This window comes from Miscanthus floridulus, chromosome 19 (assembly GCF_019320115.1).
Source record: "Miscanthus floridulus cultivar M001 chromosome 19, ASM1932011v1, whole genome shotgun sequence".
Lineage (NCBI taxonomy): Eukaryota > Viridiplantae > Streptophyta > Magnoliopsida > Poales > Poaceae > Miscanthus > Miscanthus floridulus.
In genome coordinates, this window is record NC_089598.1 from 82808428 (window position 1) to 82943357 (window position 134930).

Consider the following 134930-nt stretch of genomic DNA (forward strand, 5'->3'; position numbering starts at 1 on the left):
TTCATGGGCAAAATGACCTTGTCCACACTCAAAACACCTCTTAGGCTTTGGCTTTGACTTGTGTTGTTGTTGGTGTTGAGCTTGAGCCTTCTTCTCTTGATGTGCCAAGTATCCAATTCCACTTCTATCCATCTTCATAACGATGTTCATGAGTAGCTCACTTTGAAGATGTTGACCTCTTATAAACTTGCTCAAGCCAGTCTTGAGATGTTCTTTTTCTAACTTGAGCTTCTTGTTCTCTTCTTTAAGCTCATCATGATTTTTCTCCTTCTTGAGTCTCTTGTTTTCTTCTTTGAGCTTCTTATTCTCATGAATTAAATCACCATCATGATCAAGAGTCTCTATCATAATAGTGTTGGTGGTTGATAGCTTTTCAAGATCTTTCTTAAGCTTCTCATTCTCATTCTTGATCTTGACATACTCATCATAGTTATTAGACTCAACCACTTGCTTGCCTTTGCTACTAGAACCTTGATCAATGCTCTCAATGATCAAATCATCACAAGATGTAGCTATATCAATCTTAACAACATGGTTAGTAGCATCATGTGGCTCATTGGATAATAGTTCATGAGAAACAACAAGATTATCATGATTGATCTTGAGATTTGTATATTCTTCTTTTAGCATATTGTGGCTAGTGATGAGTTCATTATGTATCCCCTCAAGTTTGTCATATTTTTCTTTAAGCTCTTTTTTAGATGATTTTAGCTCCTTGAGTTTGGATGACATAGTTTTATGTTCTTCTCTAAGCTCAACACTAGCCTTTTCAACAACATCATATTTAGCTAAGAGAGAATCATTCTCAATTTCTAGCTTTTCATTTTTAGCTCCTGTCTTCCTAATGATTTTAGTATATTGATTAAGCAACTTGACAATATCATCATAGGAAGGTGATTCAAATTCATCATCACTATCACTATCATCATTGCTAGCATGATCATCACCACTACTATCATCATCATTTGATACTTTTCGTTCACCCTTGGCCATAAGGCATAGGTGTGTAGATGATGATGGCGGTGGTGTCGGTGAACATAGTGACGAGTCAATCACAATAGCGGCCACCTTCTCGTTCTCACTATCATCATCGGATGAGCAACTTGATGAATCAATATCCGTAAGCCAATCACCGATGATGTATGCCTTGCCATTTTTCTTCTTCTTGTGGAAATCCTTCTTCTTGCCATCCTTCTTCTTGTATGGCTTGTTTTTCTTCTTCTCATCTTCATCTTCATTACTTGAGTCATCTTTCATGCCCTTGTTCTTCTTCTTGTATTTGTCTTTCTTTGGCTTGGGGCATTGATGTGCTAGATGACCAAGTTCTCCACAATTATAGCAAACCATCTCTGAGATAGGCTTTCTTCTATTGCTAGTGAAGAACTTCTTTTTCTTGCCATCAAACATAACACCATTCTTGTTGAGCTTCTTAAGCATCTTGGCGGTTCTTCTCACCATGAGAGCAAGACTTGCATCATCAATTTCATCATCACTTGAGCTCTCATATTCAACTCTTGATTTGCCCTTCTCTTGACTAGCCTTGAATGCCAAGTCTTTCTTCTTGGTGGAAGAAGAGCCATCTTGTGGTGTGATGTGCATATACATCTCATGTGCGTTGATCTTTCCCAAGATTTGAGTTGATGAAGCACGGTTATAATATGCCCATATTTGTCAATGGGGAGGACACTCAAGATCTTTCTTACAACATCAGATGGTTGCATTTGTGTGAGTCCAAGCCCATTGACTTACCTTACAAGAACATTCAAGCGTGAGTACATTTCATTAGCACTTTCTTTCGGAAGCATCTCAAATGAATTAAGCTTTTTTATAACTAGATGATAGCGTTACTCATGCTCGCTCTTTGTTCCCTCATGGAGCACACAAATGTCTGACCATAGTGCATGGGCGTCCTTGTGGTTCCGCACACGGTTAAACACATCTTTGCAAAGGCCTCTAAAGATGGTGTTTCTAGCCTTTGCATTTCATTTTTCGTAATTAACCTCATCGCCTTGAAGGTTGGTGGGATCCTTAGGTTTTGGGAAACCTTGAGAGGCGGCTCTAAGAATTCCAACATCTAGAGCTTCCAAATAAGCCTCCATGTGGATTTTCCAATAAGGAAAATCATCTCTCTCAAAGATAGGAGGAGGACCATCCTCGTGGGACATCTTTCTCTAGGCGGTTAAGCCTAATTTAGCGAGCACGAGTCTTTGATGCTAATTGAAAGGATCAAGATGCCCAAGAGGGGGGTGAATTGGGCTAATTCCAAAATTCTTTGCAATAATTAAAACCTACACTTAGCCCACTTCACCCCTTGTGCCTAGAATGTGTTTCTAATGTTCTACCGCACAAAAGTTTTGCAACCTAAGTTCTAATCCTACTCTAGCATGGTAATTCTAGGAATGTAAAGACAAGAATTGAATTGCTCAAATGTAAATGCTTAAAGTAAAGAGAGGAGAAGGAATGTGGTGATGTTTTGCCGAGGTATCGGAGAGTCGCCACTCCCCACTAGTCCTCGTTAGAGCACCCGTGCAAGGGTGTAGCTCCCCCTTGATCTGCACAAGGATCAAGTGCTCTCTACGGGCTGATTCTTTGACACTCCATCATGGTGAATCACCCACAACCGCTCACAACTTGAGTTGGGTCATCCACAAGCTCCGCTGGATGATCACCAAACTCCCAATCACCACCAAACTGTCTAGGTGATGGCGATCACTAAGAGTAACAAGCATGAACTCTCACTTGACCACAACAAGCCTAATAAGCAAGATGGATGCACACTTGCTACTCTCCTTGCACTAATGAGGCCTTAATCTTGGATTCTCAAATCTCAATTACCTCACTAGGCTCTTGCTCTCCTTGGCACTCTCAAGGTGTTTTTCAGCTGATCAAATGGGTAAGAGACCTCCCTTGGATGAATAGAGGAAGTATTTATACCCCCTCATTCAAAATGAACTATTAGGAGGTTGAGTCAGCACTCTATGGGGTGATCGGACGCTCCGATCAAGGTGACCGGACGCTTTGGTCAGTTGTCCCCGCCAAAGAGCCATTAAGTTGTGACCGAACTCTGACCAGCGTTCGGTCACAAAAAATGCTCTCTAGAACCTTACTGATGTTGACCAGACTCTGGCACCCAGCGTTCGGTCACTTCACTATTCAGCGTCCGGTCAGTAACCGGATCCTGACCAGTGTCCGGTCAACACTGATTGAACGTGTCCGATCAAGAATCTCCCTCTCTAGAACCTCTCTGGAGTTGACCGGACTCTAGCACCAAGTGTTCGGTCACTTTTCACTCAGCGTCCGATCACAACCAGACGGCTCTAGTTGATCAAATGAACTGACTGGACTCACCCTTCAGCGTCCGGTCACAACCAGACCAGTGTCCGGTCAGTTATTTGACCCTCCATTCATTTCCAACTCGAAATCATATGTGAATGAAGTTTGCTCCAATTGATCTTAGGGCTACTCCGGAGCTACCTAGTGCTAGATTTTATAAGTGTGCACCACACCTAACTCACTAGACTCACCTAGGTCAAGCTACTAGTCCATACCCCCTTAATAGTATGGCTAAAGGAAAAACAAGGTCATAAACTACTCTAAGTGTCTCTTCAACACTAAACAACACTTAGAACTAGTCTATCCTTAACCTTGTCGTCCATCCTTTGAAAACTGAAATGATTTCCATCGTAGGGGCATGACAACCATGATTGCCCAATCAATTGCCATTACCATGACCTAACTTATATTGCCTCTACAAAAGACACATTAGTCATAGTAATCTTATATTGTCACTAATCACCGAAACCCAACTAGGGCCTAGATGCTTTCAAGGAGGATTGTTTGCATGAATTCTATCCCGCTTTTTATAAAGAATGGTAGGTCTTGCAAATTTCGAGACGATATTTCTATAAGGGGAAGGGGCTATAACACCCCAGTGTTAAGCAATGCATTTGGCATTTGCATTTCATGAGCACAAGCATCATCCAAGCATTCATGAGCATGAGCATATGAAGTTTCATTTTATTCACTTTCTCTTTATCACATGTGATGTTGCTCATATACTTAATTATGCTTCTGACCATATGTGACCAATGCATGAGATGGTTGTGAGGTCACCAAAATACCTTAGACACGCCTATAATGATAATTGGAACAATGTTTATATTCATGACTTGAGCCAATTTTTCTTCTAAGTGTTGGTTTACTATGTAATGCCATTTTTATGATGCTAGTTTGACCAAAGTTGAATAGTAGCTTAGAGTGTTTGCATGGCTGTGTGACCTAAATAAAAGTTATATTTCACATCATGGGTAACAAACTTTGTTTTTGGGTCATGAGCTAAATCAGTATCTAACATGGTTAAATAGAGCTAACAAGTATCAACAAAATGTTGTTTTGTGACTTCAAAATTTTTCTAAGTGTAGAATGTTGATTTCAGTTTCAATGTAGCCCACTTTAGAACTTTGTAGTTTGAAAACCATGGCGATTGAGACAAAGCTCCTATAATCAATCTTGTAGTACTCGTGTAGCTCTACACTTTGTATTAATGAAGTTTTCACCAACTCACCATGGATTAGGAGCATTGATCGTTTGAAGATGCGATGTTAGTCGCCTGAATCGGACTTAGCCGATTCCAATTTCAGTCGCATCGTGGCCGACGGCGTAGGCCACGCACACCGCGTGGTGGCTGCCCACCGGTGACGGTCCCACCAGTCAGGCTGGCATGGGTAGAAAAGCGCGCCGCTCCCTCCCGCTCTCTCTCATGTGCTCACTCACTCTGCCTCGCCTCTTTCGCTCGCCCTCGCGCTCGTCGAAGCAAGGGTTTGTAGATGTCATAGCCATGCTCTCCTGAGCATGCCATCACCAAAGATGGCCAAAGCAGCACCGCGCATCACCGCTGAGCCGCTGGTGACCTCGCTGTCGGTGAGTTCTCGTAGATGCGCGTGATCATGGGGAACACGTTGGTGGTGACCTCGTCGCTGGTGACCTCGCTGTCGGTGAGTCCTCATCGATCAGAGCGCCGCCTTTGCTCTGTGCGTCTGTTAAGTGGGGCTAGTTTGATCGTGGGCCCCTGCTGTCAATTGCAACGGGTGTATAGACCAGGTGCACCTAACTGTAGCGCCTGAGTAAATTTGATTTTCTTTATTGATTTCACATATTTTGTTGCTAACTTGCAAAAATTATATCTAGAGCTAGGAGTATCCAAATAGGGTGAACCAAATTTTGTTGGATTTATCTAGAAGTGTACTATTTGACAAAAATATGAAATCTATTGCTTAGGGTATTTTCTTGGAGAATTAAATTGAGCAAAATAAGTGCTTTTAAATTAGTTTATATCTTGTAAAATGCATATCTTGAGCTAGGAAGATGATAAAATTGTGGTTCCAATTTTGTTGATATTGTGTTGACATGCTCTAACCAGAAAAAATATTAAACCTACAGTAAGCATACTTGAAATATGGTCTTACTATTTAATGTTAATTAATTGCTAATTTCTAGTGAAATTAAATAGGGTAAAGATACATAACATATGGTCATGCAAATTTTTACATAGTATTCTTGTGCTAAGAGGAAAGTAGTAAAAATATTAAATCTGTTGCTTGACACTTTTCATTAGGCTAAACATTTTTTACAAAAATAAACTTATATAACTTGTCATTTTAGTAGAGGTGGCTATACTTATCCAAATGGCATGAACTTTGTACAGTAGACTACTAGGGGTCATATGTAGGCTACTATAATTTTCTAAGAATTTATTGGGCATTGAAAATATTTATCCTTTAAATCCCCTTATTATCTAAGGAAATTAATAAATGAATATAAATAAATTAGTTAGGCTTAACCATGATGTTTTTTGTGGTGTGTGTGAAGCATATAATCTGTTGATAATATTAGTGAGGCTTAGAAGTATTTGTTTATAGGCAACTTGTTAATTATTGCTTTATAATTCAACTAGATGACTGCATATATAGTTTCAGTTGTGGTGATGATTTCATAATGATAATGATCTTTTCTATAAAACTTGTAATTAACAAAATTGTAGATAACTTACTTATCTACCTAGTATTAAATTTTCATAGTCATAGGTCTTATGGTTTAAGAATTATGGCTGTTAGAAATCTACTGTTAGAAATGCTTGCTTTCTAGATAGATCTAAAAGATTGAATTGTTGGACCTAGATAACTGCTGAATCACTTTGAGATGATTAAAAGAAAGTGGTAGGCAATTTCATAAGCTTTTCAGAAAGTCCACAACCATATTAATTAGATGTGTATAACTCCTGTTATGGTCAAAACAAGTGATTGCTGCCTTGCAGTCCAGATAATGGTCTACATAAGTGTCTGTTTAGTTACTAGAGAAGAGATATGCACCTACTCAATAAGAGAAAATGTTATTTGTTATCACCTTAAGGCAATGTTGTTGAGAATACTTAGGAGGATGCATTTCATCACACTATATCCCATGCTATTTGTCATTATATATGCATCCATGATATCTTATTCCGTGCTCATGCATATAGGATCGTCCGAAGGGATAACTCTGTCGGAGTTCGAAGAAGAGCCGGAAGAACAACAGGAGGCACCTCAAGCCAGAGCTCCATAAGGAGAGGAGCAAACTCTTGAAGACTTACCCGAGTGCCTAGACCACATGCCAACTTTTTTTATCAAAGGCAAGCCCTGGAGCATTCTAAGTCTCCCATGTTTTATAAAATATCACTTAAGTCCTTTCATGTTTGATGCATTAGGTTATAAGAGTTGATTGGAAAAACTTGATGCATAGCACCACCTTGTCCATATATATATGCCTTTAACCCAGTGTAGGTCTAGGATCAAATATATGCTTAGCCATGATTAGACCGATAGAAGTTGGGTAATTTCCTATCACCTGTGAGATATAGGTGGATACCGAAGCATGTTGGCTATATTTGCTATCGTGGAAAAGAACCATGGGGTAATCTAACTAGAGGTCGGATGGAGTCTATGCGTAGGTTGACTCATATGATTCCGTCTGTGCCGATTAAGGGACGTACTGTTGTTGGAACTTTTGTCGAGATTGAACTCATGCCTCTCACTTACCTGGTCGGATAACTCATTCCGACCGCAAAGCCAATGTAACACCCTAGGTGTTTGGCTTCCACAAAATTACATTTCATTTCATAAACATACGCATCATCTATGTTATCATGCCATTGTCACTGAAACATACATATGCAACATTCGCAAATTCTGTTTGTTTCATACTTGATTGCTTATGAATGGTAGTAGTGCAACATGTGAATGCAACATGAGTTTCTTATACCTTGAAACATGGCAACATGGTAGGAATGTGGCAAGTTAAAATTGCAACAAAAGTAATGAAACATGTGAAACATGGAATTACAACATTTGAGTGAATTGCTTGTTTTGTTGCTTCATCACATGTGATCATTGGAAATTGGTATAGCACTTGTGTAAAGTGGTTGATTATGGTCTAATACACCTTAACTACACTTAGGGTAATTGTTGGGACATTGTTCATGTGGATCAAAATGACAAAAATGCCCTCAAGTGGAGGTTTGACTTTGAATGACCCTTAGAGTGACACTGTTTGACTGATTCAAAAGACCAACTTAGAGACCTTGCATGGCTATGCACCCTTTACCAAAGTTGTAGCCAATTTATCAAGGAACAAAAGTTGTTTTATGATCAACTCATGAAAATGGCTAGAACATGTTCAAACAAGGCCCACAAGTCATATTTCCATGCTGAATTCACACTTAGAAAATTTGCTAAGTCATAAACCCAGTTTCAGTTGGATCGAGCCAACTCTGGCTTGATGTAACTTCTGATCCATGGCGAATTAGATGATGGTCCTTGAAAAGAAGTTGTAGATGGATGGTAGGCCTACATTTTTCATGTACACAGTTTTTGCAATGGATCAATGGTTTAGCCGTGTTGACACGTTGAAGTCGCGCTGTTAGGTAGTTCAAGTCGTCTGAATGGGAACTACAGTAATTGACAGTCTTCAAAAAATGAACGCCGCGTGTTTGCCACCCGTCGCCGGTCTTCTGCTCGCACTACCACGCACCGCGAGCATCCTGGCACTGCTGGCCAAGCCCTTAGCTTCTGGCCTTGCGCGCTCGCCACTGCAAAAACGCGTCGGCCATCTTGCCCTTAGCTTCGCCGTGATCTCCTCTCCCTCCTCCACCTTTCTATCAGGTCATTTGAAGCTTGGTAAGGGCGTATTCGCCATTTCTTCCACCGCCGCCATGGCGGGACCTCGCCGGAGTTGGCGCTCCACGCGGCCAACTGCCACCGTGGCCTTCCCATCCCCTCTCTCCCTTGCACTTGGTACTGTGAATGCTACTGATGCTCGTAGGGTCACCCACTAGGGCCGTGACGCCGTCACTTCGCCGGAGCCGGCCAAGCCGTGGCCATGCGCCGCCATAGCCGTCGCCACCCCCTCTAGATGCGCATGGGTGAGACGAACATGTTGGCACCGCTGGTTTCACCGGAGTTGTCACCGGCGATGAGCTACGCCGCCGTCCTTTCTCCCTCCCCTGTCTGTCTCTCTATCGAGCGGGACTCGCGTGTCAGTCGCTGAAGTGGAGGAGGGAGCCAGCATGGGCCGCGCCGAGTCTGGGCTGAGTGCCATCGCGTGCTTCGCGGGCCACCATTCTTTCGGGCCGGCCCAGCAGTAGGGTTAGGGTTTCAAATTTGTTTTGTTTTATTCTTTTTCACAGATTTGTGTACATATTCAAAAATGTGTATCTCCTAGTTGGTAGATCCAAATAATGTGGTTCCAATTTTGTTGAGTTCATGATAATGTCTAGTTTATATTAAAAATATAATTTATACCATGTTCTGTTATGAAAAATAGAGTTGCTAATTATCTCTTTTAATCATGTGGGAAATAGGGGTAATTATATCTTTTTCTGTGTAGCTCCAAATGGCATGAAATTTTTATGGTGTACTGTTCATATCATGAATAGCTTGTAGTTAAATTTTCATATATTTTGGACACTATATGTAGGAGTTAGGAAATTCTCTTGTTTGCATGGATGGATCTTGTGTGAATTTTCATAATTTTTCTATAGATCCAGTAAGGGTAAAATTTGGTGAGTGCTATTCTTGTGCTAGAATGATGCTAGGAAAAATGTGAAATCTATTGCTTGACACTTTTCATTAGGGTTTCCTAATTATGCTAGAAATAGACATGCCACCTGTTATTTTGGGTACAGCAAGTTTTGCTTGCTCCATGGCTTTGAAATTTTTATGGTAATCTATGTGAAGCATGAGATAGCTACTGTAATTTTTGTAGATTTTTCTGAATAGTTTTACTATATATTGCTTTAATCACCTAATTAACTAAATAAATTAGAAAAGGGCATTAAATAAATTATTTAGAAGTTGGCACTATACTTTTTGATGTTCCTCTGGTATGTGCAATAAGTTGCTAAACTTGGTTTGGTCCAATTATGCTTTTGCATCATCACTAAATATTTAATTTAGTAAGCCTGTAATTTCTGGACAGATTTTAGGTTTACTGGAATTCGATTTGCTTAACGTAAGAATCATGCTTTGATGTTTACAAATGATTTGTAGAGAATTTCATAAGCTTTCCAGAATGTCCTCTTGCAAGTCATTTGAGTTTATAGAAATCTGGTTATGATTGAATTAAGGAACTACTCGTTGCATGTAAAACCTTAACTTTGATTTAAGTATGCCTTTACTATTTCCTAAGCTTGTGGTAATGTTCCTAGGTGTTAGGCCTTTAACTAAAGGTGAGCACCTTTATCTTAGGTTACACAAGTTAGGTAAGTAGATCTCGTTCTTCAAGTTAAGTTAGATACATGTTTTAAAGTGATTTGAATAGAGCTATTCTTAATCGGTAAACGAGTGTCCAGTGATGTTTCGTTAAACACTTACTGTGCTCCATTCATCATGAGCATCATGTCATTCCTTATGCATCTATGATATTTATCTTATGCATCGGCATGCAATAGGTGTACAGGAAGGTGTGACACTGTTGGAATTCGAGGAACCGAGCGAGCAGCAGCAGCCAACGCCGGAGGTTCAGGAGGTGCAACCCTCGGGAGAAGTGTCAGACAAGGTCGCCGTTGAGTGCCCGGATCACCGTCCGTGCAACTTTGTGAAAGGCAAGCCCCGGAGCATATTAAGCCTCCTAATTTCTGAAATGCAGTTAAAGTATTATTGTTACATATATATATTGTTGCATTAAGTTTAGGTGTTGGATGCAAACATTTGCTGCATTGGTTATCCAATCCTTATCCAGATATTGATACCCTGAATCCTATGTAGCTCAGGCTCATGTAGTGCTTAGCCCTGCTTAAACGCGGTAGAAGTCAGGTGATTTCCTATCACCAGTGAGATATAGGAAGATACGTATGGCACGGTTGGCTATATTTGCTATCGTGGAAAAGAACCTGTCTTAATTTGAAATGAAGACCGGGCAGAGGCTTGCCGGTTTGTAGTGACTCCGTCTGTGTCACTTAAGGACTGAATCTTGGAGCCTTTCCTGTTCATGTTGAACGCATGCCTCTCTCTTAGTTGGCCGAGTCTGGAGACCAACCACGAAGCCAAGTAGCTCACCTTAGGCCAGGAGTCGATAAGTATAAAGTGCGCCTCGGAAGGGAGCCATAGGCGTGAGTCCAAGGGTAGGTGATTTAAAAGTCCTGATCGTCCTGGCAGAAGGGTAATCCCTGAGAGTGCTGGCGCTGATCGAACCCACGAATTTGGTTCCTAAGTTGTTCCAAAGGTGACCCACGGCTACCCTTGCTAAGTATGCCAGGGTGAGAGTTAGGAATACCCCCTCAGCTGAGTTGTAATTCGATTCGAGTCGTCGTCTCTCCCGGTTAGTGAGAACTTGACGGGCTTATCTCCAATGTAGATACACTAAATAACATGATGGATCGGAAATGATGATATGATGATGACAACCTTATTATACCTGCTATGGTTAATATTGTTTGCTCCTAATAAGTGAGTGCTCTAGTACAGGTGCAAATCTAGTGGACAGGTAAATGACGATAAACTTGATGCGAAGTTTAAATTGGTTACTATATTCATAAGCTCTTTTATGCAACTGTGTCAAGCTAGCCCACCTCTTAAGCCTTGCATGACCCTTGGTGTCCTTTATTTCTGGTTTTGACGGGTAAGTCTAGCTGAGTACCTTCTCGTACTCAGGGTTTATCTCCCACCTATTGCAGATGACCAGTTCTACTTTGGTTACTGCAAGTATTGCCTTCTCCCAGCTGGGGATGAAGACTAGACCGTTGGGCGCGGTCTCTCCTAGTTCTCGTATCTAAAGATGCTTTTGTGGGACATGACTAAGATCTGGCAATGTATTTGAAACTATGAAGTTATGTACTAAACTATGTTGCTTCCGCGAACTTGAACTTGGTTTGTAATATTTTATTTGAACTCTGATGGATGTAATCTGAATGCTACTTGTGAAATGTTGTAATGAATGATGTGTTGTGTTGAATCACTACGATCTTGGTTTGAATGTCGAGAGTTGGTTGAAATCCTTCGTGATTTCCGGACTATCGGGATTATGGGAGCTTAAGTACAGGAATTTGATCACTTCGGTGATTGTTTTTGTACTTATGTTCTTATGAGTTGGTTAGTTCTGTTATAGCTAAGTAGCTCAACTCAGGCCGAGCCTCGTTCTATCAAAGTGCACGCTTTGGATGGTAGTAAGGATCTACGGGGAGCCAGACATGAGCCCAAGGACAGGGTAGTCCTGATCATCCTAGCATCTGGTCATCCCTAATTGTGCGGCGCTGATCGAACCCGTGAAATGTGTACCTAAGTTGTACCAAAGGTGACCTAAGGTGACTGTTGATCTAGCTGCTAGGTTTGCGTTAGGAATAAATTCCCAGTTTATTGAAATCGATTCGAATCGCCGTCTCTCCTGGATAGTGAGAAACTTGGCTAGTTTTAGCATCATAGTAATTGTATTATGGAATATGATGGTTATGATGAATATGGAATTATTACACCGGCTATGGTTACTACTGTATGCTACTCAACAATATACCACATGTTTGGCATAGGTTAGTCGCTAATCAAGAAATGAATAGCTATAATTAACTTGATGACTGAATTATAAATATACAACTGAATTAGTTGCTTTTTATGCAAATGTTGTCAAGCTAACTCCACTTATAAATCATTGCATGATCCTTGTAGTCACTTTATTTTTGGTTTATGACGGGTAAGTCTAACTGAGTACCTTCTTGTACTCAGTGTTTATTTCTTATTGTTGTAGATAATATGATGTATCATTGCTACTATAAGAACTGCTTTTGTCCTGCAGTGGATGAGGAGTAGGGCCCTAGGCAAGGCGTCTCTCGTTAATTCCTCTCTTATGCTTTTGTGGAAATGTGATCATGAGCTGGCACCGCATTTGAACAGTGATGACAAATATTGATTTCAAACTTTATTTGCTTCCGCTACTATTTTACTTGAACTTGATTTGTAATAACTTTTAATTGTACTCTGATATATGGAACGGTACTTGTGAACTTTATGTAACGTGTGACATGTATGTTGAATCATGTACGATCTTGGTTGTATGTTGGTTGAATCAAGAACCTTCATGGTACTCAATGAACTACCGGGTTTATATGGGCTCAAGTATGACAGTGCGATCGCTTGCGAGCTGCTATTGTACTTGTGCTCTTATAAATTGGACGGTTCTGCTACAGCCTAGGCCTTAGGGGAGGCAAAGTTCTCAATACTTGTGCCGACTACCAAGTCGTGAATGGGGGGCGCATGCTTCTTGGTTATATGCATATTCATTCTCTTAACTATGAACACATAAAAGGGGCGAAGGACGAGTCTACACACAATATGGGTTGTTTGACCACTAAGAGAAAAAATTGAAGAAGGGGTATCTTCTTACAACAAATTAGAAAGTATAGTAATTGTGGATATCTGGTAAGCATTACAGAATATTATGTGAACCATAGTTTATTAGAAATTAGGTATACATATACCAAATTATGGTTTGAATGTTTTTGCACGTTACTTTCAAAATTCGGCTTTATCTGAATGTTCAATATGTACATACACTCAAAAAATATTTTACACAAATGTTTCCTTATTTATTAAGAATAATGTATACACATGTTCAAGCAAGTGCATTTGTACCTAAATCATATAGCCTCTGCTTATATCTTTATTGCTTGTGATCAACTCACTTGAATCCTCAGTCATACTTCTTTATTAGTACGTTCAACAAATTTCCACACTTGTAGCTAGTGAGGAAAGATGAACGAATTACATGTTCAAAATTGTACTACTATTATAGAGGAAGTTTCTATAAGAGAATTCATTCGTACGAAGAATAGAGACTATCAAAGTTTCGCACATTACCTTTAGGAATACGTTATGTGTATGTTTTGCACAGTAGACACTACATTCAAAAATGGTTTTGCTCAAATGTTTCCGACACATTGATTTTCACTTTGCTGGTATTTTTTTCATTCATCCCTACTTACGGATGCAAATGGTTGGGTGCATTATTGCTCAAATTGTTTGGATTTCCCTACTTTTCTCTTTCTTCCTTATGATCCTGTTATTAAACTCCTCAGCTACACTTATTTGTTAGAATGTTCAAGGGATAGTCACACTTATCACTTATGTTGGTGGTAGTGCGTGAGATGGGATAACTACGTGTTTAAAACCATATTTGTCATAGAAGAAAATTGATATAACACTTGCCAATTACCGATGATAGAATGTTTCACACATATATTCAAAAATGTCTATATGAATGTTTCATAAACTAGAGTACTAGACTCTACATTCAGAAGAACATTATCTAAAAAATATTTTTGATTGTTTAGGAAAATTCTTCATTATTTAACCATTACATTGATTTTTTTACTTCTTAGATTTCTTTTCATTTCTCCTATGTTTAGGATTGAGAATGGTTGGGGACAATGCCACTCAAATCATTTGGATTTCTCTTATTATCTCGTTCCTCATCATGGTGGCATGTCTGGATTTATTTCTATTTGCTTCTCATTGCCTCTTTCTTCCTTCTGGAAACCAACTTGACTTCCACATCTTTTTTAACTACTCCATCCATCCATAAAAAACTGATGGATCAGCCAAAGAGTTCACTTTTTACCAAAAAAAAGGATCGGCCTTTTTTTAGCAAGGCCATTTATTTTATTAAAAAAGACATGAAAAAGAAAACACCTCATGGGCCAAGCAAGGCCCTAGGCCCATCCAGGCCGAACCGACCTGAATGCGAGCCCGTGCGTCCCCCGTCACCCCCAAGGGACAAACAGCAACCGCGGCCACGCCGGGCTTCCGCACTCGAGTTGAACCGGACTCCAGTCCCCTTCCTCCTCCTCCCTATGCTACTTGTCATTATATATGCATCCATGATATCTTATTCCGTGCTCATGCATATAGGATCGTCCGAAGGGATAACTCTATCGGAGTTCGAAGAAGAGCCGGAAGAACAATAGGAGGCACCTCAAGCCAGAGCTCCATAAGGAGAGGAGCAATCTCTTGAAGACTTACCCAAGTGCCTAGACCATAGGCCAACTTTTTTTATAAAAGGCAAGGTCCGGAGCATTCTAAGTCTCCCATATTTTATAAAATATCACTTAAGTCCTTTCATGTTGGATGCATTAGGTTATAAGAGTTGATTGGAAAAACTTGATGCATAGCACCACCTTGTCCATATATATATACCTTTAACCCAGTGTAGGTCCAGGATCAAATATATGCTTAGCCATGATTAGACCGGTAGAAGTCGGGTAATTTCCTATCACCTGTGAGATATAGGTGGATACCGAAGCACGATTGGCTATATTTGCTATCGTGGAAAAAAACATGGGGTAATGTAACTAGAGGTCGGATGGAGTCTATGCGTAGGTTGACTCATATGATTCCGTCTGTGCCGATTAAGGGGCGTACTGTTGTTGGAACTTTTGTCGAGATTGAACTCATGCCTCTCACTTACCTGGTCGGATAACTCATTCCGACCGCAAAGCCGAGTAGCTCAACTCAGGTCGGGCCTCGTTCTGTGAAAGTGCGCGCTCTAGATGGTAGTAAGGATGTGCGGGAGCCAAACGTGAGCCCAAGGGCAGGGTAGTCCTGATCGTCCTAGCATCTGGTCGTCCCTGATTGTGCGGTGCTGATCGAATCCGCGAAATGTGTACCTGAGTTGTACCAAAGGTGACCTAAGGTGACTGTTGATCTAGTCTGCTAGGTTTGCGTTAGGAATAAATTGCTAGCTTATTGAAATCGATTCGAATCGCCGTCTCTCCTAGACAGTGAGAAACTTGGCTAGTTTTAGCATCGTAGTAACTGTATTATGAAATATGATGGTTATGATGAATATGGAATTATTACACCGGCTATGATTACTACTGTATGCTACTGAATAATATACCACATGTTTGGCACAGGTTAGTCGCTAATCTAGAAATGAATAGCTATAATTAACTTAATGACTGAATTATAAATGTACAACTGAATTAGTCGCTTTTTATGCAAATGTTGTCAAGCTAACTCCACTTATAAATCATTGTATGATCCTTGTAGTCACTTTATTTTTGGTTTATGATGGGTAAGCCTAACTAAGTACCTTCTTGTACTCAAGGTTTATTTCTTATTGTTGCAGATAATACGATGTATCATGGCTACTATAAGAACTGTTTTTGTCCTACCGTGGATGAGGAGTAGGGCCCTAGGCAAGGCGTCTCTCGTTAATTCCTCTCTTATGCTTTTGTGGAAATGTGATCATGAGCTGGCACCGCATTTGAACAGTGATGACAAATATTGATTTCAAACTTTATTTGCTTCCGCTACTATTTTACTTGAACTTGATTTGTAATAACTTTTAATTGTACTCTGATATATGGAACGGTACTTGTGAACTTTATGTAACGTGTGACATGTATGTTGAATCATGTACGATCTTGGTTGTATGTTGGTTGAATCAAGACCCTTCATGGTACTCAACGAACTACCGGGTTTATATGGGCTCAAGTATGACAGTGCGACCGCTTGTGGGCTGCTATTGTACTTTTGCTCTTATAAATTGGACGGTTCTGCTATAGCCTAGGCCTTGGGGGAGGCAAAGTTCTCAATACTTGTGCCGACTACCAAGTCATGAATGGGGGGCGCATGCTTCTTGGTTATATGCATATTCATTCTCTTAACTATGAACACATAAAAGGGGCGAAGGACGAGTCTACACACAATATGGGTTGTTTGACCACTAAGAGAAAAAATTGAAGAAGGGGTATCTTCTTACAACAAATTAGAAAGTATAGTAATTGTGGATATGTGGTAAGCATTATAGAATATGATGTGAACCATAGTTTATTAGAAATTAGGTATACATATACCAAATTATGGTTTGAATGTTTTTGCACGTTACTTTCAAAATTCGGCTTTATCTGAATGTTCAATATGTTACGTACACTCAAAAAATATTTTACACAAATGTTTCCTTATTTATTAAGAATAATGTATACACATGTTCAAGCAAGTGCATTTGTACCTAAATCATTTAGCCTCTGCTTATATCTTTATTGCTTGTGATCAACTCACTTGAATCCTCAGTCATACTTCTTTATTAGTACGTTCAACAAATTTCCACACTTGTAGCTAGTGAGGAAAGATGAATGAACTATATGTTCAAAATTGTACTACTATTATAGAGGAAGTTTCTATAAGAGAATTCATTCGTACGAAGAATAGAGACTATCAAAGTTTCGCACATTACCTTTAGGAATACGTTATGTGTATGTTTTGCACAGTAGACACTACATTCAAAAATGGTTTTGCTCAAATGTTTCCAACACATTGATTTTCACTTTGCTGGTATTTTTTTCATTCATCCCTACTTACGGATGCAAATGGTTGGGTGCATTATTGCTCAAATTGTTTGGATTTCCCTACTTTTCTCTTTCTTCCTTATGATCCTGTTATTATACTCCTCAGCTACACTTATTTGTTAGAATGTTCAAGGGATAGTCACACTTATCACTTATGTTGGTGGTAGTGCGTGAGATGGGATAACTACGTGTTTAAAACCATATTTGTCATAGAAGAAAATTGATATAACACTTGCCAATTACCGATGATAGAATGTCTCACACATATATTCAAAAATGTCTATATGAATGTTTCATAAACTAGAGTACTAGACTCTACATTCAGAAGAACATTATCTAAAAAATATTTTTGATTGTTTAGGAAAATTCTTCATTATTTAACCATTAAATTGATTTTTTTACTTCTTAGATTTCTTTTCATTTCTCCTATGTTTAGGATTGAGAATGGTTGGGGACAATGCCACTCAAATCATTTGGATTTCTCTTATTATCTCGTTCCTCATCATGGTGGCATGTCTGGATTTATTTCTAGTTGCTTCTCATTGCCTCTTTCTTCCTTCTGGAAACCAACTTGACTTCCACATCTTTTTTAACTACTCCATCCATCCATAAAAAACTGATGGATCGGCCAAAGAGTTCACTTTTTACCAAAAAAAAGGATCGGCCTATTTTTTAGCAAGGCCATTTATTTTATTAAAAAAGACACGAAAAAGAAAACACCTCATTTGCCAAGCAAGGCCCTAGGCCCATCTAGGCCGAACCGACCTGAACGCGAGCCCGTGCGTCCCCCGTCACCCCTAAGGGACAAACGGCAACCGCGGCCGCGCCGGGCTTCCGCACTCGAGTTGAACCGGACTCCAGTCCCCTTCCTCCTCCTTCCTATGCTACTTGTCAATATATATGCATCCATGATATCTTATTCCGTGCTCATGCACATAGGATCGTCCGAAGGGATAACTCTATCGGAGTTCGAAGAAGAGCCAGAAGAACAATAGGAGGCACCTCAAGCCAGAGCTCCATAAGGAGAGGAGCAAACTCTTGAAGACTTACCCGAGTGCCTAGACCATAGGCCAACTTTTTTTTATAAAAGGCAAGGTCCGGAGCATTCTAAGTCTCCCATGTTTTATAAAATATCATTTAAGTCCTTTCATGTTTGATGCATTAGGTTATAATAGTTGATTGGAAAAACTTGATGCATAGCACCACCTTGTCCATATATATATACCTTTAACCTAGTGTAGGTCCAGGATCAAATATATGCTTAGCCATGATTAGACCAGTAGAAGTCGGGTAATTTCCTATCACCTGTGAGATATAGGTGGATACCGAAGCACGATTGGCTATATTTGCTATCGTGGAAAAAAAACATAGGGTAATGTAACTAGAGGTCGGATGGAGTCTATGCGTAGGTTGACTCATATGATTCCGTCTGTGCCGATTAAGGGACGTACTGTTGTTGGAACTTTTGTCGAGATTGAACTCATGCCTCTCACTTACCTGGTCGGATAACTCATTCCAACCGCAAAGCCAAGTAGCTCAACTCAGGTCGGGCCTCGTTCTGTGAAAGTGCACGCTCTAGATGGTAGTAAGGATGTGCGGGGAGCCAGACGTAAGCCCAAGGGCAGGGTAGTCCTGATTGTCCTAGCATCTGGTCGTCCCTGATTGTGCGGCGCTGATCGAACCCACAAAATATGTACCTGAGTTGTACCAAAGGTGACCTAAGGTGACTATTGATCTAGTCTGCTAGGTTTGCGTTAGGAATAAATTGCTAGCTTATTGAAATCGATTCGAATCGCCGTCTCTCCTGGACAGTGAGAAACTTGGCTAGTTTTAGCATCGTAGTAACTGTATTATGGAATATGATGGTTATGATGAATATGGAATTATTACACCGGCTATGGTTACTATTGTATGCTACTGAATAATATACCACATGTTTGGCACAGGTTAGTCGCTAATCTAGAAATGAATAGCTATAATTAACTTGATAACTGAATTATAAATGTACAACTGAATTAGTTGCTTTTTATGCAAATGTTGTCAAGCTAACTCCACTTATAAATCATTGTATGATCCTTGTAGTCACTTTATTTTTGGTTTATGATGGGTAAGTCTAACTGAGTACCTTCTTGTACTCAAGGTTTATTTCTTATTGTTGCAGATAATACGATGTATTATGGCTACTATAAGAACTGCTTTTGTCCTGCCGTGGATGAGGAGTAGGGCCCTAGGCAAGGCGTCTCTCGTTAATTCATCTCTTATGCTTTTGTGAAAATGTGATCATGAGTTGGCACCGCATTTGAACAGTGATGACAAATATTGATTTCAAACTTTATTTGCTTCCGCTACTATTTTACTTGAACTTGATTTGTAATAACTTTTAATTGTACTCTGATATATGGAACGGTACTTGTGAACTTTATGTAACGTGTGACATGTATGTTGAATCATGTACGATCTTGGTTGTATGTTGGTTGAATCAAGAACCTTCATGGTACTCAATGAACTACCGGGTTTATATGGGCTCAAGTATGACAGTGCGATCGCTTGCGAGCTGCTATTGTACTTGTGCTCTTATAAATTGGACGGTTCTGCTACAGCCTAGGCCTTAGGGGAGGCAAAGTTCTCAATACTTGTGCCGACTACCAAGTCGTGAATGGGGGGCGCATGCTTCTTGGTTATATGCATATTCATTCTCTTAACTATGAACACATAAAAGGGGCGAAGGACGAGTCTACACACAATATGGGTTGTTTGACCACTAAGAGAAAAAATTGAAGAAGGGGTATCTTCTTACAACAAATTAGAAAGTATAGTAATTGTGGATATCTGGTAAGCATTACAGAATATTATGTGAACCATAGTTTATTAGAAATTAGGTATACATATACCAAATTATGGTTTGAATGTTTTTGCACGTTACTTTCAAAATTCGGCTTTATCTGAATGTTCAATATGTACATACACTCAAAAAATATTTTACACAAATGTTTCCTTATTTATTAAGAATAATGTATACACATGTTCAAGCAAGTGCATTTGTACCTAAATCATATAGCCTCTGCTTATATCTTTATTGCTTGTGATCAACTCACTTGAATCCTCAGTCATACTTCTTTATTAGTACGTTCAACAAATTTCCACACTTGTAGCTAGTGAGGAAAGATGAACGAATTACATGTTCAAAATTGTACTACTATTATAGAGGAAGTTTCTATAAGAGAATTCATTCGTACGAAGAATAGAGACTATCAAAGTTTCGCACATTACCTTTAGGAATACGTTATGTGTATGTTTTGCACAGTAGACACTACATTCAAAAATGGTTTTGCTCAAATGTTTCCGACACATTGATTTTCACTTTGCTGGTATTTTTTTCATTCATCCCTACTTACGGATGCAAATGGTTGGGTGCATTATTGCTCAAATTGTTTGGATTTCCCTACTTTTCTCTTTCTTCCTTATGATCCTGTTATTAAACTCCTCAGCTACACTTATTTGTTAGAATGTTCAAGGGATAGTCACACTTATCACTTATGTTGGTGGTAGTGCGTGAGATGGGATAACTACGTGTTTAAAACCATATTTGTCATAGAAGAAAATTGATATAACACTTGCCAATTACCGATGATAGAATGTTTCACACATATATTCAAAAATGTCTATATGAATGTTTCATAAACTAGAGTACTAGACTCTACATTCAGAAGAACATTATCTAAAAAATATTTTTGATTGTTTAGGAAAATTCTTCATTATTTAACCATTACATTGATTTTTTACTTCTTAGATTTCTTTTCATTTCTCCTATGTTTAGGATTGAGAATGGTTGGGGACAATGCCACTCAAATCATTTGGATTTCTCTTATTATCTCGTTCCTCATCATGGTGGCATGTCTGGATTTATTTCTATTTGCTTCTCATTGCCTCTTTCTTCCTTCTGGAAACCAACTTGACTTCCACATCTTTTTTAACTACTCCATCCATCCATAAAAAACTGATGGATCAGCCAAAGAGTTCACTTTTTACCAAAAAAAAGGATCGGCCTTTTTTTAGCAAGGCCATTTATTTATTAAAAAAGACATGAAAAAGAAAACACCTCATGGGCCAAGCAAGGCCCTAGGCCCATCCAGGCCGAACCGACCTGAATGCGAGCCCGTGCGTCCCCCGTCACCCCCAAGGGACAAACAGCAACCGCGGCCACGCCGGGCTTCCGCACTCGAGTTGAACCGGACTCCAGTCCCCTTCCTCCTCCTCCCTATGCTACTTGTCATTATATATGCATCCATGATATCTTATTCCGTGCTCATGCATATAGGATCGTCCGAAGGGATAACTCTATCGGAGTTCGAAGAAGAGCCGGAAGAACAATAGGAGGCACCTCAAGCCAGAGCTCCATAAGGAGAGGAGCAATCTCTTGAAGACTTACCCAAGTGCCTAGACCATAGGCCAACTTTTTTTATAAAAGGCAAGGTCCGGAGCATTCTAAGTCTCCCATATTTTATAAAATATCACTTAAGTCCTTTCATGTTGGATGCATTAGGTTATAAGAGTTGATTGGAAAAACTTGATGCATAGCACCACCTTGTCCATATATATATACCTTTAACCCAGTGTAGGTCCAGGATCAAATATATGCTTAGCCATGATTAGACCGGTAGAAGTCGGGTAATTTCCTATCACCTGTGAGATATAGGTGGATACCGAAGCACGATTGGCTATATTTGCTATCGTGGAAAAAAACATGGGGTAATGTAACTAGAGGTCGGATGGAGTCTATGCGTAGGTTGACTCATATGATTCCGTCTGTGCCGATTAAGGGGCGTACTGTTGTTGGAACTTTTGTCGAGATTGAACTCATGCCTCTCACTTACCTGGTCGGATAACTCATTCCGACCGCAAAGCCGAGTAGCTCAACTCAGGTCGGGCCTCGTTCTGTGAAAGTGCGCGCTCTAGATGGTAGTAAGGATGTGCGGGAGCCAAACGTGAGCCCAAGGGCAGGGTAGTCCTGATCGTCCTAGCATCTGGTCGTCCCTGATTGTGCGGTGCTGATCGAATCCGCGAAATGTGTACCTGAGTTGTACCAAAGGTGACCTAAGGTGACTGTTGATCTAGTCTGCTAGGTTTGCGTTAGGAATAAATTGCTAGCTTATTGAAATCGATTCGAATCGCCGTCTCTCCTAGACAGTGAGAAACTTGGCTAGTTTTAGCATCGTAGTAACTGTATTATGAAATATGATGGTTATGATGAATATGGAATTATTACACCGGCTATGATTACTACTGTATGCTACTGAATAATATACCACATGTTTGGCACAGGTTAGTCGCTAATCTAGAAATGAATAGCTATAATTAACTTAATGACTGAATTATAAATGTACAACTGAATTAGTCGCTTTTTATGCAAATGTTGTCAAGCTAACTCCACTTATAAATCATTGTATGATCCTTGTAGTCACTTTATTTTTGGTTTATGATGGGTAAGCCTAACTAAGTACCTTCTTGTACTCAAGGTTTATTTCTTATTGTTGCAGATAATACGATGTATCATGGCTACTATAAGAACTGTTTTTGTCCTACCGTGGATGAGGAGTAGGGCCCTAGGCAAGGCGTCTCTCGTTAATTCCTCTCTTATGCTTTTGTGGAAATGTGATCATGAGCTGGCACCGCATTTGAACAGTGATGACAAATATTGATTTCAAACTTTATTTGCTTCCGCTACTATTTTACTTGAACTTGATTTGTAATAACTTTTAATTGTACTCTGATATATGGAACGGTACTTGTGAACTTTATGTAACGTGTGACATGTATGTTGAATCATGTACGATCTTGGTTGTATGTTGGTTGAATCAAGACCCTTCATGGTACTCAACGAACTACCGGGTTTATATGGGCTCAAGTATGACAGTGCGACCGCTTGTGGGCTGCTATTGTACTTTTGCTCTTATAAATTGGACGGTTCTGCTATAGCCTAGGCCTTGGGGGAGGCAAAGTTCTCAATACTTGTGCCGACTACCAAGTCATGAATGGGGGGCGCATGCTTCTTGGTTATATGCATATTCATTCTCTTAACTATGAACACATAAAAGGGGCGAAGGACGAGTCTACACACAATATGGGTTGTTTGACCACTAAGAGAAAAAATTGAAGAAGGGGTATCTTCTTACAACAAATTAGAAAGTATAGTAATTGTGGATATGTGGTAAGCATTATAGAATATGATGTGAACCATAGTTTATTAGAAATTAGGTATACATATACCAAATTATGGTTTGAATGTTTTTGCACGTTACTTTCAAAATTCGGCTTTATCTGAATGTTCAATATGTTACGTACACTCAAAAAATATTTTACACAAATGTTTCCTTATTTATTAAGAATAATGTATACACATGTTCAAGCAAGTGCATTTGTACCTAAATCATTTAGCCTCTGCTTATATCTTTATTGCTTGTGATCAACTCACTTGAATCCTCAGTCATACTTCTTTATTAGTACGTTCAACAAATTTCCACACTTGTAGCTAGTGAGGAAAGATGAATGAACTATATGTTCAAAATTGTACTACTATTATAGAGGAAGTTTCTATAAGAGAATTCATTCGTACGAAGAATAGAGACTATCAAAGTTTCGCACATTACCTTTAGGAATACGTTATGTGTATGTTTTGCACAGTAGACACTACATTCAAAAATGGTTTTGCTCAAATGTTTCCAACACATTGATTTTCACTTTGCTGGTATTTTTTTCATTCATCCCTACTTACGGATGCAAATGGTTGGGTGCATTATTGCTCAAATTGTTTGGATTTCCCTACTTTTCTCTTTCTTCCTTATGATCCTGTTATTATACTCCTCAGCTACACTTATTTGTTAGAATGTTCAAGGGATAGTCACACTTATCACTTATGTTGGTGGTAGTGCGTGAGATGGGATAACTACGTGTTTAAAACCATATTTGTCATAGAAGAAAATTGATATAACACTTGCCAATTACCGATGATAGAATGTCTCACACATATATTCAAAAATGTCTATATGAATGTTTCATAAACTAGAGTACTAGACTCTACATTCAGAAGAACATTATCTAAAAAATATTTTTGATTGTTTAGGAAAATTCTTCATTATTTAACCATTAAATTGATTTTTTTACTTCTTAGATTTCTTTTCATTTCTCCTATGTTTAGGATTGAGAATGGTTGGGGACAATGCCACTCAAATCATTTGGATTTCTCTTATTATCTCGTTCCTCATCATGGTGGCATGTCTGGATTTATTTCTAGTTGCTTCTCATTGCCTCTTTCTTCCTTCTGGAAACCAACTTGACTTCCACATCTTTTTTAACTACTCCATCCATCCATAAAAAACTGATGGATCGGCCAAAGAGTTCACTTTTTACCAAAAAAAAGGATCGGCCTATTTTTTAGCAAGGCCATTTATTTTATTAAAAAAGACACGAAAAAGAAAACACCTCATTTGCCAAGCAAGGCCCTAGGCCCATCTAGGCCGAACCGACCTGAACGCGAGCCCGTGCGTCCCCCGTCACCCCTAAGGGACAAACGGCAACCGCGGCCGCGCCGGGCTTCCGCACTCGAGTTGAACCGGACTCCAGTCCCCTTCCTCCTCCTTCCTATGCTACTTGTCAATATATATGCATCCATGATATCTTATTCCGTGCTCATGCACATAGGATCGTCCGAAGGGATAACTCTATCGGAGTTCGAAGAAGAGCCAGAAGAACAATAGGAGGCACCTCAAGCCAGAGCTCCATAAGGAGAGGAGCAAACTCTTGAAGACTTACCCGAGTGCCTAGACCATAGGCCAACTTTTTTTTATAAAAGGCAAGGTCCGGAGCATTCTAAGTCTCCCATGTTTTATAAAATATCATTTAAGTCCTTTCATGTTTGATGCATTAGGTTATAATAGTTGATTGGAAAAACTTGATGCATAGCACCACCTTGTCCATATATATATACCTTTAACCTAGTGTAGGTCCAGGATCAAATATATGCTTAGCCATGATTAGACCAGTAGAAGTCGGGTAATTTCCTATCACCTGTGAGATATAGGTGGATACCGAAGCACGATTGGCTATATTTGCTATCGTGGAAAAAAAACATAGGGTAATGTAACTAGAGGTCGGATGGAGTCTATGCGTAGGTTGACTCATATGATTCCGTCTGTGCCGATTAAGGGACGTACTGTTGTTGGAACTTTTGTCGAGATTGAACTCATGCCTCTCACTTACCTGGTCGGATAACTCATTCCAACCGCAAAGCCAAGTAGCTCAACTCAGGTCGGGCCTCGTTCTGTGAAAGTGCACGCTCTAGATGGTAGTAAGGATGTGCGGGGAGCCAGACGTAAGCCCAAGGGCAGGGTAGTCCTGATTGTCCTAGCATCTGGTCGTCCCTGATTGTGCGGCGCTGATCGAACCCACAAAATATGTACCTGAGTTGTACCAAAGGTGACCTAAGGTGACTATTGATCTAGTCTGCTAGGTTTGCGTTAGGAATAAATTGCTAGCTTATTGAAATCGATTCGAATCGCCGTCTCTCCTGGACAGTGAGAAACTTGGCTAGTTTTAGCATCGTAGTAACTGTATTATGGAATATGATGGTTATGATGAATATGGAATTATTACACCGGCTATGGTTACTATTGTATGCTACTGAATAATATACCACATGTTTGGCACAGGTTAGTCGCTAATCTAGAAATGAATAGCTATAATTAACTTGATAACTGAATTATAAATGTACAACTGAATTAGTTGCTTTTTATGCAAATGTTGTCAAGCTAACTCCACTTATAAATCATTGTATGATCCTTGTAGTCACTTTATTTTTGGTTTATGATGGGTAAGTCTAACTGAGTACCTTCTTGTACTCAAGGTTTATTTCTTATTGTTGCAGATAATACGATGTATTATGGCTACTATAAGAACTGCTTTTGTCCTGCCGTGGATGAGGAGTAGGGCCCTAGGCAAGGCGTCTCTCGTTAATTCATCTCTTATGCTTTTGTGAAAATGTGATCATGAGTTGGCACCGCATTTGAACAGTGATGACAAATATTGATTTCAAACTTTATTTGCTTCCGCTACTATTTTACTTGAACTTGATTTGTAATAACTTTTAATTGTACTCTGATATATGGAACGGTACTTGTGAACTTTATGTAACGTGTGACATGTATGTTGAATCATGTATGATCTTGGTTGTATGTTGGTTGAATCAAGAACCTTCATGGTACTCAACGAACTACCGGGTTTATATGGGCTCAAGTATGACAGTGCGACCGCTTGCGAGCTGCTATTGTACTTGTGCTCTTATAAATTGGACGGTTCTGCTATAGCCTAGGCCTTGGGGGAGGCAAAGTTCTCAATACTTGTGCCGACTACCAAGTCGTGAATGGGGGGCGCATGCTTCTTGGTTATATGCATATTCATTCTCTTAACTATGAACACATAAAAGGGGTGAAGGACGAGTCTACACACAATATGGGTTGTTTGACCACTAAGAGAAAAAAATTGAAGAAGGGGTAATCTTCTTACAACAAATTAGAAAGTATAGTAATTGTGGATATGTGGTAAGCATTACAGAATATTATGTGAACCATAGTTTATTAGAAATTAGGTATACATATACCAAATTATGGTTTGAATGTTTTTGCACATTACTTTCAAAATTAGGCTTTATCTGAATGTTCAATATGTTATGTACACTCAAAAAATATTTTACACAAATGTTTCCTTATTTATTAAGAATAATGTATACACATGTTCAAGCAAGTGCATTTGTACCTAAATCATTTAGCCTCTGCTTATATCTTTATTGCTTGTGATCAACTCACTTGAATCCTCAGTCATACTTCTTTATTAGTACGTTCAACAAATTTCCACACTTGTAGCTCGTGAGGAAAGATGAACGAACTATATGTTCAAAATTGTACTACTATTATAGAGGAAGTTTCTATAAGAGAATTCATTCGTACGAAGAATAGAGACTATCAAAGTTTCGCACATTACCTTTAGGAATACGTTATGTGTATGTTTTGCACAGTAGACACTACATTCAAAAACGGTTTTGCTCAAATGTTTCCGACACATTGATTTTCACTTTGCTGATATTTTTTTCATTCATCCCTACTTACGGATGCAAATGGTTGGGTGCTTTATTGCTCAAATTGTTTGGATTTCCCTACTTTTCTCTTTCTTCCTTATGATCCTGTTATTAAACTCCTCAGCTACACTTATTTGTTAGAATGTTCAAGGGATAGTCACACTTATCACTTATGTTGGTGGTAGTGCGTGAGATGGGATAACTACGTGTTTGAAACCATATTTGTCATAGAAGAAAATTGATATAACACTTGCCAATTACCGATGATAGAATGTTTCACACATATATTCAAAAATGTCTATATGAATGTTTCATAAACTAGAGTACTAGACTCTACATTCAGAAGAACATTATCTAAAAAATATTTTTGATTGTTTAGGAAAATTCTTCATTATTTAACCATTACATTGATTTTTTTACTTCTTAGATTTCTTTTCATTTCTCCTATGTTTAGGATTGAGAATGGTTGGGGACAATGCCACTCAAATCATTTGGATTTCTCTTATTATCCGTTCGTCATCATGGTGGCATGTCTGGATTTATTTCTAGTTGCTTCTCATTGCCTCTTTCTTCCTTCTGAAAACCAACTTGACTTCCACATCTTTTTTAACTACTCCATCCATCCATAAAAAACTGATGGATCGGCCAAAGAGTTCACTTTTTACCAAAAAAAAAAGGATCGGCCTTTTTTTTAGCAAGGCCATTTATTTAATTAAAAAAGACACGAAAAAGAAAACACCTCATGGGCCAAGCAAAAGCCCTAGGCCCATCCAGGCCGAACCGGCCCGAACGCGAGCCCGTGCGTCCCCCGTCACCCCCAAGGGACAAACGGCAACCGCGGCCGCGCCGGGCTTCCGCGCTCGAGTCGAACCGGACTCCAGTCCCCTTCCTCCTCCCTTATAAGTTATAACCCAGCCGCCCGGGATAGGGCTACCCGTCTCGCCGCCGATTCGCTGTAGCTTTCGTCTGTGCTGCCCGTGCGATTTTTGTGCCGCGCCTTGTACTACCCGAAGTCAGTAGCCTCCAGGCGGCGGCGTGTTTTTTTGCGGCGGCGTCTTCTTGCCGAGTTAGGGTTAGGGTTTCTGTGGTTGCGGAGATGGAGGAGGTGGCGGAGGGAGTTAACAATCTGGCGATTACGGAGCCGCACAAGAAGAACAGGATTCAGGTCTCCAACACCAAGAAGCCGCTATTTTTCTACGTCAACCTCGCCAAGGTGAGGGTTTTCCCCCTTTTCTCGTTTTTTTTTCTTTTTTTCTCCTTGATTGTTTGGGGGGTTATTATTGCCAGTTATTGAGCCAACAGCGCGGATGCGGTTTTGCATCCTCTATTTTCATCATCAATTTTTTTATAAGTTTCCTAGAATTAGTGCACGGATCCAGGATGGGCTTTGGTCACTAAACCCTAGAGGGGAAAAAACTAGGAAAAAGTCCATTTTTTTTTTGCCATCCAACTATGGGCTGCAGTTTTGTACCGGCCCTCTAACTCGAAAACAGACCCTTAACTCTCAAAACCGGTTAAAATTGACCCTCGCGCCCATTGGACTGATATTTCTGCACAGTAAACCCGCCACGACCCCGCCTGTCAGGCCTTTCCCTCTCACCGCTAGGTTGGGACCACCTGTCATCCCCCTCCCTCTCTTCGCGGGCCCCGCCTGTCATGCCTTCCCCCAACCTCCCGCCCTGTACGGCTGCGCGTGTGCGGGTGCGTGCGCCGGGGAGTGGCGCAGGGCGCCCGTGGCCTGCCTCGGCAGTGCCCGGAGACGGGGGTCGCCGGAGCTTCCGGCAGCGGCGCAAGCGGCGTCGCCATGGGCGGGATTGGGGAGAGCTCAGGGGCGCCGCCGCATCCTTCTCTGTTTGACCGAGCAGAGCTCGCCTGCCGCCATAAATTGTGCATGACGTTAGAGTGACATCATCAAGCTAACAAGAGCAAAGCAGAGCACGGCCGGCTGCTGCTTGCTTCGCTGTGCGTGCGCGCTGGGAGGGAAGGGGTGCCGAGCGTGCGCTGCAGCCTGCTCGGCGAGCTGGGCATGGAACCGGAGAGAGTCGTGGAGGGATGGGGATGCTCACCGTGTGATCTGTTTGGTCGGAGAACTGGTGGAGGTGTGGTGGTGACCGTCTGCGGCAATGGTTGCGGCGGCGAGTTGCTCAGCTGTGTTGCTGGCTTGGCATAGAAAGGGAAGGGAGGATGGAGACAAGGAAGCACAAGTCGCGTCGTAGGGGAGCTCGGCCGAGCTGGTGCCGAACGGAGTGGCCGGGTCCGGGTCGTCGTCGGCGGGGTGACTGGCAGCAGGGCGGCAACGCGGTGGCCCAGGCCCCCAGTCATGGTAGCGCGAGGTACCGTCGGCCACCGGCGCGGCTGCGACGTGGCCCCAGTGCGGCTGCTCCCCGGCGTGGGCGCGGCCGGCCCAGGCGCAATCAGGGGTGGTCGTAGCTCGGCCGGAGGTGACCCATGGCCGGCTGTCCACGTCGGTGGCTGCCCTGCCCGTGAGAAGCATGGCTTGCGCGACGCTCGTGTTGAGAGCCGGCGAGCTGTGCTTGGCCTCAGCATCCCTGAGGCTGGCCTCTTCTCGGCCGGAGGGAGCCCGGAGCAGGCTGGCCACGGGCACACGCGACGCGGCCGTGCTGTTTGCGGCTCTGCGATGAGGCGGCGCAGATGAGCGAGCGAGTGGGGACCAAGCCAGCGGTGAGGAAGGTGAGCGCCACTCGCCGTTGCCACTCGCAAATGCTGGCCCTGCGTTTGCAGCGAACGCGCGCCGCTACTCCTCCGTCGACCCGCGCTGCCTCTTCCTTGGTGGTTAACTGGTTATGGCGTCGGCCATAGACCCCGCGCAGCTCGTGGTGAGCCGCTGAGCTCTCCCCAATCCCGCCCATGGCGACGCCGCTTGCGCCGTTGCCGGAAGCTCCGGCGACCCCCATCTCCGGGCACTGCCGAGGTAGGCCACGGGCGTCCTGCGCCACTCCCCGGCGCACGCACCCGCATGCACGAGCGCGCAGCCGTACAGGGCGGGAGGTTCGGGAAAGGCCTGACAGGCGGGGTCGTGGCGGGTTTACTGTGCGTAAACCGCGGTCGAATGGGCGCGAGGGCCAATTTTAACTGGTTTTGAGAGTTAAGGGACTGCGCGTGTCTGGTTTTCGAGTCAGAGGGCTAGAACAAAACTGCAGCCATAGTTGGAGGGCCAAAAATGGATTTTTTCCAAAAAACTATCTGATTTCATCTCTTTTCTCTTGAAAGAATATGTACTGTTTAGTTTTGTCATGTTTTTTCGTTTGGCAATAACTCGATACCTTTTTTTTCGGCGATGATTGCAGAGCTACATGCAGCAGCACCAGGAGGTGGAGCTCTCGGCCCTTGGCATGGGTAAAACTCTTTTGCCCTTCGGAATGCTATATTTACTAGTATTCTACACGTTCTACTGTTGTGTTGTTGTAAGCTTTTATGTACCTGTATCTCAGAAGTCAGAAACGTTTGTATGTCGAGTTTTGACTACAACTGTCCCTGGTTACTCATATTTTGAGTTTTGACTGAAGTCTTAGCGATTTTTCACAGTGTCTTGTGTTGGCATTCGTGTGAACTGTCCTACCTCAAGGATGTGGTGATCCTTGTGAAAGTTCACTCTGAAAGGTCAACACATGTTAATTCTGTTATGCGATGTCTAGTTATTGGCTATAGGTTTTGCGGATCTGTGATGACGTATTATTGTGGTTAAGTTCAAGTGCCCAAGGTTAACTTTTAGCGTGATTTATCGTGTCCTTTCTATTACTTTTCTGTTATGTTTTATTGCTTTTCTGTTATGGTACCTGTTTTAGGATATTTCTTTGGTCAAATTTACATACATACAAACATGATGACATAATGTCCATGACTCCACTTTTCACTTTGTATTCGTAATTATATTTTGCAATTGTCCTCTTCGCTGTGGTAATATCTGTTGTGCCTGTCCATACTGTACTTTCTTAATTACAACATGTTGGTATGCTGATGAACTTCCTTATCATTCCAGCCATTGCCACTGTGGTTACTGTTGCTGAAATTCTGAAAAATAATGGGCTCGCTGTTGAAAAGAGTAAGGATTTGTAGCCTATATACTTCTGTCATTGTGACTCATCTTTGCTTCTTCATCTAATGAGAATTGGTTTCCAGAGATCATGACATCCACAATTGATGTCAAGGATGATTCAAAGGCCCGCCCAATTCAGAAAGCCAAGGTGAACATCTCTTCCCTTCTAAGAAATGAAGTAGCATTGCTGAAGAGTTACTAGTGGATTGTTTTTTTTTTATGCTAATACTGTTACTGTGGCCAGATCGAAATAGTGCTGGGCAAGACAGATAAATTTGATGAGCTGATGGCGGCAGCTGATGCAGAGAGGGAAGCCGCTGAGGCAGAGGAACAGAGCTAAACGTCTATCTTAAATTTTGATGTTGTATTAGTACAATGCTGCTAGGTTGTGGGTTTTAATCTCTTGGCAAACTTGCCCTGTTCGCTTGGCTGATAAGCCATGGCTGAAAGTACTGTTGGCTGATTACGGCTTATAAGCCAAGAGAACCGGGCCTGAAAAAGTAGTAATCAAGAGCTGTGCTCATTTTATTTGTTTCCATGGTAACTTATATCTTTATGATAAGATTCGTTTTCACTAGTGTTTTGTTGAGTAATTATGGGCATGTCTCGGACTATTCTGCTCCACTCCATTCAACTCCAACTCCACGAACTCTGTGTAGGGAAAAAAAAAAGTGGAGTTACGACGTGTTTGGTAGGGCTTGGCTACTCAAGCAGGTGGTGAGTGTTTTTTGTTTTTTTGCTCCGGTTGAAAAACGTCAGGTTCTGGTTGTTTAATAAAAAAAATGGATAAAACGGATGAAATCTAATCTTTTCTTTGTTTGATCCTTTTTTCTCTCCTTTCTTTGTTTTTATGTCCTCTTTTATTTTCTTCTCTCTTTCTTAGAGTATAACTTCGGTGGCAGCCGTCTAAACAAACAGGGCCCTTTTTTTATGCCCCCCCCCCCCCCCCCCCCCTTACTTTTTTAGGAGGGTTTTTTTTTTTTGCACTCTTAGTGGCCCACGGCTCAAAACAATTCTAGTAGAGAATGACAGAAGACACTCGCTTGCCATCCTCTTTCTTACCTTCTCTTTCTTGCCTTCTTCCCCATTGACTAGAGGGCAGGAGGAGGAGGAGGCCATGCGGCTAGGGAGAGGCGTCGGGGAGAGTCAGGGAGGACCGCAAGAGGCCTCGCCAGAAAGGGGCGCTTGGGAGCCTAGGAGGTAGCACCGCCAGCCGTCGGGGAGCAGCACGTGGAGTGGTTATGAAATGACACGTGAGACCACAACAACAGAAACCGTCCATTAGAGGGCTCCCTCAAGAGCCCCTAGGAATGAGGGTCCGAAGGGGGATTTGAGGGCCTCCTCGGGACCACTTTTTCTAGGGTGGAAAATTCATGAAATAATTATTTAGTTTTTTTATGGACGGTTTTTCATATCTGAGTGTGCCTCCCCTTACTTCTAAATTAGCCCTCAAATTTTAGAGCTCTGGTAGGGTCCTCCGGACCTTTTTTTTATCTTAAGTTCTCAAATTTAGTCTTGAGGGCTCAAGTAGGGGGCCCTCTGGAGTTGCGCTTATCCGCTCAACATACCATCGCATGTGTCGCTGACTCAATCCACATGCCACCGCGGCCTCCCCGGCCTCCATCACACCTTCGCCTTTGATGCTTTTGCCCCCATGCCGTTGGAGTCGGAGTCAATCGCCGCTTACCCCGCGCGCATCTGCATGGAGGGTGGGCATGGAGGAGAGGCATTTTGGGAGGGTTCACATGTGTGTATGGAGGAGCTAGAAGAAGCTATCTTTTCTTCCGGATTCTATTTCCAGATCCAAACAGTGTGTTTCCCGAGTGGGATAGGCCAGAGCTCTAGCGAAGGGCTCACGTGCACGTATGGATGAGCCAAAAGAAGCTACTTTTTTTCTCCTGCGGTGGATTCTAGATCTAGAGAGCGCATTTTCTAAGTACGAGGCCGCAGTCCCAGTGGAGGCCCATGTGCACGTATGGAGGAGCTGAAAGAAACTATTTTTTTGTCTTTTGCGGTGGATTCTAGATTTAGGACCCGGAAGAAACTATTTGTTGCCTTTTGCGGTGGATTCTAGATTTAGAGAGCATATTTTTCATGTCTTTGGTTCACATGAACTGAACTTAGGAATAGTGTAGGAATTTTTTCTTTGAATGTTGTTTTGAAGGAAAACTACAGAAAATTTAGTATCTGCTCAAATATCTTAGTAAAAATCGGTCCATCCAAATGATCATTCCTTTCAAATTCATGTGTAATTCCTGCAATTTTTTGTATTCCTATGTTTTTATCATTCCTTTCAAATTCATGTGTAATTCATGTATTTTCTTTTTTTATTATACTAGCAAATATGTCCGTGCATTATAACGAAAAAAAATCTATCAAACGTTCTACCTGTTCGCTTCAGCTTGCTGTACAGTGGCAGTGGATGCAATGGCTCTAATTATATAGGTGTTACTGTTGTTGAGAGTGGTTGCTGGAGCCGGAGCGTCTGTTGCAGCAATCACAAGTGAACAGGCCCAAATGGGAAATAAGGGCGAGAGCGTTATATATCTATATATTTTTATCATTTCTATAAAACTTAAAAGCTATAATTTATTTTACAATGACCTTGATATCCATAATTCTGCATCGAATTAAAATACAACATTGATAGATTTTTCCTTTTGTTGTAACTGATAGAAATATTCACTCATAAATACATCATAACTTTAGTTTTTATACTATCCATATGTTGGTAGAGTTAGATATCAAGTTTCATGACTTATTTTGAGGATCCATAAAAATATATGGTTCTAATACCTATTTAAGTCGGCAAGGGGTTAGTTATCGTCGTGAAAGAATTATTTTTTTCCTTTGATAATTATAACCGAGACTCGATTTTCACATGGCAACCCTTGTTGAGGGTTACACTGGTATACGCGGATATCTTGGAGATGCATTTATTTTAATTAGATTGAATAACAAACTAATCAAGATTTGAGTTCATGGTTTAATTAGTTATTAGGCCATTAGCTGCCCTTCTAATAATAATAAGTTCAATTTCTATTGAAAACTACTTCAACAATTTAGTGGTAGAAATATCCATGATATATCGTATTAGGCAAGATCAAGGTTTCAAAGATCCATGATATATTGTATTTATTACTTATTTTTGTTTTTAATGTTTATAAGACTAAATAAATGGAAACACTTCATCCGAAAGAAAAAAAATAAAAAAGTCACGAAGGGATTGCCATGCGAGCGGGAAAAGGAACGGAGAAACAAAAAAAAAAAGAACCCCACACAAGTCCAATAGCCACCGCAAACGGCCCATCGCGGCACCACCCACGGGCCACGGCCTATCAGGCCACCATCCCACGATCGACATATAAAATCATCGAACCCTAACGCCCTGCTCTTTGTGACTCCGTCCCTAATCCGTTGCTCCCGCCGCCACCACCCGAGTCCCATGCCCACACAATCTCGCTCGCCGCTGTCAGCGCCGTGCTCCTCTATCCTGGCACGGCCCGCTTGAGCGCGAGCAGGGCGCATCGGCACGGGCGAGTGCCAGCATGAGCATGGAGTTACGGTGGTGAGAGCCTCGGTGAAAGCTTTGGTTTCGGTGAATTGATGAAACCCTAAGTGCTAATTTAGTTTATTAAAGTGATTATTAGATAGGTAGCGCATTCCAAGTAATTGAGCAAACGGTGAAGATCGTGATGATGGTGTGACCATGGTGATGATCAAGTGCTCGGCTTAGAAAAGAAGAAAGAGAAAAACAAAAAGCTCAAGGCAAAGGTGAAACTTGATATGAGCTTTTTAGTTTAGTGATCGAGACACATAGCGAGTGCGATCACATTTAGGATCGATAGCCGTACTATTAAGAGAGGTGAAACTTGTATCGAAATGCAGTTGTCAAAGTACAACTAGATGCACTAACTCATTGCATATGCATTTAGATTCTAGTGAGTGCTAACACCCTTAAAAATATTTGTGAAAATATGCTAACACACGTGCACAAGATGATACACTTAGTGGTTGGCACATTTGATCATTGGTGGCAAAGTTGGAGTTGAGAAGGGGCTATCTCGAGGTGATCGGACGTTGTTCTAGCAGTGACCGAACTCAGCAGTCGCATCTGGTCAGTGGTGCGTAGTGAAGGCCGTCCTCGGTCCTTTGACCGGACGCTAAACAGTGAAAGTGATCGGACACGCTGAAAGGTCCTAATGGCTAGAGGGGGGGTGAATAGCCTAATAAAATTTCTACAACAACACTTAACAAAAGGTTAGATAATTATGAGGTGAAGCAAGTGTTGCGCTAGCCTACTCAAAATACAAGCCACCTACCACAATTATAGTTTAGATAGTGTCGATTCACACAAGAGGTATGACACTACCCTATGTTAGTGTGCTCTCAAAGGCTAACTAAATAGCCACACCAACCAAGCAAGCAAGCTCTCATAACTAGTTACACTAAAGAGCTTGTCAACTAGTTTGCGATAATGTAAAGAGAGTGATCAAGATAGTTATACCGCCGTGTAGAGGAGTGAACCAATCAATCACAAGGATGAATAACAATGAAGACCAATCACCTCAGAATCAATGATGTAGATGAGTGGGAGTCCTTTGGCTAGGCTCACAAGGTTGCTATGTCAATGAAAAATGGCCAAAGATGTGAGCCACAGCCGGCCATGGGGCTTAAATAGAACCCCCACGAAATAGAGCCGTTGTACCCCTTCACTGGGTACTCTGCGCTCTGACCGGACGCTCCGGTCCACTTGACCGGACCCTGGACTCAGCGTCCGGTCCACAGATGGACGTCACGTGTCATCAGCTTCAAACGCTATTCGTCAGATTCCAACGGCTATGAAGCTGACCGGACGCTCCGGTTAAAACTGACCGGACGCTGGAACCTCAGCGTCCGGTCGAGTACAGTAAGGGTCGAAACCTGGTTTTCCTCGACCGGACGCGTAAGGGTGTTAGCACTCCACTAAATCCTAAATGCATATGCAATGAGTTAGAGCATCTAGTGGCACTTTGATAACCGTATTCCGATACGAGTTTCACCCCTCTTAATAGTACGGCTATCAAACCTAAATGTGATCACACTCTCTAAGTGTCTTGATCACTAAAATAAAAATAGCTCATATGGTTTATACCTTTGCCTTGAGCTTTTTGTTTTTCTCTTTCTTCATTTCAAGTTTAAGCCTTTGATCATCGTCATGCCATCACCATTGTCATGCTATGATCTTCATTAGCTTCTTCTACTTGAAGTGTGCTACCTATGTCATGATCACTTGATAAACTAGGTTAGCACTTAGGGTTTCATCAATTCACCAAAACCAAACTAGAGCTTTCACACGCAGGGCATGCGTCTGGTCAGGCTGCGACGTACACTGACGCAAGCATCAGAGTGAGGCAGTGGTGACCGGACTCAACAACGCGTCCGGTCATGCGTGACCTGACGCGTCCGGTCATGCATGACCTGACGCGTCCGGTCATGATTTTGCCTCTCTAGATGCTTACTGAAAATGACCAGACTCCAAGCGAGGGTGCACCCGGTCATCTCCGTAGTGCGTCCGGTCTTAACTTAACTACGCGAGTGATCAAGTTGACCGTTGGGATCGTGCGGTGCTCATTGAATTGCAGTGACACGTGGTAGCGGATCAGCGACCGGGCTCTGAGGTGGTGCGTCCGATCAAACTGACCGGCGCATCCGGTCGTATCGTGGAAGCTGACAGCAGAGAGCTAACACCTCTATTTTAAGGGGACGCCTATATAAGGCGTTTGGCTGGCTCTAGCTCTCTCTTTCTTGTCCATTTGCATTGACATAGCAACCTTGTGAGCTTAGTCAAAGCCCTCCCACTCATCTCCATCATTGATTCATCATCTTTGTGAAATTAGGAGTGAATCCAAGTGCATTGCTTGAGTGATTGCATGTAGAGGCGCTTGGTGTTTATATTTCACTGCGGGATTCACTTGTTACTCTTGGTGGTTGCCGCCACCTAGACGGCTTGAAGCAGCGAGGATCATCGAGCAGAGAAAGGTGCTTGTCTCCGGCTCTGATCGCGGTGACTGTGAGGGGTTCTTAATATTTCCCTGATGAAGAGCCAAAAGGTACTCTAGTGAATTGCTCGTGGCTTGTGTGATCCTCATCTTGTGTTTGTTGTACGGCACCCGATTGCGGGTTTGGCGTGTGATGCCAATTAGCACGTGAACCTCCAAGTGAGTGAATCGCCACAACGGGGACTAGCTTGCCGGCAAGCAAGTGAACCTCGGAGGAAAAAATCATTGTGTCTTGATTATTTCCTTGGTATTCATTGGAACTCATTGATTGATCACTTACCACGGTGGTATACCTCTCTACCACTCACTTATATTACATTGTGCCTTTACTTGTGTAGAGCTTGTGGTAATTGAAACTAGTTAGTGTAGCTCTTAGTGTAGTGCTAGCGCAAGTGCAATGCTAGCGCAAAATTCGCTTCTGTAGAATCTCTGGTACGCCTAGAGGAGGTGAATAGGCCTATAAAAATTCAACTCAAACCAAAGTCAAATTCACCCGTGGCACTTCCGCTCTGTGAGCGCAGCACTACCGCACATGCAGGAGAGATTAGATCATAGTTCAAAATCTACCCAACGAAATTTAGATCGGATAAATTTCTTAGCTTCCTACAGGATAGTAGATCACAGACCGACAGCTGAAGGTGGTGGGAACACCACACACAAGTAGATCGGCCTCAATCCTAGAAATCACCTCAACAACAATATGTCATGCAAGTAATGTAAATCAAGCACAAGTGACATAATAATTTATCCCATGGTTTGGCTCGCCACCAAGGCTTGCCTACTTCCACGTTGTTATGGTTAGCCACTAAGGCTTAAAGCTTTCTAGCCCTTCCTCATTCTTAACTCAAGAGACTTAACTCTTGAGATGAGGGGTGAGTTTACTAGCTTCAAGAGATGGGTACAAACCTCCCGAGGCTGCCACACAAGTTGGCAAGCTCCACGGGCGATGCTCTAGCTAGCTAGGAGCCAAGCTCTAAGAGTAACAAACACAACCGCCGGCTAAAACATGAACCAAGTGCACTTTAGAATTTGGGAATCAATGAAGTTGCTCTCTAATCAAGTTTGGACCCTTTTTCCTCAAGGATTGATGGAGAAATCAATGGATTTGCTTGAGGGCTTGAGGTCAACAATGGAGTGAGAGAGAGAGCTCCTGCTCTATTTTGGGCGTGCTGAAGTGAGGAAGAAGAGAGCAGGTTCATTACCATTGGAAAGGAAGGAGAAAGGTATATATACCCCTAGCCCCCAACGGTCACTTTAAATCACATATAGCCATTGGCGAGGAAAGAGAAACGTATATATACCTCCTAGCCCCCAACGGTCACTGCACCTAAGGGATCAGGTGAGACGGAGCCCACGGCCTTGAGGTCAGGCAAGGCACCCGCGACCATGGGGTCGGGCGAGACGGAGCCCGTGACCAAGGGGTCGGGCGAGCCGAATCCCGCGACCTTGGGGGTCAGGCGAGTCGGATCCCGTGACCTTGGGGTCGGGCGAGCCAGATCCCGTGACCTTGGGGTCGGGCAAGACAGAGCCCTCGACCTTGGGGTCGGGCAAGTCGAAGCCCACGACCAAGGGGTCAGGCGAGACGGAGCCCTTGACCTTTGGGTCGAATGAGTCGGAGCCCGCGATCAAGGGGTCGGGCGAGACGAAGGCCGCACCTAAGGGGTCGGGCGAGTCGGAGCTCGCACCCAAAGGGGTCGGGCGAGTTGGAGCTCGCACCCCGCAAAGACAGCAAGGGTAATAGTGTAGTGTAGATTGTCTTGGCTGTGAATCTGAGGATGCTTGTGGTTGTTTGAGCACTTGGTAGCACAAATTAGCTTAAGCATTGTGTCCCCCTTTATAGTACGGCTTTTTCTATACTCAAATTTAATATATAAAAGAATTTAAACCTCATTTGAGTTTGAAGCCATCTACATATATAATTGGGGGTTCCTTCGTTTCGTGTAGCATCCTCGAATATAAATTCCCTGCTTACCATCTCGATAAATCTCATTAGTTCTCTAATTGCGTGGTCATTATCACCAAAACCCACAATTAAGGCTTGATTGCACTTTCAGCTTCGCCATCTTATTTACTAATCACTTGCCTTAGTGTTGTTATAAAATTTTTAATAGGCTATTCACCCCCTAACCATTACAACCTTTCACTCGGCCAAGTCGTCAAGGAAGGCAACGCCGACTAAGAGGTCGATGAGCCAAGCAGCGTCGATTCGGTCAGGGATGGCCAGATCTACATGCGCGATGAGCCAAACTACGTCGATTCGTTTGCATATATCTACATGCACCAAATCGTTGTACTGATTTGTGTTAGGCTTCGGATTGAGAAATATTTTTGGGAATTTCAATCTTAGGTTTACAGGCTTCGGATTGAGAAATATTTTTGGGAATTTCAATCTTAGGTTTACAATTGCTCGATTCTCCTTCCTTTTATGTGCTGCACATGATCCTTTCTTATTGGGTGTTTGGATCGAGCACTGGCGATGGGCACCAACTTCTCTTGTATGTCGTTGACGTCTCTCTTAAGATTTGACTAGGTAGTGTGCCCGTGCATTGCTACGGGACAACTAAACTTTTGTACTAAAAACACATGGATCATACGATAAAATAACAATACTATGAAAATAAATACCAACGTTAAAGTTACATTTAATCCAAAAAGCAACGTTTGTGAAATTAACAGTCACAGAGAGCGCGACGTCACAGGCTTACAAACTCTACTTTATAGACCTTTCCGTGATGCACCTAAGATAATGTTTTATATCGGCAGGAAGAAATCTCCGATATCCATTTCTTTCGTGGGCCAATAAATTCACGAATAAGTTCTGTCGCATGTCCATACCATCCTATACACAAGCTCGAGTATATATGTCAATATTAGTGCCTGTCGCATGGGTAATACTACGTCTCTTAAAAAATCTTCCACAAAAATTTAAAACAAAGTGTTATACTCACCGTATAAATATGTGTGGCTTTTGGTCTATTCCACGCAGACATATACTGTAGAATAAGATATCCACTTAAGTGTCTGTGGCAAGATTCACGATCAGCGATATATAGAAATAGTTAAATCGTAGGTATTATTATTGCAAGCTATAATGACTCTACGTTAGTTACCCATCTATGTCCTCTGCAATGTTTCGTTCACGTCTGAATTTTTATTTGAAGACATCCTCATTTCATCCAGGAATATATATATTCACTGCGTCTGTGTACTGCAAGGTAAATCCAAGAGTGTACCTAGCATACATCAGCGCTGGTGTGTCTTTACACCAGTCTTCAATAGGTCTAGGATCAATCATGATAAGCATCTTCTCCTTCTGATCGAAAACATAAAGCATATACTTTCGAACGTGCAGCCATGGCAAAAGAAACTGCAAACATGGTAGCGTTTAGAATAATATATAGGAAACAAGTAATAAAAGCAGGAGCAAGCGACTTACATATCTACATTGTGCTAAGCTGTATTCCATATCCTCACATACACCAATCGTAGCAGCCATTTCTTTCTTAGTATATTTTTTACAGTATTCTGGCATTTTTGTTAAAGCACACATTTTCTAAAAGAGAAAGATATCGAGAGTCAGGATTAGTATAACTTGGCCTACTTTATATAACTAGGAGAACAACAAATAAGATAATATAATATATCACGATAAGAATTTTAAAAATATGCTTACACAGAATCTCAGGTCCATGTGATGCTTTGTAATACTATTGTATTTTTTCATTGTATTGTACTCTCGAGCTGCCTAAAAACGGACACCTAAGTTGAAACAGTTCTCAGAGATGTCTCGATTGTTTATTAACAACTCTTATAGGTCCTTGACACTTAGGGAAATCATGCAGGGATGAAAACCTTTAACCCAAGGCTTCCTACAAAGCATTAGACATAGATGATGGTTTTCGTCATATAAGATGGCACACTATTATTAGTAAATAAAGTAATTAAAATAAGCATATAGCTTACTTCAACATCGCTTCATCCTGAATTGCCATGACATAATCACACAGTAACTCAGTCATCTCTTCCTTGTTTATTGGCATGTCTTTCATGGCCTCAAATGCCCAAAACTCATCAGGGTCTTGGTTGGCATAGACTTGTGGAGATTTATTCTGAGTTTGTATGTGTTGAGGGGTGCCCGTTTGAACCACTAAGCATTCAGCCTCCTCATAATGTTTTCTCTTTTTCGTGGACACTTGATCAACCATCTTTGGATTCTCTATTATGGCATAGTCGCTTGGGCTTCCAATATTTTCATCCCTATCAAGATATGGAGCACCCTTTCGTTTGTTTAACTCTGACGATAGCAAGATCGCCGCAAGCTTCAATCTAAATTCTTTTATATCATCCTGCACGATAGTATGAACCCAATTAATTAATAATTAAAAACCCACAGCTAGTGCACACTCATAACTTGTGGTAAGACGCATAGTTTACCTGATTGAACTCGTCTGACAAATCATTCCCAGTCCAATACTCCATAAAGTTTATTAAGAATAAACTGCATGAAAACTACATACAACATTAATAGAGGTTCAGGCTCACATTAGATCAAAAAGGCAAAGACACATAAAATTTAACTTATACGACATGCCATTATTTCTGACATACCCATCTGTTTGTAATAATTTGCCACGGAAAATCTCTCTAACCGGTCAGGTATCTACCTCAACATCTAGCCATTTGTGCTCTTTCGGGCCTGTCTCCTCCAATATGAAATCTATCTGTTTCTACAATCCACCTCACTATTTGTTCATAGAAGAACGAATCAATCAGCATTTCTAAAATATAAAATATGTACAAATAGCTGTGTTAGGAAATACCCATAATTTTATTGAGGTCAACACGTCCGAACATCTCGCCCAAAGAGTCTAGCACCTGAACCTCACGTTTGACGGCGTTTATAACAGTAAGGTACCAATGTGTATTTGTAACATTTATTGGAAGGAACACCTATCAAATCAAACAATAAACATTTTGCTAGGCACAAAAAATTGATAATGAAAGACCAATAGATCGTTTTAAAAAATTGCTACCATGTCATGCTTCAAGTAAGCTAGCACCCTTTGAACTAAACCAGGACGCTGTGAAGTGCCACGGTTAGAGTAATTGGCTTCAATGGTCTCATCCTTTTCTCCATCCCGCTTCATGATTGCAACTAAGCACGCATTTTCAAGATAGACCGTACCGCCTGATTTTTCAAACCCTCCTGGGCCTTCAGCAGTTTAATATAAGCATCTATGACCTGCATACATTTCGCCATTAGATAGAAAGAGCATTGAAGTTGGCAATGTTTGATTGAGTATTATGACTTGCATCTGTTACCTCGTCAGACAAGTATTCATGTGGCTGAAAAAGACATTCCATGTGGTTTCTCGATACCAGAACATCATCTATGAGCACAAGCTCCTCATTCCCAGGTAAAGATGGATTTTTTGACAGATTCAATTATGGCTCTATCAGTATCGGTACAAACATAATCTAAAAAAGAGAATTAAATTAAAGTATACAACAAAAGTTAGCAGTTTTTCTAGGTTAATCCATCAAAGAGAAAATATCAATACCTTCTGGGGCAACCGGTGAAGACATAGATTTTTTGGGTTTATTTTGTATGATTATGATGTCCGAAAGTCCTTTTTCTCCCGTCGGATCTACCCCAGAAGTTGATAAGGCCTTTTCATCATGTGCCGTGCTATAGCCCTGGTCAACTGGTAGAGCTTCGTGGGTAACTTCTGTATTCATGCTTTCTTGCAACCATCTAGAATCATCCATAGGCTCACTGAAATTTTCTGTTTGTACAATATCTTCTAAGGGGTCTCTATTTTCCTTCCAAACCTTTACATCTGAACTATCCATCGAGACCCAGAAGACATACATATTAATTTTTTTAAAATAATTAAGGTATATGAAACATGGATGTCATTAATTCAGAACTGAAATGATATATAGCTATATAAATTTGTATTGTCTTTGTTCCACTTTGTTTTTAAAAAGTATTATATACTATCAGTTTAGTTTTCTAAGCACTAATAATAAAATCATTTAGATGTGTTCTGTTCAATTCAATAACCAAACAAAAATAGCGATAATTATTTAGCTGATTTAATCAAACCCTAATTATGATGTATTTTTCTATAGCTATATATCATTTCAGTGCTCACACCAGGCAGCTTTGCCTCGGTGTAAAGCAGACATCAGTCAGTCTGAACCGCAAGGAGTTCAATGTTATTCTATAAAAAAAGGAGTTTAATTTCCCCAAATTGGCAAGATATAAAAACTGATAAAAATCGACATAGTAAGTCAACACATTTTAAAGTCCGTACATCACTATAATTCTAGCATACTATAATGAGACCATCATACTTAAGAAGTCACAGATCTTGAAATTACAACAAAGCTACTCACCCTTTCTAGAACACAAGTAGTTACAAGAGGAAGCAAAATTTCAATGCAATCTAGATTTCAGAACTCGGTGTTGTATATAGGAGAAGGGATAGACAGTGTAGTCAAGCAAGAGTGGAGGGGTCAAAATGAAGGATCTTGCAAACCTTGAATTTACCAAACGCACTGAGTCGTTTGAGAATCTAATCCACTGGAAGAGAGAACACCTGAAGAGCAGATTTATAGCAGAGCAGTAGGACCTATTGACCTAAAAAATGAACACAATATCATCATTCATAAATATATGCACTCAATTTGATTAACTGCTATTATCACAGCTGGAATCCGATACAGGAGACACTTGTCATGCATGGCATCTAGTTAGCGGAGAATCGCTTCAAAAGATGAAAAAAGGAAATAAACACCATTACTACTCCATCTTACAATCCATTGCCTCATTATCAGTATATGGCCTCAAACTGACTTTCAACAACAATGAGCAGGTCACAGATTAACAACAATGTTCTTTTCTGAAAACGCAATTGGAATACACATTAACTAAAAATAGGCTAATTGTTCATTATTGCAAAAGCAGTATTGCACGGAAAAATTATATTGTGCTATCATAGGGGCAGGTTCATTATTGCAAAAGCAGTATTAAAGCATGGGATATACAGATAGGCACACATACAGTACTCACTGCTGAAGAGTACTGGATGCTAAATCTAAACAGTGTATGTAAACTAATATAATGTATGTTCAACAATGTATATAACACTGAGGCAAGTTTAGGTAACAAACAAATAGTTGTGACCAAATTCAATAATTTTCATTGGTATATAATAATAAGTTTTCGTTCAAAATTATCATCTTGTTCATGATCACTTCAGTAAGGTAGCAGCCCAAAGATCATTATCGAAATATATGGAACCAAGTTGCAGCTCTAAAAGCTAAGCGACGATTTAGATTCTGCAAACTTCCACAAGTTTCTAACAACCCATAAGGGGTGCCAAAATCATCAAATGGGACCATGTGTTCCTGAGAATTCCTTAAAAATTAAATACCTAAGAAAGTCTACTTATCAGGTTTGTCAATCAGTTAAGGATTAGAATATTAAGCCTAAAGGAAGTAATGAAGTAAACAGTGTTTACAGGTTACAATTTTCAGTACTGTGGTAGTGCTAACAAAACATAAATCTAATTGTCTCATCATCACCTATCCTGATCCCATCTACAATGCCTATCAAAATGCCACCAAGGTGGGGAGGATGAAGAACAAAAGGGCTAGGAACATTCGGAGCAAAGCACACAGAATCGTAGGCGTAGATTCAGTAAAGAACATGGGTGTGCACATGTACGCATAGGGGTCGAATTTTTCATTACAAAGTATAGTGCAGTTAGTCTGAAAGTGCAACCAAATATTATCCTTGCATTGCCGATGCTATAACATAGCTAGTAGTTTTGTATAGCCTCCTCCATACTAAGCAAATAATCTCTCTGCAATGCACATATGTAAAGGCATGATGCCAGGGCATTTAATTTTTTTATTTCCTAATTATTGGAGTTGTGCAGCACCAGAAATCCAGTCCAAACAGGGCATTGAAATTTCAGAACCTGCTCCAAGAGGTACATGAATTACATTCAAAGAGATAAAAGGATGCAACAATTTCAGTGGTCCAAAAGTTCAGTAGCCTGGCCCCAGGTAAAATCGTATCATTTTTTGTATGACCTTGTAACAAACCGATCCACACTACTATTATATACACGAGTGCATCCTTGTAAATTGGTAAATAAAACTTCTATATATACTGCAAGGCCATGACAAAGGCGTGGGCACAACGACCAATACGTATGATTGCTTTTCCATTGCAAATTAATTATAAGTTTCACGTGACTTTTCATGTGACTTGAATCCTACATTTTTTCTATTCTATTATTATGAGAATCCTGTGTTTCAAAGTTGTCTTGAAATTTTTACTCTTCCTGGCAGCAAAGCCACTATATACAGTACGAGCATCATCAAATTGAATAAATCGTGTTGTTCAATGGAATGAATTGTCCTATAGCATATTAAGTCTATCAACTGAAATGGATACACACAAGCAAGCGAACGCACAAGTTGAGAAATCGACACACAAGCAGCTATGAGAGGTAGTTGCAGCAGTGGTGATGTATCGAACCATCGAATAAATCAAAAGTCTGACCATTTCAATGCCATCGACCACAGAATAATCAGCACAACCAAGTGTCACAGATAACACATATGAAACTGATTCTAGAGAAAATAGATTCAGAGATACTTGAGATACCTGAGGTCTCAATCAGCTTCTTCGTTTCTTCTCGTTCTTAACTTCTTGTTTCTCTGCAAAGAAATGAAACTGATTCTAAGTTTGCTTGTGTAGTTTTTCAGAGCTTGCATGAAGGTTCCAAGGTTCAAAGCATGTCTACTGTGTCAAACATGAACACATATTCCTATCAAAATAATGTGAAAGTTTTTTTTTCACTCGTTCTTGAAGCAAATTCGGAGTTATCAGGGAGACTATGACAGGAAAGGAGAATCACCTTAACCATTAGGCTGCACCCTGCAGCCATATTTCTGCAAGAAAATTTTTTAAACACTTGACCACAATGACATATATATGAACTTTGAAGCTTGTGGCACAGATAAAAAAAACTCTAAAATTCTTTGTAGCCACTCTTATAAAGTAAAATCAAAAGGCATTCTGAGAGGCATCACATGTATCTTTGTAGTTAATCAATGGTGTAGGAGAGCCCCTATTTTCCATTGAAATAACCCACAATTGCCTGTTCCTTCAAAAAAACGTAGAGACCATCAGACCACACCCACATGAGTTTCATGCCAATTCAGGACCAACACATGTGTTCTACTCTATCTCTGGCATCAAACAAAAACTCCAGAGTTACTGATGCATTCAGCCAAGGGAAAAAGAAATAAAATGACAAACAGCCAAGCACGCACAGAACCTTGACTAAATATCTCAATCATCTAAAGCTTGACTAAAGAATTTATATAGCAGGCGAAGCCCCCACTGTAGAGATTTATATATTAAAAAATAAACTGTACAGAGATTTCAAAATGAAAGGGAAACAACTACAAGGCTGTACATCTGTACTGAACTCAGAGAAGGATAGAAGAGAACATCAGGGGGGAGTCAGCCTTGGAGTCCTAAAGAGGACAAAAAGGTCGCTCTTTTTGAATCACAAAGTATATGGGCTTGCATTCAATCTGAACAATATCATCCTGTGAAACATATGTATGAATGAAAGTATAAGGCACATAAGTTACTTGCTAATGGTAGAATCTAGCCATTCACAAAAACTCAGAGAAGCAATGTCAATACAAAAGTGCAGGGAGAAATTTGTTCACTGAAAATGGTCACTAAAAATATACTTTTATTAGGCATTTTGATTTATCTAACAATGGTAGTGAACTAACGACACTGCCCATATTGTCTGATGTTTGGAACATGTGATCGAAGGAAAAAAAAAAGGGGGGGGGGGGGGTTGTTCTTGTTCCTGCAATATAGGTTACTAGCAGGAAGTTTCAGTTCAGGCTCATGGTTGTTTCTGTAATTCCAATACAGTACGCTGAAAAGCCTGAAAGTAAATTTGCTTGCTTAAGAAAAGCTGAAGGCTTTGTGATACGCCAGGCACTCCAAATGACAATTTGGTACTGCTTACATGAAGCCATGAAGGGTTTTTAGGCACTCCAAATGACAATTTGGTACTGCTGTGAATCTACTCTGCATCAGGAAGGCTCAAGAGATCTAGGTAAGCTACCTAATTAGTAGTTAGTAGCAAGAAAAAGCATTGCATTTAATAGTTAGTCTGCTTAAAAGCAGCAATGCATGTAATCGGCCGATGATATAAATAAACTACATTGGTTTATACTATCTCAAAAAAACATAGAGTGGCCCTGACATTTGACGGTTAAATGAAAGCATGACATCAAATTGAACAGAAATCAATTAAAAAATCACAAGAACAAGCACCTACAAAAGTCTCTGCAAGATCGTTGCCACTCTAAGCAACCCAGAAAGAGAATTTGGCCCCAACATCTGCTGAACGATTCCACCCCTACTCTAGGATGGCATACAATTTCTTAGCTTCAGACTCCAGTACCCTAAATCCTCCCCCAAGATCCCCAAGAACGGCAGGATTCGATCTCCCAAAGGCCAAATCACAACCAAACAGGAATCGCTCAAGAACGTACCTGAAAACTTCGATGCTCCCAAGAACGCACGAACCAGGCCCCAATTGCTCCTTCAGGGCATGATTGGAGCCAACACGAAGCGGGGGAGCAGGAGACGCGGGCGAGGTTGCCGTGGCGTCCGAGCCTGAGAAGAAGCAGGCGAATCGAGGGCGGGGAGACAAAAACGCGGCGGTGACGGAGCGGGCTGAAGCCGACGCAAAACGTGCCGACCCAGCGTCGGTGCTGGCGCTGACAACGGAGGTGGCCTCGCCAGGCGAATCGAGGGCGGGTAGAGGAAGACACTGCGGCGGCGGCGGGCGGTCCGCAGATCTGTCGCGGGCACCTGCGGGCGGGCGCAGGCACCGTCGGCGCGGCAACCTGCGGGTGGGCGCGGCCGGCGTCACGGCCAGCTTCGGGCGGGCGTGGGCTGAGGCGCGGCGAGCTGTGGGCGGGTGCGGCGGCGGCGCGGCCAGCTGCGGGTGGGGGACCATGGGGAGGCGGGCGGAGGAATCACGAGATCGAGGCATAGGAGTGGTTTCCTTTTGTGCGGCGTGGACTCGCGGTGATCGTGCGGATTGGTCTTTCCTTCTGCGGCGTGGACGCGTTCGCACGGCGAGCGGCAGGGGATCGTAGGGGAAGGCAGACCGAGGGAGCGACGGGTGCGGGATCGCAGGCGTGGGTGGACGGATGGACCAAAAATAAATGTCGCACCAAAAAATATCAACGCTTTGTTCTTTTTAGTTGTAGGAGATTCGATTCTGTTTTTTCTGTTGGGATCGAAACTTCTGGTCACGCAGGACTCGACTCTCGTGTGGCAAAGTCCATGTACGTTAAGAAATTTGTGTTCGATTTGGTTCGATCTGGTCGTCCATGGTGGTTGAAACCGAATCGATGAGAGTTAGCAAAAATTGTTATGGAAAGGCCAGACAAAAATTTAGGCTAAAATTTTGTCGCTTTAGTATTAGAGATAGATTCCTATGATTTTGCTTCTGTGTTCCAAATGACCTAAATGGGACCTATATGTTTTCGGTTTTCTATGTTCCAAACGAGGCCTAAACGGGACCTATGTGTAAGAGGGGAAATGTCGTTGAGGAAATTAAACGAGTGCTCAAAATTTAAATGCTTTCGTCACTTATTTCAAGATTGAGGGAACAGGTTACAAAATTAAACTCCCTTTGGCACGGCTTCACTGGTGAAGCCAGAAAAACTAGTTTTTCTCGACTTCTAGATCATTTTAACCCCGGCTTACAAAATAGCTTCACGCTACAGTACCTCGATTTGCGCAAAATAGATGAAGCCGAAACCGACATAAGCCGTGCCAAAGAGGCCCTTAGAGTAGCGACAGCAAAAGTTACGAGCCTTGCGACATTGAGACATGGTCACATGACAAAATTGCCCCCGCAACATGCAGCACCAAGTAAGAATATTCTTTATGGATTTCAACACAAAACTGAGCCAAAACTTGATCTAACAGGCGCTCGAATATCTTAGATCTACATTTTCATCAGTTGATACGACTAGGGTATAGTACCCCCACCTTCCAGCCTTCCACATCAGACATACCCATTCCTCAGGGGCATACATGCTTCAGCTTCACTCACTATCCTCATTGTCTTCGACCAGGATCTTCTTACAGGCCTCGTAGCACATGAACGAGATGCCCGCTGCAGGCATCAGCTTGATGCAGCTCGGTCCGAGCCCCTTGTACAGGCCGCCGATCCCTTCCTTCTCCATTATGCAGTAGAGCGCATGGAACACATTCTTGTAGATCTGCCTCCCGCCTACTGCTCCTACCTGCATTTGCTTGCGGGCCACCTCGAGAGGGAAGGTGGCAGTGCTGGAGATAGCACCAGCTGCTGAACCAATTAGGAGAGTTGCGATGTTGCTGATCTCCTCCTGCTTGAACGTCTTCCTATAGAGCTTCTTTAGGGTGTCATAGGCATAGTAATTGGTCGCAGAATATGGCACCACTCCTATCAGACTTGGTGTCAGACCACGGTAGAGCTCTGATGGACCTTCCTCTCGCAAAATCTTGACGAAAGCATGGAGGAAGTTGTCATAGACATCTTTCTGCAGAAACAAGGAGTGAGCTGAGGTGCACAGAGAAACATCAGTTATTCAAGCGGTTAAGAGCTCTGTGCACCTCTATCGTCAATCTGGTCTTAATCAATTCCAATGGATACATGCACAGGGTTGAGCTGACTCCAGCAAGTGCTCCAGCAACAAGTGATGGAGGTAGGAAGGTCTTTGGGGACTCATCAGCCTTTGGAGTCAAGAATTTCTTGGCAGTATCAAAAGCAAACAGCTGCATTTGAACAAAGAGGTCAGCTATATAAAGGCATGTTCGTACAACAGTATAGGTGATGCTTGATCACTTGTTGCAAAAACCAAGGTCTCTGGATATCTTAGATTCATAAGCAGAAAAAAATGGACATGGAATACCACAAGCAAAGTCATAATAAAGGCTAACATATACTACCATTTTGAGAGTCCATATCTAAATAAATTTCTCTTGCAGTGCAGGCCATAAAAAATATCCAAGAAGCACACTGCTAATTAACAAATTCATTTTGAGGCCTCTCACATGTTTAGAAACAAAATTATATGGTAGCATATTATACATGTTTGCCGCCTATAGAGTGTCAAACATGCCTATTCTGCACATGACCAGATAGCAAGCTCAAAATATCAGAAAAAAATATATAATATTCAAAATATAAGGTAAGTGGTTGCAACTCAGTTGATACGATTCATAAACTACCAATCTAGACCAGTATTCAAAAAGGCATGATTCCACGGCCACCTAGGCACGCCTATGCGCTAGGTGACAGGGTACTGTGGACCCTAGGGGGGGTAGGCGGTACCTAGGTGGCGCCCGTCGGCCGTGGCGGCCGGACATGCCGTCCCCGGTGTTCCTACAAGCAGATCCACGAAGGTAAGGATGCTGAGCGGCGAGGGAGGAGGTGGGAACAGCAGGGGCGCCGGAGGAGGAGGTGGGAACAGCTGGGACGGCGGGGGAGGAGGCATGGATGGCGGGCTGCTTGCAGGCAGAGACAGCAGGCACGGCCGCACAGCGTCGGAGACGGCAGGCGCAGCCTCGCAGCGGCGGAGACAGCAGCCGGGAGGAAGCTAGCGGCGGCGGAGACGGCAGGGAGGAGGCGGGCGGAAAGCAGAGTCCGTGAGTCGAGAAGATAAGGTGGACGTGTGCACCTGGGAGGGAAAGGTGGGCTGGGCTTTTTTGGGGCTTTTCTGTCTAACTTTCAGTCCACAGTCCCCTGTTTTTTTCTTTTATTTAATGTAATATATGTATATGTGTAGAACGCCTAGAAAACTCCTAGACGACGCCTAGGCACGCTTAGGATCTAGTACCGGTCAGCACCTAGATACCTCCTAGCGCCTTTTTGAACATTGATCTAGACAAAGCTGAATAACCACAAACAACAAGGTCCATAGCTTGAAGTGGTAAAATGTTATCAAAACCAAGGATAGCAATATGATACCATATATTTTCTTGTAGAGGATACAGATCATATCAAGAATGTAATAAGCAACTAAAAGATCAAGAGCAACTAGATGAAGAAAAGCATGAAGCGAACACTAACTCCTTTGAAGAATGTGTTTGCAAATCACATATACTATACTAATAGCAGCCAGGGTGCTGTTACAGAAATTTAACTTCAGATGGATTTGAAGAATGTCTCAGTATATTGGTAAAATCTTATTTCAACATGGAATTGTTTGTACTGCTAGGCCATCAGCAAAATGGAATTGGCAGTACAACAGTATCAAATATAATTAATCTTTTCCTAATCATTTATCCATAATTACCAACCCCACTTAAGTGTAAAAAACACCATGATTTGTACAAGCATCAGTTAGCATCACTGATACAAAAACTGACAACAGTGACATCACATGATAGAATTTTAAGCAACAGGACCTGACCTCCAGGACATCTAAATGGTATTATCAAATCAAATAAAAAAAGGAAGTAGTTTACCTCAATTGCTTTGCTTGGCGCAACCCGGATAACATTGACAAGATTCCCACGGAAAAGCCCAGTCCACCCCTCAGTGTTCATGATTGACTGGAACACCTCTATCATGGAGTCACCGTTGCTCCCAACCATCAAGTGAGTCCTGATTGTCTCCAGTGGTGCCACACAAGTCCTGGAAACAGCACCCGCAAAAGCTCCACTAACCAGCCTCCTCAAATGTGGGTTCCCAATCTTAATCTTCAGCTTCAGCCCACGTTTCTTGGCTGCCTTCTTTGCCTTAGCATCCACCACCTCCTCCTCCACTGGCTCAGCCTTAGTGCTAATAACCTTGTACCCAACCGCCTCGGACACGTACTTCATGCAATGATCAGCAAACGGAATCTTAATATCCTTGTCACCCGGACCCGGCGCCACTGCTGGCAAACCCGTCGACACTTTAAGACCCACGCTAGCAAACAGGCTGCCGTGAGCAGGCCCAGAGCCTTGCAGGCTTAGAGAGAAGCCCTTGTCTTCATGTGAATCCCAAGGGAACCGGAGCTCCGGGAGCTGAATAGACCAGCCCTGCTTCTTCTCCACGGATAATACGCTGTTCTTGCTCCTCGCAGTCATCGCCACCATCGTCGCCGCCATTTTCTTAGAAAATAGCTTTGGCTCAACCTGCAGGACACGCAGCGGGGGGGCTCAGGCTTTCAGCAGAGCTGCACTGACGGCCACAACAAGGGGTATATTCTCAGCCACCAATTCCAAAAGTTTAACACCATTGGTTCAAAATAAGGAGAGCTCGCCACTAAGAATGAAGAATACCACCTACCCACTCCACTAGGAAATCGCAGACAAAGGTGGCCCAAGAGCTGCTATTTTGACGGAACAATCGGACATCACCACTTAATACAACGAGCACGGGGGGGCAGATGCAGTGAACCTGGGCCTCCCCGCTCCGCCGACCTCAGCCCGGACCAAACGGACCCATCCTAAGCAAGATCACCAAGCCCTTTTGCCCCACCCGATAAAGCACCGTACGGCACCGGCACCGGCGCCGGCGCGTCGAGGATACGAAGCGAAAGGTACCTCGTGGCTGAAGCCGCTTGTGAATCCCGAATTGGACGCCGCTCCTCCCCGTGGCGGCGCGGCGCGGAGCGAAGGCAGGCTGGTGGTGAGCCGGAGGAGGGCGGCCGGCGGCGGCTTGTTCCTCCCCCCGCCCTGCGCTGCGCTCCGAACTCGAGGGGTGCTGGTGCTGCCGCCCTTTTGTGAGGGGGGAGGGAGGCGGAGGGGAAAACCCAATCTTACCTTTTTTTGGGGGGTTGGTTCGCAGGGGACCAGGGGGTTATGGCGGACCAACTTGAGGGCAGTTCCGGGCATTCACAGCGGATTTTTTTAGGGTGCGTGGATGAGCGTCACGGCCAACCGGATGGATTCGCGTCTACTGGTCCGCCCTGCTCTGGCTGGGTTGGACCGTTGGACGCTGGTTCGAGACCGCGTGTGCAGCTGTGGGCCGTCGGTACATGGGCCTCTCGTTTCAAAACCTGGATTTAGGGTAAGGCCCGTTCGGAGAAGGACGATTGTTTTGCTGGAATTTCGGGAAAAGGTCCATTTCCTTCTAGCTTCGTAAACTATGTTTGTAGTCTGATTTTCTTACGAACTTTGAAACCAGACATCTTATACCTTCTAAACTCTCAAAACCATCCAAATTACCTCTCTATCCTGGTTTGAAGGCAGGTTTATCTTTTTAAGTTAAAAAATGGGTAAATACGTCATAAGTTTTATGAAACCATAAAAAAATGTCTCTAAGATTTTAAAAATCCTAGAAGAATTGTAGAGATACATTGGAATTTTAAAAATGGATTTAGCTCTAAGAGAATGGAAAAAATCCATAGAAACATAGAAAAGTCTCAAAATATTCTACTTGTTATGTAAACAGCGTTTAAAAAAAATTCCACAAAAAGCATAATACGTAACCATTATGGATGCATAGCATGAACACATTGAACATTAATGCATATTGCATTCATATTGGTTGCATCTCATACTTTGTACATGTACAGTATTTTTATACCTCGATTAGAATCTTTTGAGGATATTCTAGAATTTTTTGGATATTTTTCTCATTTTCAAAGATCTAAACCTATTTTTTAAAGTTCCTATAGATGTTTTCATGATATTATATTTGTATTTACCTATCTTAATCTGTCTCTGGAATTGGTTTCTAGTTTTTAAAATCTAAGAGGAATTTTTCATGGTTTAAAACCCCATATCAAGTTTTTACCCATTTTTTATATTTAGAAAAACACAAAAAAAATTGTTTTCAAAACCACTCCAAACTAGGACAGAGAGTTAATTTGAATGATTTTGAGAGCTTATAGAGGTATAAGATATCTGGTTTTGAAGTTTAAGAAGCAAAACAGACTAGGTGATAACTGAGGGGAAGGCGAAATAGATTTCCTCCAAAATTTCATGAGACTAGAAAGCTTTTATTTTTGGGGCGCGTCGAACTTTCAAAGTCTACGTGTCTCGCCGGTATCGTCGTCGTGAGGTGCCATGTGTTTTTGACTTGCCACGGAACGGAGGGTACGGGTTTTTCCACACACGGAGAACGACACGGAGACGGCGGACCGCGTCAAGTACCGTATGTGTGTGGCGCCCCACTGTGACTGAACGGCCGTATGTGTATACCGGACACACACAGCAGCAGCATGAGTTGAGGCGCGCGGCGTGTGTCTTCGTCGGTTTGTGGATTGTGGTCGTGCGCGCGGCCCAAAGGCCCTGCAGGCTGCAATGAGGGAGCAGGAGCACCGACGGCCGGGCGGCCGGCGGTGCACGGCAATTCCGGGAAGGATGATCTGATCGACGGGACAACCATGGCCGGCCGACGCAGTTATGCACGCACATGCGGGGGATCTGGCCCGATCTTTTGCTGACACGTGCATGCACTCGTTGAAGGGCAGGGCCAGGGGTACGAGTACGATTGTACGAAGCTCAGAATGAATACATACATACATACATACTATAATGATGGATGCGATCGTATGCGTGGGCGGAGTACGTCATTCCTTGCGTCAAATAGTCTGTTTTATTTCCCAGGTACGAGTAGGATAGGAGTACACTAGAACACGTCAATGCCCAAAATTACAAGACGGAAGCTCCGGTCGTCCATCAACCTACAAACATGCGTTGAAATTAAAACGAAGACGTTAGATTATGGCGGAGTGAGGATGAGCGGTTAGATTAGATGAGAAGAGAGAGGACATTAATCACGCAGGTGGGGAGGCGGGGATGAGAGAACACGTGAGGACCTCCACGGCGAAAAGGGGCGGCGACCCCTCGCCGCCGGTGACGAGGCTCCCTGACTCAGCCTATCAGGGAGCGCGGGACTACTCCACGTGGCAAGCGAGTCGCCTCCCACCATGGCTCAGTTGGCAGTCTCGTTTCCGGAAGGGAGAGACGTGGCGCGCTACGGAAGGAGCAGGTGGCGGAACCGCATCAATGGTGGTCGCGGTTTCGGGCATTGTCTCCCTCAAACCTAAAACCCGGGACTCATTGGAGGGAGAGGAGATTTAGGATTCCTAAGGGCAACTGTGGTTCATCCCCAATTCCAACTCTGGGGCTAGGGTTCGGGAGGTGAGGTACAAGAGCCTTGTTGGATATATTATGGGTTTGACCCATATAGTATTTAATAAATCAAATAAACTCTATAGGCCGTAATAATGTGTGATATATGGTTTAATACCGTACAGGATTTTGACAAGACGTTGACTCGGTTTATATGGTTGGACATTGTTTATCTATATTGAGAAGCTGAGAAAAGGACGTGGGTGTGCCACAAGCGCCGTCACCGCCGCCGCCGCGGGCATGGGCGTGGCAGGGGGCGAGCGGACGGGACGAGAGTGGTTTTGCCACTCAATCCATATAATTACGGGAGTTACTCTCTTTTATGTTGGAGACGGCCTCATTGCGGGAGTTTTTCTGGAGTTACTCCCTTTTATGTTGGGGACAGCCTCATTGCGGGAGTTTTTGCATGTTACCGCCGTCTCCATTGTTCTGCGTCCGCGCACCTTCTCCGTCTCCTGATCTCCTCCTGAGCCCCTTTCCTTTTCCACCGTGAGCATATATTCCGAGCTCCTTCGTAAGCCATTCCTCTTGGCTTCCACCACATATTCAGCTGCTCTTTGGTTCTTCCCATCCTGGTTCCTGCGCGCACTGGAACTGGGAGAGTAGGGCCTCCGGAACGCCTGTCGTCTTCGTGTTCACCTGCTCAGGTGAAGGGTGGCAATCACGTTTTTGGGGAGTGTCACTAGCGGCACGACTACTCGCTACGTCTACGTCCTCTTCTTCCTGGTGTCGGTGCACGTTGAAGGTCCTCCGCTGATCGGCTCTGCTTTCCGTCTGCACTGCAACGAGCGGGACGACTACACCGATAGGCACTATGTCGTCGAGTGCATCCGGCTCTGCCGTTGGGTATGTTTCTGGAACGAATCTTGTAAGGTCTTGGCTATCAATCCTTAGCTTGAGTATCATCTGCGTGCTCGTCACGTTTAAGACACACAAACGCATATATGATGTCACCAACATGATCATTTTTATTTAATGTTTTTTTCTAGATTAAATTGCTGCTAAAATTGTCTAATATTTTAGCAAGCCTGGTGTAGATCGGTCGGGATCTGTGGCTCACCAAAACCTTCGAGCCCGCGGATTGCTTGCCAGTTGGTGAAGGGGAAGCCCGTCAATGCACTCGTTGAAGGGTAGGGCCAGGGGTACAATTGTATGAAGCTCAGAATACATACGGCCAACGAACAGTATTTTTCTCTCACAACAAATCAGTCAACGATCATTTCAGCGGTACGAATAACCTGCCAGCCAGCGAGAGCCAGGCTTTTTTTTATTTCCTGGTAGGATAGGAGTACACCACTACATCCCCAACACATGGTTTTAGCTTTCTTTTTTTTAAAAAAAAAAAGCAGGCGTGGTGTTTCAGAGGGGTTCATTCATTCATCGCTTAGGCAGAGGCCAAAGGAAATGCACCTGTCCTTTCATTTCGCTTACTCATAGGCCCCGAAATATTTTGTCTAAAAAAGAAATGCACCGCCCCGCGGGAGGTCGATCGATGGCAACGAGAAGCAACCCATCTGCAAGCAACGGCAGCTCCGCTGAATTGGGCCACCGTACAGGTCCTTGCCGTGCATTACACGAGTTTACCACCACCAAACGATAGGTCAAACTGACTCAAAGGTGGGCGAGTGTGTGGTGGCGCTGCATTATTGGCGATCGATCAAACCAAGGGTTGCATTATTGGCGATCGATCAAACCAAAGGCACGTTCGGCTGGTATTAAAGTTGGCTGATAAACTAGCTCAAACTGTTTTGTTGTGAGAAAAAAATATTATAAATTCTAGCCGATAAACAAACAGGCTGTAAATCCGTGCCACCGTGTCAGTCATCACTGCAGGGAGGAGAGGATCAGAGGACGCCAGGACGGTGGGATGAGGCCGAGCAGGCGAGCACACTTGAGTCCCGTGAGAACTTGACGTCAAACCGTGTACTAGTCTGTAGTGTAACCTGGCTGGGATCTGTTGGCGATAGCGATACGATACGGTACCGTGGTCTGACCCAGTTTTGAAATTTGAATTCGCTGTACGTACGTATACAAGCTCTCAATCATGGAGTCGCCGCACCGTACTGAACAGAACCGAACATCATCCTGTTCGTTCGATTTATAAACCATATTTTTTCAGTCAACAAACAATATTTTTCTCTCACAACAAATCGATCAATAATACTTTTAACAGTAACTTATCAGTCAAACGAATATGTCGCCGGCCGCCGCCGTGTCCGTGGGGTCAGCGCGGCCACGTCTCAGTCTAGTCTAGCCTGCGACAAACCGAACACCACCAGATCAAGCACGTAGTCGCGGCCAAAGCAGTACGAGTACTTGGTGCCGGTTAGTTTCCAAAATTTTGCAAAATTTTTAAAGATTCTCCGTCACATCGAATCTTTAGACACATGCATAAAGCATTAAATATAAATAAAAAATAAAACTAATTACACAGTTTAGACGAAATTCACGAGATGAATCTTTTAAGCCTAATTAGATTATGATTGGACACTAATTGTCAAATAACAACAAAATGCTACAGTACCATTTCCAAAAAATTTAGCCCACTAAACAAGACGTGGCGAAACACTCCGACGGAATTGGAAACAGGATGCATGTCGTGGCACGTGGAGAGGGAGCCGACGTGGCGCCCTGCCGTTCGCTGCGTAGATCCGTACACGCGCGTGGACAATTACCATCAGCCTTTGCGTAACGGCGGGTGGTCCACGCCTCGCTCCCGGATGCGCTGTGCCAGAAGCGTTTGCTGCTGTCTGTGGACTGGAATGGATGCTCCGATCGCGGTGGCGGGGTATATGCTACGACGGCGTGCAATGCAACCCATCTACGTATAATACCCAGTGGAAAAACAACATATTCGCTTATCTTATAATATATACTTTTCAACTTGTTTTTTAGTTGAAAAAGTATTTTACTCTCATAATAAATCAGCCGAAACAGCATAGGTTTTTTTTTCAGCGAGCTTACAATCCCTGCTTCTCGAAGATCAAGGAAAAGTACTGCCCGGTTGTGTCCCGCCGCCGCACATGCACAATGCGAAAACAGAACCTAAGAAAAGATTGACAAGGAATCAAAGGATGCTCATAGCTAGTACGTACTTACAGGACCTGAGAAAAAGATTAAAAAGGAAAAGTGTTAGCCAGTTGTTATGAGACCTTTTTAAAAAGTAAATCGTTGTATGTATGAAGTAAATAAACCTACGTGTTCGTCCTACATCCATTCTTATCAAAAGTGAATGAGGCAATGAAATAATCCAATGAAAAACTATTACAATTAGATCGAATTATAAGACGATGATAAGATAGCAAAACAAATAACAATATATGGATGCATTCTATATTTATATTTCTAATATATTGGAGATAGTAATTGCCTTTAGTAGAGATGGTGCGGATAGCTTGCATTAAGGGGTTGAAAGTTAGTACGGTAACATGGTTTTTAGTGGAAGATGATGTACATGGTTAGTGGAAGATTACGTCAATAATTAGTGGGAGATGATATATGTGGATGACTTGCACGTTGAGATAGGCTTACAGTAGAGATTATTTTTATAAGAGATATAGATAGAGTCGTTTCTACTCCCTTTTTTAATCAGTATTTCTTTTGTATAATACCACTCTTATGTAACCTGGTACTTACACACCTAACGCAATTTGAATCAACATTCCTTTCGTTTGGATTGGACAAAGAAAGATATATAAGCTGGGATATTATTTTTATAATGTATGTCACCGTTGCTTGCATGTCTATGTAGGGGCAACAAAAAATATGAGATCTAGAAGATATCCCACACATTGCTGCGGGATTACGGACAATTTAGAATAAAAATGAGTGGAGATAACGTATGTGCATAGCTTGCAATTAGAGGTTGAAAGTTAGCTATTGGTGGAAGATAACGTGCATAGTTAGTGAAGGATGATGTGGATAGCTTGTATGCTGGAATAGACTTATGGTGATGATTATTTTTAATTTTTTATAAGAGATATAGATATAGATGGGCTCGTTGCTCGTCAGGGCGACAAAATTTCTTAAAAATTGTTTGTGTTAGAAGACATTTAAAATCAGGACCGGTGAAAGAAATTAAATCCCCTTGACCGGCACAGTTGCGTTGCCGTCTATAGTGTGCTCGTTACATTACATGTGGTTTTTCTTTTCGTTTTATAAATCAATTACCGCACTGAAAGAACATTAGCGCATACTTAGCCAGATAGTCGATGCAGCAGGCACCACATATGGCAAGCATTCTCAAAGGATTAGAGAATCCTGCATACGCTATTGCAAATGTCACAAGATTCTAGGAACAATTTTGTATAAGGGAGGCTGGAGTAAAGTGGAGACCACCATTTGTCAAGGCAGGCTGAGCTCCACTACATCCAAACCTTTTGAGGCAAAAATGCACAATTCGTCCGGTTGCTCTTGAGCATGATATTCCACTCCAGGTGGCGGCAGATGCTTATCAATATTGGTTCCACCTGATGCTTTTGGGTCCGTCTCCATTCTCCATCTCCATCTCCATCTCCATCCGTGGCACGCAAGAGACGAGGCCACGACTGACTGGAGGCAGGCCAACCCCAACCCGACGCGACCGGCAGGCAGCGGCGCACCAACGCAAAGGTTAGCCCACCCGCCCACCGCACCCAGCAGCGCACTCTCCTGCCCCTGCCCGTGCCCGTGCCCACCTCCCCTTCCCCTTCCCCTTCCCCCTCCCACCTCCACCTCCGCAGCCCGCGGTAACCTCACCACGCCACGCCACATCGCGTGCGAGCAATTAAGCTGCCCTCGCGGCGCGATCCGGTGTCCACCGCTGCCCCGCCGGAGGAGGAAAGGTAGGGGGAGCACAGGGGGATGCTAGAGGCGAAGCCGCCGTCGCCGGGCTCCGGCGCGGCCGGGGCGGCGGCGCACATCTACGGTCACCGGCGGTGGGCGGCGCCGCTGCTGGCCTCGGTCCTGCTCTCGTCGCTCCTCATCTCCGCGTCGCTCTTCTTCTCCTCCTCCCGCGCGCTGCTCCTCTCCTTCTCGCCGCTCCCCTCCGCGGCCTCCGCCGAGCCTCTCTTCGTCGAGGCCAAGCTCCGCCAGCAGATGCGGGCCGAGGAGCTCCCGGCGCGGGGCGCCGTGCCCAGGATCGCCTACCTCATCTCCGGCTCCGCGGGGGACGGAGCCGCGCTGCGCCGGACGCTCAGGGCGCTCTACCACCCGGCAAACACATACGTCGTGCACCTCGACCTCGAGGCCCCCGCCGCCGAGCGCGCCGAGCTCGCCTCTGCCATCCGCGCGGACCCCGTCTACGCCAGGTTCCGCAACGTCAAGGTCGTCACACGGGCCAACCTGGTCACCTACCGTGGCCCGACCATGGTGGCGAACACGCTGCACGCGGCTGCCATCCTGCTGCGCGAGGGCGGTGATTGGGACTGGTTCATCAACCTCTCCGCCTCCGACTATCCGCTCGTCACCCAGGACGGTAAGCGCAGATGCGATCTGCCTCTTTCAGCACCCCCAGTTCCGTGATTGGATCTATCCGTCGCGGGAAGACGTGACCTTTGATCCGAATCTTTTGGTGCTTCCAAAGGCGCGATCTTTGCGTGCCGATTTGGGCGAAATCATTTCCAAGTTTGGGTCACTCACTGGAGGATACAGTGTCTGGCTGGGGATTTGAAACTTGGCCTACAGTGCCTGGCCGCAAGTGTTTGCCAAACATGCGATTTTATACGCGGGCTTGGAGCTGCCAATTGGGGAATGGGGTCAGATTAGTTTATGACATGTTTTTTCCCAGGCCATGTTTAGATTGCAAAAAATTGCAACCCGATGAATAGTAGCGTTTTCGTCTTATTTGGTAAATATTGTCCAATTGTGGACCAACTAAGCTCAAAAATTCATCTCGTGATTTCCAACTAAACTGTGCAATTAGTTATTTTTTTTACCTATATTTAATGCTTCATGCAAGCGGCAAAAAATTGATGTGATGGAGAGAGAGTTAAAAGAATTTGGAGGTGATCTAAACAAGGCCCCAATTGGTCTGGGAATTTGGTAAGATTTGATTACTTTTGCCGCTTCTAGGTGGTATCAGGGGAAAGTCAATCTTGGGGCGTATTTCTTTCTTTAAATAGAGCGTCTCACTGAGTCGCCTCTCTCTCTCTCTCCTCTCTCTTGATTGCAATCTTGTTTTGCTTCTTCCCTTTCGATTTACTACTATTATTATGGATTCCTCTACTTGTTCATGGTGCAAACATTTTTGTTGTGATCAACATGTCTCTTTGTTTGTCTGATTTGTCTATCTATTGGCAGATCTGTTGCATGTGCTCTCCGAGTTGCCCAGGCAGCTTAACTTCATTGAGCATACCAGTGACATCGGATGGAAGGAGTAAGTTTACAGTCTGTCTGAAAGTTCTGTTATCTGTTCCCACGAGTTCTGCAGCTGCTAAATATGTGTCTCTGTAGGTACCAGAGGGCGAAGCCAGTGATCATCGACCCTGGGCTATACAGCCTGCAGAAGTCTGACGTTTTCTGGATAACAGAGAAAAGGAGTGTCCCAACTGCGTTCAAGCTCTTCACTGGTAAATACATCAACATATATCATTCTTCACTGTATTTCACATACTAATTACTTGCAGTGTTGGTTGCTATTTACATGTCTGTTTTTCCTGGACTCTGCAACTAACAGCCTTTCTTTGCCACTGTTGTCAATGCTTGATACCAGAAAGCAAACACTTCATTTTTCTTTCCTCACCTCTGTGTTAAGACTAAGTTTGGTTGAGCATGAACCATGATGTCAGTTCTTCCGTCAGGAGATAGTGTTACCTGTATTTGATCAATCTGCCTGTTGGGAATTAATGCCAGGTGTGAGAAGTTTGATTGTTTTGATGGACCAATCTTGATTTAGGAATATGGTCTTGAATTGCTAGTGTGTGCCTATTACCTACTAATTTGTGGGCAATCAATATTCTTTTGTATGGACTATCTCTGCACTACGCCACTACCGGAATGGCTTGTTAGCAATTTAGCATCAGATGATTTGCTAGAAAGAAATTATCTAGAAAATCATAAAACACTCCCATTACCATATCTCCAAGCAGGAAAAAAATTGCAGCTGACTAGCAGAGTAGCAGTTCAGATAGCACTAGATAGCTTCATTTTAGCTGTCCAAGGACATATCGATTTGGTCTCAAATTTGTTGAAACACCAATTTTGCTTAAAGAAACCAAGAAGGCAAGAACATAGGCTATTATTAATATTGAAGCCAATTAGTCTTCTTGTTTTTCTTGGTATGGTACCTTGAAAAGTTTTCTGTATCTGAATAAAGAAAATGGATTTAATTTTGATTCAAATATGGCTCAATTGGTTGCTCAGATATGGCCCACCCAGCAATCGATATCAGATCGCTTATGTATTTGCAGATACAAGTTGTCTAAAAATATTCAAATGTTTTTTCTGCATTTTTCCTTTTAATATTATTAAGACATATATGGGACTTCAATACTCCAAGAGATGCTAAATATCATGATTTCTGGGTCACTGATTTGGGAAGTAGGTATGGATCCTTAAAAAGTTATGAGAGAACAAAAGATACAGCAATAGTTTAGGTTATTGCTGTGTATCAACATAACTTTAGTGAGGGTAAGCATCATGCGGAAGGCACATCAGATTGGATGCTTTGAGATAGCACTTCCATTTACCACCTGGCAAGCACCAGCTTGTGAATGGTGAAAGTGGCATCCTAGCTTTCCTTGTTTTCATCATCTAAAGTTATTATTTCCATCCCCTCTGATTTCACAGTTTATTGAATACAAAATAAATGAATTAACATGAAATATTTTACAGAGTGTTGGCATTAATTTATGCTTGGTCTCAGAAGCCATTAGTGTTGATCTGTGTGCTACTTTCTATTCATGAAAATATCATGTTATAGTCTTTGACGCTATGCTTTTAGTGATATTTTCTGGTCCTTGGCAATTTAGTATATCAATTGACATTTCCTGCCCAATTTTGTTCACGCTATATATGTTTCCTCACTTTGCACCTGTGGAATATGAATGCTTGCATTGCACAATTTTCAGGCTCAGCATGGATGATGCTTACCCATCAGTTTATTGAATACTGCATATGGGGATGGGACAATCTCCCAAGGACAGTCTTGATGTATTACGCCAATTTTCTTTCTTCACCAGAGGGTTACTTCCACACAGTCATCTGCAATGTCCCGGAGTTCCGCAACACCACAGTTAACCATGATCTACATTTCATTTCTTGGGACAACCCACCAAAGCAACATCCTCATTATCTCACACTTGCTGACTTTGATGGTATGGTTAACAGTAATGCACCCTTTGCAAGGAAGTTTGGAAGGGAAGATCCTGTGCTGGACAAGATTGACCAGGAACTATTGGGCCGCCAACCTGATGGATTTGTGCCTGGTGGATGGACAGATGTACTGAATACAACTGAGAAAGGGAAACCCTTCACTGTTGAGCGTGTGCAGGATCTCCGCCCAGGGCCTGGTGTGGACAGATTAAAGAAACTTGTCACAGGCTTGCTCACACAAGAAGGTTTTGATGACAAGCATTGCTTGTGAAACTCCCAGTAAGACGATTCTGGGGCAGTTACACGGCCAAATTTGAGGGCATTGGGCCATTTGCTAGGAATGCCTACTAGCTGAAGCAGCAGCACATAGCATCATGTACGCGTGGATAGGTGCTCTTATAGACAACCGCTTGAGTTGAGTTACCGTACAGCAGGAGACCACGGATGTAGCAGGCGGAGATTATACAGAACTAGTAGCTCATTAGGTTATGTTAGATGATTATATCAGCCCCCAACCATCAATAATGTTGGAATTTTTGACATCTCTGCGCTGCGGGTTGTGCAAGGTAGTCCATTCTTTGTTTGGAAGCCATGGCACCCTGGTATAACCAACTGGCAGCGAGTGAGACTTCGTTGTATTGACTAGTGGATATTTCTGGGCAAACTGATACATTTGATTGCACACATGTATTCATTTATTTCTTTTCCTCTTCGAGTCGTGGTCTTCTCGTATTGCACAGGCGAGGATAAGGCTTGCCATTAACACCCTTTTCTAGACCCCGCACAGAGCTGGAGCTCTGCACTGGGTACATCCTTTGATGAGTATATATAGCAAAATGCTCGTGCTGTTTTCTTACCTGCATCTGGTACGCCCGTGCTGCTCTGCTGTACAGTTTCGGTTGAGAGAGAGTTAGAAATGCTGTTGCAATTTGAATATTTGTATTTGCATTGCTGTTTGGAGTCTGGATCGTTCGAAGTGAGTTTTCTCATGTCACCTGTAAATATAGTAAAGTTCCTAGTGGAACATTTGGATACAGCACATGAATGGAGAGAGAGACACAAAGGAACATCGGTGTGTGCAAGGCTGCAAGCATTGAAGCGAGCAGCATGAACATCGGTTGGTTAATTCATGAACAAGAGCATTATATTCACTTAAAATTTTATAACAGAACTACCGTGTTTACAAAAATGCCAACACCAAATTCGAATACAACCATGTCTAATACATCCAGAATATTGAATTACCTCTAATCTAAGGGCTAAGAATGCCAACATACGACAGCTCTACAGACCCATATATATTTTGCCGCATTTTCTTTCCACCAGTTCAGTGGGCCTGACGTTCCTGGGGCCTTTCTGACAGAGTTTTGCAGGATCATCTAGCCATAGATCTAGCATGTATAATGATATTTAGGATAAACAGCAAGTCCTAGAATATGAACTAGTACGAGATTTAGAGATAGAGTGAGAAAGAGAGAGGGGTTGTGGAGGTGTAAATCATCGGCCGCCTTCGTAGAAGACGAGCTGGCCATGGAGTCGCTTGTCGGTGGCGCGGTGAAGCCTGGCGGTGAAGACGCTGTCACGGTGGCGGCGGTGGCCGGTGGTGGAGCTTTCCGTCGCTGGCAACGCCCCCTCTCTAAATCGACTAGGGTTTAGGGACTGTAGGTGGGGCATCTGGCGGCTCAGGTGAACCTCGTGCCTTGTGCCTCAGCCCCCACCTCTCTTTTATGACGCTGTGCGACGGAGGCTCACCAACCATGGAGCGGTTGGACGTCCCCGATCAGGGCACAGATCTAAGGTTGGGCCAATTGGAAGAGATCAATCTAACATTCCCCCTTGATCTCACCTTATGACTTAAACTTAACTTACTTACTTTATCTTGTTCCCATTACATCACGGATCAGTGCATAGAGCGTGCCTCATCGTTATGGTCAGTTGCCATTAGATTAAACAGCTATAATGCACCTCTCTGTTTTGAAACAAATTCTCAACTAGGCCCTTATTGTTCAGGAATCATAAGCTTTCCCTTAAACCCATGCCGGCTAAGTGTTCTCTGAACACGCTGGGTGGTAAGCCTTTTATAAGCGGATCCACGAGCATCTTTTCTGTTCTTATATACTCAAGACTAATTATATGACCCCGGACTTTGTCTTTCACAATATAATACTTTACATCAATGTATTTGGCAGCACCACTTGACTTATTGTTGTGAGCATAACATACTGCTGGATTATTATCGTAGTATAACTTGAGTGGTTTATGTATGTCATCTACCACTTTCAACCCGGGCATGAATTTTTTCAGCCAATTCACCTGCTCTATGGCCTCATAACATGCTACAAACTCGACATACATTGTGGATGATGTAATGACGGTTTGCTTTGAGCTTTTCTACGATATAGCTCATACTACGAGAGTGAATATATATCCTGACGTGGATTTTCTGTCATCTCCCGCATAATCAGAATCTGTATACCCCTCTATGTGCAGGGAATCAGATCTTGTGTACGTGTCGACATGAAAATTCGTCTCGTGCCGAGGCACACGAGCAAGCCGGAAGGGTCTGCTTGATGGAGCTGGAGATCCGCCTGGCTTCAACACAGGGATGATCGATCCTACGTACTCCTCCCGAGACGTACCAGTCAATTTGACCCTATAATTGACAAGGAGAGAAAACTTATTAGTAATTTAAGATGGAACATGTCGGTCTGTGCCCAGACAGTTCCGAATATGTGGCTCTGAGAGCTGATGTGGAAGGAGATCGACTAAATAGCCGATTCCAGCATATTCATAAGAATAAATCAGTTAAAACTTATGGAATTGTGAAAGAAAAATTGGTTATCATTCAGGATGAATATCATTATTTAGACGAATATTAGTCAATGACAATAGGATGTCAACACTAATCGGTTTATGCTAAGCCAATGACTGCAAGTAACCGAATCCCTTTTTATATAAAAGATTTCAAAACAGCTCATCATCATTTAACTGTTTAATAGAGATAAATCTAATGGACATATTAGATCTCATCTATCATTATGACCAGTGGGGTATGAGGCAGAATCATGTAGGCCGTAGAAACAACAATAAATTTGACGACCCTAACTTATTACTAATATCAGTGGGGCATGAGGCAGAATCATGTAGGCCGTAATATAATAACAAGATCATGGGGCTAACATATCTTTCAACCTACCCTTACTTCAACGGTCTCGTGGCGTGAACTGTATATATGTGAAAACACTCGATATCGGCTAAAACAACCGATTCAGGCATAACGCACAATTAAAGTCGTGCCCTATCAGGAACAGATCTACCAAATAACAATCCCCGCTTTACGGTGCTAACAGTGGGGTGTGAGACAGAATCACACAGGCCATGATAACGGGCCATGGAACGGTTTTCGTTAGTCGATAGATCTATTCAGGACCCGACATGCCTTAATCGCACACTATGCACGATCAAGATTAACACAAATCAGCCGATAAAACATAACTCATCGTTTAAGGTGCAGATTAGATCAGTTTAGATTAATAAATGATGGGTTAAACAGGATATAAAGCCGATCTAGATCAATCCCAATCGAGCAAAGTGATATTGTTGTAATTAAATAAATAATGAAAGCAATAAGCAATATCTGTAACTTAATGAATCTATCTGAAGGACGCCACCCTTAGAGCCGATAACTTGACCTTAATCTAGTTCGAGCAGTGGAGGTCGACCGGATCGATGCAGCCGTACTTGAACTAGACAAGAGTCAATAACTAACTTATACCAGAGTCGCAGTGGAGGTCGATCAGATCGATGCAGCCGTACGGACAGAAGTATAAGCCATGACAGTACTTACAGACAAGCCGAAGGTCGGTCGAACCGATGCAGCCCTGCTCGCTGAAGAACTCATCGAGATCTACTCTACTCCTACTCCTAAGGGGTGGCCGGAGCCAAAAAAGTAAGTAACTTGTATTTGATTGATTGTGTGTCTTTACAATAGCCGGGGTCCAATATTTATACCCGGGGCCTAAACACGAATCCTATTTAAGCACGACTCATTATAATTTTTGGCCTAAGAGAAAATATTCCTAATTTAAGATAATTTGGATTCTAATCTTTTCCTTTTTGTAGAGTCCAACATATTTTTCCTGGCGCCGATTATAGCTATCATAGTTATCTGCTAGCGCTATATGAAGAGAGCCGATTTTAGTGCTGCATTTGAATCAGCTGATACTGACCTTTATGCAATCGATTCCTTGATGACATGATCTTGGGAGCTTTCGAGTTCCTGCAATCCTTCTTCCAAATTCTAGTGTAAACACATGCCCCCCAGTTTTAGGATAAAAGTAATTTTATTCCAAAATTATCACATCTGTACCCCCGATTGGTCCTGCAGTCACGGGTAGAGAATCTTGATCTGGGGTCTACTGTTTGTCACCGTCTATGTTAGCTTATGAGCCCATGTTTCAAAACTTTTACGAGAGCATCATTGCTTCACGGGCGCTTGGATTCATCTTTCCAGTCCGACTATAAAACGTCTATCCGACTCTGGCGAAAGCAATTCAATAATTCAGCTATGTTTCTCTTCTATCTGCTTCCTTGCTATGAGGATCTTGAGTGGTTAGAAGAATTCTTGTCCATAGGGTGATTGTGTTGCTCATCTTAGCGCCTTGTCGAGCAAGAGGATCAGCTACTGTGGTTAGAAGAATTCTTGTGATATCACCTGAGCCTTCTCTCCATGCTCGCAGAGCTGTTCTAGTGTTTGCAAGGGCTAAAATGTGTGGACATCTTCCCCTTGTTCGCTCTATCAAATGCCTATCGGGAAAGCCACATACTTCTTTCCCACAGTTTCCCAGTCACCGAGAAATCAGCTGGGCATCTGTTAAGCAGGCGGCTTTTCCCCTTCTCCTAGCATAATTTTTCAACGGGCCGATGTGACTCGGTTTATGATGACCTTTGGCCTTGCGGGGATCCAGACTCCCTTCAATCCAAAGAAGCCCTGGTGGGTTGATCGCTGGTCAATGTAAACCTTTTGTATCCATCCCATGATATTTTGTGATCACAGGAAGCAATAAGTTCGAATCTGTTATCTCTTCATTATCCATCCCCTGAATTTTTGGAGTGTCGATCTATTTCCGTATCTGACTTTAATTCCATAACCCCGATGAAATCTATCTTCTCACCTCACCGGACTATATATATGGGCCACGGCTGTGGATCGAAAAACAACCCACTTCGTCTCAAACCTTTCGTGTCTTTAGTGTGATTTATGCTTTCCCATAGGTGTGAGATCATGGAGAACAACAAGAGGTCTACTGAGGAGGTCCTCAATGGAGGTGCGTTATCACGCCAGCGCCTTCGTCACTAGGAGGGTGCAACTCATGATCACCTCATTGCCTCGGGGCATAGGGCCGACTCCGTTTAGCCTTAGGGGTTCTCTTCATCAATAGCTCACCGCTAGCTCCCCTGCATCCGAGGAGGCGGATCGACAATGATGACCTGCTCGCCTCCATCGATAGGCATGGCCAGAATCTCACTGACTGTCTCTCCCTCGTAGAATTGGCTCTGACCATGGTCCGATGCTGATCGCCTCCCGAGGCCGATTCGGTGGAGGATAGGTTGGCCAAGGCCGAGGCTAGAATCACGGGTGAGATGTCTATCATAACTTTTGTCTCCTCTCAATTTTATCTTCAAGATCCTGATCATCTTTCCTTTGAATCTTTTTAGACTTGTCAGCTCAGCTGGAAAGCCTTCGATCGGCTGTAGAGTACGCGGTGGGATTCGTCAACGCTAGAGGCGCTGTCCCAGTGGTTTGCCTGCACGACATCCCGAACCGTGTTAGAGAGGTCGCTATGCATGGCGTTCATCATGGTGCTGCCATGGCGTTGGCTGCTGTGCAAGCCCATTCTAGCCATGAGCTTCGGTTTCTTCCCCACGGTTTTCCAACCGCGGCACACCCTGGGGATCATGAGCGCCTGGTCGAGGATTTCTTCGGCGCCACCAATTCTGTAGCCCTTACTTCCTAGGCCAATGATATAATAAACAAAGTGTTTTCCGAACTATAACTTGTAATAGACGGTATCAGCAAACAATTCCTTCATTTTAAATGATTTTTCTTTTGCTTCGTACTTCATATTCCATGCATCAATCTATCCGTGTTTGCTTTGCTCTTATAGGCGATACATATCGTACTGGCTTCTACCCTTTCAGGTTTATTTTTTGTACTAGAGGCGATACCCTTCTGGTATCGGCTATTAGATCCGACGACTGAACAAATCAGTTGTTAAGTATTGATCCAAACGCTAGGAAAATATTTCTTTAGATATTTCCCATTGATTGCTCTGCCAAATTCTTCCTCTCCTCTTAGCATTTCCAAAATATAAGCATTGTCAGGCGCATAATGCTTAATCCGATAAGGTCCTTCCCAATTAGGTGACCATTTGTCGTACTTGCTGTCTCTTGACCCGATCGGCAATTTCACTTTCTAGACCAAGTATCCTTTAGAAAATTGCTTGCTCTTGACCTTTTTATTGTAATATTTTACAACCCTTAGTTTATTAGCTTTGATATTCTCAAGAGCACGCAGCCGATGGCAACTCTAGTCCTCTAAGTTGTCTATCATAAGATTCTTGTAGACTTTGGCTGACAAATCATTTTGCAACGTAACACGCCTCGATCTAGCCTGAACTTCCCAAGGAAGGACCGCATTATGGCCATACACAAGTTCATAGGGTGACATTTTAATCGATCCATGACAGGCCATTCTATGTGCCCATAGTGCCTTATTAAGCGTTGAATGCTACTTCCTTGGATGCTCCTCTCTTTTTCTTGATCAACTTAATTATAATATGATTGGATGCCTCTGCCTGGCCATTAGCCTAAGCATAATAAGGAGAAGAATTTAGTAGCTTCATTCCCATACTGGCAGAAAAATCTCCGAACTCTTCTGATGTGAACATTGTCCCTTGATCGGTAGTGATAGTTTGAGGAATCCCAAAACAATACACAATATGCTCTTTGACAAAATCAACCATATTCTTTGAGGTTACCATCTTCAAAGGAATTGCCTCAACCCACTTAGTGAAGTAATCCATTGCTACCAATATGAACTTATGTCCTTTACTTGATGGCGGAAAATTTTGGCCAATTAAATTAATTCCCCAACCTTGAAACAGCCATGGTTTGATTATCGGATTCATGGCCGATGTAGGCGATTTTTGGACATTACCAAAATGTTGACAGACCTGGCACCCCTTATAATATTCAAAATAGTCTTCTAATATTGTTGGCCAAAAATATCCAGTTCTACAAATAACCCATTTTATCTTATAAGCCGATTGATGAGCCCCACATATCCCTTCATGCACTTCGCCCATCAACACCTTAGCTTCCTCTTGATTTAAGCATTTGAGCAACACCCCATCGACTATTTTGTAATATAGCTAATCATCCAGTAACACATACTTAGTCGATTTATATCTTAGCTTTCTAGCAACTTTCTGTGATGGATTCCTAAGGTAATTGGCTATTTCAACTCTCCAATCATTATTTGAGGTTTCACTACTCAAGACTTCTTGAAACACTCGATAACCTGACACACTTTGAGCTAAACGATTAGCCTCTTGATTCTGTGCACTCGAAATATGTTGAAAAGAGACATGAAGAAATTCCTTGAGTAGTTTTTGGCACTCATCATAGTATCCTCTCAAAGTATCTTCTTTGCACTCATATAGGCCGATCAACTGATTAATAATTAACTGTGAATCTCCAAATATTTCAATTGCTTTGGCTTTTACTTCATGAAGAAGCTGAAGTCCTTTAAGAATAGCCTCATATTCCGCTTGGTTTTTGATAATCATTGGTTCAGTTGGAAGAGCAAACTCAAAACTTGCCCCCCAAGGTGAAATAATAACAATACCAATGCCACCACCTTGCTTGCATAATGATCCATCAAAGAATAACGTCTAAGGTACCAGCTCTACATAACCAATGCTTGGCTTATGATGCTGGGTGACAAAATCGGCCATTACTTGTCCTTTGACTGCTTTATCCGATTCGTACTTCAAGTCAAATTCTGATAACGCGAGAATCCACTTTCCCACTCTACCATTTAGTATTGGCATTGATAACATGTGCTTAATCACATCAGCCTTAGAAACAACCATACATTTGGCTGATAATAAGTACTATCATAATTTAGTGCAAGAGAAATATAAGCACAAGCATAACTTTTTGGTGGAAGAATATCTTGTCTCTGAATCTAGGAGTCTTCTACTCAGATAAAAAATGACTCGCTCTTTTCCTTCAAACTCTTGCATCAAGGCCGATCCAATTATTTTGTCACCGGCCGATATGTACAACTTAAAAGGCTTACCTTACTAAGGAGAGACCAACACAGGTGGACATTTTATATATTCTCTTATCTCCTCAAATGTCTTTTGTTGTATGTCACCCCACTTAAATTCTTGATTATTTTTCAACTTCAACAAGGGAGAAAATGGCAGAACTCTTTCTGACAAATTTGAAATGAATCTTCTGATAAAATTAATCTTACCAAGCAAAGATTATAACTCTATTTTAGTAGTCAGGGGTACTGCCTCATCAATTGCTTTTATGCTTTTTTGACCAACTTTGATTCCTCTCTCATGGACCATGAAACCTAAGAATTGTCCCGCTGATACTCCAAAGGCACACTTATTAGGATTCATCTTCAGACCATGTTTTCTTGTGCATTCTAGAGTCTCCCGCAAATCAGCTAGATGTTCCTTGTACCCCTTGTATTTTATCATCACATCATCAATGTAGATTTCAACAATCCTACCGATCAATTTATGAAAAATATAATTCATTGCCCTTTGATAAGTTGCACCGGCATTCTTTAGACCAAAGGTCATCACAACCCACTCAAATAAACCGATTGTGCCATGGCACCTGAAAGCGATCTTTGCTATGTCTTCCTTAGCCATGAAAATTTGGTTATATCCTGCATTGTCGTCCATAAAGCTAATAACCTTGTGCCCGACTGCTGCATCTACCAACATATCAGCTATCGGCATCGGATAACCATCCATGGGTGTGGCCTTGTTCAGATCCCTGAAATTGATGCAAACTCTTAATTTTCCATTTTTCTTATACACAGGGACAACATTCGATATCCACTCTGCATATCGGCACGGGCGGATAAACTTTGCTTCCAGTAACCTTTTAGTCTTCTTTTTGATATCATCAAGCACGTTCGGGTTGAATCTCCTCGGAGCTTGTTTAAACGGTCGATATCCAGGTTTGATTGGCAACCGATGTTCAACAATTGATCGGTCTAGACCAGGCTTCTTATTAAGTGAAACAAAACTTCCTTCAATAGATCTGTCAACTCTGAATTTCACTCATGATTTGACTTAGCGCTCACATACGTCAGCCAAAGCCTATTTCTAGGACCAATGCTTATTCTTCCTAAATCCAATGGCCAACGTGAAGCTACGACTATCCACTAAAACAAACTCTCAGAGTCGATTGCTTGGACCGGCTATTGGCCTTCATTACTGACCTTAATGAAGCCTCCTTCCCATAATTTGCTAGAAAAACACTCGAAGCTCCCAATACATCGAGTCGACTATTGCTATACTTACGGACCCATCAGCGCGAACCACCTCAACATCATCTCTATGCCATTGAATCAAACACCGATGCATGGTCGATGGCACACAATAGTTTGCATAAATCCAGTGATGACCAAGGAGTAAACTGTATGACCCTTTTCCATTGATGATAAAGAACGTGGTGAGCAGAGTCTTACACCCGATTGTTAGTTCAATGTTCATTGCCCCCCGGGTCTTAGATGCATTACCCCCAAAGTCCTTAAGCATCATGTTGGTCTCAATCAGATCTCTTGGTCCCTTGCCAAGTTTACGAAAAGTGGTGTAAGGCATGAGATTGATAGAAGCACCTCCGTCCACCAACATCTTATTCATCGGCTTTCCATCAACAAAACCTTTTACATATAAAGCCTTTAAGTGCCGATGCTTGACTGTTTTATCAAATATTGCCTGTTGTATAATTGTTAACTTGGCAACTTTCTCTTCATACTCTGATTCATCAAAATCTGAGTAAACTTCTTGGTCTGCTGTAGCTCTGAACTTTGATGGAACAGAAAAGCCATTTAAATATTAGCCGATGGTTGTCTCCTATCGGCTGTTTGCTTAGCACGCCATACTTGAGGTCTACTAGATGCTTGAGCATGTTCCAACTCTCTATTCCTTAGGTGTTGCACCCTTCATTTCTGACTTCTTGTCAGACCTCTTGGACACCATTGGCCTTCTTGCCAAACGCATCCTTCTTCATTACTTTCTTCTTCATAATCAGCCCAGTTTTGATCAACAACTCATTTTCCAAGTCGATCATGAACACTTTCATTTTTAAGCGCCGATCCATGTTATTATGGTGATACGCATCTTGAGTATGGATAGACCGACGATTGGCTTGAGATTTCCTAAACTCCCAATATTATTCGCTACACCCTGGACAATTGTTTCTGGTAGGCAATTTCAAACCTTCGTTCTAGCAATGTCTAAAGAAAGGATAATTCCAATGTGATTCAACTTGCTTTCTGTCATACCTCTCTTTTTTCTGTTGATGCTGGTATTCTTGCTCTTCTCACCAATGCTGATAATCCTTTTCCTTCTATCGCTGCCATTTGTTCAACAAAATTCAAGATGTAACCCATGGCTTTATCGCCTCATCTTTTGATGTTTCTCCCTATTCATATCAGCTCTTTTGCTTGTCACGATGTCTTTTAATTTCTCTGTATTCGTCAGCCGATATTTGCATCTCAGGATCGACTGTTCTAGTTTCTCTTGATTTGGTTGATGTTAGAACCTTAGTCTTTCCTTTGAGCAGCCTAGCATCGACCATGTTTTGATCTCCTAGGAAAAGATTATCATCAACTTTCATATACAGAGGCGTAGCCCTCTGTATATGCTGCTGGAAAGCTCTGTATTCATTAGTAGAATGAGATGTAGCGTTGTGAAACTTGTAGAACTTCTTATTTTTCAACTGATCAGGGGGCAACATAACATGATTATCGGGCAACTTGATCTGTCCCTTCTCAAGCAACAAATCAAAGACCTTATCTGATTTTGTGACGTCAAAATCATAGCTCTCCTTGTCTCCTCTTCCCTAAGGATTTAGCACTATTACTATCTTTTTGCCCCAATTCCATTCAGCTACGACAACCTCTTCTTCTTCATCATCTTCATAGCTGTCATCGACTGAATATGGGTTATAAGCTTCGGCCATTGTGGTACTTTTTTGGAATCGGGTATCTCTGTGTATACTCTGGAATTGGCTATTGAGTGCTGTCACTCGTTGAGCCAATTGACCCAAGTTGTCAAACTCTTATCCTAGCAGCTTTTCTCTCCATGTTGACAACATTCCTTGAACGACCAAAGCAGCTAGCTGATCATCAGCCAAGTTTAATGAGAAGCACAAATTTCTAGTCTCTCAGAATCTCTGAAGAAACTCAGTGCTTGATTCATTAGTTTTCTACTTTATAGCTATCAAATCGGTAATCTTCTTTTCTCTAGTCCCAGTATAAAAATATGTATGAAATTTCTTTTCCAGGTCAGCCTAATTGGTAATGGAGTTGTCTAGCAGTGATGAAAACCAAGTGAAGGCTAACCCTGATAGTGATAGGGAGAAGAAATGAACTCGATGGGCCTCTTCAACGGATGCCTCGCCTAATTGTGTAAGATATCGACTGACATGTTCTATTGTGCTTGTGCTATCTTAGCCAGTGAACTTGGCAAACTCTGGGAGCCTGTAATTTGAAGGAAGAGCGACCAAATCATACCATTCTGGATATGGACATTTGTACAAGAAGGTTAGCCCTTTTGGCTTCAAACCGAACTGATTCTTCATCATCTTGGTCACTCTCAGCAACAACTCATTAGCATTTAAATTTGGATTTCTCTGCACCTGCTAACCCATTTATGGATCAAAATTCTGGGTACCTTGGTACCCTAGATTTGGAATCATGTGAAGGGTATTGTAATCTATGCCAGAATGATAACCTTGTGGAATCTCTATCTGTTGGGTCCTCTACTGGTTTGCTGCTTGAAGTCTCTGGTTATAGACATTAGGATCTATATCTCTATGGACCCTTTGAATTGATGGTGCTATTTTTTGAGCCAATGATGATATGTGGCCTGATGTGCCAAAATTAATCATCTAGTTCTGACCTTACCCTGTCGGCTGTTGCACATGCTGTACTGACGATCCAGGATTATATTGTATCTAATTTGTAGTAGCGAATTAAACTTGCTCAGATGAGCTCTGAACTACCTGGACATCATCATTACTAGCTAATGCTGCTTCTTGATGGCTAGTACTAGCTTGATTAGTCTCTTAAGTCAACAGATGTAGAATGTTATAATAAGCCGGTCCAACCTGATCAACTGGAAACCCATGAAACACCTCTTTCATGGTATTGTGAAATGTGTTCAAGAAGATTTCATTATGGTTTGATATGACATTATAAACAGATTTGTTTATAGCTTCTGTGAAGAAACGTCTGTCTTTAGTCTCATCTGCATCTGTCTGCCCATGCAACAGAACTCTTGGTAGTGGATATTTCTGAACAATTGTATTATCACGTATTTTGGTGTAGGACAATAAACACTTGTTCTGAAATTCTTCTATAGCTTTGCTAATGACATCTTTATCTCCATCAGGTAGGTCTTCATAAGGTACCATAAGGATGTCGTTGTTGTTGTAAGCCACCATGACGATTGTGGTGTCCCACCAGGCATGCCAGCACAAAAATTCATCTCTTGCCTAGGCACACGAGCAAGCCAGAAGGGTCTGCTCGATGGAGCTAGAGATCCACCTGGCTTCAACGTAGGGATGATCGATCCTACGTACTCCTCTCAAGACGTGCCAGTCAATTTGACCCTGTAATTAACAAGGAGAGAAAGTTTATCAGTAATTTAAGATGGAACATACCGGTCTGTGCCCAAACAGTTCCGAATATGTGGCTCTGAGAGCCGATGTCGAAGGAGATCAACTAAATAGCCGATTCTAGCATATTCATAAGAAACATCAGTTAAAGCTCATGGAATTGTAGAAGAAAAATAGGTTATCATTCAGGATGAATATCATTATTTAGACAAATATTAGTCAATGGCAATAAGATGTCAACACTAATCGGTTTATGCTAAGCCAATGACTGCAAGTAACCGAATCCCTTTTTATATAAAAGATTTCAAAACAGCTCATCATCATTTAACCGTTTAATAGAGATAAATCTAATGGACATATTAGATCTCATTTATCACTATGACCAGTGGGGCATGAGGCAGAATCAAGTAGGCCGTAGAAACAACAACAAATTCGAGGACCCTAACTTATTACTAATATCAGTAGGGCAAGAGGCAGAATCATGCAGGCCGTAATACAATAATAAGATCATGGGGCTAACATATCTTTCAATCTACCCTTAGTTCAACGGTCTCGTGGCGTGAACTGTATATGTGAAAACACTTGATATCGGCTAAAACAGCCGATTCAGGCATAGCACACAATTAAAGTCGTGCCCTATCTGGAACAGATCTACCAAATAACGATCCCCGCTCTACGGTGCTAACAGTGGGGTGCGAGATAGAATCACATAGGCCATGATAACGGGCCATGGAACAGTTTTCGTTAGCCGATAGATCTATTCAGGACCCGACATGCCTTAATTGCACACTATGCATGATCAAGATTGACACAAATCAGTCGATAAAACATAACTCATCATTTAAGGTGCAGATTAGATCAGTTTAGATTAATAAACGATGGGTTAAATAGGATGTAAAGCTGATATAGATCAATCCCAATCGGGCAAAGTGATATTACTGTAATTAAATAAATAATGAAAGCAATAACCAATATCGATAACTTAATGAATCTATCCGAAGGACGCCACCCTTAGAGCCGATAACTTGACCTTAATCTAGTTCGAGGAGTGGAGGTCTCCCGGATCGATGTAGCCGTACTTGAACTAGACAAGAGTCAATAACTAACTTATATCAGAGTTGAGTGGAGGTCGACCGGATCGATGTAGCCTTATGAACAGAAGTATAAGCCATGACGGTACTTACAGACAAGCCGGAGGTCAGCTGGACCGATGCAGCCCTGCTCGCTGAAGAACTCGCTGAGATCTACTCTACTTCTACTCCTAAGTGGTGGCCGAAGCCGAAAAAGTAAGTGACTTGTATTTGATTGATTGTGTCTTTACAATAGCCGGGGTCCAATATTTATACCCGGGGCCTAAACATAAATCCTATTTAAGCATGACACATTATAATTTTTGGCCTAAGAGAAAACATTCCTAATTTAAGATAACTTGGACCCTAATCTTTCCCTTTTTTTAGAGTCCAACATGTTTTTCCTAGCGCCGATTGTAGCTATCATAGTAATCTGCTGGCGCTATCTGAAGAGAGCTAATTTTAGTGCTGCATTCGGATCAGCTGATACCGACCTTTATGCAATCGATTCCTTAATGACTTGATCTTGGGAGCTTTCGAGTTCCTACAATCCTTCTTCCAAAGTATGGTGTAAACAGTACGTTAGCATGAGACCCTTCGTACCTTGTAGGTAACGCAAAACTTTTTTTTTATTAATTTCCAGTGTTCGATTCCTGGATTACTTTGATATCTTCTAAGTAACCTGGTAACAAAAGCTAAGTTAGGGTGAGTACACACTTGAGCATACTATAAACTTCCAATAGCTGAACTATATGGAACCACTTTCATTTGATTGATCTCATATTGGTTCCTGAGACATTGAAATTCCCTATATCTGTGGCCCTTGACTATGGGAGCAGGTGAAGACTTATAATTTTGCATACTGTATTTCTTTAGAACTTTTTCTAAGTATGCCTTTTGTAATAATCCTAAAGCCCCCTTTTCTCTATCTCAGTGAATTTCTATTCCTAGGACGAACAAAACTTCACCGAGATCTTTCATATCAAACTTTGAGGATAAGAACTTCTTTGTTTCTAGTAGTAGATTAACATCACTGCTAGCGAGCAAGATGTCATCCACATACAAGACTAGGAAAATATATTTCCCATTCTTGAACTTTGCATAAACGCAATTGTCATCTACATTTTCTTGAAACCCAAAATTTCTTATTATACTATCAAACTTCAAATACCACTGTCTTAAAGCTTGTTTTAATCTGTAAATGGATTTCTTCAAGCGGCATCCCATACGTTCTTTTTCCTTATACAACAAAACCTTTTGGTTGTGCCATGTAAACATTTTCCTCCAGATCCCCATTTAGGAACGTCATCTTTACATCCATCTGATGTAATTCTAAATCATAATGTGCTACAAGCGCCATTATGATTCTAAAAGAATCCTTACATGAGCCTAGAGAAAATGTCTCATTATAATCTATACCTTCTCTTTGCGTGAAGCCTTTCACCACAAGTCGCGCTTTGAATTTTTCTATATTCCCTTTGGTGTCATGTTTCGTTTTATAGACCCATTTACAACCTACTGTCTTGGCTTCTTTAGGAATTATTTCTAAGTCCCAAACACCGTTGTTTTCATTGATTTCATTTCATCTTCCATGGCTTCAAGGCACTTGAATGAGTGAGCGCTTCTCATGGCTTCTTCAAATGAGGTGGGATCACCCTCCATTTGAAATTCCTCACATTCATAAACTTCATAGTCATCAGAAATGACTGATCTCCTGACTCTTTGAGACCTTCTAGGGGCCTCGTTAGATGATGCTTGTTCTATATGAGGCTGTTGTTGCTCTTCCTCATGTGTGACAATAGATTCTAGGGGATCCTGAAGGACAGGTTCCTCATGTTCATTCATTGCTGCCATAGGAGAACTAACAATAGGTGCTGTTACTACAGTGTCTTACACTGTTGGTACAGTAACAACAGGTAGCGTGAAGAATGGCTCCTGAACCATAGGAGTGGGCATGTATACCCGCTTCTCTTCAAAACTAATTTCTCACGCTACCATGCTCCTCCTGATCATATCATCCTCATTGTTTCTACAAACTTCGTTTATCTGTGAGGACAATAGAAGCGATAACCTTTTGATTTTTCTATATAGCCAATGAAATGGCAACTGATTGTCTTAGAGTCTAGCTTCCCTATGTTTGGGTTAAAAACTTTTGCCTCAGCTGAACAACCCCACACACATAAATAGTTAAGTGAGGGTTCCTTTCTTGCTCACAACTCATACGGCATTTTGGGCACCGACTAGCTTGGCACTCGATTAAGAATATGAATGGCGGTTTTTAATGCCTCCATCCATAAACTTATCGGTAGGGTAGAGTAACTTATCATGCTTCTCACCATATCCATTAAGGTATGGTTGTGCCTTTCAGCTACTCCATTCTGTTGAGGCTCACCCGATGTAGAATACTAGGCAACTATGTCATTTTCCTGTATGAACCTTGCAAAAGGTCCAGGAACTTGGCCATATGGGGTGTGTCGACCATAGTACTCTCCCCCACGGTCAGATCTTACTACCTTAATCTTTAAGTTGTGCTGATTTTCTACTTCAGTCTTAAATATTTTAAATTTATCCAATGCTTCCGATCTTTCCTTAATTGGATAAATATAGCCAAAACGAGAATAATCATCTGTGAATGTTATAAATGAATCATAACCATCCACACTGTTCACAGGAAAAGGACCACATATGTCCGTGTGAACTATTTCTAAAATTCCTACGCTTCATTTGGCATCTTTCTTTATTTTCTTAATGTACTTTCCTTTTATGCAATCTATGCATTGTTCAAAATCTAAAAATTCTAAAGGCAAAAGAATTGATTTCTTAATTAATCGCTCTATTCTCCCCCTTGAAATATGGCCTAAACGACAGTGCCATAATTTTGAACATACATCATGCACTCTCTTCTACTTATTTGTTGTATTCATAGATGAGGAAACATTCTCATTCTCAGTGCCCACAACATTCACATTCTCAGAAAGTGATAATAAATAAAGCTTATCTTGTCAGAAGGCAAGACCAACACACTTATTATTATACACAAACCGACATTTGCTATTACCAAAATGACAATCATAACCATCATCATCAAGTCATGAGACACTTATCAAGTTTCTATGCAAAGAGGGTACATAAAGAATATCTAAAAGCTGAAGTCTAAATCCATCATCTAATTCTAGAGAGAGATCTCCAATGACTTCAATTTCAGCTTCAACTCCAACTACTTTAATCCTTCTTTCTCCTCTTTGCAGGGTTCTCCTCATATGGAATCCCTATAATGAATTTGCAACATGAACAGTTGCACCTGAATTAATCTACCAAGTAGATTTTGCATAACTTAAATACAAAGATTCATCTATGAATGTAATGAAATCCTCACCTCTCTTAAGAAGGCTCTTTAAGAAGTCTACACAGTGCCTCTGGTAATGTTCATCCTTCTTGCACCATTTACACTGATCCTTTTAAACTTGAGCATTGTTGTTCTTCTGATGGTGGTCATTCTGAGGGGCTTTCCCTTGAGGTTTGGCATTCTTGTTGATGTTCTTCTTTTTGTTGTCCTTCACAAGGTTAGCAGAGTCACCCTATAAGGATTTCAGCCTCTCCTCTTCTAGAACACATATTGCGTTGAGCTTCTCTATATCCCACTTATCAGGCTGCATGTTGTAATTAACAACAAAGGTTTCATATTCCTTTGGCAAGGAAGCAAAAACCAAATGAATAAGAACTCATCCTTGAGCCCCAAATCCATTGGCTTTAGCTTCGAAGCTGTGTTGCTCATCTTTAGTATGTGCTCTCTGATATCACCACCAGTATATTTCTCATTGAATAATTTCTTGATCAAAGTACTGGCGTAAGCCTTTGAAGAGCCAGTGAACTGACTCTCCACCTTCTTAAGATACTCTGTGGTGGTGTCACAATCTAGAATAGACCCTCTTATTGCATCTAAAATTGTGGACTTAGCCACCATCAAGCACTTGTGGTTTGAAATGTCCCATTTCTTACGTTTGAGATCTTACTTCATCTGCACTTCTGGATGATCTCGCTGCCAAGCAGTGAAATCAACATCAATCTCATTATCTTCCCTCACTAAGTCCACTAGCTCAGTCAGACTCGGGGAGGTAAGCGCTAGGTCATTTTCAAACAGCACAAGTGCTTGTTCATACTTCTCTCACCATACCCTGTAGTTTCTCCCTTCAAGAGGCGTTATGTGCGAGATAAAGGCCATTGAGTTGAGTCCTAAAAATCACCGTTAGAGATAGTGAGAAAATATGACATCATAATTCTATGCTTTAATTTAACATTGGTCAAAATTAAAACATACAACATTCTTATACACTAATTCTACATCACCGTTGGGCAGAAATAGAATTAATGCATTGAAAACTTATGAATCAACATTATAATATTGCTATTATCAATGTTGGTCAGAAAAATAACAATATTATAATTTACTGAATAAAATTCAATTGCTCTTCAAATTAAATTCTTACGTTGGTTCAAATTTAATTAGAAGATAATAAACTTTAACATTGCAGCGGAAACATTAACTTAATTGTGTGAATTTTACCCACAGGAAAAATTCTCTTTGCTAATTTTCTTGAGCCATTAATCATTTTCTAGGAATTAACCATTTTACTAGAAAAACAAAAGGAAAAAATGGACTCAATTCTTTACTGTTTCTTTTCCCAGACTGCTTTCAGCCTGGCCCACCTTGCTTGCATGCGCACTACGCCTTCCCAGGCTGCAACATGGTCCTAGGCTGGCAAAGCCACCCTCCCACTCGTGCCCACCTGGGCCGGCCTCTGGCCCATTGCTTCTGCGTCGTTCGATGGAGATCAACGGCTGAGCGCGTGTTTTGGCGGAACAAAACGACGCGACGGTGCCACTCGCCCCCGAACCATAGCCATTTGCTCTCCCCTTCTATCTCTGTCAGCCCCATAAGCGAACGAGCGCAGCAGCCACCGATGAGAGCCTAAAGCGAAGGATGATGGCACTATCATCGGCCACCTCATCGACGCGCGCGCTCCCCAGCGGGTGAGCATGCTGCCGTCGAGTGGCCTAGCGGCGATGCCCTAGCGCGGCGTGGAGCCCTTCCTAGAGTACTCCGATGAGTGGAGGCCGGTGAGAGAAGCCTCAAGCCACCTCCTAAGCCCTTCCGCTTTTGCCTTCTTCTCTCTGTATTGGATCTTCTTCTATTCTTCTCAGAGCTGGTCCAATCTAGGGTTAGGGTTAGGGTTAGGATTCGAGTTACTGTTCATCTTCCTAGTATGACTTGGTCATGTTGGAATGAAACAATTGAATAGATTGGTTAAGCATGACTTGGTTAGAGGCTTGAAAGATGTTGTGTTTGAGAAGGATAAGCTTTGTAGCTCTTGTGAAGCCAGCAAACAAGTTGAAAACACCCATCCTAAGAAAAGCACGATGAGCACTAGTAAAGCATTTGAGTTATTGCACATGGATTTGTTTGGGCCAACACAATACACTAGCATCGGTGGAAATAAATATGGCTTTGTGATAGTGGATGATTATACTAGATACACTTGGGTATTCTTTCTAGTGGACAAAAGTGATGTGTTTGTAATATTTAAATCATTTGTCAAGGGCATTCACAATGAATTTGAAACAACCATCAAGAGAGTTAGAAGTGACAATGGTAGTGAGTTCAAGAACACTAGAATTGATGAGTTGTGTGATGAATTTAGAATTAGACATCAATTCTCGACTAAGTACACTCCACAATCTAATGGCCTTGTTGAGAGGAAGAATAGAACACTCATTGATGTGGCAAGGTCTATGCTTAGTGAGTACAATGTGAGTCAATCTTTTTGGGCCAAAGCTATCAACATGGCTTGCTATTGTAGCAACCGCCTCTATTGTCACCATTGAAAGAGAAGACACCATATGGACTCTTGAATGGTAGAAAGCCTAACATTGCATATTTTTAGGTCTTTGGTTGCAAATGCTATATCTTGAAGAAAGGCACTAGATTGGGCAAGTTTGACAAGAAATGTGATGAAGGATTTCTACTTGGTTATTCCACTACAAGCAAAGCATATAGAGTTTGGAATTTGGATAGTGGTACTCTTGAGGAAGTTCATGATGTTGAATTTAATGAAACCAAGGGTTCACAAGAAGAGAATGAGAACTTGGAAGATGTTAGAGGCATTCAACTTTCAAATGCCATAAAGAACATGGATGTTGGTGAATTGAGGCCTAGGCAAGTGAATGATGATGAATATGATCAAGTGCAAGTGCTCTCTAACTCAAATGTGCAAGATGATACAAATCAAGCTAATACAAGTGGTTCTCATGATTATGAACAAGATCAAGTGGTTAGTGCATCATCTCAACCCAATGATCAAGCAAGTACAAGAAATTAAGTTTCAATACTTCAACCAACCAATATTGCAAAGAATCATCTATTGGACACTATCATTGGTGATATTTCAAGAGGTGTACAAACTAGATCAAGATTGGCTTTATTTTGTGAGCATTTCTCATTTGTGTCATCCATTGAACCAAATAAGATAGATGAAGCATTGAAGGATGTTGATTGGGTATATGCTATGCATGAAGAAATGAATAACTTCACCAGAAATCAAGTATGGGAATTAGTAGAGAGACCAAAGGGACACAATGTGATTGGAACCAAGTGGGTCTTTAGAAATAAGCAAGATCAAGATGGGATAGTAGTAAGAAACAAAGCAAGATTGGTAGCACAATGATATACACAAGTTGAAGGTCTTGACTTTGGAGAAACATATGCCCCAGTTGCTAGATTGGAAGCAATTAGAATCTTACTAGCCTATGCTTGTGCCCACAACATCAAAGTCTATCAAATAGATGTCAAGAGTGCATTTCTCAATGATTACATCAATGAAGAAGTATATGTTGAGCAACCTCTTAGTATTGAAGATGACAAGAAGCCCAACCATGTGTACAAGTTGAAGAAGGCATTGTATGGCTTGAAGCAAGCACCTAGAGCATGATATGAGAGATTGAGGGACTTTCTACTCTCTAAAAGGTTCATGATGGGCAAGGTTGATACCACTCTTTTCATCAAGAAGATTGGAAAAGATTTATTCGTGTTGTAAATCTATGTTGATGACATCATATTTAGATCAACCAATCAAGACTATTGTGAAGAATTTGGAAAGATGATGGCTAATGAGTTTGAGATGTCCATGATTGTAGAGTTAAGTTACTTCCTTGATCTTCAAATTAAGCAATTGAAGAATGGTACATTTGTGAGTCAAGGCAAGTATATCAAGGACATGATCAAGAAGTTTGGCATAAGTGATAGTAAAGCCATTAGTGCACCAATGGGAACAAATGGCAACTTGGATAGTGATGCAAGTGGCAATATGGTGGATCAAAAATTGTATCGGTCTATGATTGGAAGCATACTCTATGTGACCGCATCAAGGCCGGATGTCATGTTTAGTGTATGCATGTGTGCAGGATTTCAAGCCTCACCAAGAGAAAGTCATTTGAAGGCTACAAAGAGAATATTGAGGTACTTGAACCATATACAAAATGTTGGTTTGTGGTATCCCAATGGAGCAAAGTTTGAGCTAGTTGGTTACTCCGACTTGGATTATGCGGGATGCAAGGTTGAAAGGAAGAGCACCTCAAGCACATGTCAATTGTTGGGAAGATCACTTGTTTCATAGTCATCAAAGAATCAAAATAGTGCTGCATTATTAACCGCCGAAGCCGAATACATATCCGTCGGTAGTTGTTGTGCACAAATACTTTAGATGAAGTCCACCTTGAATGACTTTGGAATCAAATTCAAGAAAGTGCCATTGCTATGTGACAATGAGAGTGCAATCAAGTTAACCAACAATCTGGTTCAACATGCAAAAACAAAGCACATTGATGTCCACCATCATTTCATAAGAGACCACCAACAAAAAGGGGACATTTGCATTGAGAGTGTGGGCACCAAAGATCAACTTGCCGATATATTCACCAAGCCATTAGACGAGAAAAGGTTTTGCAAGCTAAGGAATGAGTTGAACATATTGGATTTCTCAAATATGTGTTGATGCACCCCCACTCATATGACATGCCTCTCCTTCGAGCAATCCAAGGTAAAAGTTGATTGGCATGGCATAGATCCTTGCAAAAGACATGTTTAGTGCATCTAGACATCTTTCAAATTATTTTGATAGACTCATTCATGAAAATCAAATTATTTTGATGTTTGTATGGTACCACTATTGCTTCTATGCTTAAATTGGTCTAGTGGTAGCATATGATATGTTTATGGGCTTGTAAACCTAGTGTTTGATCTAGAAAATGAGCTACAAGTGTTTAACTCAACATGGTACAAGATAACCCATATTTGGAGGTGTGAAGAAGATTGTCCTTGGATCAAACCGAGTTAAATATCTTTGACAAGTATTATAGATTGAACCAAATTTGAGGAAATGATCCTCACCCCATTGATTGACATTGATAATCTCAACCTATCTACATTTTAACCTTTGTGGTCATTGATGACAAAGGGGGAGAAATAGTGTACAAAGATAGTGAAAAGACAACAAAGGGGGAGAGAAACAAAGATATAAGTGATAGGGGGAGAATTTGACATAGGGGGAGAGATATGACAAAGGAAGGTGATCAATTAAAATTTTGAGCACACAAGTAGAGGGGAGCAAGCTCTAAACTTGGTGGATGCATTTGAATGTGCATTTCACATGTTTGATTGCATGGCACAAGTTTTAAATTTCAATATCCATGCTTGTGTGGTGTATGCTAGTTGTAGGTTGGAATGATGAAATGAAAAACTAGCATGCATAGGTTAAGTAACTAGACTCATGCTCACATTATGAAAACTAGACCATTGCTTCTAATGTTGATCTCATGGGGTATTCTAGTTCTTGTGTATGTCTAGTTACTCATTGTGCTAAAGATGGTATATTGGTGCACTACAATTGGTATCATGCTTTAGAGGTCCATGTCTTATACCTTAGCATCATTTGGTAGACATTGTTTCCTATATTTCCTATCTAAGCATATGTGCAAACGACAATCCAAACTCTTAACACATATGTAGGGGGGGCAATTGCTACTATTTGGGGTTCATGAAACTTATCCATATCCTTTTACACATGGTAAATATGTTTGGGCAAGCAACATGGATTCAATTAAATTTCAATTCATATCTTTATGTAAGGGTTGTCATCAATTAACAAAAAGGGGGAGATTGAAAGCTCTAGTTTGGTTTTGGTGAATTGATGAAACCCTAAGTGCTAACCTAGTTTATGAAAGTGATTATGAGATAGATAGCACTACTCCAAGTGGTGAAGCAAATGAACATCATGACTTGATGATGGTGATGCCATGGTGATGATCAAGTGCTTGGACTTGGAAAAGAAGTAAGAGAAAAACAAAAAGCTGAAGGCAATGGTGAAACTTGATAGGAGCTTTTTCTTTTTGGTGATCGAGACACTTAGTGAGTGTGATCACATTTAGGATCGATAGCCATACTATTAAGAGGGGTGAAACTCGTATTGAAATGCGGTAATCAAAGTGCCACTTGATTCTCTAACTCATTGCAGATGCATTCATGATCTAGTGGAGTGCTAACACCCTTGAAAACATTTGTGAAAATATGCTAACACATGTGCACAAGGTGGTACACTTGGTGGTTGGCACATTTGAGCAAGGGTGGAGAAGTTGGTGAAATGAAGGAGATGACAATCAATGAAAAATAGTGACCGAACGCTGGTCATGTGGTGATCGGACTCGAGGGGAGCAGCGTTTGGTAAGTAGTGGATCAGTGGTGCTGTCTCATTTTTGATGACTAGACTCTGGTTGAACATTGTTCAATGTCCGGTCCTGCTGATGTGGCAGCGCACAGATAAAAGGTTGAGTGACCAGACGCTGGGCGAGTCCAGTCAGGCGTGATCGGATGCATCCGGTCGCAGAAAACTGGTTCTGGAACCTCTCTGGAAACGACCGGACTCTGGCTGGTTTGCGTTCGGTCGTGCAGGAGCGGATACATCCGGTCACAAAATAGAGGCCCAGGGAGCTCTCTGGAAACGACCAAACTCAGGCGGTGGCGCATCTGGTCTTGGCGCAGTGGTGCGTCCGGTCACAACTTAAGTGCACTATTGACCATTGAAATCGGGTGATTAGCATTTGAAGCAGGGGACACATGGCAAAAATCTAAGGACTGGACACTGGGATCCTACGTCTGGTCAATCGAACCGGCGCGTTTGGTCGCCCTGATTTCTCAGTGAACAGAGGAGCCAATGGCTCTATTCGTGGGGGCTCTCTATTTAAGGCCCATGGCCAGCTCAAGCTCTCTCTCTTGGCCATTTGCATTGATATAGCAACTTTGTGAGCTTAGCCAAAGCCCTCCCACTCATCTCCATCATTGATTCATCATCTTTGTGAGATTGGGAGTGAATCCAAGTGCATTGCTTGAGTGTTTGCCTCTAGAGGCACTTGGTGTTCGTGTTTTGCTGCGAGATTCTCTTGTTACTCTTGGTGGTTGCCACCACCTAGATGGCTTGGAGTAGCAAGGATCATCGAGCAAAGGTTGGTGATGGTCTCCGGCTTCGATCATGGTGATTGTGATGGGTTCTTGACCTTTCCCCGGTGGAGAGCCAAAAGGTACTCTAGTAAATTGCTCATGGCTTGTGTGATCCTCATCTTTTGTTGGTTGTGTGGCACCCTATTGAGGGTTTGGTGTGTGATGCCAATTAGCGTGTGAACCTTCAAGTGAGTGAATCGCCACAACGAGGACTAGCTTGTCGGCAAGCAAGTGAACCTCGGTAAAAAAATCATTGTGTCATCATTTGATTCCAAGGTGATTGGTCTTCATTGGTATTCATTCTTATGATTGATTGGTTCATTCCTTGACTCAATGGTATAACCATCTTGCTCTCTCTGTTTACATTACCACAAACTAGTTATCAAGCTTTTTAGTGTAGCTAGTCATGAGAGCTTGTTAGTTTGGTTAGTGTGACTCTTTAGTAAGCCTTTGAGAGAACACTAACTTAGTGTAGTGACATAGCCATTGTGTGGATAGAGACTATATAAACTAGAATTGTGGTAGGTGTCTTGCATTTTTAGTAGGCTAGGGCAACACTCGCTTCACCTCATATTTGTCTAACTGGTATGCTAAGTGTTGTTGTAGAAATTTTTTATAGGCTATTCACCCCCCTCTAGCCATTAGGATCTTTCAAGTGGTATCGGAGCCGTGGTCACCGTGATTTGAGGTTTAACAACCTTCAGTGTAAAAATGGCTCAAATCAATAATACCAAGAAGCCACCCTAATTTGATGGCATAAATTATCCATATTGGAAGTCAAAGATGACCACACATATCAAGTCAATCAATAGAATAGTGTGGAAGGTGATAGAAACTAAAATTGAGATTGCCGATCCAGAGAATCCCACCATGGCCGAAGAAGTGTTTCTCCAAAATAATGATATTGCTCTAAGTGCCATTCATGATGCAATTGATGAGAGAACATTTGAGCAAATCAAGAACATTGAGATGGCTCATGAGGCTTAGAAGAAGTTGAAAGAATCATTCGAGGGCACCAAGGCAATGAAGGGTGCAAAGGCATACATTCTCAAGGAGAAATTTGCTAGCTTCAAGATGAAGGAAGATGAGAGTGTGTCGGACATGTTCCATCGGATGGAAGTGCTTGTCAATGATCTCAAAGTACTTGGTGAGAAGGTGGAGGACAAGGACTTCTCTCATAAGTTCTTAAAATGCTTACCCGCAAGATTTGGCATGTTGGTCACATTGCTTGTGAGGACCGGTTTGGACACAATGACGCCAAACCAAATCTTGGGAGATATCATGACCGATGATGCTTATAGAGATGATGATGAGAAGGAAGAAAAGAGGGAGAAGAAAGATGACAAGTGTAGCACCCAATTTTAAGAACAAAACTAGATACACACCATATGTGAGCCCAGGAAGTCAAATCTCACATATAACTACAAATAAGGGTAATATCAATAGACAATGCTCAATATATAATGTACTTAACATAGAGAACATAACCTTAGATAGCAAATAGTAGAAAGACAACTCTGATCTTCGGGTGAAGACTCTAGTTCCACAGGGACAACTGATTGGTTGATCACAAGTCTAATTCCTCCAAACTCTAGCAATCTGGTACCCATCTAGGATTTTTATCCAAATATTTGAAAAGTAAAGCAAGCATAAGTACATGTCGTACTCAACAAATATAACATAGGGTTCATGAGGCTCAAAAGGCTGATACTGGTTTAACTGCGATTAGCTTTTAATGAGTCATCTTTTAGCAATTGGGTGGCAACAAGTTTATCACAAGCCCATAAACACATGATCAGGTAAACATGAATAATGAATAGCATAAACAGTAACCATTAGTGAGCATTTTCATCATCAATATCATCTATGTTCATCATCTATTCCATAAATGTTCCAAGGCCGCTCGTGACCGTGAGCACGACTGATATACTAGTTTTACACTCTGTAGAGGTTGTACACTTTCACTATGAGTCGTGATTTACCCTTTCACCCGAGGTGATTAGCATCTTGACCCACTACCAAGGAAGGTCGATAGAGTTTACTATGAAGCCTTTCAAAGGTTCGTCTAACAAGTTAGGGCCACTAGGTTTCTATGGCCTACAAATGTAGAGCTCCCCTACCGACAGGCACAATAACGCACAACCTATACACTGATGGACAGAGGCCACACTATATCCAACTTGGAACACACCCCTCTTGTGCCATAAAGGTAACCACTAACAAGCTAAAAAAAGGTCCTCATACTGAGCTAAAGCCAGAGCCATATAGCCCTTATAGTTGTACTGTAAGTCCCGGATGATCACTTACAGATAAGTCCTTAGGGAGAGGAATCTAGAGCACTATAAAATAGCCCAATGCTCTAGCCCCCTTGTTCCATGTTGCTAAAAAGCATCTTTTAATGTTTATTGCATATTCCATCAGTCAAGTTACAAGATCATGGCTTTAGTTAAGCACTAGCATCATACCACCCAATGCAATAACCCATAGGAATCAAGGTACATGCTGGCTTACTGAATCTTGACTTGTAGATCTGCTAGACCAGCTCAAATGAGGTAGCTTGCTGGCTAGCATGCAAAGTGGAACATGGCACAAAAGGCAAAGGATAGGAGATGCTTCAGATAAGCAGCAGAACACAGACAGATAACAGGTGATGGGGCATAGTGCAAACGACTAAAGTACTCACCGACGACCATGGAGACAGACAATGGTAGCTCGGACTGGATGGGCATTGACGGTGTAGATGAGTACTCCCCTAATCAACACTAGGCGTCAGCAGTGCCGGTCATGAAGATGTGTTGATGGTTGGACCAGAGGTACGGCCATGGGCACCCGGTATTTATGGCCAGGAGCAACTTGGGGAGCAAGGCAAGGGAGGAGGGATGAGCAGCGTGGACTCAACGGCGGAGTCCAACATGGGTATGATTCAAGATTGTTGAATATAACACTGACATGCAAGGCCCACCGGTCAGTGAGACCAAGCGGAGAGAGGACGGCGCATTGCTATGCCGTGGAGAGAAGGACGACACAGACTCGTGGTTGCTAGGCCGGCCCAAGGGAAGGAAAGGAATGCATAATTTTTTTCTATTTTCTTAAACACATTTTCAAACCCAATTTCAATTTAAATTCAAATTCTTTTAAATTTTGATAAACCCAAGCATCATAAAAATAAATATGCAGCAGCATGTATGCACCAACATGTTTCTAAACCTTTAATAAATTTTAACTTAATGAAAATTATGATTTTCCTATATTCTCATGAGCACAAAAATTAATAATTAAATCAATTTATCTCTATTTCAAAAGGAGCAAATTTTAGGGTGTTACAACTCTACCCCCCTTAAGATGAATCTCGTCTGTGAGATTCGGAAGACATCAACTTGGAGATAGGAACACTCTATCTTTGGATTCTTCTTTACTTCCTCGTGTAGCTCCGTCTTTTTGTTAAGGACCCCACTTTACTTTGCATACCTGTTGACCTTACTCCAAGTAACTTACCAAACTGATTCCAAGATTTTGATAGATACTCCAACAATACTCTGGTAACTCCAATCACTAGTCCACCTTTCCTTTTTAGTCCATAATATCAATTATCTTTCTTCATATATTCACCTTCCAACGGAGCCTAACGAATCCCTTGGTCAGAAGGAAATTCTACTACCAACCTTTAAAACATTAATGATTCTGGTCAAGTTGCTCAAACTTGGAATACAATTCTAAGTCCTTGGTGTCACCTAAACCTTCTTAGCATGATTCTCCGTTGCTAAGGGCATCGGCTGTGACTTCTTCTTCTCTAGGTGATAGCACTTTTCCAAGTCATAATCAATATCATTCCAATGAGGATATCACAAGCTCAAGACCAACTTGATTGAAGATGTCCTGTATATTCTTGTGACCCTCCTTTATGTCTTTTTTTCTTCTAAGAAGATATTACTTCCATGCTTCACAATAGATAACTCCAGATAACATGTTAGGTAGTCCAACTCACGCTTCCTTAGTTGACTTAATGAACAAGCTACTACTTTTCTCCTTGTATAAGAGCACATTCCACATCTTGACAAGGTGCATCATTGTAGATATGAAGCTCTTGTCCTAATCTAATAAAGCTAATACATAGGTTTTACTTCAACCTTTTCTTGGACTCCTTCAGACACTTAGCTGAGGTCTCTTGATCCAAACTAACTTGAAAACTTCTCCAGTAGCTCTACCAAAATCTTGATGATCTTGGATAAACCTTCGTTGAACCTTTAATCAAACCTCATTAAAACTCTGAGTTTCTCTCACATCCTTGAGTACCACCATGCTTCCGCTACGCAAACTAGAACATAGGATACTTCATCTTGTAAATTCTTCAACTTGGCTACCCCCCTTAAGAAAAGATAAACTAGGGGACACCAAGCATATTTTGCACATTATTTTAGATGAACTAACTAGTATGAAGTCATTCTGACATCCCAATGGTACTCTTGTATATGGTCAAGGACAAGAAATATGAAATTCCTCACGAGCAGAAAAATAGCAGTGCAGTAAAACAACTGTAATTCTCATTATGTTAATCCAATGAAGTTGTAGCTTATACCTTTGGAAATCTTATAAAATTCTCCACAACTTATTTATAGAACACTTTTCCAAATTCTACAGTTTAGGTAGTAGAAAATAGTGCACAAGGGAAACTATTTTAGGTTCCAAACAACACAGATACATTGCCTTGTGATTTTCATATCTCCATAACCAAAATAGCTATCAAGGTGATCCTTTTGCTCAGAGAAAGATATTGAAGTCTACTATTGTCCAGAATTTTCTCATGATTTATGATTGTCCAAAATTAGAGTTATAAGCCAAATAGTGCAGACTGCTCTAAAAAGACAGGATAGAGGAAATAGAAGAAAATCATAACCCAACTATTTATTGCACTAGTCCTTATACCTTGGGCCTATAAACTAAATGAAATTATGGGAACACCCAACAAGATCATTGCAATCATTACAAAGATCTAGAACAAACATAAACATAATGACAATTCAAGAAAGCAATAAAGATGCACAACACAATCATTGACTCAACTTATGATACTATCATCCTTATTGGACTAAGGGTAACAATCCTAAGACTCATCTTCAGATTACGCAAGAAGGGGATGAGGGACAGTTCTAAAAGCATATCAAATCAAGGGGTGAAGATAAGAACAAGGACTTCAAAATAAGCACCAAGGAGGAGATAAACATCAAGGATAGATATATAGTAGAGAAGAAAATGTCAAGTTTTATAGAACAAGGGGTTTTGAAGCAACTTCTAAACCTGAGAATGACCAGTTTCTACTAGGCTTGCGTCCTATAGTCAGCATTGCTCTAATACCACTTTGCAGCACCTGATTTTAAGAACAAAACCAGATACACACCATATGTGAGCCTAGGAAGTCAAATCTCACATATAGCTACAAATAAGGGTAATATCAATAGACAATGCTCAATATATAACAAACTTAATATAGAGAACATAACCTTAGATAGCAAACAACAAAAAGACAACTATGATCTTCGGGTGAAGACTCTAGTTCCACAGGAACAACTGACTAGTTGATCACAAGCCTAATTCCTCTAAACTCTAGCAATCTGGTACCCATCTAGGATTTTTATCCAAATATTTGAAAAGTAAAGCAAGCGTAAGTACATGTCGTACTCAATAAATATAACATGGGGTTCATGAGGCTCAAAAGGCTGACACTGGTTTAACAGCGAGTAGCTTTTAATGAGTCATCTTTTAGCAATTGGGTGGCAACAAGTTTATCACAAGCCCATAAACACATGATTAGGTAAACATGAATAATGAATAGCATAAACAGTAATCATTAGTGAACATTTTCATCATCAATATCATATGTGTTCATCATCTATTCCATAAATATTCCAAGGCCACTCGTGACCATGAGCACGGCTGATATACTAGTTTTACACTTTGTAGAGGTTGTACACTTTCACTTTGAGTTGTGATTTACCTTTTCACCCAAGGTGATCAGCCTCTTGACCCACTATGAAGCCTTTCAAAGGTTCATCTAACAAGTTAGGGCCGCTTAGTTTCTATGGCCTACGAATGTAGAGCTCCCCTTCCAACTGGCACAATAACACGCAGCCTATACACTGACGGACAGAGGCTGCACTATATCCAACCCGAAATACACCCCTCTTATGCCATAAAGGTAACCACTAACAAGCTAGAAAAGGTCCTCATACTGAGCTAAAGCCAGAGCCATATAGCCCTTATAGTTGTACTGTAAGTCCCGGATGATCACTTACAGATAAGTCCTTAGGGAGAGGAATCTAGAGCACCATAAAATAACCCAATGCTCTAGCCCCCTTGTTCCATGTTGCTAAAAAGCATCTTTTAATGTTTATTGCATATTCCATTAGTCAAGTTACAAGATCATGGCTTTAGTTGAGCACTAGCATCATACTACCCAATGCAATAACCCTTAGGAATCAAGGTACAAGGTAACAAAGTACTAGGAAATCCTTAATGGTAGTCAAGGTAGACACATGTAGTATGAATTAAATGATTAAAGGTGAATAGGTAACAAGAAAGATCCCATGCTATACTTGCCTTAAAACACCGATCCATCGGTAAGCTTTAATCTTCAATGTTCTTCTTCTTCTTGATCACCACGTATATCTCACCGACTGGACGAAATCATAAAGCACCACACAAGCATCCATACAACCATACACAAAGCAAACAATAGATCTAAATTAGAACAGTACACCAATCATAGAAAAATAAGTAAAAGAGTTTGAAACACGATTCTACGCATCGCTACGATCACACAGTCGCAAGAAGCACTCTAATCGGAGCTACGGTTGAAAAGATACAACTACCAAGAGATCTACTCATAAAACTCTTAGCTTTATATGTTTTAATTATATAAAAACATATATAAGATATTTTATAGATAATATAATTTAAGTCAAATTTAAGTTTGAATTATAATACTAAAGTAAAACAAATCATATTTTATTTATAAAACCCAGTTGCATAATTATTATTCAAATTAGAATTTAAACCATGAAATTCTAGAAATAGTGACATGGTAACCACTATTACTAACGCGTAGATCTCGTCGCTATGAATCTAGTGTAACTTGAATAGACTAAAACAGAGTTGAAACGTAGAAGATATAATTTAAACAAGATTTTCTTTAATAAAATAATAGCTTAAATCTAACCTCAAGTTTTAAAAGTTGAAAACATATCTAACAGTAGTATGAACATGTAGATTATAAAATTACGAACCTAACCCAAGTTGAATGGGTCAAATCGGAGTTGAAACGACAAAGTTATAGCCTAAATAAATCTAGTGCCAAAACTATAAATAACTAAAAACCTATTTTATATGATCATGTTTAAGCTAAACAAATTGTAATAAGAACATATTTAAGTTGATTAATCTATTTAATATTCATTTACAAAAGGCCAACGTGAAAACCCTACATTGCTTTTAATTAATTTAGAAAGCTAGTTACACATTAACCTTAATCAAGTTAATATTTAAATTTAAATAAAATATGCGACATATTAAACGTCCACACTATCACACATACTATGTTATCGTGATTCTAACACAACCTAAAATGGGTAGAAACAGAGCTACAACAGCAGGATTAAAGCTATAGACGTAATAGAGGTGATGGATACTTTCTTCTAACAAGGAACAGTGAATTGATTAGAAAGAAACAGATCATGCACTCACAGTTGTGGTTCTTGGTGGATTCTTATTATTACTCCACGCTGGCATAGAGGAACATGGCGTGAGATGATCAGATTTATCGTAACATGCTGGCTTACTAAATCTTGACTTGCAGATCTGCTAGACCAGCTCGAACGAGGTAGCTTGCTGCCTAGCATGTAGAGTGGAACATGGCACAAAAGGCAAAGGATAGGAGACACTTCAGATAAGCAGTAGAACACAGACAGATAACAGGTGATGGGGCACGGCACAAACGACTGAAGTACTCACCGACGACCATGGAGACGGACGATGGTAGCTTGGACTGGATGGGTATCGATGGTGTAGATGAGTACTCCCCTAATCAACACTAGGCGTCAGCAGTGCTGGTCATGAAGATGTGTTGATGGTTGAACCGAAGGTACGGCCGTGGGCACCCGGTATTTATGGCCAGTAGCAGCTTGGGGCGTAAGGCAAGGGAGGAGGCGTGAGCAGCGTGGAGTCGACGATGGAGTCCGACACGGGTATGATTCAAGGTTATTGAATATAACACTGACATGCGGGGCCCACCGGTCAGCGAGACCTAGCGGAGAGAGGACGGCGCATTGCTGGGCCGCAGAGAGAAGGACGGCGCGGACTCGAGGTTGCTAGACCGGCCCAAGGGAAGGAAAGGAATAAATAAATTTTTTTCTATTTTCTTAAACATATTTTCAAACCCAATTTCAATTTCAATTCAAATTCTTTTAAAATTTGATAAACCCAGGCATCATAAAAATAAATATGCAGCAGCATGTATGCACCAACATGTTTCTAAACCTTATAATAAATTTTAACTTAATGAAAATTATGATTTTCCTATGTTCTCATGAGCACAAAAATTAACAATTAAATCGATTTATCTCTATTTCAAAAGGAGCAAATTTTAGGGTGGTACAACAAGAAGAATGACAAAAAGAAGAGTGTGGCATTCAAGGCCACATCATGTAAGGGAAAGGCAAAGCAAGAATCATCAAGTGAAGATGAAGACTTGAGCTTTGATGAGATGGATGATGAGAAGATGGCTTTGTTTGTCAAGAGATTTGGCAAGTTCATGATGAAGAAGGGCTACCGTACTAGAAGAAAGAAGTCTTCATCCAAGAACAAGGAAGAGTCAAGAAGGTGCTTCAATTGTGGAAGCAAGGATCATCTTGTTGCTCAATGCCCATATAATAGTGACAAAGATGATGACAAGAAGAACAAGAAGAAGGACAAGAAGGAAAAGAAAGAGAAGAAGGACAAGATGACCTTCAAGAAGAAGAAGAAGGGTGGTTCATAAGTGGTCACTTGGGATAGTGATGCTTCCTCAAGTGATGATGATGATGATAGTGATGATGACAAGACCACCAAGAAGAAGGCACTTGCAAGTATTGCTATCAATGAGAAGCCTTCTCTCTTTGACACTCCATCATGCTTCATGGCTAAGGCCACTAAGGTACAAACTTTTGATGATGGAAGTGATGAGGAACATGATAATAAAAATAAAAATGAAAGTGATAGTGATGATGATGAACCAACTAAGGATGAACTACTTGACATGCTAGATGATGCTAAAGAACACTTTGGCATTAAGAGAAGGGAATGCAAAAGCTTGCATAAGGAAATAAAAGCCCTTAAGCAAGTCTTTGATGAGCTCAATGCATCTCATGAGAGGCTAGAGGAAGCCCATAAGAAGCTTGGCAAGGCTCACAAGAAGCTTAAAAAGCTCATTCCTCTTTGCTTGATGAGCAAAATAAGAAGAAGCATGTGGAGACATGTGATGTAGGCTTAACTTGTGATATAATTGATGAATCATTTCATAAGTCTATCATTATTGCCCCCACTAACCCTTCTTGTAGCACTTCTGCTTCCACCTCATCTAGTAGTGATGGTTTCACTTGTGATGCCTCACTAATGGTTGAGAATAAGACCCTCAAGAAGGAGGTCAATAAGCTCACTCACACCTTGGCTAAGGCCTATGGTGGTGAGGACCACTTGCTTATGTGCTTGGGTAGCCAAAGAGCTTCTTTCTACAAAGAGGGACTAGGCTATACCCTCAAGAAAGGCAAGGCAGCCTTTGCTCCTCACAAAACTAGTTTTGCGAAGAACAATTGTCGGTTTTGCACTAATTGCAAGAAAGCTAGTGCATCATCCCAACCCAATGATCAAGCAAGTGCAAGAAATCAAGTTTCAATACTTCAACCAACCAATATTGCAAAGAATCATCTATTGGACACTATCATTGGTGATATTTCAAGAGGTGTGCAAACTAGATCAAGATTGGCTTCATTTTGTGAGCATTTCTCATTTGTGTCATCCATTGAACCAAATAAGATAAATGAAGCATTGAAGGATGTTGATTGGGTAAATGCTATGCATGAAGAATTGAATAACTTCACAAGACATCAAGTATGGGAATTAGTAGAGAGACCAAAGGGACACAATGTGATTGAAACCAAATAGGCCTTTAGAAACAAGCAAGATCATGATGGGATAGTAGTAAAGAACAAAGCAAGATTGGTAGCACAAGGATATATACAAGTTGAAGGTCTTGACTTTGGAGAAACATATGCCCCGGTTGCTAGATTAGAAGCAATTAGAATCTTGCTAGCCTATGCTTGTGCCCACAACATCATCAAACTCTATCAAATGGATGTCAAGAGTGCATTTCTCAATGGTTACATCAATGAAGAAGTATATGTTGAGCAACCTCCTAGTTTTGAAGATGACAAGAAGCCCGACCAAGTGTACAAGTTGAAGAAGGCATTGTATGGCTTAAAGCAAGCACCTAGAGCACAATATGAGAGATAGAGGGACTTTCTATTCTCTAAAGGGTTCATGATGGGCAAGGTTGACACCACTCTTTTCATCAAGAAGATTAGAAAAGATTTATTCATGTTGTAAATCTATGTTGATGACATCATATTTGGATCAACCAATCAAGACTATTGTGAAGAATTTGGAAAGATGATGGCTAATGAGTTTGAGATGTCCATGATTGCAGAGTTAAGTTACTTCCTTGGTCTTCAAATTAAGCAATTGAAGAATGGTACATTTGTGAGTCAAGGCAAGTATATCAAGGACATAATCAAGAAGATTGGCATGAGTGATAGCAAAGCCATTAGTACACCAATGGGAACAAATGGGAACTTGGATAGTGATGCAAGTGGCAATATGGTGGATCAAAAATTGTATCAGTCTATGATTGGAAGCATACTCTATGTGACCGCATCAAGGCCAGATGTCATGTTTAGTGTATGCATGTGTGCAAGATTTCAAGCCTCACCAAGAGAAAGTCATTTGAAGGCCACAAAGAGAATATTGAGGTACTTGAACCATACACAAAATGTTAGTTTGTGGTATCCTAAAGGAGCAAAGTTTGAGCTAGTTGGTTACTCCGACTTAAATTATGCAGGATGCAAGGTTGAAAGGAAGAGCACCTCGAGCACAAGTCAATTGTTGGGAAGATCACTTGTTTTATTGTCATCAAAGAATCAAAATAGTGTTGAATTATCAACCGCCAAAGCCGAATACATATCCGCCGGTAGTTGTTGTGCACAAATACTTTAGATGAAGTCCACCTTGAATGACTTTGGAATCAAATTCAAGAAAGTGTCATTGCTATGTGACAATGAGAGTGCAATCAAGTTAACCAACAATCCGGTTCAACATGCAAAAACAAAGCACATTGATGTCCGCCATCATTTCATAAGAGACCACCAACAAAAGGGGGATATTTGCATTGAGAGTGTGGGCACCGAAGATCAACTTGCCGATATATTCACCAAGACATTAGACAAGAAAAGGTTTTGCAAGCTAAGGAATGAGTTGAACATATTGGATTTCTCAAATATGTGTTGATGCACCCCCACTCATATGACATGCCTCTCCTTCGAGCAATCCAAGGTAAAAGTTGATTGGCATGGCATAGATCCTTGCAAAAGACATGTTTAGTGCATCTAGACATCTTTCAAATTATTTTGATAGACTCATTCATGAAAATCAAATTATTTTGATGTTTGTATGGTACCACTATTGCTTTTATGCTTAAATTGGTTTAGTGGTAGCATATGACATGTTTGTGGCTTGTAAACCTAGTGTTTGATCTAGAAAATGAGCTACAAGTGTTTAACTCAACATGGTACAAGATAACCCATATTTAGACGTGTGAAGAAGATTGTCCTTGGATCAAACCGAGATAAATATCTTTAACAAGTATTATAGATTGAACCAAATTTGAGGAAATGATCCTCACCCCATTGATTGACATTGATAATCTCAACCTATCTACATTTTAACCTTTGTGGTCATTGATGACAAAGGAGGAGAAATAGTGTACAAAGATAGTGAAAAGACAACAAAGGGGGTAGAGAAACAAAGATAGAAGTGATAGGGGGAGAATTTGACATAGGGGGAGAGATATGACAAAAGAAGGGGATCAATTAAAATTTTGAGCACATAAGTAGGGGGAGCAAGCTCATAAACTTGGTGGATGCATTTGAATGTGCATTTCATATGTTTGCTTGCATGGCACAAGTTTTAAATTTCAATACCCGTGCTTGTGTGGTGTATGCTAGTTGTAGGTTGGAATGATGAAATGAAAAACTAGCATGCATAGGTTAAGTAACTAGACTCATGCTCACATTATGAAAACTAGACCATTGCTTCTAATGTTGATCTCATGGGGTATTCTAGTTCTTGTGTATGTCTAGTTACTCATTGTGCTAAGGATGGTATATTGGTGCACTCCAATTGGTATCACGCTTCAGAGGTCCATGTCTTATACCTTAGCATCATTTGGTAGACACTGTCTCCTATATTTCCTATCTAAGCATATGTGCAAGCGACAATCCAAACTCTTAGCACATATGTAGGGGGAGCAATTGCTACTATTTGGGGTTCATGAAACTTGTCCATATCCTTTTACACATGGTAAATATGTTTGGGCAAGCAACATGGATTCAATTAAATTTCAATTCATATCTTTATGTAAGGGTTGTCATCAATTAACAAAAAGGGGAGATTAAAAGCTCTAGTTTGGTTTTAGTGAATTGATGAAACCCTAAGTGCTAACCTAGTTTATCAAAGTGATTATGAGATAGGTAGCACTACTCCAAGTGGTGAAGCAAATGAAGATCATGACTTGATGATGGTGATGCCTTGGTGATGATCAAGTGCTTGGACTTGTTAAAGAAGCAAATGAAGATCATGACTTGATTATGAGATAGGTAGCACTATTGCTTCTGTGCTTAAATTGGTCTAGTGGTGGCATATGACATGTTTGTGGGCATGTAAACCTAGTGTTTGATCTAGAAAATGAGTGTTGGTACAGAAAGTGACCAACATGTAAATATTTGTTGTTTTGTTGTACGTTGTGATTGGATGTGGCCTAGCACTCAATGACACAGGGTTTATACTGGTTTAGGCAACATGCCCTACATCCAGTTTGAGTCGGTCGATGACTTTATTCCTAAGTCTAGGTGCTCAATATTTGTTGTGGGGTTACAAACAAGAGGGAGTAAGATGGGGGTGCATCCTCGGTCGGAGACGCGGGTCAGAGTTAGAAGCGGTGTTTGGCCAAGCCTTCCAGTCAGAGAGGTGGGCCGGAGTCAGAAGCGAGCAATGTTCCTCCGTAGCGAGGCCTTCCAGTTGGAGATTGGATCGCCCTTCTGTACTATCATTTAGGTATTTGGGTCGGCCCACAAGTTGTGCGTCGTTCATAACGTCGCCTGCTGGGCCGAGCCTTTGCTGGGAAGCCGGTCCGTGAGGAACCCTGGGTTTATGAATCCGACAGGAGCCCTCGAGCCCCCGGGTGACTCGGGTAGAATCATCTAGGGGGGTTTGTCTTGAAGGTGGGTGCGCACGAGCGCACCCACGGGTGTAGCCCCCGAGCCCCCGGGTGATTTGGGTTGAATTGTCTAGGGGTTTTTTCGTGTTGCTAGCGGGGGGATTTTTTGTTTTGTCAGTGGGTGCACATGAGCGCACCCGCGGGTATAGCCCCCAAGCCCCTGGGCAATTCAGGTAGAATCGCCCGTGGGGTTTTGTCAGCGGGCATGAGTGTGTGCACTTTGGCGGGCATAGCATCCCTTTTCTAGTTCCTGGCCCATCATTTCTAGGAGCGTGGTACCAGGCGTTTGGTTGTGGCCGAGGGACTGGGTGAGATGGGGTTTTGTCTACCGAGGCATCAGGCATGCCGAGGGTTCAGGTGAATCTGAGTCGTGGATCTAGGGATCGAGTGAGTTGGAGTTGCTAACCAAGGCATTGGGCGCGCCAACGGATCAGATAAGACAGACTTGCAGATCTAGGCATCGGGTGCACCATGGGATCGGGCGAGTAGGAGTCGTGGATCAAGCATCGGGTGTGCCATGGGATCAGGTGAGTTGGAGTCATGGACCTAGGCGCAGCCGAGGCATTGGCGTAGCCGATGGATAGTAGAGGGATCGAGCGAGACGAACTCACGGACCTAGGCGTGCAGCTGAGGGATCGGGTGAATTAGAGTCGTGGATCTAGGCGTTGGGCGCGTCGAGGGATCGAGCAAGTTGGAGTCACGGATCTAAGCGTCGGGCACACCAAGGTATTGAGCGAGTTGGAGTCACGGATCTAGGTGTCGAGCACGCTGAGGGTTTGGGCAAATCAGAGTCGCTAACCAAGGTGTTGGGCGCACCAAGGGATCGGATGAGATGGACTCGCGGATCCAGGCGTCGGACGTGCCATGGGATCTGGTGAGTCAGAGTCACGGATCAGGCATTGAGCGCACCGTGGGATCGGACGAGTTAGAGTCGCGGACCTAGGCATAGCCAAGGCGTTGGGCATAGTCGATGGATAGTCAAGGGATCAGGCGAGACGGACTCATGGACCTAGGCGTGCAGCCAAGGGACCGGGCAAATCAGAGCCGTGGATCTAGGCGTCGGGCACACCGATGGATCGGGCGAGTCAAAGTCACGGATCCAGGTGTCGAGCATAGTGAGGGATCGGGCAAGTCAGAGTCACGGATCTAGGTGTCGAGCGCGCCAAGGGATCGGGTAAGTCAGAGTCGTGGACCTAAGCATAGCCAAGGCATTGGGTGTCTTGAGCCCCTAAGCCCTGTTAGGCTTGGTAGGGGTCAGTTTAGTTTTGTGTGTTACCCCGTCCATGGTTTCTCACAACTGGAGGGGCTGAGCTGACGTCGCTTGCCTCGATGGCTCGAGTGATGCGCTCGGTGAGCTCGCTAATGGGCACGTTTGAGTGAATTTTGGGTCCGTTGTTCGTGAGGGGGTCGGTATAGCCCTCTTGTGGCACTCCACTGCTCCTTAACCCACAACCCAATAGATGCCTGGGTCATTCCAGAGACCGACCCGGGTGGCCCGCTGGCCTCCCCTCGATGGAGATTCTATTGGCATGGCTAGAGGTTAGGATAGAATGAGAAGGATGAGATGACCCTAGTTGCTTCAGGGCAGACTGGGCGAGGGCCGCTCGGGGCTCATTTGTGCTTTCTCCCCTAGCTCTGTTTGACATGAGGTGGCCTCAAGCCCTTCATGGGAAGGCCTTCGAACCCCGGTCAGTCATTGCTCATGTTGAATGAGGCAACTGCCGCTTCGTGACACAACACGGAGCATTGTGATGCATTTAACTGCATATGCAATGCTTCGGATATATGGAGTGAATGAATGCATGCATAGATGAATGTGTGAATGTGTTGCATGAATGTATGAATGACAGCAGATGAATGAATGATCATATAAAAAATAGTGGGGGTCGGTAATGTTACCTTGATGACTCGAGTGACGGGGTTTGAGGAGCTCCAATCAGAAATATCTGACCAGAATCTACGCTCGTCGTTCATGATGGAGTCGGCATGGCCCACATGGGGTGTCCCTTTGCTCCTTACCTATCTCTCGGCATTCGCCTGGGCCATCCGATCGACTCAAGAAGCCTGCTGGTCTCCCCTAGGCGGAGATTCCATAGTTGGGCCCTTGCAAGTCCCGCCAGGGAAGGCGGAGGGCCACCGGTGCGCAGTTGCACCTTGTTTCTCTCACCCAGCATGCGATAGTGGTGGGCCATACCCAGGCCACGTCTCATCTAACCAGGTGTCGTTCCATCGGGCAGGGTGTGTCCCATCGGTTCAGGGCATATCCTATCATATTCCATCCACATTGAATGGGGAAGGGAGAGGTTTTGTTTGCCCCAATCCTTTCGCCTTTCCTTGACTGCTCTGTTTCTTCTTTAAATAGGGGAGGGAGAGGGCTTTCACCCTATTCCTTCACCTATTCCTCATCTGCTGCCTCTTCTTCTCACCAAGAGCATCTGAGTGTCGTGGCGGTTCCTAGGAGAGAAAAGGGGAGAGCTAGGGAGAGGAGAAAACTCATAGATCCATTCACGAATCTAGAGCAAAATGTCAAGCTAGAGGTCATCCATTGTGAGGGAGTCGGTGCTGGACACCTTCATCAAGAAGGGGGTTCTGCCACCGAAGGAGGTGGCGCACTAGAGGGCTCCTATGGGGGAGGATTTCCCGCGACCTTGGGACAACGAGGTTGTCTCCTTCCATGAGCACGGGTTAGGATACCCTACGCACTGGTTCTTATGCAGTCTCCTCAATGAGTGGGGCCTAGAGCTGTAGCGCCTCAATCCGACTAGGGTGTTGCACATCGCCGGATTTGTCACCGTGTGTGAGGCCTTCCTCAGGATGGAGCCGCATGTGGATTTCTTCCAACGGATGTTCTCTAGGCGAGCATTGTCGGAGGGGAACCCGCTCAGGGTCGTGTCGGTGGTGGGCTTCATGCTGCAGAAGAAACCAAGCGCGTCAGGCTCGCACCCCATGTATAGCCCCTGCGATTCTAATCGGGGGTGGCACAGGGAATGGTTCTATATCAGGAACTCGATGGAGGCACCGTTCCGGCTTTTTATCGATAGGAGTCCAGAGAGGCAGGAGAGCTAGTTGTGGGGCCCCACCAGTCGGTAGAAGAAGAAGCTAGAGATCATCGGGGTAGAGCTCCAGAAGCTAGTGCAGCACAGCCTTGACGGGGTGTGGGTGTTCCACACCTTCTTCCACCATCGGGTTGCTCTGCTGGCGGAGAGGATGTGACCAATGTGGATGTACAGCGGCCTAATGGACCCTAACCGGGCATCGCCAGAGGAGCTAGCGGATGACAAGGTCTAGAGTCATCTTGATCGGGTGCTGCAGCTAAGGCCTAAAGAGACCCTTGATGGAAAGCCTAGAGCTCTCAATGCGGCGAAGCAGTCCAATCTGGTATGCTCCCCTCTCTTTACTTTCGTGTTCTTTTCCCCTTTTGCTCTCCAGTATCTAGACTTCAAGTCATCCATTTCATAGGGATTCGAAGTTTACAAGTCCCGGTCGCATCTTCCGAAGGGGCCAGAGGGCGTGGCCTAGCAGGCCACCCTAAAGGAGGCGACGATTGAGAGGAAGAAGAAGAAAGCTGAGAAGGCTCGATGGAAGCATGAGAAGGAGATGGAGATCGCCCACCATGTGTGGGCCAAGAAAAATAGGAGCGACGTTGAGTTAGAGCATGAGTCGGAGGATCCCATGGAGATGGGTGATGACGTGATCTTCTTCGAGGACGAGAGGGGCCAGGAGGTCATTGCGACCTCGGTGGAGTGTCATGAGCCTACGGTTGCATCTGCCGGTGGCGAGTGGGAGGTGGAGAGGCACGACGATGTTCCTATGCTGGGGAAGCACGCCATGAGCTCGTATGCCGTTGGTGAATGGGAGGCGAAGCGGATGCGGTCACCACGCCCTTCGGAGGTGTCGGCGGCCCAACGATCGAAGGAGCGGGCTCGCACCCATGCATCTTTGGGGCTGGCGTCAGCACGCGACCCACAACTGGGGGACGTCCCACAAGCTACTCCGACCAGCGTGCCTTGAGCCGATGGTCGTGGCAATGCACGGGCTGAGCGGGAGCCAGTCGGGTTGACTCCTTCCTCGGTCGAAGTGAGGGGGCATGGGTCGTGGCTCGGGAGTGGTCCTCTCCCGGCAGGCCTGTTGCCGGTGGGTCGAGGTTTTAGAGCCCTGCCGCTTCTGTCCCAGTATGCACTTGTTTTCGAGTTTTTGGGAGTGCAACTGACCTGTTCTTTTCTCAGCGGCCAGATGCTGACGGGACTGAGCGTCGCCCCAACTTCCGTATGGGAGGAGTGGAGGCCCACCTTGCACGGTGCCATGACGAGTGGTGGGGAGAGCAGGGTGGAAGCGGTGGGTCCTTCTCTTCTAGGGGCGGTGCCCCTCAGGTCGATCGCCAATACGGCGGTAGCGGCAGCGACGGTGTTGGCGGCGATCCCGGTGATGACGGTGGAGGCCACGTCAGAGGTGACCCTTACGGCCCCTCCTACCCTGGCTACGATGGAAGAGGAGAGGGAGACTGGGCTCCCTGCCTTGCTAGCGGAGGGCCGCATGACTCACCCTCCTGGTCAGAGCTGGAGGTGCCAGGGGGAGGTTTGGCTAGGCCAGAGCCGAAACGTCTACCAATGGCCCATGAAATTGAGGTGGTGGAGATCCCCTCTGACGATAAAGCAGGTGACAAGGTGGAGCCACCGGCACCGTCGTAGGAGCTGGTGGTGGTTCAGTCATCAGCTGGTCCGTCCAGCGGGCTAGGGGACACCGACCAGGTGTGGCCCTACCCCCGAGGGTCTGAGGAAGGTTTGGTTCATCCTTCGGGATGAGTAGGAGTGTCAGCTCTAGGACGTGCTTGGGGGAAGAGGACTTGCGATGGAGTCCGATCTCAGCCAAACCAGGGTGAAGCTAGAGGAGGCCCTGGAACGGGTCAAGTCCGTCTAGCAGGCGGTCATGGTCGACCTGCCCCATGTCATAGAGGTGAGTTTTTCTATGCTCGTCCTTGACTCCTGGTCTTTCATCGGTTGCCTCAGCACGCTTGCTTCTTGTTTTGCAGGGTCTAAAGGAGATGTCAAGCCGCAAGTCTGGTTTCCTCTAGATGGAGCACGCTCGGGTCGCCAAGCTCAAGCATGAGCTAGAGTCCACCCACCGTGAGTCCCAAGACCAGGCAGCGGAGGTGACCGAGGTGCTAGTGGAGGAGATATTCATGGTAGAGCTGGTGACCTCCGTCGAGTGGGGGCTTGAGGCGGCGAAGGTCCGCCAGGCGGAGACCGAGGCAGCATTGTAGAAGTCCCTAGCAGAGACCAAGGTGGCACTCCAAAGTACCCTAGAGACCCTAGAGATGGAGCGGAAGGTCCTAGAGTCAGAGCGGAAGGCCCAGTCAGAGGCCGACCAGGAAGTGCTCGCGCTCTAGGGCCGGGCACTTGACACTGAGGAGTTGAACTCCCAGTTGCACGAGTAGGTGACTCGGTAGGAGGAGCAATTCTCCATCCTTTAGAACACCCACCTCAGTATGTACCCTTTCTACTTTTGGTGTCTTTGTTTTTTCCTTTAGCCTGCTTCTGAGCTTGTCGTCCTTTTTCTAGAGCTGGGCAGAAAGGTGGAGTCGTTGAAGTGGGACCTGGAGACGGCCAAGGTGACAATTGGCCAGAATGTGAAGGCGCTGGCCACATCCCTTGAAGAGTGACATGCTCTCGAGGGGGAACTTGACTAGATACGCAATGTTGCCCTGCTCATCATCTCGGAGGTCTTCGTATCAGCACCAAGAACCAGCGCGCCTGCCATCTGGCTGGCGGAGGTTCCAAATGAGGTTTGGGCCCTCATCACCAATGGGATGTTCTATGGGACATCGGGGGTGCTGACCTCTATGGCAATGCACCATCTAGACCTAGACTTTGCCACCATCTACAGCGGGAACGCCGATGGCTAGAGCACGAAGGACATCCACTCGCTTGGGGAGAGCTTGCTGCCATGCGCACAGTTGGTGATCGAGCAAGTCTCCACGCAGTGGGTGATGGATGCCCACCGTGTGAAAGTGGCCGAAGGCATGTGCTAGGAGGACATCGCCCAACCGACAGATGGAGTGGAGCCCAGGTCAGGGGTGAACATCGCCCCTCCTCCAACTGAGCCAAAACGTCGCCCAACCGGAGAGCGAGCAGACCCTACCTTCACCGGTCGAGCAGGTAGCCGATGCCGCCAGGGAGCCACAGTAGATGTTTTAGAGTAGAAATACTTTAGCAAATGTAAAAGATAATGTTGTGAGGGAGCCCCCTATGTAAAGTGTTTTTGTGTATTCATGAATACAACAAATTTGTTTTTGTGATGGAACTACTTCGTTCGGGGAAGCTTGTCCCGTCTGTTCCTTATTTTTACCTTTGCATAATTTTATTTTTTATTCTTTCTTTTTCGCACCTGCCCATTTGTGCCATAAGCTACAACCTTAAGAGCCCGAGTGTGTCTTGCGAGGCTCAGCTGCTCATAACCGTAGGTAGAGGCAGGGTGCGATCGGTCGGAATATTTAAAGTAAAGTTACGTAAGGTAATTAAAGGAACAAAGTACCCTTTCATTCAGGAAAAAATGTTTTTATCATATGATAGTAAAAAGAGAGGTGGCATCGCACCCCCGTGGAGCCCCCGAGCGATCTAGGCTAAAAGTGTTTGGGCCAGGGTGCTTTATAGGAGCAAACGTTAAGTGAAAAGACGGTAAGACTAAATTTTTAAGGAAAGAAACAACGTAACTGTTCGATGTTCCAAGTGTTGGTGAGAACATCGCTGTTGTTGTCCTTCAGTCGGTAGGTGCCCGATCGAATCACCTTGGTCGCCGTATAGGAACCTTTAGTCATCCGGATCCTTGCCCGCCACGCCTCCTTTCTTGGCTACAATCTCCTTGCCTTTTCCTTCTTTTGGCCCGCCGGCCTGTCGCAGAAAGTGCTTGAGGAGCTCACAGTCCTTGTAGAGGTGTTTGATGGGGTAGGCATGATTGGTGCATGGGCTCTCCATGGGCTCATTGAAGTGGTCAGGGAGGCCCTGCTGGGGCTACTTGCCCATGTGATTAGTCACGGCAACCAACGCGGAGTTGGCCAGTCAGCGTCGATCTTCCTTGTTCTTTTTGCCCCTCTGCGTGGAGGGGCCCTCATCCTAATCCTCGCGCTTGGCCTTACCTTTGTCTTGACCTCCATTGAAGACCGCTTCGACCGCCTCCTCACCAGAGGTGTGGTTTGTGGTGACATCGAGTAGGTCACGGGTGGTACGGGGCTTCAGGTAGCCAAGCTTCTGGATCAGGGACTCGTAGGTTGTCCTAAAGAGGAATGTGTTGATGAAGTCCACGTCAATGACATCAGGGAGGGAGTTGCATCATTGGGAGAACCTGTGGATGTAATCCCGCAGGGACTCGCTGGGCTCTTGCTGGCCGCTCTTGAGGTCCCAGGAGTTACTAGGGCGGACATACATCCCCTAGAAATTTCTGACAAAGATCCTCTTGAGGTCCACCCAGTCATGGATATTGTTGTGTGGGAGGAATTCAAGCCATGCACAAACATGTTCTCCCACACAGATGGGAATATATTGAATGATGAAATGGTCATCATCCACCCCTCCGACTCGGTAGGCAAGCCAGAAATCTTTGAGCCATATACCAGGGTTCGTCTTCCTAGTGTACTTGGTGATTTTGGTGGGCGATCGGAAGCATTGTGGGAATGGTGCTCTCTGGATGCGTCGGCCAAAGGTCCATGGTCCTGGGCCATCCAAGCTACGACTCCGGTCGTCCGGCCAGCGACCACGCTTGGGGTGCATTTCACCGCTCCCCGTGATGGTTCAGCCAGGGTTTGTGTCACCTACCCCCATGGCTGCCCTATGGATATCATCATTATGCTAGGCCTAACGCCGGTTGCTGATGATACTACAAGCATCTTGGTTCGGCCCAAGCCGCTCGCGTATAGGCGGTCGGTGCGGAGCGGGCGCTACGTTAGGCTGAGGCACCGCTGTGGCCTCCTATGCCGTGCTCGGCGGCTGTAGCGGTGAGCGGATGGTGTAACACCTCGGTGTTAAGCATGCATTACCATTTCATCCCATGAGCATAATCATCATCACCTCATGCATAAGCATCATTCATGCATTTCATTTCAAAAGAAATGAAGTATCATTTCATGTGGTGCTTAAGTTGATTGAAATTCATTATGTTTAAAACAATGTGAAATGCCATGCTCATGTTTGGATGCCATGATTTCTTGTTTTGATCACTAGGATAGCTTATAAACATTTATGATACAAATTGGAGCAAAGTTTGTATTTAAATTTTTGCCAAATTTTGCTTTTAAATAATTCTTCAAAATTAGGGTTTTGAATTAATATTGATGTTTATTTTGTAATTCAAAATATATTTGGAATTTGACTTTGGTCTTAAAAGCAAAGTTGTAGAGAATAAATTTTTAAGCAACTTTCATTTTTACACCAACTTTTGAAACTGCTTTAAAATAGTTCAAAATTTCGTTTGAATGAAAAAGGATTTGAAAATAATTTGAAAAAGATCAATTCATCTAAGTTGGGCCTCGCGCCTCACTTCTGGCCCATCAGCTGAAGCCGGCCCAGCGCTCCTCACTGCGCCGCGCCTTCGCCTTGGCCCAGCTCGCTCGCCCGGCCTGCCTCAGCGCCGAAGCCGTGCCCGTTCCCGCGCGCCGCGCCTGACCGATGCTAGAGCGCGCACGCCGCGTGGCCGCCATGCGCCGGCGAAGCTCACCGCGTGTCACAGCCGGCCTGCCCCGCCCTCCACACGCTCGCCTTCACCTGCCGACCGCGCCGCCGGCTAGCTCACCGTCGGCGAAGAGCCGGCCGGTCAGCTCCGCCCCTGTTTCGGTCTGACCGACAGGTGGGGGCTGTTAACCCATGGGGGCCTGCTCGTCAGCGCCCTAACTCGGGTCTAGGTGCACAGCACTGGGTGCACCCAGCGTTTTTATCGGCTGATTTTTGAAAGGATTTAAGAAATGATTTTTAGATTTCTATTTAAATGCTTTGGGAATTTATAACTTGCTCAAAATGGCTCCAAATTTGTTGAAACAAATTTTATTGTGTTCCTTGTCACCAGATCTACATGATAAAAATATTGCATGTCATTTTTGATATACTTTAATGTAGAGCTTTATTTAATTCTTGATATTGCAGATATCTTGTAAAATGTTTAGTAAATCCTATATGTATCAGAAAAATATGATTCCAAGTTTGTTACTCTTCTTGTATAATGTACTTTCTAGGAAAAATATATGCCATGCATGTCCTGTAGAAAAATTATGAGGTGTAGTTCAAGTGCCTTTAATGGCTAATTTTTGTTATTTTTGCTAGAGAGAAAAATTTGTATAAAACATGCATGTGATAAATTTTGTACAGTGATTATTTACTATTTAGAACCTAGAAAAATACTAAATCTATTGTTTGACACTTTTCATAGTACAAAGTATTTTCATGATCATAATTATGCCATAGCTTGTCATTTTTGTGTAGGCTAATCCAATTATTCAAATGCCATAAAAATTTGATGGTAGACTACTTAGGGTAGTACTGTGCTATGGTAAATTTTCTAAGATTTTTCTATGCTAGAAAAATAGAAGTTGCTATTCAAACCTCTTATTAATTAGGGTTTGATCAAATGTTGCTTTATGCATGATTAAGAAATTAGTGAAGCTTTGGTGTATCTTTGAAGCATTTAATGAGATGTGTTGACGTAGCATATTAGTAGTAGAAGAGAATGCAGTAGATAACATGTGCTTCTAGTACATGTTCTTGGATGATGTTGACTACCTTGCATGCAAGCATATTCATTGTGTTCATTTCATCCGATGCACCTTTTGCATAAGCACTTACGCACCTGCATCATACAGGATCGCAAACTGAGAGCCCGGTCGTCATACCCGAGGAGCAGCTCGAGGTGTAGCCGCAAGAAGTGACCGAAGCAGACGAGGAGGACGTTGAGGAACTTCCGGAGTGCCCTGATCACCGCCCGAGCTCCTTCGAGAGAGGCAAGCCCCGGAGCATTTTTCTCCCCGATTTGTGATTATTAATTAATGCTTTACTTTAATTGATGCATTACGTTCAGGAGTTGTTTGCAACTGTTGCTGCATTATACCTTGTTTACCTTTGTTATACTATATCCTTGTTACCCTGGTATCCGTAGTCGAGTCAATGCTTAGCTGGCTTAGACCGGTACAAGTCAGGTGATTTCCTGTCACCTGCGAGCTATAGGTGGTTACCTGGATCTGCTTGGATAACTATGTAGTCATGGTATAACTAAGTGTTAATTTGAAGTTGAGACCGGACGGAGACTTATAGGGTTTTGGACTATAGTGCTTTCTGTCTGTGTCGATTAAGGACCGACCGTTGTTGGGCCTCAGGTCATGTTGAACGCATGCCTTACATTTAGCTGGCCGAATAAAGTACCTTTCGACCGTGAAGCTGGGAGATTATTTGGGCCGAGTAGATTGCCCGCAGCGCACTGTACCGGAGCAGGTGTGGTAGGACATGGGGGCGCGATGATAAGACCAAAAGGCAGTCGGTCGGCCTTCGGGTACATGTGGTTCCTGGCAAACTCGAGATTTTTCCTGGATAGTTGACTCAGTGACTGATACCTCACTTTAGCGGGTGAGTGAGGTTTATGTAAGGAATAAATTACCAGCTGGTTAATAATCGATTTGAATCGCCATCGTTCACTGGATAGTGAACACTTGACTTGAGTTACTTCATCGTAGTAATGTTGATGGAACACTTGGACAGTTATAATGAATATGACATTATGGAAGTTGTTAATGATCATTGGTTATCATTATTTGCTTAATCACATGCTTGCTCTAGTATAGGTGCAAATGTAGTCAACAGGTTAATAATAATTAACTTGACAATAATGCTTTTGGAAAGGTTCTTGAAATGCTAAAAATGCCTCTTTTTGCAAATGAGTCAGCTACCCTACTACAAAGCCCTTTATAATCCTTGGCGTCACTTTATTTTCGGTTATGTCGGGTAAGTCTAGCTGAGTAACTTCTCGTACTCAGGGTTTTGTTCCCACTTGTTGCAGATGGGCAGATGTATTACGACTACTGTATCAACTGCCTTTATCCTGCGATGGGTGATGCTTAGGACCATGGGCATGGTCATTCCTTACGTCTCGTCTGATGCTTTTGTTGGAGATGATCATTAGTTGGCACTGTATTTGAACTCTATGTGAGTGTGTGTGGTTTTGAACAAATGGCTTCCGCTACTTCTATTTGAACTCGTTTTGTAATAACTATGTTTAAACTCTGATGTACCTGTGATGCAAACTTTTATGTAATATGTGATGGTGACCGCTAAACTTATTACGATCTTAGCTGGTATGTGAGTTGGTTTGAAATCCTTTATGATTTCACGGACTACCGGGTTATACGGGCTTAAGTTTGCTAAATCGTCTGCTCTGGCAGGTGATTTTCTTACTTAATTTCGTATAATTGGTTGGTTCTGTTACAGATGGAGTGATTCGTCTGGTGCGTCCCCACTCTCCTAGTGGGGAGAGGGGCCATGAGTTGGTGTCATGATGCGGAGGTCTCCTCCTATTGAGTGGCAGCGGTTTTCACCAGTGCCCAAAGGTTCCGTTTGATCGCCTGTTCCTAGGGGTCGTTCGGCTCAGGAAGGCCACATAGAAGCATTGCCATGGTAGTAATGTTCTGGCCAGCCTGAGCAAACTATAGGGGATTGTTCCTCCGTCCATGATGTTGTGCTGGATCTGGCAGGCATGACCCCGGGCGCCGCTCACCAGGTTACACGCACGGGGTGCAGCATGGTGAGCCGAGCGCGCCAGCGCAGGTGGCGGTTGGTTCTACCACCGTTGTTGTAGCTCCTCGCCATGCTCTTATGCAAGCATGAGGGCCCCCGCATGAGGATCTAGAGGGGTGTGAGTCTACAAGGACTCCGCTACCACTGGTGGTTGTCCCGGAGCGTTTGCCATAGCGCACTCTTAGGACGGATGGTGGCAAGGTGCCACATCGCTAATGCTGGAGCCGTCACTCTCAACCTTGTCATCCAGGAGCTCATGGAAGTGGTGGGAGCAAAGCTCGCCATTCCCATGAATTCGGATGTGAGAGGGGCAGCGCCAGTGTCCTTTAGGGCCCCCGAGCGTATCTGTCCGTGGGGGACACGAGGCCATAGGAGAACCGGTCATACGGTGGTTGCGGTGCGGACAACGCGGTCCCTCTAGATAATCGACGGAAGATAGTAAATAGCGAGTAAATAATAGCATATACATTACTCATAGCGGGGTTTGACCAGAGCGTTTGCTCGGAATGAAGCGCAGGCGCCTCATCGTTGAAGTCGTCGGGTGTCCCAAAACTGATGGAGGGCGCCCCTTCGACGGGCGCCGGGACGAGTGCCTCCTCGCAGAGGTGTAGTATGCCAAGCCGGTCGGCGACAAAGTCCAGGCTTCTGAAGAGGAAGGCCTAGGACAGCTCGAAGATATCTGGAACCCACATCCCAATAGTTGGGAGTGCGGGAAACTCCAATGAGCCAAAGCGAGCCATATCACTTGAGCCCGCCATGGCGAAAGTGGCAGAAAATTGGGCCATCCGATGACCAAAAAGTGTGAACATACAACGTCTTTCCCACGAACGACGCCAACTATCGGTGTAGAAAGTGACCAACACATAAATATTTGTAGTTTTGTTGTATGTTGTGATCGGATGTGGCCTAGTACTCAATGACACAGGGTTTATACTGGTTCAGGCAACGTGCCCTATGTCCAGTTTGAGTCGGTTGGTGACTTTATTCCTGAGCCCAGGTGCTCGAAGTTTGCTGTGGGGAGCCTTACTGCATTTGTCTGGTATGGGAGTTGATGGTGCCCACAACACTGTAGGGCAAATGTCGGCACCCACAATACTGCTTGGGTTCTAGCATGCCTATAAGGTTGTAGAGCACCCTTCTGACATGTCCTGTCAGTTACTGTCCTACAGGTGTATAGGGTATGGTCCTCGATATTACGGTCGACTTGAGTGCCCTGCCTTACTTGCTCTGTCCGTTTCCTGGTCCTCGCCGAGCGGGCATCCCCGGTCGGTTGGTCCCAGTCAGCTTCGACTACGTCAGTCAGAGAAGATCTATAAGCAGGGGTTCGGTGCATCCCCGGTCGAAGACGCGGGTCGGAGTCAAAAGCGGTGTTTGGACAGGCCTTCTAGTTGGAGAGACAGGCCCGAGTCGGAAGCAAGCATTGTTCCTCCTTAGCAAGGCCTTTCGGTTGGAGATTGGATCGCCCTTCTAGCCTGTAGTTTAGGTATTTGGGCAGCCCAGGAGTTGCGTGTCGTTCGCAACGTCGTCTGTTGGGCTAAGCCTTTGCTGGGAAGCCGAGCCATGAAGGACCTCGGGTTTATGAACCCAACAATGAGCTACAAGTGTTTGACTCAACATGGTACAATTTAAGTGATGTTTGGAGGTGTGAAGAAGCTTGCCTTGGATCAAACCGAGTTAAATATCTTTGGGAAGTATTATAGATTGAATCAAATTTGGGAAAATGATCCTCACCCCATTGATTGACATTGATAATCTCAACCTATCTACATTTTAACCTTTGTGGTCATTGATGACAAAGAGGGAGAAATAGTGTACAAAGATAGTAAAAACACAACAAAGGGGGGAGATAAACAAAGATATAAGTGATAGAGGGAGAATTTGACATAGGGAGAGAGATATGACAAAGGAAGAGGATCAATTAAAATTTTGAGCACACAAGTAGGGGGAGCAAGATCATAAACTTGGTGGATGCATTTAAATGTGCATTTTCATAAGTTTGCTTGCATGGCACACGTTTTAAATTTCAATATCCATACTTATGTGGTGTATGCTAGTTGTAGGTTTGAATAATGAAATAAAAAACTAGCATGCATAGGTTAAGTAACTAGACTCATGCTCACATTATGAAAACTAGACCCTTACTTCTAATGTTGATCTCATGGGGTATTCTAGTTCTTGTGTATGTCTAGTTACTTATTGTGCTAAGGATGGTATATTGGTGCACTCCGATTGGTATCATACTTTAGAGGTCCATGTCTTATAACTTAGCATCATTTGGTAGACATTGTCTCCTATATTTCCTATCTAAGCATATGTGCAAATGACAATCCAAACTCGTAGCACATATGTAGGGGGAGCAATTGCTACTATTTGGGGTTCATGAAACTTTTCCATATCCTTTTACACATGGTAAATATGTTTGGGCAAGCAACATGGATTCAATTAAATTTCAATTCATATCTTTGTGTAAGGGTTGTCATCAATTAACAAAATGGGGGAGATTAAAAGCTCTAGTTTGGTTTTGGTGAAATGATAAAACCCTAAGTGCTAACCTAGTTTATCAAAGTGATTATGAGATAGATAGCACTACTCCAAGTGGTGAAGCAAATAAAGATTATGACTTGATGATGGTGATGCCTTAGTGATGATCAAGTGCTTGGACTTGGAAAAGAAGTAAGAGAAAAATAAAAAGCTCAAGGCAAAGGTGAAACTTGATAGAAGCTTTTTCTTTTTGGTGATGGAGACACTTAGTGAGTTTGATCACATTTAAGATCGATAATTATACTATTAAGAGGGATGAAACTCGTATTGAAATACGGTTATCAAAGTGTCACTAGATTCTCTAACTCGTTGCATATGCATTTAGGATCTAGTGGAGTGCTAACACCCTTGAAAACATTTGTGAAAATATGCTAATATATATGCACAAGGTGATACACTTGGTGGTTGGCACATTTGAGCAAGGGTGGAGAAGTTGGTGAAATGAAGAAGATGATAGTCACTGAAAAATAGTGATCGAACGCTGATCACGTGGTGACCGGACTCGGGGGAGCAACGTTCGATCAGTAGTGGATTAGTGGTGTTGTCTCATTTTTGATGACCGGACTCTGGCTGAACACTGTTCAACGTTCGGTCCTACAGACGTGGTGCGCATAGAGAAAAGGTTGAGTGACCGAACGCGTCCGGTCATGAAAAACCGGTTCTGGAACCTCTCTGGAAACGACCGGACTCTAGCTAGTCTGCGTCCGATTGTGCAGGAGCGGACACGTTCAGTCGCAAAACAGAGGCTCGGGGAGCTCTCTGCAAACGATCAGACTTAGGCGGTGGTGTGTCCGGTCTTGGCGCAGGGGTGCGTCCGGTCATAACTTAAGTACACTATTGACCATTAAAATCAGGTGATCAATATTTGAAGCAGGGGACACGTGGCAAAAATCTGAAGACCGGACGCTATAATCCTGCGTCCGGTCAATCCGACCGACGCGATCGGTCGCCCCAATTTCTCAGTGAATAGAGGAACCAATGGCTCTATTCGTGGGGGCTCTCTAGTTATGTCCCATGGCTGGCTCAAGCTCTCTCCCTTGGCCATTTGCATTAATATAGCAACATTTTGAGCTTAGCCAAAGCCCTCCCACTCATTTCCATCATTGATTCATCATCTTTGTGAGATTGGAAGTGAATCCAAGTGCATTGCTTGAGTGTTTGTATCTAAAGGCACTTGGTGTTTGTGTTTCGCTATGGGATTCTCTTGTTACTCTTGGTGATTGCCGCCATCTAGACGGCTTGGAGTAGCGAGGATCGTTGAGCGGAGGTTGGTGATTGTCTCCGGCTCCGATCGTGGTGATTGTGAGGGGTTCTTGACCTTTCCCGGCGGAGAGCCAAAAGGTACTATAGCGGCTTGTGTGATCCTCATCTTGTGTTAGTTGTGCCGCACCTTATTGAGGGTTTGATGTATGATGCCAATTAGCGCGTGAATCTTCAAGTGAGTGAATCGCCACAATAGGGACTAGCTTGTCGGCAAGCAAGTGAACCTCGGTAAAAAATCATTGTATCATCATTTGATTCCGAGGTGATTGGTATTCATTTTTGTGATTGATTGGTTCATTCCTCGACTTGGCGTTATAACCATCTTGCTCCCTCTCTCTTTATATTACCATAAACTAGTTGTCAAGCTTTTTTAGTATAGCTAGTCATGAGAGCTTGTTAGTTTGGTCAGTGTGACTCTTTAGTTAGTCTTTGAGAGCACACTAACTTAGTGTAATGACTAGCCAATGTGTTGATAGAGACTATATAAATTAGAATTGTGGTAGATGACTTGTATTTTTAGTTGACTAGCGCAACACTCGTTTCGACTCAGATTTATCTAACCGGTTTACTAAGTGTTGTTGTATAAATTTTTTATAAGCTATTCACCCCGTAGACATTAGTTCTGTTATCCGGTCCTCACCTCTCTTTTATGGCGCTATGCAATGGAGATCCATCAACTATGAAACGGTTAGACGCCCCTTATCAAAACGTGGATCCGAGAGCCCAGTTAACCGTTGCACCAGTTGAAAGAGATAATCTAACACTTTCGTCTACTGCAGCGTCTCGCCGTCGGCGCCAATCCGAACAGCGACCAGGTGCGAGTTCACGCCGAACGGGAACTCGTTCTTCTCCCGGCGCAGTGCTACCCAGTACCCTCACTTCCCGTCGGGCCTGACGTTGTCCGGGTACCCCGGCAGGTCAGCGAGCGTCTCGGACGTGCCGGCCTTGGGCCCTGGGAGCCAGTACCTCAGCAGCTTGCACGGGCCCGTGAGCGCGACGACGAGGTGGGTCCCGTCGGCGCTGACGGCGACGCCGTTCGGGTACGTCACGCCGGACTGGAGCACCGTCACCTGGCCCGTCCGCGGGTCGTACCTCATGATGCGCCCCGTGGAGTTCCCCGTGGCCGTCACCATCTGGTACTGCGACCGCCGGTACGTGCTGCTGCTGTCGGTGAAGTACACCTCGCCGGTGCGCTGGTCCACGTCCACCCCGTTGGTGAAGAGCAGTGGCTCCCCGCCGGCCTCCGTCGCCACCACCGTCGACTCCCTGCCGCCCGGACGCACCCGCATCAGCCCCATGTACGCGTCGGCGACGTAGAGCGTGCCGGAACGCCGGTGGAACCGCAGGCCCAGTGGCCGCCCGCACCGCTCTCGGTGGCCACGGGCGGGAGCTCCGACGGCGTCGCGCAGTTGTTCTTCCTGTAGCTCGGGCTGTACGTGTACGTCGTCCAGCCAGAGCAGGAGCCGTTGCCGTTGCCGCCCCACCGGAGGACGCGCCCGTCGGCGACGCTGACGTAGGGCCCGGCGCCGCGCCCATCGAACGCGACGCTCTCTGGACCGACCACCAGAGAGTCGGGCAGCTCCAGACGCTGGACTTTGCTTGCGTCGATGGCCTTCGCTGTGGCCGTGGCGGCCGCGGCAGAGGGCAGCAGTAGCAGCAGGGACAGCGAGATCACCAACAGAGCCAGCAGCTCCGACGTGCGGCGTCCCATGGCTGCTGGTGCGTCGAGTGCCGCCTGAAGGTTTGTTTCTTAGCTGATCGGTGCGATCGCTGATGCTCTGGTTTGGTGGAGCAGGGCGTGCCCGGCGGCCTCGCCTTTTATGGGGGCGATTCCAGCAGGTCGGAACTCCGAATCGACATCAGAGGCGTCCAATTCCGAATGTCCTTCTCCAAAGACGAACGGAGACACAACGGGCTCCAAAGTAGCAGAAGGGAAGTGGACATCGAATCCGTTTCGGCATTAGTACGTGGTGCATAAACCAGATTACGAGAGAACAGAGGAAAATTAACCAGTTGGTTATGGATTCTGTTGTAAGGCTAGCCTGACAGCGAAGAACGGCGGCAAAATCTATGCCGCCCACACGGACTTGGTTGCCCCGCCAGCGACGGGGTCGCCCGAGCCCACCCGCTTTGTGCTCCCGCTGGAGGGAATATTTTTTTAATTTTAACACTTTTTTTAAATTAATTCTAAATCTAACGCCGTTTGTTTTTTATTTTCAAATCTAACACTTTTGCCCGCGTCTATTTTTATGGCACGGCGAAATGCCTGTGCCGCGCCATGCATGATGGCACGGCGAAAGGGCTGACGTGGCAACGACCGCAGCGCTGACCGGTGATGTGACAGCAGCTACTGCACCGCGGATCTGGGCGCAGCACTGCCGCGCCACGGTGCATGGCGCGGCAAGCCGCGGGAGGTGCAACAGCAGGGCACTACTGTGCCAGTGCATACTGTAGCAGTCGATGGAGACGCAACAGCAGTACACTACTGTAGCAGCAGGCCTAGTGCGTGCGGTTGCCTGCTGCTTTGCAGGTGAAGGGACGTGCTGTCCCATCAAATCATCTAGCCTCTAGGTATGTATTCAAAGAGTCATACTCTAAGTCTATGTTAGTGTCGGGTACCATAAAACGGGGTATCCCGAGCGTACACCAAAAGAGGCACTAAAATTCCATCAACGACAAAGTTAGAGGGTAAGCCATGGGCTCATAACCAGCCCCGTCCGAGCCCACCCGGCTCTCCGCATCGCCTCAGGTCTCTCACGGGAGGTCTCGGCATCCTGACGTAATTTCCGCCTCGCGCGAGGCCTCTCACGGAAGGCCTCGGCAAGGAGCCCAATCTCCGTCTCGCGCGAGACCTCATTCTCCGTATCGCTCGAGGCCGGCTTGTCCATAGCCCGTCGCCCCCGCCTCGACCGATCTTCCCGACAGCACGTCATGTCCCATTAATACGTCAACCACTCCCGCAATCTCAGCCGGACGACGGCTCGACACCGCGGAATGGCCGACGGGACGTGAAGTCGCATCAGCGCCATACCAGCTGAGACAGGGCACGGCGGGGATTACCGGTCACTGTATTCTGACGCTGTGCCCACGATCAGCGTCCGCACTACACTGTGCCCCGCGATCCCCGCCTCGAAAACAACACGACATGGGCAGCCTGGCTCGGGTCATCACCGCCTCCGAGCCAGTACACCAGATCAACCGCTCTCTCCGGGCCCCGGCACTATGCACCAGGGTCTCGGCTATCTCGGGATTCGTGTCTACCGAGACCCCCCACTGCGGTGCAGCCTCGGCACCGACCGAGCCTTGGCCTCACGCACAGTCAGTCCACAGCAACTCGCACGCTGACCGCCGCACCCACTCCGAGGCAGCCCTGGAGCTCCCATGACGCACAGGATCGGATGTGACCAGCACGCCGCCCCAGTGCTCCAAGGACGGACCACTCTGACAACTACGCCGCCACAGGAACAGGCCACAGGGCTCGGACACGCCGCCTCTGTTTGCACGACGCCGTATAGTTAGCTCATGTACTACCCTTGTCCTCCCTTCAAACTATAAAAGGAAAGAACCTGTGCTATTTCTGAGGGGGGAGACTCACGAAGAACAACGCCCTGTAACACACATTTCCTAGCCGCCTGAGAGCAGCGTCTCAAGCAGGCCACACCACATCTCGCCGAGACCTGGGACTAGCTCCCTCTCTCACTTGGCTTGTAACCCCCTACTACAAGCACTTCGGTGCAAGGAATACAAGATCGATCTCTCGGACTGGACGTAGGGCACCAATTGCCTGAACCAGTATAAGCTTTGTGTCTCTTTGCATCACCATCCGGGATTGGGAACACACAGTTCAAATTCACTGGTTGGTTGAGGACCCCCTGGTCCAAAACACCGACAGTTGGTGCACCAGGTAGGGGCCTCTGCGTGTCGATTTCGTCATCCCAACAAGTTCCAGATGGCAGACCCCATACGACCGCTGCGTCTCGGCACGGTGGTCTGGTTTGGGAGCCTGGAGTTCATGTCTCTAGGGCACGAGTACGACATGGTACTTCTCACACCCTGAGCCCCGCCTATCGACGACGACGTCACGCGTCGGCAGCCCAGGCGCAGGCGGTGCCCGGGCGGCCGTTCTCGCCGCGCTCGCCAGGCACGACGCAAGCAAGATCATCCCGATGCCACGCAAACTCATGGCGACTCGCCGCTCTCCGCCGGCACCCCATGACCAACTGTTGGCGCAGGGTCCCTGGTTGGGGATCTGTCTAACCCAAGCATGGACAAGGGAAAAACGCCGGTGGCACCCGGCGATGCCCTGAGATTAAGCTCCGCTCCACCAATCCTTGAGGAGCTAACTCCGGCAGAACAGAGCCCGGCGGCGGCACTATCTCCATACCCCTTCGAGTTGAGAAATGCCGCCGCATCTTATGCTTACGCCTACGCATCCGCTCACGAGGATCTCTCGGAACGCCTCCAACGCTTCGCTCTCAACTTCGACACCACCGCGTCGACCCACACCCACGCCGACTCCTCGGAGGAGGACGAGGCATGGGCTGGAGCGGATTTCTCCGACCTCCACGACCATGAAACCATGCGCCGCTTCCTGGCCGCTAGTGACTATTGCTTTGGCTACTCCGATACCGACGGTGAAAGTACTTACGATCCCACTCGTGAGTGCTTCCACGTCGGACTTCGGATGCCAAGCACAGGCGACGAGGACGAGGGGGCAGACAACCACACTCCGCTTCATCAGGGAACGGGCGATGCTACGCCTTCTCGTATTGTCCCACCGACAGCACGGAACAAGAACCTTGCCCTCGGACAATTTCGACGCCCGGACCTGGAACAACTCCGCGAGCTTCAAGCCAAGGTCGAGCAAGATCGACTTCTTCTGCAACAACTCCGAAGCACTCTCGAGCAGGAGCAGCAAGGCCACGGTGACGGTGGAGGAGCCCGGCGACGGGCTCGCGACGTGCACCATCGCATCAACAATGATGAAGGGGATGATCGTCCCCCAATCTTCAATCGCGCTAGCCAAAATGTCACGGCTGCGGCAATGCTAGTGCGCGCGATGCCCGAGCCCTCCACCACGGAGGGACAACGGGTTCGCGGCGAGCTCCGGGATCTCCTCGAGACCGCTGCGGTGCAGCAGGCCGGGAGTTCCGCCTCCAGGCGGCGCGGTGCCGTCTCGGACCTCCCCTCAACACCGCATCGGCAAGATAGGGAGGCCTCGGTTTGTCCCGAGCCTGCTCGGGCGCCGACCATCAACAGGGTCCCCCCGGTCCATGACCGCCTCGACAATCGACGTGAGGCGTAGGGTGACCATGAGGTGGTCGGCCGACGACGACGCCACGACAGCGAGGGGCCCGCCCGAGGCTACCATCCACATCGGGGCAGCCGCTACGACAGCGGAGAGGACCGCAGTCCTTCTCCTGAACCACCTGGCCCTCGAGTCTTCAGTAGAGCCATCCGCAATGCTCAGTTTCTAGCCCGGTTTCACCAGCCAGCCAACCTCACCAAGTATAGCGGTGAGACCAACCCCGAGCTCTGGCTCACCGATTACCGCCTGGCTTGTCAGCTAGGCGGCGTCGATGATGACCAGCTCATCATCCGCAACCTTCCATTGCTCTTATCAGACTCAGCGCAAGCCTGGCTCGAGCACCTTCCTCCCTCTCAGATCCACGATTGGCGCGACTTGGTTCGGATATTCGTCGGGAATTTCTAGAGCCCATACGTGCGCCCTGGAAACTCCTGGGACCTTAAGAGTTGTCGCCAGAAACCAGACGAGTCTCTCCGAGACTTCATTAGGCGCTTCTCGAAACAATGCACTGAGTTGCCTAGCGTCGGCGACTCAGAGATTGTCCAGGCTTTTCTCTCTGGCACCACCTGCCGAGACTTGGTCCGAGAATTAGGCCAGAACGTGTCGCATTCGGCCGCCGCGCTCCTCGACATCGCCACCAACTTTGCCTGAGGCGAGGAGGCTGTAGGGGCCATCTTCCCCATGGACGACGCCAAGGGGAAGCAAAGGGGTGAGGCCCACGAGGCCTCGGTTCCCCGCCTCCCCAAAAGGAAGAAGAAGGATCACCAGGGAAAGCGGGCCGTCCTCAAGACCGATATGGTCGCGGCCGCAGAACGCAAGAATCTTCGAGGCCCCAGGGGCCCCAGACCCTTCGACGACATGCTTAAGAAGCCATGCCCTTACCACCAAGGCCCAGTCAAGCACGCCCTCGAGGATTGCTCCATGTTGCGGCGTTACTACGCCAGGCTCGGGCCCCCGACAACGACGCTAAGCAGAAGGGCGCCGGCGACCGGGACGATGACAAGGACGACAGGTTCCCCAAGGTACACAACGCCTTCATGATCTTCGGCGGACCCTCGGTGTGTCTTACGGCGTGGCAGCGAAAGAGGGAACGCCGAGAGGTCTTCTCGGTCAAGGTGGCCACTCCCTGGTACCTCGACTGGTCTCGGGAGGCGATCACCTTTGATCGAGAAGACCACCCCGACCATGTTCCGAATCCTAGGTAGTACCCACTTGTTGTCGACCTGATCATCGGCAACACCCGACTCTCCAAGGTGTTGATGGACAGAGGCAGCGGCCTCAATATCCTATACGCCAACACCCTGGAGCTCTTGGAGATCGACCGATCGAGGCTCCAAGGCGACACCACACCCTTCCATGGCATCGTGCTAGGGAAACGCACGCGACCCCTCGGGCGCATCGACCTTCCCGTCTGCTTCGGCACCCCCTCCAACTACCGCAAGAAAGTCCTTACCTTCGAGGTGGTCGGATTCAGAGGAACCTACCACGCCATCCTAGGGCGGCCGTGCTATGCCAAGTTCATGGTAGTTCCCAACTATACCTACCTCAAGCTCAAGATGCCGGGCCCCAGCGGTATCATCACGATTGAGTCCACGTACGAACATGCATACGACTGTGACGTTGAGTGCATCGAGTACGCCGAGGCTCTCGCCGAGGCCGAGACCCTCATTGCCAACCTCGACCAATTCAATGGCGAGGCGCCAGACTCCAAGCGTCGCGCAGGGACGTTCGAGCCCGCGGAGGCCATCAAGCTCGTCCCGGTCGACCCCGCCTGCCCTGACGACCGGGCGCTGTGGATCAGCGCCACCCTCGACATCAAATAGGAAGCCGTGCTCGTCGACTTCCTCCATGCGAATGCTGACATATTCGCATGGAGTCCCTCGGATATGCCGGGCATACCAAGGGAGGTCACCGAGCACACCTTGGATATCCGGGCCGGTTCTAGACCAGTGAAGCAATGCCTGCGCCGCTTCGACGAGGAAAAGCGTAGGGCCATCGATGAGGAGGTGCAGAAACTCTTGGCGGCCGGGTTCATCAAGGAAGTGTCCCACCCAGAGTGGTTGGCTAACCCCATGTTAGTTAGGAAGAAAAATGGGAAATGGAGGATGTGTGTAGACTACACCGGTTTGAACAAAGCTTGTCCAAAAGTCCCCTTCCCATTACCCCAAATTGATAAGATTGTTGACTCCACTGCTGGGTGCGAGACCCTATCTTTCCTTGATGCATATTCTGGTTACCATCAAATCAAGATGAAAGAGTTCGACCAGCTCGCAACTTCTTTCATCACCCCATTCGGCATGTACTGCTATGTGACTATGCCTTTCGGCCTCAGAAACGCAGGGGCCACATACCAGTGGTGCATGACCCAGGTCTTTGGCGACCACATTGGGTGGACCGTCGAGGCCTATGTGGACGACATCGTGGTTAAGACCAGAAAGGCCGAGGATCTCGTCGATGACTTAAGGATAGCCTTCAAATGCCTTAGAGAGAGGGGCATCAAGCTCAATCCCGAGAAGTGTGTGCTCGGGGTCCCCTGAGGCATGCTCTTGGGATTCATAGTCTCAGAACGCGGCATCGAAGCCAACCCAGAGAAGGTCTCAGCCATAACCAGCATAGGACCAATCAGAGACCTCAAGGGAGTACAGAGGGTCATGGGATGCCTTGCGGCCTTGAGCCGCTTCATCTCGCACCTCGGCGAAAAAGGCTTGCCTCTATACCGACTCTTGAGAAAATCCGAGCATTTCTCTTGGACCCCCGAGGCCAAAGAAGCCCTCGACAGACTCAAAGCGCTGCTCACAAATCCTCCCGTCCTGGTACCCCCAGCCAGGGATGAGGCCCTCTTACTCTACGTCGCCGCAACGACCCAAGTGGTCAGCGCTGCCGTAGTAGTAGAAAGGCAGGAAAAGGGGCATGCTCTACCCACCCAACGACCTGTTTACTTCATCAGCGAAGTGCTCTCCGAGACCAAAACACGTTACCCCCACATCTAGAAGCTGGTCTACGCCGTAGTCCTAGCCCGGCGCAAGCTGCATCACTACTTTGAGTCTCACCCAGTGACCGTGGTATCGTCTTTCCCCTTGGGAGAGATAGTCCATAATCGGGAGGCCTCAGGCAGGATAGCCAAGTGGGCCGTCGAGCTTATGGGGGAAACCTTGACTTTTGCGCCTCGGAAAGCGATTAAGTCTCAGGTCTTGGCTGATTTTGTGGTTGAGTGGACCGACACCCAATTACCACCTGCCCAAGTCCAGACAGAATGCTGGACCATGTACTTCGATGGGTCTCTGATGAAGACCGGGGCAGGCGTGGGACTCCTCTTCATCTTGCCCCTCGGAGTACACATGCGCTACATGGTGCGGCTTGCAACATGGCCGAGTACGAGACCCTCGTCAACGGCTTGCAAGTCGCCATCGAACTTGGGGTACGGCGTCTCGACGTCCGGGGCGACTCGCAGCTCATCGTCGATCAAGTCATGAAGGAGTCAAATTGCCTCGACCCCAAAATGGAGGCTTACTGCAAGTTGGTACGTCACCTAGAAGACAAGTTTGATGGTCTCGAACTAAACCACATCGCGCGGAAGTACAACGAGGCCGCTGACGAACTGGCAAAGATGGCCTTGGCACGGGCTCCGGTCCCCCCGAACATATTTGCCAGGGACCTTCGCAAACCTTCCATTGACTACCTTGGTAACGGAGGAGGGCCCACCTGTGGAAACCAAGGCGAGGCTCGCTGCCCCCTCTACTGCCGGGACCCCCTCGACCGAGCCCGAGGTCATGGAAGTCAACACCGAGCCTCCGTAGACCGACTAGGACACGGATTGGCGAATCCTGTTCCTCGATTGGCTTGATCAGGGGGAGCTTCCTAGCGACAGAACCAAAGCCCGACGGCTTGCGCGTCGAGCCAAGACTTACGTCCTCTGCAATGACGAATTGTACAGGCGAAGTCCCTCCGGTGTCCTCCAATGATGTATCACTACCGAGGCGGGCCGAGCCCTACTTTGGGACTTGCACGCAGGCGCCTACGGGCACCATGCGGCACCTTAGACGCTCGTAGGAAATGCTTTCCACCAAGGGTTTTACTGGCCGATGGCGATCGCCAATGCCACCAAGCTAGTACGCTCCTGCGAAGGATGTCAGTACTATGCTCAACAAACACATCTCCTGGCCTTGGCCCTCCAAACCATCCCCATCATGTGGCCGTTTGCCGTATGGGGGCTCGACATGGTCGGGCCTCTGCAAAAGGCCCCCGGAGGCTACACCCATCTACTGGTATCAATCGACAAGTTCTCCAAATGGATCAAGGCTCGTCCGATCAATCGAATCAAATCCGAGCAGGCAGTGCTGTTCTTCACTGACATTATCCACAGGTTTGGGGTTCCTAACACCATCATCACCGACAATAGGACACAGTTCACCGGCAAAAAGTTCTTGACGTTTTGCGACGACCACCACATCCGTGTGGCCTGGTTGGCCATGGGACACCCAAGGACCAATGGCCAAGTAGAACGTGCCAACGGCATGATCCTACAAGGCCTTAAGCCAAGAATTTACAACCGGTTGAAAAAGTTTGGCAAGAAATGGCTCGCCGAACTCCCATCGGTCATCTGGAGCCTGAGGAACAATCCAAGCCAAGCCACGGGGTTCACACCCTTCTTCCTGGTCTATGGGGCCGAGGCCATCCTCCCCACTGACTTGGAATATGGTTCCCCAAGGCTACAAGCCTATAACGAACAAAGTAACCGCACCACCTGAGAGGACGCCCTCGATCAACTGGAGGAAGCCCGAGACGTTGCGCTACTACACTCGGCTAAATACCAGTAGACCCTACGGCGCTATCAGGCCTAGCGCGTCCGAGGCTGAGACTTGAAGGTAGGCGACCTGGTCTTGAGGCTAGCATAGAGCAACAAGGGCCGCCACAAGCTGACCCCGCCATGGGAAGGACCGTACATCATCGCCCAAGTACTGAAGCCCGGGACCTACAAGCTGGCCAACGAGAAGGGTGAAATCTTCACCAACGCTTGGAACATAGAACAGCTACGTCACTTTTATCCTTAAATTTCCAAGCATTGTATATATTGTTTCTCAGAATATAATTAAAAAGCGTTCTTTAATGGGTCCAATTTTTCGAGAACCCCCCCCCCCCCCCGAGCCCATCGTGGGTCTCGGCAATACGATAACACGGTAAGGGAGACTCGGCTCTGCCTCGGCAGAACCAAGCCTCCCTCGGGGGCTAGATGGGGGACTCCCCCTAAGTCACACGCACCATTCTTTAGTTGTTTTTTGAAAAAATTCCTACGCCAAGTCCCTAGCATGCTCTGACGAATCAGTTGTAAAAACCCCTCGGACCAAAGTCTGTTTCCTGAGCAAGAGGCCGGTAGAGTCACGAGACGACCTATGCCTCCGGGCTATGGCACTCCCTCACTACCTCTCGCCCAAGGGATGGCTTAGGCTCCAACGAGGTGTTTTGCAAAAGAAATCTGATCAGAAGCAATAGGGGGCAGAGGCTCGGAAACACGAGAAAAACAACTAAGAAACACAAATACTTCAAAAAGAAAGGCCTCGATGGCCACAAGCATTACGATACAAAGATAATTCCTACTCTATTTTTACATAGCCCCTTGGGCCCAGGTCAAGGCTCAGGGCCTCTAGCATCAGCAGATGGTAGGGGAGGGACCACCTCCTCTTCGAAGAGCATTGCCAGCGCCGTGGAAGGGCCTTCCGCCGTCTCCATCAGCTTCATGACCACCGTGTTGGCCTCCTCGTCATCATTAGGTAGGACATAGCCATCACTGATGGCCAGGAGGTCAACGCCAACGTAGTGAGAGGAGATGATGGCCAACGCGCGCTTGACACCCATGTGCAGCGCTCCTCAGAGTCGCTCGCGCATCTGGCTGCTCAGCGCGATCAAACGGCTCCCAAGGGAGCTACCTGACTGAACCCCTTTGACCTCCAAGGCCTCGTAGGTGGAAAGGGCGGCACGTTTCAGTGCCTCGTGCTCCCCGATCTCGGTCTCGAGCACCGTCTGCACTGCACTGGAAGCCTCGGCTGCCCAAGTAACCTCCGCCTTTGACTCTGCACCATGGAAAACGGAATGAGGTTGAGCGGAAGCCCATGGAACTCACCCTTGGCCTTCTGCTCCCAGCGTCGGGTCTCGACCTGACATGCCTCAGCTTTCTCCTTCCAGCGCAGGGCCTTGGCCCGGGAAGCCTCGACCTTCTCCTTCAAGCACTGGGCCTTGACCCGAGAAGCCTTGGCCGCCCTGGAAGCTTCACTCCCCGGCTCTGCGTCACACAAGGAAGTTAGGGAGCGAACATAAGGAAAAGAAAACAAAACGAGGGGACTAAAACTCACCCTCGACCGTCCCCCTCCAAACCACAGCCTCGGTTTGCGAGGCCTCAGCTGCAGCAAGGGCCTCATCCAAGGCACCTTTCGTCAACTGGTGCGCATTCTGTTCCACCCCTAGCTGCCCCGCAAGAGCGGTGGCCGAGGCCATAGCTTCAACGGCTCGAGCCCTGAAGGCATCCCGATCACTGGCCGCGTGGGCGAGCTCCTCCTCCAACTCCTTGACCCACGCCGCCAGAGGGGCGAGCTACTCCTAGGCCATGGCTGCCTCGACCTTCGCGTCGGCACAATGAAGGTGGAGGTCCTCCACCTCTGCGCTCCGCGCCACCAGAAGCTCGTTGGCACCCACAAGCAGGCCATTTTGCCACTGAAGCTGGTCCCAGACGTCCCTCTCCCACCGGAGAAAGACCAACTTCCCAAGGGATCGGGTCTCGAGCTCTTGGGGAAGTAGAACAGGGGTCATTGATTGCAACAAAACTTAGAAAAAGACAACATCGCGCGAGAGAAGAAAACACGAACCTAGGCGACTCCGGGCAGTTCGTCGGCCACCACGGACAGCGCCATCTGTAGCGACCGCTCCGCCAGCTAGCGGTATTGCTCGAAGGTGCCCCAGTGCCCGCCCTCGGCTGCGTCCATGAGGGCGAACAGAGGCTCCCCCTTAGGGTCGTCCCGGCTCCGCCATAGTACCCATGGGTGATCCCACCCGCGAGGCTCGGGTCACGCCCGCATGAGGGCCAAGCTTCCCTCGCCCAAGATCGGAGCCGGCTGTTCCACGGCGCCGGTCTCCTCGGCGTCGACCACCTCCCACGCCCGGGAAGTATCGTCGGAGGAGATCGGATAGACCTTCGCCTCCCGGGCGCTCTCTCATAACAACGGCGGGCCCTGAACCAAGGGCGCCACTGAGGCCTCCGCCACCTTCATCTCCGCCTCCTAGACAGACGGCCTCGCCGCCATCATGTCGGCCTTGGCGATCTCGGGGGCTCCGGCCTCCGCAATTATGGCCTCAACGGTCTCAGGGGCTCCGGCCTCCGCCATCGTGGCCTCGGTGGTCGCAGAAATACCGACCTCCACCGCTGCGGTCTTAGCGGTATTGGGTGCCCCAGCCTCCGTCGCCTCAGCCTCGGAGACCCCGGGGGCCTCGGCAACCAAGGGCACCCCGGCCCCATCCGACTTGTGAGCCTCACCCTCACGGGGCGGAAGCACTCCCTCCCCCGTCTGTGTCGGGGTCGCCTCGGTAGCCCCTCCTTGGGTGGTCGGCTCCTTCGGGTCGGCCCTCGCCGACGCCGCGCCACGTTGTATAGCGGCTTGTGCCTCTGCCACCCAGTGGGCAGAGGAGCCGGAGCTCACCTTGAGCGCCTTAAGGGGCGCCAAGGGAAGCTCGTCCGCAGGCCGCTTCCGACTAAGGAAAAATCACCTACAAGGTCAGCACAAGACCAAAGAGCGAACAGAAGGCACTACGACCCCACCAAAAATACACCTACCTCGAACGGGGCGGCAACCGCTTCGCCACGGCAACCCTTGTCCACAAAGGCGGTGGCGGTGGCAGAGGCATCGGCTCTGTGTCCATCGGCGCCGGCCGGTCCTCAAAGGACCCCGGCGCCCCGTCGGTCCTCTGTGGGGGCAGTTGCGTCGCCTCCGCCGCCACTTGTTCCACCACCGTCGTCGAGCCCACCGGGCTAACGGCGCATTTGCCCAACGCCCGCGCCCCGGACGTGTCGGCCTCGGCCCCGGAGCGGGCAATCGCCGACCCCGGGTCCGCTTCTCCTCCTCCTCCCAAGAGTGCCGGGCTACTTGCCAACGCCCTAGGCACCACCTCCACTACGTCAGGGAGATGGTCCAGGGGACCTTGCCCCACCTCGCCCTCGTCATCCCCGTCCGAGGCCTCCATCGACAGCGACGGTGATGGGAATTCCTCCAATGGGAGGCCATCCTTCCTCTGTTGACGACGACGCTTGTCTAGCTCCTCGCGGGCGAGGATCTTCTTTGTGCGCTTCGCCGCCTTGGCGTCTTTCTGTTTTTTCTACGCATCAGCGTGCACCCGGTTGATCGCCCGCCGCCTTGCGTCCTCAGGAACGGGCGGCGGAGAGGAGCGCACGTCCCTCATCCACTGCAGGAACGATGAACACGCATAAGGGAACAAGAGGTAAGGGGAAACGGAGGAGGCTCGGGGGCTACAGCGGCACATGACTTACCAACGAGAGGAACCCCCGCGACGGTCGCATCGCGATGGGGGTCAAGTTGCCACCCCTTAGCTTCGCCTCTACCGTCTCCCCCACCTGACGAACAATTTCCTCGTTGGAAAGAGCGGAGGAGGACATCCGGATGCCCTCAATGGGCTCACCTGGCTTCATCTCGAACAGCCGCCGCCGCCGAGTTATCAGCGGCAGCACCCTCCAGCAGTGGAAGGCAGCCACGACCACAGTCACGGTAAGGCCACGGCCCCGTAGCCTCTCCAGCCCCTCCAGAAGCGGCTGTAGCTTGGGCTGGTCGTCCTTTGGGACGCCGTACTTCCATCTCTCCGGGCAGCTCCCCACAATCTGCCCAGTGTAGGGGGGAAGTCCTCCGTCATCGTTATGAAGGTAGAACCAGCTCATGTACCACCGGCGATTGGATGACGTGAGCTGGGCCGGGATGTAGAGGTGCTGGCGGTCCTGGCGCACTTGGAGAGTGCAGCCACCGGCCCTCGTCGCCTTCCTCGTACCCGATGTGCCCATCGGCTTAGTGGTGTGCCCCGCCCAGAATAGATGGAGCCACAACTCCCAATGGGGAGCAATCCCCAAGTACCCCTCGCAGATGGCAACAAAGATGGCCGCCTGTGCGATGGAGTTGGGGTTGAAGTTGTGGAGCTCCACGCCATAGTAGTGTGGGAGCGTCCGCATGAACCGATCCACCAGGACGCCGAGGCCACGCTTGTGAAAGGAGACGAAGCTCACGACGTAGCCGTCGCGAGGCCTCGGCTCTGGCTCGCCGTATGGAGCAATCCACTCTGGCCTAGCGGGGTCCGTCACCGGACGAAGGAGTCCGCCGTCGACGAGCGACTGGAGTGTCTCCACGGTAACATCAAAAGGATCCCAGGGGTCTGCCTCGACAACAACGATATCGCCGGCCATGAGTGCGATGGAGGGATCGGATGCGGCGGTGAGTTTTTCTCTCTCTCCCATGCTCTCGCTTTTTCTCGCTTTCTCCCTGGCTCGCTCTTCTCCCTTCTTCTTCCTGGCACCCGCTGCTCTAGCGACGGCTTGATGGAGGAAGAACTAACGCAGGCAAGGTAAGGTGAGGAGGGGCGAGACTCTTCGAGTATTTATGCAGGGGGCAGGCGAAACGAACGGGCGATGAAATCGGGGAAGTTTCCCCCTGATCCGGCACAGTTAACCACGAGCCGATTTTGCCGCCCACGCGCCCACTTCTTTCTCATTAATTGCGGGAACAGTTACGTCCCATCCACCACATCACGCTCAGCCACTACGGCAGCAGGCGTCGTTTCGCCTCCCCAGGAAACCGCCTCAAAAGGCGCGCCACCCGTTGCCGAGCCAATGGGGAAGATATTCCCCTGGCCTATTCCTTTTAGATGAAGGAACTAGGCTCTGAGCCTATTACGGTCCAGGGGTTCGAAGGCTGGGCCCCAAGGGGTTTCGATAGCTGCCCTAGGACAACAGAGTCAGGGACGACCGCAGGCGAGCCCATACGGGGCTGAGGCCCAAGCAAGCAAAATGCTTGGGATGCCCTAAGTCGTGTCCGAGACCAGCAGGAAGGTCTCTAAATGGGATCCCACCGTAGGGAGGCACCAAGCCACCGAGGCCCAGCGAACGGCCTCGGCACCCACTAGAGAAACCCTCTGGTACTCTTGGAGTGTGTCTCTGGACCGCTAGCCGTCCCCTAGCGAACGGGGCATGGGCCTCCACTCGGACTTACCCAATAACAGCTCACTGGAAGTGCCAACGCTCATGCCCACCGAGGGTAGCCTGGCACATTCCACCCCTCCTTCCGAGCGAAAAGGAAGCGTGAGGGTCGTACAAAAAAGTCAGGGGAGCTCCCGACGGCCCTCTCGCCCCGTGCAGAGACTAGGAGGCTCTTCCTGCAATCTTGCCGAGACCTAGCGACCCCAGTTCGCACTCGAGGGGGCTCGGCAAAACAACCTCTCCTTCCAAGCGAAAAGGAAGCGCGAGGGTCATACAAAAAGCCAGGGGAGCTCCTGACGGCCCTCTGCTCCGTGCGGAGGCTAGGGAGCCCTTCCTGCAACCTCGCCGAGACCCTGCGACCAAGGCTCGCGCCCAAAGGGGACTCGGCAAACAAACCCTCAAGCGCGAGGGGCGTATAAAAAGCCAAGGGAGCTCCCGACGGCCCTCTTGCCCTATGCAAAGGCTAGGAGGCTCTTCCTACAACCCTATCGAGACCTAGCGGCTCCGGCTCACACCCGAATGGGCTCGGCAAACAAACCCTCCGTCCGAACAAAAATGATATGTGAGGGTCAAATAAAAAAGCCAGGGGACCCCTGACCGCCCTCTTGCTCTAGGCGGAGGCTTAGGGGCTCCTCCTGCACCCTAGACAAAGACAAACGGTCTAAGTCCACGCTAGAAGTTTCATTACAAATACGATAAAGGGCACCGAGCCCATTACGGTCCAGGGGTTCGAAGGCTGGGCCCCTAGAGGTTTCGACAGCCACCCCAGGGCAACAGAGTCAGGGACAACTTTGGGGCGAGCCTACGAATGGCCAAGGCCCGAGCAAACAATCGCTCGGGGCATCCTAAGTCGTGTCTGAGACCGGCAGGGAAGTCTCCGAATGGGATCCCACCATAGGGAGGCACTGAGCCACCGAGGCCCAGCGAACGGCCTCGGCACCCACTAGAGAAACCCTCTGGTACTCTTGGAGTGTGTTTCTGGACCGCTAGCCGTCCCCTAGCGAACGGGGCACGGACCTCCACTCAGACTCACCCGATAACAGCTCACCGGAAGTGCCAATGCTCGCGCCCATCGAGGGTAGCCTGGCACATTCCACCCCTCCTTCCGAGCGAAAAGGAAGCGTGAGGGTCGTACCAAAAGCCAGGGGAACCCCTAACGGACCTCTCGCTCCGTGCGGAGGCTAGAGGGCTCTTCCTACAACCTCGCCGAGACCCCCGCGACCCGAACTCGCACTTGTGGGCTCGGCCAATACGATAAAACTCCTCACTCAAACACGAAAATGAAAAAAGCCCCTGGAGGAGTAACTCCACTCCTCTAGGGCCTCAGGGGCTACACCCGGCGGGTGCGCTCGCGCACACCCACCGAAACCTCAAGAAGCAAAACACAATCCCTACGGGAGCGACTGCAAACCAAGTCTCGATAAACCCTCAGGGAGAATGCACTCACCCTCCCTGAGGCTCGGGGGCTACTGTCGGGTACCATAAAATGGGGTATCCCGAGCATACACCAAAAGAGGCACTAAAATCCCATCAACGGCAAAGTTAGAGGGTAAGCCATGGGCTCATAACCAGCCCCGTCCGAGCCCACCCGGCTCTCCGCATCGCCTCAGGTCTCTCACGGGAGGTCTCGTCATCCTGACGCAATTTCCGCCTCGCGCGAGGCCTCTCACAGAAGGCCTCGGCAAGGAGCCCAATCTCCGTCTCGCGCGAGGCCTCACTCTTCGTATCGCTCGAGGCCGGCTTGTCCATAGCCCGTCGCCCCCGCCTCGACCGATCTTTCCGACAGCAGTCATGTCCCATTAATACGTCAACCACTCCCGCAATGTCAGCCGGACGACGGCTCGACACCGCGGAATGGCCGACGGGACGTGAAGTCGCATCAGCGCCATACCAGCTAAGACAGGGCATGGCGGGGATTACCGGTCACTATATTCTGACGCTATGCCCACGATCAGTGTCCGCACTACACTGTGCCCCGCGATCCCCACCTCGAAAACAACACGACATGGGCAGCCTGGCCCGGGTCATCACCGCCTCCGAGCCAGCACACCAGATCAACCGCTCTCTCCGGGCCCCGGCACTATGCACTAGGGTCTCAGCTATCTC

At 44.9% G+C, this 134930-nt stretch overlaps 3 protein-coding genes and 2 pseudogenes across 3 annotated transcripts; 2 read left to right on the forward strand and 3 right to left on the reverse strand.

Moving 5' to 3' along the window:
* The first annotated feature begins 27846 nt into the window (after positions 1–27846).
* LOC136528704 (uncharacterized protein At2g34160-like) lies at positions 27847–31630 on the forward strand. Its single transcript, XM_066521680.1, has 5 exons — positions 27847–28209; positions 30305–30353; positions 30997–31059; positions 31137–31201; positions 31298–31630. Exons 1-5 carry the CDS (start codon positions 28093–28095, stop codon positions 31391–31393), a joined length of 390 nt encoding a protein of 129 aa, XP_066377777.1. The 5' UTR covers positions 27847–28092; the 3' UTR covers positions 31394–31630.
* An 8615-nt stretch (positions 31631–40245) lies between these two features.
* LOC136525233 (uncharacterized) lies at positions 40246–42833 on the reverse strand (annotated as a pseudogene).
* Positions 42834–49068: 6235 nt separating this feature from the next.
* Positions 49069–52969, reverse strand: LOC136527118 (adenine nucleotide transporter BT1, chloroplastic/mitochondrial-like). The gene is made up of 4 exons (XM_066519736.1): positions 52750–52969; positions 51685–52338; positions 49828–49989; positions 49069–49754 (listed from the first exon to the last, which is right to left on the reverse strand). The coding sequence occupies exons 2-4, from the start codon at positions 52309–52311 to the stop codon at positions 49278–49280; spliced, it is 1266 nt and encodes a 421-aa protein (XP_066375833.1). The 5' UTR covers positions 52312–52338; positions 52750–52969; the 3' UTR covers positions 49069–49277.
* A 6897-nt stretch (positions 52970–59866) lies between these two features.
* Positions 59867–64288, forward strand: LOC136527311 (beta-glucuronosyltransferase GlcAT14A-like). Its single transcript, XM_066519998.1, has 4 exons — positions 59867–60742; positions 61567–61642; positions 61720–61835; positions 63336–64288. Exons 1-4 carry the CDS (start codon positions 60130–60132, stop codon positions 63848–63850), a joined length of 1320 nt encoding a protein of 439 aa, XP_066376095.1. The 5' UTR covers positions 59867–60129; the 3' UTR covers positions 63851–64288.
* A 543-nt stretch (positions 64289–64831) lies between these two features.
* Positions 64832–119139, reverse strand: LOC136529876 (protein STRICTOSIDINE SYNTHASE-LIKE 10-like; annotated as a pseudogene).
* Positions 119140–134930: the final 15791 nt, after the last annotated feature.

Excerpts from the sequence above, each read along its gene's own strand:
- LOC136527118 (XM_066519736.1), bottom strand. The coding sequence starts at position 52,311 with ATGGCGGCGACGATGGTGGCGATGACTGCGAGGAGCAAGAACAGCGTA. Across the intron at positions 49,990-51,684 it reads CGCCAAGCAAAGCAATTGAG|CTGTTTGCTTTTGATACTGC; the intron begins GTAAACTACTTC and ends GTTCAAATGCAG. Across the intron at positions 49,755-49,827 it reads AGACCAGATTGACGATAGAG|AAAGATGTCTATGACAACTT; the intron begins GTGCACAGAGCT and ends TTGTTTCTGCAG.
- LOC136527311 (XM_066519998.1), top strand. The coding sequence starts at position 60,130 with ATGCTAGAGGCGAAGCCGCCGTCGCCGGGCTCCGGCGCGGCCGGGGCG. Across the intron at positions 61,643-61,719 it reads AGTGACATCGGATGGAAGGA|GTACCAGAGGGCGAAGCCAG; the intron begins GTAAGTTTACAG and ends GTGTCTCTGTAG. Across the intron at positions 61,836-63,335 it reads TGCGTTCAAGCTCTTCACTG|GCTCAGCATGGATGATGCTT; the intron begins GTAAATACATCA and ends CACAATTTTCAG.
- LOC136528704 (XM_066521680.1), top strand. The coding sequence starts at position 28,093 with ATGGAGGAGGTGGCGGAGGGAGTTAACAATCTGGCGATTACGGAGCCG. Across the intron at positions 31,060-31,136 it reads TGGGCTCGCTGTTGAAAAGA|AGATCATGACATCCACAATT; the intron begins GTAAGGATTTGT and ends ATTGGTTTCCAG. Across the intron at positions 31,202-31,297 it reads GCCCAATTCAGAAAGCCAAG|ATCGAAATAGTGCTGGGCAA; the intron begins GTGAACATCTCT and ends TACTGTGGCCAG.